The following is a 144,179-nucleotide window of genomic DNA, read 5'->3' as shown; positions in this document are numbered from 1 at the left end:
CCGTGCGCAGGTGAGCTATCAAGTCAAAGCAGATTACATGCAAACACCTATTACATATAGCAAATGCTCCTTTCTCATCACGACATCATAGATACAAAGTCTTTCATGCTTCGTATCAGCGTCAAATTCGTATCAGCGTATCAGCGACTCAATGTTTGGCGCTTAGGTGTCTTAAAACTCAGACGTTGTTAATACATTTCTACATCCATTGTGTTCATTTATTTCACCCCTAAAGGAAAGATCAATTGCCCTTCTTAGTTTGTTTTTTCTTCCAGGGTCACATCCAATTTCGTCATTCAATGAAAGTTGTTCAGGAGATTTTTTTTCTTCTTCTAAGTCCATGCTTTATTAAACAAATTCGGACAAAACAAAGATAAATGTTATTTGTTTTACTTCTTTAATTTATTGATCAATAGTTTGAAAAATGATGTATTTTATTTCTCAATTGTCATTAATTTTCATTTAAAAAACAAATTTTACTTTATTGTTCTGTTAATCGCAAAATAAAGAAAAATCTGACAACAAAGAAATGATTTTCTCGTTTCTTTTACTCCCATGATTGTCATTGAAACTCAATTTACACAGATATTGACGAATGTGCCAGCACTCCGTGTATGGTTAATGAAGATTGTACTGATGGAGTAAACATGTATACTTGTGCCTGCTCTGCTGGTTTTACTGGGTCTCCGTGCGCAGGTGAGCTATCAAGTCAAAGCAGATTACATGCAAACACCTATTACATATAGCAAATGCTCCTTTCTCATCACGACATCATAGATACAAAGTCTTTCATGCTTCGTATCAGCGTCAAATTCGTATCAGCGTATCAGCGACTCAATGTTTGGCGCTTAGGTGTCTTAAAACTCAGACGTTGTTAATACATTTCTACATCCATTGTGTTCATTTATTTCACCCCTAAAGGAAAGATCAATTGCCCTTCTTAGTTTGTTTTTTCTTCCAGGGTCACATCCAATTTCGTCATTCAATGAAAGTTGTTCAGGAGATTTTTTTTCTTCTTCTAAGTCCATGCTTTATTAAACAAATTCGGACAAAACAAAGATAAATGTTATTTGTTTTACTTCTTTAATTTATTGATCAATAGTTTGAAAAATGATGTATTTTATTTCTCAATTGTCATTAATTTTCATTTAAAAAACAAATTTTACTTTATTGTTCTGTTAATCGCAAAATAAAGAAAAATCTGACAACAAAGAAATGATTTTCTCGTTTCTTTTACTCCCATGATTGTCATTGAAACTCAATTTACACAGATATTGACGAATGTGCCAGCACTCCGTGTATGGTTAATGAAGATTGTACTGATGGAGTAAACATGTATACTTGTGCCTGCTCTGCTGGTTTTACTGGGTCTCCGTGCGCAGGTGAGCTATCAAGTCAAAGCAGATTACATGCAAACACCTATTACATATAGCAAATGCTCCTTTCTCATCACGACATCATAGATACAAAGTCTTTCATGCTTCGTATCAGCGTCAAATTCGTATCAGCGTATCAGCGACTCAATGTTTGGCGCTTAGGTGTCTTAAAACTCAGACGTTGTTAATACATTTCTACATCCATTGTGTTCATTTATTTCACCCCTAAAGGAAAGATCAATTGCCCTTCTTAGTTTGTTTTTTCTTCCAGGGTCACATCCAATTTCGTCATTCAATGAAAGTTGTTCAGGAGATTTTTTTTCTTCTTCTAAGTCCATGCTTTATTAAACAAATTCGGACAAAACAAAGATAAATGTTATTTGTTTTACTTCTTTAATTTATTGATCAATAGTTTGAAAAATGATGTATTTTATTTCTCAATTGTCATTAATTTTCATTTAAAAAACAAATTTTACTTTATTGTTCTGTTAATCGCAAAATAAAGAAAAATCTGACAACAAAGAAATGATTTTCTCGTTTCTTTTACTCCCATGATTGTCATTGAAACTCAATTTACACAGATATTGACGAATGTGCCAGCACTCCGTGTATGGTTAATGAAGATTGTACTGATGGAGTAAACATGTATACTTGTGCCTGCTCTGCTGGTTTTACTGGGTCTCCGTGCGCAGGTGAGCTATCAAGTCAAAGCAGATTACATGCAAACACCTATTACATATAGCAAATGCTCCTTTCTCATCACGACATCATAGATACAAAGTCTTTCATGCTTCGTATCAGCGTCAAATTCGTATCAGCGTATCAGCGACTCAATGTTTGGCGCTTAGGTGTCTTAAAACTCAGACGTTGTTAATACATTTCTACATCCATTGTGTTCATTTATTTCACCCCTAAAGGAAAGATCAATTGCCCTTCTTAGTTTGTTTTTTCTTCCAGGGTCACATCCAATTTCGTCATTCAATGAAAGTTGTTCAGGAGATTTTTTTTCTTCTTCTAAGTCCATGCTTTATTAAACAAATTCGGACAAAACAAAGATAAATGTTATTTGTTTTACTTCTTTAATTTATTGATCAATAGTTTGAAAAATGATGTATTTTATTTCTCAATTGTCATTAATTTTCATTTAAAAAACAAATTTTACTTTATTGTTCTGTTAATCGCAAAATAAAGAAAAATCTGACAACAAAGAAATGATTTTCTCGTTTCTTTTACTCCCATGATTGTCATTGAAACTCAATTTACACAGATATTGACGAATGTGCCAGCACTCCGTGTATGGTTAATGAAGATTGTACTGATGGAGTAAACATGTATACTTGTGCCTGCTCTGCTGGTTTTACTGGGTCTCCGTGCGCAGGTGAGCTATCAAGTCAAAGCAGATTACATGCAAACACCTATTACATATAGCAAATGCTCCTTTCTCATCACGACATCATAGATACAAAGTCTTTCATGCTTCGTATCAGCGTCAAATTCGTATCAGCGTATCAGCGACTCAATGTTTGGCGCTTAGGTGTCTTAAAACTCAGACGTTGTTAATACATTTCTACATCCATTGTGTTCATTTATTTCACCCCTAAAGGAAAGATCAATTGCCCTTCTTAGTTTGTTTTTTCTTCCAGGGTCACATCCAATTTCGTCATTCAATGAAAGTTGTTCAGGAGATTTTTTTTCTTCTTCTAAGTCCATGCTTTATTAAACAAATTCGGACAAAACAAAGATAAATGTTATTTGTTTTACTTCTTTAATTTATTGATCAATAGTTTGAAAAATGATGTATTTTATTTCTCAATTGTCATTAATTTTCATTTAAAAAACAAATTTTACTTTATTGTTCTGTTAATCGCAAAATAAAGAAAAATCTGACAACAAAGAAATGATTTTCTCGTTTCTTTTACTCCCATGATTGTCATTGAAACTCAATTTACACAGATATTGACGAATGTGCCAGCACTCCGTGTATGGTTAATGAAGATTGTACTGATGGAGTAAACATGTATACTTGTGCCTGCTCTGCTGGTTTTACTGGGTCTCCGTGCGCAGGTGAGCTATCAAGTCAAAGCAGATTACATGCAAACACCTATTACATATAGCAAATGCTCCTTTCTCATCACGACATCATAGATACAAAGTCTTTCATGCTTCGTATCAGCGTCAAATTCGTATCAGCGTATCAGCGACTCAATGTTTGGCGCTTAGGTGTCTTAAAACTCAGACGTTGTTAATACATTTCTACATCCATTGTGTTCATTTATTTCACCCCTAAAGGAAAGATCAATTGCCCTTCTTAGTTTGTTTTTTCTTCCAGGGTCACATCCAATTTCGTCATTCAATGAAAGTTGTTCAGGAGATTTTTTTTCTTCTTCTAAGTCCATGCTTTATTAAACAAATTCGGACAAAACAAAGATAAATGTTATTTGTTTTACTTCTTTAATTTATTGATCAATAGTTTGAAAAATGATGTATTTTATTTCTCAATTGTCATTAATTTTCATTTAAAAAACAAATTTTACTTTATTGTTCTGTTAATCGCAAAATAAAGAAAAATCTGACAACAAAGAAATGATTTTCTCGTTTCTTTTACTCCCATGATTGTCATTGAAACTCAATTTACACAGATATTGACGAATGTGCCAGCACTCCGTGTATGGTTAATGAAGATTGTACTGATGGAGTAAACATGTATACTTGTGCCTGCTCTGCTGGTTTTACTGGGTCTCCGTGCGCAGGTGAGCTATCAAGTCAAAGCAGATTACATGCAAACACCTATTACATATAGCAAATGCTCCTTTCTCATCACGACATCATAGATACAAAGTCTTTCATGCTTCGTATCAGCGTCAAATTCGTATCAGCGTATCAGCGACTCAATGTTTGGCGCTTAGGTGTCTTAAAACTCAGACGTTGTTAATACATTTCTACATCCATTGTGTTCATTTATTTCACCCCTAAAGGAAAGATCAATTGCCCTTCTTAGTTTGTTTTTTCTTCCAGGGTCACATCCAATTTCGTCATTCAATGAAAGTTGTTCAGGAGATTTTTTTTCTTCTTCTAAGTCCATGCTTTATTAAACAAATTCGGACAAAACAAAGATAAATGTTATTTGTTTTACTTCTTTAATTTATTGATCAATAGTTTGAAAAATGATGTATTTTATTTCTCAATTGTCATTAATTTTCATTTAAAAAACAAATTTTACTTTATTGTTCTGTTAATCGCAAAATAAAGAAAAATCTGACAACAAAGAAATGATTTTCTCGTTTCTTTTACTCCCATGATTGTCATTGAAACTCAATTTACACAGATATTGACGAATGTGCCAGCACTCCGTGTATGGTTAATGAAGATTGTACTGATGGAGTAAACATGTATACTTGTGCCTGCTCTGCTGGTTTTACTGGGTCTCCGTGCGCAGGTGAGCTATCAAGTCAAAGCAGATTACATGCAAACACCTATTACATATAGCAAATGCTCCTTTCTCATCACGACATCATAGATACAAAGTCTTTCATGCTTCGTATCAGCGTCAAATTCGTATCAGCGTATCAGCGACTCAATGTTTGGCGCTTAGGTGTCTTAAAACTCAGACGTTGTTAATACATTTCTACATCCATTGTGTTCATTTATTTCACCCCTAAAGGAAAGATCAATTGCCCTTCTTAGTTTGTTTTTTCTTCCAGGGTCACATCCAATTTCGTCATTCAATGAAAGTTGTTCAGGAGATTTTTTTTCTTCTTCTAAGTCCATGCTTTATTAAACAAATTCGGACAAAACAAAGATAAATGTTATTTGTTTTACTTCTTTAATTTATTGATCAATAGTTTGAAAAATGATGTATTTTATTTCTCAATTGTCATTAATTTTCATTTAAAAAACAAATTTTACTTTATTGTTCTGTTAATCGCAAAATAAAGAAAAATCTGACAACAAAGAAATGATTTTCTCGTTTCTTTTACTCCCATGATTGTCATTGAAACTCAATTTACACAGATATTGACGAATGTGCCAGCACTCCGTGTATGGTTAATGAAGATTGTACTGATGGAGTAAACATGTATACTTGTGCCTGCTCTGCTGGTTTTACTGGGTCTCCGTGCGCAGGTGAGCTATCAAGTCAAAGCAGATTACATGCAAACACCTATTACATATAGCAAATGCTCCTTTCTCATCACGACATCATAGATACAAAGTCTTTCATGCTTCGTATCAGCGTCAAATTCGTATCAGCGTATCAGCGACTCAATGTTTGGCGCTTAGGTGTCTTAAAACTCAGACGTTGTTAATACATTTCTACATCCATTGTGTTCATTTATTTCACCCCTAAAGGAAAGATCAATTGCCCTTCTTAGTTTGTTTTTTCTTCCAGGGTCACATCCAATTTCGTCATTCAATGAAAGTTGTTCAGGAGATTTTTTTTCTTCTTCTAAGTCCATGCTTTATTAAACAAATTCGGACAAAACAAAGATAAATGTTATTTGTTTTACTTCTTTAATTTATTGATCAATAGTTTGAAAAATGATGTATTTTATTTCTCAATTGTCATTAATTTTCATTTAAAAAACAAATTTTACTTTATTGTTCTGTTAATCGCAAAATAAAGAAAAATCTGACAACAAAGAAATGATTTTCTCGTTTCTTTTACTCCCATGATTGTCATTGAAACTCAATTTACACAGATATTGACGAATGTGCCAGCACTCCGTGTATGGTTAATGAAGATTGTACTGATGGAGTAAACATGTATACTTGTGCCTGCTCTGCTGGTTTTACTGGGTCTCCGTGCGCAGGTGAGCTATCAAGTCAAAGCAGATTACATGCAAACACCTATTACATATAGCAAATGCTCCTTTCTCATCACGACATCATAGATACAAAGTCTTTCATGCTTCGTATCAGCGTCAAATTCGTATCAGCGTATCAGCGACTCAATGTTTGGCGCTTAGGTGTCTTAAAACTCAGACGTTGTTAATACATTTCTACATCCATTGTGTTCATTTATTTCACCCCTAAAGGAAAGATCAATTGCCCTTCTTAGTTTGTTTTTTCTTCCAGGGTCACATCCAATTTCGTCATTCAATGAAAGTTGTTCAGGAGATTTTTTTTCTTCTTCTAAGTCCATGCTTTATTAAACAAATTCGGACAAAACAAAGATAAATGTTATTTGTTTTACTTCTTTAATTTATTGATCAATAGTTTGAAAAATGATGTATTTTATTTCTCAATTGTCATTAATTTTCATTTAAAAAACAAATTTTACTTTATTGTTCTGTTAATCGCAAAATAAAGAAAAATCTGACAACAAAGAAATGATTTTCTCGTTTCTTTTACTCCCATGATTGTCATTGAAACTCAATTTACACAGATATTGACGAATGTGCCAGCACTCCGTGTATGGTTAATGAAGATTGTACTGATGGAGTAAACATGTATACTTGTGCCTGCTCTGCTGGTTTTACTGGGTCTCCGTGCGCAGGTGAGCTATCAAGTCAAAGCAGATTACATGCAAACACCTATTACATATAGCAAATGCTCCTTTCTCATCACGACATCATAGATACAAAGTCTTTCATGCTTCGTATCAGCGTCAAATTCGTATCAGCGTATCAGCGACTCAATGTTTGGCGCTTAGGTGTCTTAAAACTCAGACGTTGTTAATACATTTCTACATCCATTGTGTTCATTTATTTCACCCCTAAAGGAAAGATCAATTGCCCTTCTTAGTTTGTTTTTTCTTCCAGGGTCACATCCAATTTCGTCATTCAATGAAAGTTGTTCAGGAGATTTTTTTTCTTCTTCTAAGTCCATGCTTTATTAAACAAATTCGGACAAAACAAAGATAAATGTTATTTGTTTTACTTCTTTAATTTATTGATCAATAGTTTGAAAAATGATGTATTTTATTTCTCAATTGTCATTAATTTTCATTTAAAAAACAAATTTTACTTTATTGTTCTGTTAATCGCAAAATAAAGAAAAATCTGACAACAAAGAAATGATTTTCTCGTTTCTTTTACTCCCATGATTGTCATTGAAACTCAATTTACACAGATATTGACGAATGTGCCAGCACTCCGTGTATGGTTAATGAAGATTGTACTGATGGAGTAAACATGTATACTTGTGCCTGCTCTGCTGGTTTTACTGGGTCTCCGTGCGCAGGTGAGCTATCAAGTCAAAGCAGATTACATGCAAACACCTATTACATATAGCAAATGCTCCTTTCTCATCACGACATCATAGATACAAAGTCTTTCATGCTTCGTATCAGCGTCAAATTCGTATCAGCGTATCAGCGACTCAATGTTTGGCGCTTAGGTGTCTTAAAACTCAGACGTTGTTAATACATTTCTACATCCATTGTGTTCATTTATTTCACCCCTAAAGGAAAGATCAATTGCCCTTCTTAGTTTGTTTTTTCTTCCAGGGTCACATCCAATTTCGTCATTCAATGAAAGTTGTTCAGGAGATTTTTTTTCTTCTTCTAAGTCCATGCTTTATTAAACAAATTCGGACAAAACAAAGATAAATGTTATTTGTTTTACTTCTTTAATTTATTGATCAATAGTTTGAAAAATGATGTATTTTATTTCTCAATTGTCATTAATTTTCATTTAAAAAACAAATTTTACTTTATTGTTCTGTTAATCGCAAAATAAAGAAAAATCTGACAACAAAGAAATGATTTTCTCGTTTCTTTTACTCCCATGATTGTCATTGAAACTCAATTTACACAGATATTGACGAATGTGCCAGCACTCCGTGTATGGTTAATGAAGATTGTACTGATGGAGTAAACATGTATACTTGTGCCTGCTCTGCTGGTTTTACTGGGTCTCCGTGCGCAGGTGAGCTATCAAGTCAAAGCAGATTACATGCAAACACCTATTACATATAGCAAATGCTCCTTTCTCATCACGACATCATAGATACAAAGTCTTTCATGCTTCGTATCAGCGTCAAATTCGTATCAGCGTATCAGCGACTCAATGTTTGGCGCTTAGGTGTCTTAAAACTCAGACGTTGTTAATACATTTCTACATCCATTGTGTTCATTTATTTCACCCCTAAAGGAAAGATCAATTGCCCTTCTTAGTTTGTTTTTTCTTCCAGGGTCACATCCAATTTCGTCATTCAATGAAAGTTGTTCAGGAGATTTTTTTTTCTTCTTCTAAGTCCATGCTTTATTAAACAAATTCGGACAAAACAAAGATAAATGTTATTTGTTTTACTTCTTTAATTTATTGATCAATAGTTTGAAAAATGATGTATTTTATTTCTCAATTGTCATTAATTTTCATTTAAAAAACAAATTTTACTTTATTGTTCTGTTAATCGCAAAATAAAGAAAAATCTGACAACAAAGAAATGATTTTCTCGTTTCTTTTACTCCCATGATTGTCATTGAAACTCAATTTACACAGATATTGACGAATGTGCCAGCACTCCGTGTATGGTTAATGAAGATTGTACTGATGGAGTAAACATGTATACTTGTGCCTGCTCTGCTGGTTTTACTGGGTCTCCGTGCGCAGGTGAGCTATCAAGTCAAAGCAGATTACATGCAAACACCTATTACATATAGCAAATGCTCCTTTCTCATCACGACATCATAGATACAAAGTCTTTCATGCTTCGTATCAGCGTCAAATTCGTATCAGCGTATCAGCGACTCAATGTTTGGCGCTTAGGTGTCTTAAAACTCAGACGTTGTTAATACATTTCTACATCCATTGTGTTCATTTATTTCACCCCTAAAGGAAAGATCAATTGCCCTTCTTAGTTTGTTTTTTCTTCCAGGGTCACATCCAATTTCGTCATTCAATGAAAGTTGTTCAGGAGATTTTTTTTCTTCTTCTAAGTCCATGCTTTATTAAACAAATTCGGACAAAACAAAGATAAATGTTATTTGTTTTACTTCTTTAATTTATTGATCAATAGTTTGAAAAATGATGTATTTTATTTCTCAATTGTCATTAATTTTCATTTAAAAAACAAATTTTACTTTATTGTTCTGTTAATCGCAAAATAAAGAAAAATCTGACAACAAAGAAATGATTTTCTCGTTTCTTTTACTCCCATGATTGTCATTGAAACTCAATTTACACAGATATTGACGAATGTGCCAGCACTCCGTGTATGGTTAATGAAGATTGTACTGATGGAGTAAACATGTATACTTGTGCCTGCTCTGCTGGTTTTACTGGGTCTCCGTGCGCAGGTGAGCTATCAAGTCAAAGCAGATTACATGCAAACACCTATTACATATAGCAAATGCTCCTTTCTCATCACGACATCATAGATACAAAGTCTTTCATGCTTCGTATCAGCGTCAAATTCGTATCAGCGTATCAGCGACTCAATGTTTGGCGCTTAGGTGTCTTAAAACTCAGACGTTGTTAATACATTTCTACATCCATTGTGTTCATTTATTTCACCCCTAAAGGAAAGATCAATTGCCCTTCTTAGTTTGTTTTTTCTTCCAGGGTCACATCCAATTTCGTCATTCAATGAAAGTTGTTCAGGAGATTTTTTTTTCTTCTTCTAAGTCCATGCTTTATTAAACAAATTCGGACAAAACAAAGATAAATGTTATTTGTTTTACTTCTTTAATTTATTGATCAATAGTTTGAAAAATGATGTATTTTATTTCTCAATTGTCATTAATTTTCATTTAAAAAACAAATTTTACTTTATTGTTCTGTTAATCGCAAAATAAAGAAAAATCTGACAACAAAGAAATGATTTTCTCGTTTCTTTTACTCCCATGATTGTCATTGAAACTCAATTTACACAGATATTGACGAATGTGCCAGCACTCCGTGTATGGTTAATGAAGATTGTACTGATGGAGTAAACATGTATACTTGTGCCTGCTCTGCTGGTTTTACTGGGTCTCCGTGCGCAGGTGAGCTATCAAGTCAAAGCAGATTACATGCAAACACCTATTACATATAGCAAATGCTCCTTTCTCATCACGACATCATAGATACAAAGTCTTTCATGCTTCGTATCAGCGTATCAGCGACTCAATGTTTGGCGCTTAGGTGTCTTAAAACTCAGACGTTGTTAATACATTTCTACATCCATTGTGTTCATTTATTTCACCCCTAAAGGAAAGATCAATTGCCCTTCTTAGTTTGTTTTTTCTTCCAGGGTCACATCCAATTTCGTCATTCAATGAAAGTTGTTCAGGAGATTTTTTTTTCTTCTTCTAAGTCCATGCTTTATTAAACAAATTCGGACAAAACAAAGATAAATGTTATTTGTTTTACTTCTTTAATTTATTGATCAATAGTTTGAAAAATGATGTATTTTATTTCTCAATTGTCATTAATTTTCATTTAAAAAACAAATTTTACTTTATTGTTCTGTTAATCGCAAAATAAAGAAAAATCTGACAACAAAGAAATGATTTTCTCGTTTCTTTTACTCCCATGATTGTCATTGAAACTCAATTTACACAGATATTGACGAATGTGCCAGCACTCCGTGTATGGTTAATGAAGATTGTACTGATGGAGTAAACATGTATACTTGTGCCTGCTCTGCTGGTTTTACTGGGTCTCCGTGCGCAGGTGAGCTATCAAGTCAAAGCAGATTACATGCAAACACCTATTACATATAGCAAATGCTCCTTTCTCATCACGACATCATAGATACAAAGTCTTTCATGCTTCGTATCAGCGTCAAATTCGTATCAGCGTATCAGCGACTCAATGTTTGGCGCTTAGGTGTCTTAAAACTCAGACGTTGTTAATACATTTCTACATCCATTGTGTTCATTTATTTCACCCCTAAAGGAAAGATCAATTGCCCTTCTTAGTTTGTTTTTTCTTCCAGGGTCACATCCAATTTCGTCATTCAATGAAAGTTGTTCAGGAGATTTTTTTTTCTTCTTCTAAGTCCATGCTTTATTAAACAAATTCGGACAAAACAAAGATAAATGTTATTTGTTTTACTTCTTTAATTTATTGATCAATAGTTTGAAAAATGATGTATTTTATTTCTCAATTGTCATTAATTTTCATTTAAAAAACAAATTTTACTTTATTGTTCTGTTAATCGCAAAATAAAGAAAAATCTGACAACAAAGAAATGATTTTCTCGTTTCTTTTACTCCCATGATTGTCATTGAAACTCAATTTACACAGATATTGACGAATGTGCCAGCACTCCGTGTATGGTTAATGAAGATTGTACTGATGGAGTAAACATGTATACTTGTGCCTGCTCTGCTGGTTTTACTGGGTCTCCGTGCGCAGGTGAGCTATCAAGTCAAAGCAGATTACATGCAAACACCTATTACATATAGCAAATGCTCCTTTCTCATCACGACATCATAGATACAAAGTCTTTCATGCTTCGTATCAGCGTATCAGCGACTCAATGTTTGGCGCTTAGGTGTCTTAAAACTCAGACGTTGTTAATACATTTCTACATCCATTGTGTTCATTTATTTCACCCCTAAAGGAAAGATCAATTGCCCTTCTTAGTTTGTTTTTTCTTCCAGGGTCACATCCAATTTCGTCATTCAATGAAAGTTGTTCAGGAGATTTTTTTTCTTCTTCTTCTAAGTCCATGCTTTATTAAACAAATTCGGACAAAACAAAGATAAATGTTATTTGTTTTACTTCTTTAATTTATTGATCAATAGTTTGAAAAATGATGTATTTTATTTCTCAATTGTCATTAATTTTCATTTAAAAAACAAATTTTACTTTATTGTTCTGTTAATCGCAAAATAAAGAAAAATCTGACAACAAAGAAATGATTTTCTCGTTTCTTTTACTCCCATGATTGTCATTGAAACTCAATTTACACAGATATTGACGAATGTGCCAGCACTCCGTGTATGGTTAATGAAGATTGTACTGATGGAGTAAACATGTATACTTGTGCCTGCTCTGCTGGTTTTACTGGGTCTCCGTGCGCAGGTGAGCTATCAAGTCAAAGCAGATTACATGCAAACACCTATTACATATAGCAAATGCTCCTTTCTCATCACGACATCATAGATACAAAGTCTTTCATGCTTCGTATCAGCGTATCAGCGACTCAATGTTTGGCGCTTAGGTGTCTTAAAACTCAGACGTTGTTAATACATTTCTACATCCATTGTGTTCATTTATTTTACCCCTAAAGGAAAGATCAATTGCCCTTCTTAGTTTGTTTTTTCTTCCAGGGTCACATCCAATTTCGTCATTCAATGAAAGTTGTTCAGGAGATTTTTTTTCTTCTTCTTCTAAGTCCATGCTTTATTAAACAAATTCGGACAAAACAAAGATAAATGTTATTTGTTTTACTTCTTTAATTTATTGATCAATAGTTTGAAAAATGATGTATTTTATTTCTCAATTGTCATTAATTTTCATTTAAAAAACAAATTTTACTTTATTGTTCTGTTAATCGCAAAATAAAGAAAAATCTGACAACAAAGAAATGATTTTCTCGTTTCTTTTACTCCCATGATTGTCATTGAAACTCAATTTACACAGATATTGACGAATGTGCCAGCACTCCGTGTATGGTTAATGAAGATTGTACTGATGGAGTAAACATGTATACTTGTGCCTGCTCTGCTGGTTTTACTGGGTCTCCGTGCGCAGGTGAGCTATCAAGTCAAAGCAGATTACATGCAAACACCTATTACATATAGCAAATGCTCCTTTCTCATCACGACATCATAGATACAAAGTCTTTCATGCTTCGTATCAGCGTCAAATTCGTATCAGCGTATCAGCGACTCAATGTTTGGCGCTTAGGTGTCTTAAAACTCAGACGTTGTTAATACATTTCTACATCCATTGTGTTCATTTATTTCACCCCTAAAGGAAAGATCAATTGCCCTTCTTAGTTTGTTTTTTCTTCCAGGGTCACATCCAATTTCGTCATTCAATGAAAGTTGTTCAGGAGATTTTTTTTTTTTTTTCTTCTTCTAAGTCCATGCTTTATTAAACAAATTCGGACAAAACAAAGATAAATGTTATTTGTTTTACTTCTTTAATTTATTGATCAATAGTTTGAAAAATGATGTATTTTATTTCTCAATTGTCATTAATTTTCATTTAAAAAACAAATTTTACTTTATTGTTCTGTTAATCGCAAAATAAAGAAAAATCTGACAACAAAGAAATGATTTTCTCGTTTCTTTTACTCCCATGATTGTCATTGAAACTCAATTTACACAGATATTGACGAATGTGCCAGCACTCCGTGTATGGTTAATGAAGATTGTACTGATGGAGTAAACATGTATACTTGTGCCTGCTCTGCTGGTTTTACTGGGTCTCCGTGCGCAGGTGAGCTATCAAGTCAAAGCAGATTACATGCAAACACCTATTACATATAGCAAATGCTCCTTTCTCATCACGACATCATAGATACAAAGTCTTTCATGCTTCGTATCAGCGTATCAGCGACTCAATGTTTGGCGCTTAGGTGTCTTAAAACTCAGACGTTGTTAATACATTTCTACATCCATTGTGTTCATTTATTTTACCCCTAAAGGAAAGATCAATTGCCCTTCTTAGTTTGTTTTTTCTTCCAGGGTCACATCCAATTTCGTCATTCAATGAAAGTTGTTCAGGAGATTTTTTTTTTTTTTCTTCTTCTAAGTCCATGCTTTATTAAACAAATTCGGACAAAACAAAGATAAATGTTATTTGTTTTACTTCTTTAATTTATTGATCAATAGTTTGAAAAATGATGTATTTTATTTCTCAATTGTCATTAATTTTCATTTAAAAAACAAATTTTACTTTATTGTTCTGTTAATCGCAAAATAAAGAAAAATCTGACAACAAAGAAATGATTTTCTCGTTTCTTTTACTCCCATGATTGTCATTGAAACTCAATTTACACAGATATTGACGAATGTGCCAGCACTCCGTGTATGGTTAATGAAGATTGTACTGATGGAGTAAACATGTATACTTGTGCCTGCTCTGCTGGTTTTACTGGGTCTCCGTGCGCAGGTGAGCTATCAAGTCAAAGCAGATTACATGCAAACACCTATTACATATAGCAAATGCTCCTTTCTCATCACGACATCATAGATACAAAGTCTTTCATGCTTCGTATCAGCGTATCAGCGACTCAATGTTTGGCGCTTAGGTGTCTTAAAACTCAGACGTTGTTAATACATTTCTACATCCATTGTGTTCATTTATTTTACCCCTAAAGGAAAGATCAATTGCCCTTCTTAGTTTGTTTTTTCTTCCAGGGTCACATCCAATTTCGTCATTCAATGAAAGTTGTTCAGGAGATTTTTTTTCTTCTTCTTCTAAGTCCATGCTTTATTAAACAAATTCGGACAAAACAAAGATAAATGTTATTTGTTTTACTTCTTTAATTTATTGATCAATAGTTTGAAAAATGATGTATTTTATTTCTCAATTGTCATTAATTTTCATTTAAAAAACAAATTTTACTTTATTGTTCTGTTAATCGCAAAATAAAGAAAAATCTGACAACAAAGAAATGATTTTCTCGTTTCTTTTACTCCCATGATTGTCATTGAAACTCAATTTACACAGATATTGACGAATGTGCCAGCACTCCGTGTATGGTTAATGAAGATTGTACTGATGGAGTAAACATGTATACTTGTGCCTGCTCTGCTGGTTTTACTGGGTCTCCGTGCGCAGGTGAGCTATCAAGTCAAAGCAGATTACATGCAAACACCTATTACATATAGCAAATGCTCCTTTCTCATCACGACATCATAGATACAAAGTCTTTCATGCTTCGTATCAGCGTCAAATTCGTATCAGCGTATCAGCGACTCAATGTTTGGCGCTTAGGTGTCTTAAAACTCAGACGTTGTTAATACATTTCTACATCCATTGTGTTCATTTATTTTACCCCTAAAGGAAAGATCAATTGCCCTTCTTAGTTTGTTTTTTCTTCCAGGGTCACATCCAATTTCGTCATTCAATGAAAGTTGTTCAGGAGATTTTTTTTCTTCTTCTTCTTCTAAGTCCATGCTTTATTAAACAAATTCGGACAAAACAAAGATAAATGTTATTTGTTTTACTTCTTTAATTTATTGATCAATAGTTTGAAAAATGATGTATTTTATTTCTCAATTGTCATTAATTTTCATTTAAAAAACAAATTTTACTTTATTGTTCTGTTAATCGCAAAATAAAGAAAAATCTGACAACAAAGAAATGATTTTCTCGTTTCTTTTACTCCCATGATTGTCATTGAAACTCAATTTACACAGATATTGACGAATGTGCCAGCACTCCGTGTATGGTTAATGAAGATTGTACTGATGGAGTAAACATGTATACTTGTGCCTGCTCTGCTGGTTTTACTGGGTCTCCGTGCGCAGGTGAGCTATCAAGTCAAAGCAGATTACATGCAAACACCTATTACATATAGCAAATGCTCCTTTCTCATCACGACATCATAGATACAAAGTCTTTCATGCTTCGTATCAGCGTATCAGCGACTCAATGTTTGGCGCTTAGGTGTCTTAAAACTCAGACGTTGTTAATACATTTCTACATCCATTGTGTTCATTTATTTTACCCCTAAAGGAAAGATCAATTGCCCTTCTTAGTTTGTTTTTTCTTCCAGGGTCACATCCAATTTCGTCATTCAATGAAAGTTGTTCAGGAGATTTTTTTTTCTTCTTCTTCTAAGTCCATGCTTTATTAAACAAATTCGGACAAAACAAAGATAAATGTTATTTGTTTTACTTCTTTAATTTATTGATCAATAGTTTGAAAAATGATGTATTTTATTTCTCAATTGTCATTAATTTTCATTTAAAAAACAAATTTTACTTTATTGTTCTGTTAATCGCAAAATAAAGAAAAATCTGACAACAAAGAAATGATTTTCTCGTTTCTTTTACTCCCATGATTGTCATTGAAACTCAATTTACACAGATATTGACGAATGTGCCAGCACTCCGTGTATGGTTAATGAAGATTGTACTGATGGAGTAAACATGTATACTTGTGCCTGCTCTGCTGGTTTTACTGGGTCTCCGTGCGCAGGTGAGCTATCAAGTCAAAGCAGATTACATGCAAACACCTATTACATATAGCAAATGCTCCTTTCTCATCACGACATCATAGATACAAAGTCTTTCATGCTTCGTATCAGCGTATCAGCGACTCAATGTTTGGCGCTTAGGTGTCTTAAAACTCAGACGTTGTTAATACATTTCTACATCCATTGTGTTCATTTATTTTACCCCTAAAGGAAAGATCAATTGCCCTTCTTAGTTTGTTTTTTCTTCCAGGGTCACATCCAATTTCGTCATTCAATGAAAGTTGTTCAGGAGATTTTTTTTCTTCTTCTTCTAAGTCCATGCTTTATTAAACAAATTCGGACAAAACAAAGATAAATGTTATTTGTTTTACTTCTTTAATTTATTGATCAATAGTTTGAAAAATGATGTATTTTATTTCTCAATTGTCATTAATTTTCATTTAAAAAACAAATTTTACTTTATTGTTCTGTTAATCGCAAAATAAAGAAAAATCTGACAACAAAGAAATGATTTTCTCGTTTCTTTTACTCCCATGATTGTCATTGAAACTCAATTTACACAGATATTGACGAATGTGCCAGCACTCCGTGTATGGTTAATGAAGATTGTACTGATGGAGTAAACATGTATACTTGTGCCTGCTCTGCTGGTTTTACTGGGTCTCCGTGCGCAGGTGAGCTATCAAGTCAAAGCAGATTACATGCAAACACCTATTACATATAGCAAATGCTCCTTTCTCATCACGACATCATAGATACAAAGTCTTTCATGCTTCGTATCAGCGTATCAGCGACTCAATGTTTGGCGCTTAGGTGTCTTAAAACTCAGACGTTGTTAATACATTTCTACATCCATTGTGTTCATTTATTTTACCCCTAAAGGAAAGATCAATTGCCCTTCTTAGTTTGTTTTTTCTTCCAGGGTCACATCCAATTTCGTCATTCAATGAAAGTTGTTCAGGAGATTTTTTTTCTTCTTCTTCTTCTAAGTCCATGCTTTATTAAACAAATTCGGACAAAACAAAGATAAATGTTATTTGTTTTACTTCTTTAATTTATTGATCAATAGTTTGAAAAATGATGTATTTTATTTCTCAATTGTCATTAATTTTCATTTAAAAAACAAATTTTACTTTATTGTTCTGTTAATCGCAAAATAAAGAAAAATCTGACAACAAAGAAATGATTTTCTCGTTTCTTTTACTCCCATGATTGTCATTGAAACTCAATTTACACAGATATTGACGAATGTGCCAGCACTCCGTGTATGGTTAATGAAGATTGTACTGATGGAGTAAACATGTATACTTGTGCCTGCTCTGCTGGTTTTACTGGGTCTCCGTGCGCAGGTGAGCTATCAAGTCAAAGCAGATTACATGCAAACACCTATTACATATAGCAAATGCTCCTTTCTCATCACGACATCATAGATACAAAGTCTTTCATGCTTCGTATCAGCGTATCAGCGACTCAATGTTTGGCGCTTAGGTGTCTTAAAACTCAGACGTTGTTAATACATTTCTACATCCATTGTGTTCATTTATTTTACCCCTAAAGGAAAGATCAATTGCCCTTCTTAGTTTGTTTTTTCTTCCAGGGTCACATCCAATTTCGTCATTCAATGAAAGTTGTTCAGGAGATTTTTTTTTTCTTCTTCTTCTAAGTCCATGCTTTATTAAACAAATTCGGACAAAACAAAGATAAATGTTATTTGTTTTACTTCTTTAATTTATTGATCAATAGTTTGAAAAATGATGTATTTTATTTCTCAATTGTCATTAATTTTCATTTAAAAAACAAATTTTACTTTATTGTTCTGTTAATCGCAAAATAAAGAAAAATCTGACAACAAAGAAATGATTTTCTCGTTTCTTTTACTCCCATGATTGTCATTGAAACTCAATTTACACAGATATTGACGAATGTGCCAGCACTCCGTGTATGGTTAATGAAGATTGTACTGATGGAGTAAACATGTATACTTGTGCCTGCTCTGCTGGTTTTACTGGGTCTCCGTGCGCAGGTGAGCTATCAAGTCAAAGCAGATTACATGCAAACACCTATTACATATAGCAAATGCTCCTTTCTCATCACGACATCATAGATACAAAGTCTTTCATGCTTCGTATCAGCGTCAAATTCGTATCAGCGTATCAGCGACTCAATGTTTGGCGCTTAGGTGTCTTAAAACTCAGACGTTGTTAATACATTTCTACATCCATTGTGTTCATTTATTTTACCCCTAAAGGAAAGATCAATTGCCCTTCTTAGTTTGTTTTTTCTTCCAGGGTCACATCCAATTTCGTCATTCAATGAAAGTTGTTCAGGAGATTTTTTTTTTTTCTTCTTCTAAGTCCATGCTTTATTAAACAAATTCGGACAAAACAAAGATAAATGTTATTTGTTTTACTTCTTTAATTTATTGATCAATAGTTTGAAAAATGATGTATTTTATTTCTCAATTGTCATTAATTTTCATTTAAAAAACAAATTTTACTTTATTGTTCTGTTAATCGCAAAATAAAGAAAAATCTGACAACAAAGAAATGATTTTCTCGTTTCTTTTACTCCCATGATTGTCATTGAAACTCAATTTACACAGATATTGACGAATGTGCCAGCACTCCGTGTATGGTTAATGAAGATTGTACTGATGGAGTAAACATGTATACTTGTGCCTGCTCTGCTGGTTTTACTGGGTCTCCGTGCGCAGGTGAGCTATCAAGTCAAAGCAGATTACATGCAAACACCTATTACATATAGCAAATGCTCCTTTCTCATCACGACATCATAGATACAAAGTCTTTCATGCTTCGTATCAGCGTATCAGCGACTCAATGTTTGGCGCTTAGGTGTCTTAAAACTCAGACGTTGTTAATACATTTCTACATCCATTGTGTTCATTTATTTTACCCCTAAAGGAAAGATCAATTGCCCTTCTTAGTTTGTTTTTTCTTCCAGGGTCACATCCAATTTCGTCATTCAATGAAAGTTGTTCAGGAGATTTTTTTTTTCTTCTTCTTCTAAGTCCATGCTTTATTAAACAAATTCGGACAAAACAAAGATAAATGTTATTTGTTTTACTTCTTTAATTTATTGATCAATAGTTTGAAAAATGATGTATTTTATTTCTCAATTGTCATTAATTTTCATTTAAAAAACAAATTTTACTTTATTGTTCTGTTAATCGCAAAATAAAGAAAAATCTGACAACAAAGAAATGATTTTCTCGTTTCTTTTACTCCCATGATTGTCATTGAAACTCAATTTACACAGATATTGACGAATGTGCCAGCACTCCGTGTATGGTTAATGAAGATTGTACTGATGGAGTAAACATGTATACTTGTGCCTGCTCTGCTGGTTTTACTGGGTCTCCGTGCGCAGGTGAGCTATCAAGTCAAAGCAGATTACATGCAAACACCTATTACATATAGCAAATGCTCCTTTCTCATCACGACATCATAGATACAAAGTCTTTCATGCTTCGTATCAGCGTATCAGCGACTCAATGTTTGGCGCTTAGGTGTCTTAAAACTCAGACGTTGTTAATACATTTCTACATCCATTGTGTTCATTTATTTTACCCCTAAAGGAAAGATCAATTGCCCTTCTTAGTTTGTTTTTTCTTCCAGGGTCACATCCAATTTCGTCATTCAATGAAAGTTGTTCAGGAGATTTTTTTTCTTCTTTTTCTTCTTCTAAGTCCATGCTTTATTAAACAAATTCGGACAAAACAAAGATAAATGTTATTTGTTTTACTTCTTTAATTTATTGATCAATAGTTTGAAAAATGATGTATTTTATTTCTCAATTGTCATTAATTTTCATTTAAAAAACAAATTTTACTTTATTGTTCTGTTAATCGCAAAATAAAGAAAAATCTGACAACAAAGAAATGATTTTCTCGTTTCTTTTACTCCCATGATTGTCATTGAAACTCAATTTACACAGATATTGACGAATGTGCCAGCACTCCGTGTATGGTTAATGAAGATTGTACTGATGGAGTAAACATGTATACTTGTGCCTGCTCTGCTGGTTTTACTGGGTCTCCGTGCGCAGGTGAGCTATCAAGTCAAAGCAGATTACATGCAAACACCTATTACATATAGCAAATGCTCCTTTCTCATCACGACATCATAGATACAAAGTCTTTCATGCTTCGTATCAGCGTATCAGCGACTCAATGTTTGGCGCTTAGGTGTCTTAAAACTCAGACGTTGTTAATACATTTCTACATCCATTGTGTGTCATTTATTTTACCCCTAAAGGAAAGATCAATTGCCCTTCTTAGTTTGTTTTTTCTTCCAGGGTCACATCCAATTTCGTCATTCAATGAAAGTTGTTCAGGAGATTTTTTTTCTTCTTCTTCTTCTAAGTCCATGCTTTATTAAACAAATTCGGACAAAACAAAGATAAATGTTATTTGTTTTACTTCTTTAATTTATTGATCAATAGTTTGAAAAATGATGTATTTTATTTCTCAATTGTCATTAATTTTCATTTAAAAAACAAATTTTACTTTATTGTTCTGTTAATCGCAAAATAAAGAAAAATCTGACAACAAAGAAATGATTTTCTCGTTTCTTTTACTCCCATGATTGTCATTGAAACTCAATTTACACAGATATTGACGAATGTGCCAGCACTCCGTGTATGGTTAATGAAGATTGTACTGATGGAGTAAACATGTATACTTGTGCCTGCTCTGCTGGTTTTACTGGGTCTCCGTGCGCAGGTGAGCTATCAAGTCAAAGCAGATTACATGCAAACACCTATTACATATAGCAAATGCTCCTTTCTCATCACGACATCATAGATACAAAGTCTTTCATGCTTCGTATCAGCGTATCAGCGACTCAATGTTTGGCGCTTAGGTGTCTTAAAACTCAGACGTTGTTAATACATTTCTACATCCATTGTGTTCATTTATTTTACCCCTAAAGGAAAGATCAATTGCCCTTCTTAGTTTGTTTTTTCTTCCAGGGTCACATCCAATTTCGTCATTCAATGAAAGTTGTTCAGGAGATTTTTTTTTCTTTTTCTTCTTCTAAGTCCATGCTTTATTAAACAAATTCGGACAAAACAAAGATAAATGTTATTTGTTTTACTTCTTTAATTTATTGATCAATAGTTTGAAAAATGATGTATTTTATTTCTCAATTGTCATTAATTTTCATTTAAAAAACAAATTTTACTTTATTGTTCTGTTAATCGCAAAATAAAGAAAAATCTGACAACAAAGAAATGATTTTCTCGTTTCTTTTACTCCCATGATTGTCATTGAAACTCAATTTACACAGATATTGACGAATGTGCCAGCACTCCGTGTATGGTTAATGAAGATTGTACTGATGGAGTAAACATGTATACTTGTGCCTGCTCTGCTGGTTTTACTGGGTCTCCGTGCGCAGGTGAGCTATCAAGTCAAAGCAGATTACATGCAAACACCTATTACATATAGCAAATGCTCCTTTCTCATCACGACATCATAGATACAAAGTCTTTCATGCTTCGTATCAGCGTATCAGCGACTCAATGTTTGGCGCTTAGGTGTCTTAAAACTCAGACGTTGTTAATACATTTCTACATCCATTGTGTTCATTTATTTTACCCCTAAAGGAAAGATCAATTGCCCTTCTTAGTTTGTTTTTTCTTCCAGGGTCACATCCAATTTCGTCATTCAATGAAAGTTGTTCAGGAGATTTTTTTTCTTCTTTTTCTTCTAAGTCCATGCTTTATTAAACAAATTCGGACAAAACAAAGATAAATGTTATTTGTTTTACTTCTTTAATTTATTGATCAATAGTTTGAAAAATGATGTATTTTATTTCTCAATTGTCATTAATTTTCATTTAAAAAACAAATTTTACTTTATTGTTCTGTTAATCGCAAAATAAAGAAAAATCTGACAACAAAGAAATGATTTTCTCGTTTCTTTTACTCCCATGATTGTCATTGAAACTCAATTTACACAGATATTGACGAATGTGCCAGCACTCCGTGTATGGTTAATGAAGATTGTACTGATGGAGTAAACATGTATACTTGTGCCTGCTCTGCTGGTTTTACTGGGTCTCCGTGCGCAGGTGAGCTATCAAGTCAAAGCAGATTACATGCAAACACCTATTACATATAGCAAATGCTCCTTTCTCATCACGACATCATAGATACAAAGTCTTTCATGCTTCGTATCAGCGTATCAGCGACTCAATGTTTGGCGCTTAGGTGTCTTAAAACTCAGACGTTGTTAATACATTTCTACATCCATTGTGTTCATTTATTTTACCCCTAAAGGAAAGATCAATTGCCCTTCTTAGTTTGTTTTTTCTTCCAGGGTCACATCCAATTTCGTCATTCAATGAAAGTTGTTCAGGAGATTTTTTTTCTTCTTTTTCTTCTTCTAAGTCCATGCTTTTTTAAACAAATTCGGACAAAACAAAGATAAATGTTATTTGTTTTACTTCTTTAATTTATTGATCAATAGTTTGAAAAATGATGTATTTTATTTCTCAATTGTCATTAATTTTCATTTAAAAAACAAATTTTACTTTATTGTTCTGTTAATCGCAAAATAAAGAAAAATCTGACAACAAAGAAATGATTTTCTCGTTTCTTTTACTCCCATGATTGTCATTGAAACTCAATTTACACAGATATTGACGAATGTGCCAGCACTCCGTGTATGGTTAATGAAGATTGTACTGATGGAGTAAACATGTATACTTGTGCCTGCTCTGCTGGTTTTACTGGGTCTCCGTGCGCAGGTGAGCTATCAAGTCAAAGCAGATTACATGCAAACACCTATTACATATAGCAAATGCTCCTTTCTCATCACGACATCATAGATACAAAGTCTTTCATGCTTCGTATCAGCGTATCAGCGACTCAATGTTTGGCGCTTAGGTGTCTTAAAACTCAGACGTTGTTAATACATTTCTACATCCATTGTGTTCATTTATTTTACCCCTAAAGGAAAGATCAATTGCCCTTCTTAGTTTGTTTTTTCTTCCAGGGTCACATCCAATTTCGTCATTCAATGAAAGTTGTTCAGGAGATTTTTTTTCTTCTTTTTCTTCTTCTAAGTCCATGCTTTATTAAACAAATTCGGACAAAACAAAGATAAATGTTATTTGTTTTACTTCTTTAATTTATTGATCAATAGTTTGAAAAATGATGTATTTTATTTCTCAATTGTCATTAATTTTCATTTAAAAAACAAATTTTACTTTATTGTTCTGTTAATCGCAAAATAAAGAAAAATCTGACAACAAAGAAATGATTTTCTCGTTTCTTTTACTCCCATGATTGTCATTGAAACTCAATTTACACAGATATTGACGAATGTGCCAGCACTCCGTGTATGGTTAATGAAGATTGTACTGATGGAGTAAACATGTATACTTGTGCCTGCTCTGCTGGTTTTACTGGGTCTCCGTGCGCAGGTGAGCTATCAAGTCAAAGCAGATTACATGCAAACACCTATTACATATAGCAAATGCTCCTTTCTCATCACGACATCATAGATACAAAGTCTTTCATGCTTCGTATCAGCGTATCAGCGACTCAATGTTTGGCGCTTAGGTGTCTTAAAACTCAGACGTTGTTAATACATTTCTACATCCATTGTGTTATTTATTTTACCCCTAAAGGAAAGATCAATTGCCCTTCTTAGTTTGTTTTTTCTTCCAGGGTCACATCCAATTTCGTCATTCAATGAAAGTTGTTCAGGAGATTTTTTTTCTTCTTTTTCTTCTTCTAAGTCCATGCTTTATTAAACAAATTCGGACAAAACAAAGATAAATGTTATTTGTTTTACTTCTTTAATTTATTGATCAATAGTTTGAAAAATGATGTATTTTATTTCTCAATTGTCATTAATTTTCATTTAAAAAACAAATTTTACTTTATTGTTCTGTTAATCGCAAAATAAAGAAAAATCTGACAACAAAGAAATGATTTTCTCGTTTCTTTTACTTCCATGATTGTCATTGAAACTCAATTTACACAGATATTGACGAATGTGCCAGCACTCCGTGTATGGTTAATGAAGATTGTACTGATGGAGTAAACATGTATACTTGTGCCTGCTCTGCTGGTTTTACTGGGTCTCCGTGCGCAGGTGAGCTATCAAGTCAAAGCAGATTACATGCAAACACCTATTACATATAGCAAATGCTCCTTTCTCATCACGACATCATAGATACAAAGTCTTTCATGCTTCGTATCAGCGTATCAGCGACTCAATGTTTGGCGCTTAGTTGTCTTAAAACTCAGACGTTGTTAATACATTTCTACATCCATTGTGTTCATTTATTTTACCCCTAAAGGAAAGATCAATTGCCCTTCTTAGTTTGTTTTTTCTTCCAGGGTCACATCCAATTTCGTCATTCAATGAAAGTTGTTCAGGAGATTTTTTTCTTCTTTTTCTTCTTCTAAGTCCATGCTTTTTTAAACAAATTCGGACAAAACAAAGATAAATGTTATTTGTTTTACTTCTTTAATTTATTGATCAATAGTTTAAAAAATGATGTACTTTATTTCTCAATTGTCATTAATTTTCATTTAAAAAACAAATTTTACTTTATTGTTCTGTTAATCGCAAAATAAAGAAAAATCTGACAACAAAGAAATGATTTTCTCGTTTCTTTTACTCCCATGATTGTCATTGAAACTCAATTTACACAGATATTGACGAATGTGCCAGCACTCCGTGTATGGTTAATGAAGATTGTACTGATGGAGTAAACATGTATACTTGTGCCTGCTCTGCTGGTTTTACTGGGTCTCCGTGCGCAGGTGAGCTATCAAGTCAAAGCAGATTACATGCAAACACCTATTACATATAGCAAATGCTCCTTTCTCATCACGACATCATAGATACAAAGTCTTTCATGCTTCGTATCAGCGTATCAGCGACTCAATGTTTGGTGCTTAGGTGTCTTAAAACTCAGACGTTGTTAATACATTTCTACATCCATTGTGTTCATTTATTTTACCCCTAAAGGAAAGATCAATTGCCTTTCTTAGTTTGTTTTTTCTTCCAGGGTCACATCCAATTTCGTCATTCAATGAAAGTTGTTCAGGAGATTTTTTTTCTTCTTTTTCTTCTTCTAAGTCCATGCTTTATTAAACAAATTCGGACAAAACAAAGATAAATGTTATTTGTTTTACTTCTTTAATTTATTGATCAATAGTTTGAAAAATGATGTATTTTATTTCTCAATTTTCATTAATTTTCATTTAAAAAACAAATTTTACTTTATTGTTCTGTTAATCGCAAAATAAAGAAAAATCTGACAACAAAGAAATGATTTTCTCGTTTCTTTTACTCCCATGATTGTCATTGAAACTCAATTTACACAGATATTGACGAATGTGCCAGCACTCCGTGTATGGTTAATGAAGATTGTACTGATGGAGTAAACATGTATACTTGTGCCTGCTCTGCTGGTTTTACTGGGTCTCCGTGCGCAGGTGAGCTATCAAGTCAAAGCAGATTACATGCAAACACCTATTACATATAGCAAATGCTCCTTTCTCATCACGACATCATAGATACAAAGTCTTTCATGCTTCGTATCAGCGTATCAGCGACTCAATGTTTGGTGCTTAGGTGTCTTAAAACTCAGACGTTGTTAATACATTTCTACATCCATTGTGTTCATTTATTTTACCCCTAAAGGAAAGATCAATTGCCCTTCTTAGTTTGTTTTTTCTTCCAGGGTCACATCCAATTTCGTAATTCAATGAAAGTTGTTCAGGAGATTTTTTTCTTCTTTTTCTTCTTCTAAGTCCATGCTTTATTAAACAAATTCTGACAAAACAAAGATAAATGTTATTTGTTTTACTTCTTTAATTTATTGATCAATAGTTTGAAAAATGATGTATTTTATTTCTCAATTGTCATTAATTTTCATTTAAAAAACAAATTTTACTTTATTGTTCTGTTAATCGCAAAATAAAGAAAAATCTGACAACAAAGAAATGATTTTCTCGTTTCTTTTACTCCCATGATTGTCATTGAAACTCAATTTACACAGATATTGACGAATGTGCCAGCACTCCGTGTATGGTTAATGAAGATTGTACTGATGGAGTAAACATGTATACTTGTGCCTGCTCTGCTGGTTTTACTGGGTCTCCGTGCGCAGGTGAGCTATCAAGTCAAAGCAGATTACATGCAAACACCTATTACATATAGCAAATGCTCCTTTCTCATCACGACATCATAGATACAAAGTCTTTCATGCTTCGTATCAGCGTATCAGCGACTCAATGTTTGGCGCTTAGGTGTCTTAAAACTCAGACGTTGTTAATACATTTCTACATCCATTGTGTTCATTTATTTTACCCCTAAAGGAAAGATCAATTGCCTTTCTTAGTTTGTTTTTTCTTCCAGGGTCACATCCAATTTCGTCATTCAATGAAAGTTGTTCAGGAGATTTTTTTTCTTCTTTTTCTTCTTCTAAGTCCATGCTTTTTTAAACAAATTCGGACAAAACAAAGATAAATGTTATTTGTTTTACTTCTTTAATTTATTGATCAATAGTTTAAAAAATGATGTACTTTATTTCTCAATTGTCATTAATTTTCATTTAAAAAACAAATTTTACTTTATTGTTCTGTTAATCGCAAAATAAAGAAAAATCTGACAACAAAGAAATGATTTTCTCGTTTCTTTTACTCCCATGATTGTCATTGAAACTCAATTTACACAGATATTGACGAATGTGCCAGCACTCCGTGTATGGTTAATGAAGATTGTACTGATGGAGTAAACATGTATACTTGTGCCTGCTCTGCTGGTTTTACTGGGTCTCCGTGCGCAGGTGAGCTATCAAGTCAAAGCAGATTACATGCAAACACCTATTACATATAGCAAATGCTCCTTTCTCATCACGACATCATAGATACAAAGTCTTTCATGCTTCGTATCAGCGTATTGGTGCTTAGGTGTCTTAAAACTCAGACGTTGTTAATACATTTCTACATCCATTGTGTTCATTTATTTTACCCCTAAAGGAAAGATCAATTGCCCTTCTTAGTTTGTTTTTTCTTCCAGGGTCACATCCAATTTCGTAATTCAATGAAAGTTGTTCAGGAGATTTTTTTTCTTCTTTTTCTTCTACTAAGTCCATGCTTTATTAAACAAATTCTGACAAAACAAAGATAAATGTTATTTGTTTTACTTCTTTAATTCATTGATCAATAGTTTGAAAAATGATGTATTTTATTTCTCAATTGTCATTAATTTTCATTTAAAAAACAAATTTTACTTTATTGTTCTGTTAATCGCAAAATAAAGAAAAATCTGACAACAAAGAAATGATTTTCTCGTTTCTTTTACTCCCATGATTGTCATTGAAACTCAATTTACACAGATATTGACGAATGTGCCAGCACTCCGTGTATGGTTAATGAAGATTGTACTGATGGAGTAAACATGTATACTTGTGCCTGCTCTGCTGGTTTTACTGGGTCTCCGTGCGCAGGTGAGCTATCAAGTCAAAGCAGATTACATGCAAACACCTATTACATATAGCAAATGCTCCTTTCTCATCACGACATCATAGATACAAAGTCTTTCATGCTTCGTATCAGCGTATCAGCGACTCAATGTTTGGTGCTTAGGTGTCTTAAAACTCAGACGTTGTTAATACATTTCTACATCCATTGTGTTCATTTATTTTACCCCTAAAGGAAAGATCAATTGCCTTTCTTAGTTTGTTTTTTCTTCCAGGGTCACATCCAATTTCGTCATTCAATGAAAGTTGTTCAGGAGATTTTTTTTCTTCTTTTTCTTCTTCTAAGTCCATGCTTTATTAAACAAATTCGGACAAAACAAAGATAAATGTTATTTGTTTTACTTCTTTAATTTATTGATCAATAGTTTGAAAAATGATGTATTTTATTTCTCAATTGTCATTAATTTTCATTTAAAAAACAAATTTTACTTTATTGTTCTGTTAATCGCAAAATAAAGAAAAATCTGACAACAAAGAAATGATTTTCTCGTTTCTTTTACTCCCATGATTGTCATTGAAACTCAATTTACACAGATATTGACGAATGTGCCAGCACTCCGTGTATGGTTAATGAAGATTGTACTGATGGAGTAAACATGTATACTTGTGCCTGCTCTGCTGGTTTTACTGGGTCTCCGTGCGCAGGTGAGCTATCAAGTCAAAGCAGATTACATGCAAACACCTATTACATATAGCAAATGCTCCTTTCTCATCACGACATCATAGATACAAAGTCTTTCATGCTTCGTATCAGCGTCAAATTCGTATCAGCGTATCAGCGACTCAATGTTTGGCGCTTAGGTGTCTTAAAACTCAGACGTTGTTAATACATTTCTACATCCATTGTGTTCATTTATTTCACCCCTAAAGGAAAGATCAATTGCCCTTCTTAGTTTGTTTTTTTCTTCCAGGGTCACATCCAATTTCGTCATACAATGAAAGTTTTTAAGGATATCTTTTTCTTCTTCTAAGTCCATTCTTGATTAAACAAACTCGGACAAAACAAAGATAAATTTTGTTTGTTTACTTCTTTAATTCATTGATCAATAGTTTGAAAAGTGAAGTATTTTATTTCTCAATTGTTATTAACTTGCATTTAAAAAATAAATTTTACTTTATTGTTCTGTTAATCGCAAAATAAAGAAAAATCTGACAACAAGTAAATGATTTTCTTGTCTCTTTTACTCCCATGATTGTCATTGAAACTCAATTTACACAGATATTGACGAATGTGCCAGCACTCCCTGTTTGAATGGAGGAGCATGTAACAATTTACTCGACAGCTTCACCTGTGACTGTGTTAGTGGCTATGAAGGAATTACGTGTGATTCAGGTAAGCTATATATAAAGCCGAAACGGATTATATTCTTATATTAATACAATTTTTAAGTAATGTAAAATCCACACAAATATGGCTCATCGAGAAATTAAACATAAAGATTGAACAAAAAAACAAAAAAAGGAAATATCTAGTCTTTGGAAAGCGGAATGCAAGAGGTGTTTCTTAATCTAAAGTCAACAGAAGTGACAAACAAAATTTGCATTTTGATGCAGTACTTTGAGAAATATTGCCTCTTTTGATTTTGAAGTGCATGGCCATTAGTAGAGCATAGTTGATATTGTTCTTTCAACGCATATGGAAACGTTTGCTTGGATTTGTCTCATAAAACAAGTTGTCCACAAACTGACTCCCACACGGTGTTGAGTGCTCAAGGGTCACTGGCCACTGGCTTCATCGGACAGGTAGTTCCATTATGTAAATGGGTAAAATAACTATTACAACCAAATGAGGGGACACATTAGGTACACATACTCTTTTATTGAATGAAAATATAAAACCAAAATGTATTTTTTATTCTAACAATTGGAGTACAAAGAATAATAACAGGTGAATGAAATGCATAAACACCACAAACACCTAGGAAGGAAGCATTCATTACTTTGAATACGTATAGTTGATAAACGACTCCGCATGAAACAATAAAACCAAAATGTAATTTACGTTCTGGCAATTGGAGTAGAAAGAATGATAGCAGGTGAATGAAATGCTTCAACAACACAAACACCTGGGAAGGAAGCGTCCATAAATTTGAATAATATAGTTAATAAACGACTCCGCATATGGACGTTTGATGGAGCAGAAAGCAGTGGATCCTTAACAACACGAACCCATTTAGCAGAATTTCGGAACGTAAATTAAACTTGGCGCGGTTGGAAAATGCATCTTTCGACCCTGCGACTAAATGGTACGATCCAGTAAATTAAAACAGTAAAATGGCTCTTATTATTAAATTACTCATTAAATAAAACCAAAAACTATGACAAAATCAGTTGTATCTTACTAATAATTAAAAAAGATGTATAAACATTGTGGAAGTGTAGCATTTTACGATAAAAGACACCAATTCAGCGAAGATGACGTCATTAGAACCTGTTTATGTGCGCTTGCATCAGGGAATTCAAGGTCAAAAGGTCAATTCAGACGCTGATAAGTTATTGGTCAAACCTTTTTGTTTCCTTTATTCCGACAAAATTATACAATCAATCAAAACAAGTTTAATACCAGAAGAAAGCTAACGATTAGTATTTTCATTAACCGCTTGCCCCAAAGTCGCTTGACCACAGTGAAACGAGTGACAGCTTGCGAGAGCGGCCAAAGTGTGATTAAAACTCGCTATTTGCTCTTCTCCAACGCAAAAAGACACGACATTGTGCTGGATAAATTTATTTTTTCCGACAAAAGTACAGAAAATTTGCATATGATCTTTTTATATTATACTTTATGAAATGTTACCCGAGTGACTTTCGGGCACCGCAATGCTTGAACGAAACGCACATTTTAGAAAACTTCACTTTTTCATGGAAAAATGCTTATTTGTTCTATGCACGCAAGTCAGATTGAGCGGATGATACAACGTTTCCATTTGCGATATCTGTTTTTTTAAAGATTTGTTTAAAGGTATAATAAGAGTGGCATATTTTATTTTGATAATAGGGATTCAACTTTTGGTGCTAAGGTGTCTTAAAACTCAGACCTTGTTAATACAATGCTACGTCCATTGTGTTCATGTATTTCACCCCAAAAAGAGATCTATTGCCTATCTGAGCTTTTGTTTTTCTTCCAGGGCCACATCAAAGTTTGTCAGACAACGATAATTGTTTTTGAGATTTTTTCTACTTCTTAGTCCATGATTTTTTGAACAAATTTGGACAAAACAAGATAGATTTAGTTTGTTTACTTCTGTAATTTATTGATCGATAGTTTAACATAACAAATGAAGTATTTTATTTCTCAATTGTCATTAATTTGCATTTAAAAAACAATTTTTACTTGATTGTTCTGTGTATCTCCAAATAAAGAAAAATCTGACAACAACGAAATGATTTTCACTTCACTTTTACTCCCATGATTGTCATTGACACTCAGTTTACACATATATTGACGAATATACCAGCAATCATGAACATTTATGTATATTGTAATATAGGTTATGTGCTATCGGGATTCAAGTCAAGCAATGTTTTGGTTTAAATGAAATTAATGGTTACATAATTATGAAAAGATTAATCCCATGTGATGCTTATATCGAAACTTAACCCTCTAAAATACAGTTAACGATCATTTTTTTAATCCCCCCCCCCCTTAAATAAAATCCATATAAAGGGGGAAAAGTAAACCTACTTTCTACATGAGATTTCGCTTTCATGGAAATTCATGTTTACTTATTACTAAAAAAATATAAAGGCCATTCTATGCTCATATCGTGACTTTAACCTTTTAATACATTTCAAGATCGTCATTGTACCTATCCCCCTAAAGTTTCAATATAAAACGTTCAAAGAGTTTACCCATTTTATAATCTAACAATCTTAAGTACACCATTCTTAAATCCCCATTGCACTACCTATGGCTACTTGCGTTCTCCATATAGCAAACAATAGCGAGCTTTTGGTTTAGGCACCCGACGTCGGCTACTACGAGGTACTGGGGCGTGGAGACGTTGCGCAGCTCACGTCCGTTCCCTTCGCGGCAGTGCTTACGATTTTTCACGACGGTGCTTTCGTCGCGGTCACGTGACCAATTTTTGAGATCAGGTAATTAAATCAGGTAATAAATGCACAGTCCGCAAAAATCTGATCCGAAGAATAACATGAGGATGACAGAAATAGAAAGTTAAAATGATAAAACAAAAAATAACATAAGAAAAGGTGATAAAAGAATAAACAAAGGATACGAAGAGGAAATAATAAAAACAAAGAATAACATAAGAGAAGGTGATAGAAGAAAGAAACAAAGAATAAAATCATATTAAAAAAAGAGAAAGTACTAGAATGATTAAAAAACAAAGAATAACATGAGAGAAGGTGATAGAAGGAAGAAACAAAGAATAACATAAGGAAAGACAAAAGAGGAAGTGATAAAATGATAAAAACAAAGAATATCATTAGAGAAGGTGATAGAAGGAAGAAACAAAGAATAACATAAGGAAAGACAGAAAGTGATAGAATGATAAAACAAAGAATAACATAAGAGAAAAGGATATAAGAAAGAAACAAAGAATAAAATTATATTAAAAAAAAGGAAGTGATAGAATGATTAAAAAACAAAGAATAACATGAGAGAAGTTGATAGAAGGAAGAAACAAAGAATAACATAAGGAAAGACAAAAGAGGAAGTGATAAAATGATAAAAAACAAAGAATAACATAAGAGAAGGTGATAGAAGGAAGAAATAAAGAATAACATAAGGAAAGACAGAAAGTGATAGAATGATAAAACAAAGAATAACATAAGAGAAAGGGATATAAGGAAGAAACAAAGAATAAAATTATATTAAAAAAAAGGAAGTGATAGAATGATTAAAAAACAAAGAATAACATGAGAGAAGGTGATAGAAGGAAGAAACAAAGAATAACATAAGGAAAGACAAAAGAGGAAGTGATAAAATGATTTAAAAAAAACAAAGAATAACATAAGAGAAGGTGATAGAAGGAAGAAATAAAGAATAACATAAGGAAAGACAAACGAGGAAGTGATAGAATGATAAACACAAAGAATGACATAGGAGAAGGTGATAGAAGGAAGAAACAAAGAATAACATAAGGAAAGACGGAAAGTGATAGAATGATAAAACAAAGAATAACATAAGAGAAGGTGATAGAAGGAAGAAATAAAGAATAACATAAGGAAAGACAGAAAGTGATAGAATGATTAAACAAAGAATACCATAAGAAAAGGTGATAGAAAAAGAAACAAAAGATAGCAAGAGGAAATAATACAATAATAAAAACAAAGAATAACATAAAAGAAGGTGATGAAACTACACTCACGTTGACGTTTTCACGGCGACGGGGATTCACGGAAATTGCCCCCGACTCCCGTCGCGTATTTGGAAGGGAACTTGGGCCCAGAAGCTCACGCATGCGCAGGGGATAAATACGACGTCACGCGTAGTAGACGACGTCGGGTGCCTAAAATCGGAAGCTTTCTAATGCCTTAGCGGTGACCGTTGATAATTGAGAGCCATTTGATGAGATAACCACCTGTCAGTGACCATGCAGTGAGGTCTAAGCCCTCCTAGCCAAACTAGTGCAGATGGGATTTAAGTTCCTAGGTTATGGAAAGATTCGGTTGAGAACGATTAATGTAACATTCATTGTTGATTTTAGGACATTTTCTCTCTTTAGTTGACTGTTCTGGTGCCAACCCATTTTTAACGATGGAAGCTGTTATACCGATGCATGTACTATGAAAGAGTGCATGGAGATACAAATAATTGTTGCCAATATAAGAGGGAAAGCTCATACATGTAGCCTTTAGAAAATTCTTGACTGCCATGGATGAATTTGTTTTTACTTTTCCTAGATATTGACGAATGCTCTTTGAATGATCCATTGCCTGGCCCCTGTGATCCTGTAAATGGAGCGTGTTTGAACTCCGTCGGCTCTTACAGCTGTTCATGTAACTCTGGTTACAAATTAGGCAACGATGGCATTAATTGCAATGGTAAGGATGTAATGTCAAATTAATGTTGCCTTTTAGTGACAACTTTCCAGATCTTTTGATCAAGAATGCTCTGAATTACAAGCTGTTCATGTTCGTAAAGTCCGAAAGACACAAGAAAATTGAAAACCACTTCTATCACAGTACTGTACACTTTGCCATTAATTATCATGATTTATTCTGAAATAGACATTTAACCTTCTAAATTAGCGATGGAGAGTGAAATTTATTATCACTATTTGCATGTACAAATGTACAATTTCTATTGATTTTTCGTAGCTTTTATTCACACTTTCTTTTGAAATCCATTTTCACCTTCTAACTCTATGAAAGAGTGGAGATACAAATGATTATTGCCAATTGAAGAGGAAAAGCTGATACATCTAGACCTTTAAAAAACTCTTGAATTATATGGGTGAAGAAGGGCAGAGAAAGCCAAATGGTAAATTGGAAAGGCTTGGGGCTAGAAGCGAAAATGATCGAGCAAGGATTTTGCCACAGGGTTTCGGGAAGCTGTCTTGGGAAGGTGTTAGGAGTAAGACTTGAAACAAGGCAAACGTGACTGCGTTTCCTACATGTCCCCCGCCCTAAATTTAGTACAGGAAATGAATGAAATTATTCCTGACTTATCGCGATGAAATATTTAGCCGCTGACTATGATTTTGACATATTATATTATTATATCCGGAATAGGATCATCTTCATATAGCAATATTGTTACCATTTTGATAGCAAGGCCAAAACAAATGTTGACCTCTGTGTTTGGGTAGCTATAACCCCTAATTTAATTATATTGCGATCGTCTTTCTACTGTGATACATAATTCAATTGGTTCGAGCCTTGTATCTCTAGTGGTTCTTGCGAAATCGCGATTAAAATACCTTGAATGTCAGATGTTGGTCTCTGTGACCTTTTACGTATGACATGTTTACACAAATATCGATCAGATTGTCTTCCTATGGTGATACATACTATCATCAAGTTTGAAGTTCATATCTCAAGTGGTTCTTGGATATCGCGATAACGAGGGATGGACGAACAGACATTATAGTACGGAGGAATGGCCGGACAACCCAAAAACATAATGCCTCTGGCACCCGTTCCGCGGCGAGACGGAGTCATTAATATCACACATTCGCTCGTGTAATTAAAACTGATTTGTCATAGTATATGCACTTGCTCAAACCATTCCAATGTATTGTTTTGAAGAAAAAAATCAATAATGCTCGAATTAAAACATCAGGGGCGGTATTCTGAACCCTGTGTTATCTCTAATATTGTTGTATCTTTGAAGATAAGATAAAGTTGGTATTCTGAACATTGTTGTAACTTTTGTGTTATCTTTTGTTGTATCTTTTCTCTCATCTTATTGGCCGCGCCTGCGCTCATACTTTGGTGCGCTTGTAATTGTGCGTATAAGTAATAAAGTGGCATTTAATCCTCATTTGCATATGCGCACGGGAGATAATATGTCGAGATAATTAGTATTCTGAAAGTTGTTGTATCTTTTATCTTATCTTATCTTGCATGGTATTTACAACAATATTTACAACAGGTAGGGGGTTGTTGTATCTTTCGTGGTGATATAATGGCGGCAATATTTTTTGCCCAGAACCAACTTCGTGCCAATAGACGAGTTAGAAGAAGATTGTGTGTTGACCGGAAACATCACAGACGAGAATTTTCTAAGATATTACATGCTAGGATATGACGATTGTAATGCTCTCACCTTAACCAATATAGTGAAAGCGTGATTTGTCTTCATGATCCACATTCAACAGCGCATAATGATGACGCGCGTAATAAGTGCTCAAATAACTAATTACGCCCAAGATTAGTATGCGCTAGGCGCATCTTCAGATATGGCATAAAGTATTCTCATTGGTTGACCTACTTATCATGCTTATATAAAACAGATTTTGATTGGTAGGGTCCATACAAATGGGCGTGTCAACAGTGGTCAAAGATAAGATAGAGGCGGTCCTTCAAGAGATAACACAGGGATAAAATGATGTTTAGAATACCAACTTACAACAATATTAGCGCTGTGTTATCTCTGGAAGATACAACAAAAGATAACACAAAACTTACAACAATGTTCAGAATACCACCCCAGGACTCGTTTATCCATCGCTTATTGTCTTTGGTCAGATCATTTATAATTACTTTAATACACCCGTTCACAGTTAAGGCCGCCAATTTAATTTGCGAGTAAACATTGCATCAATGTTTTCAGACGAAAATGTATTGTTGCGTCAGGTACTGCCTGTGCTGCGCACTCACATCTTTTCGACACATGCGCCTTGCATGCTGCATAGAATAAAAGTTACTCGTAATATTTACTTGCAATTTAAAATGGCGCCAATGTCGGACCATAAAAGGGTGTATTGTATGTGTTTACCCTCACAAATAGTCTCTCTTTGTGCGCACTTACCTACTAAACATGGAAATCATTTGCCATCAACAATGGTGTAGATCAATCTTACACCGATTCCTAGTTGAAACAAAATAATGTTTTCGTTGCATAGATCAAATATTGCCTTTCTAATTTTTTCATTATTGGATTTGTGTTGTGGCTGCAGTATAGGTTTACCTATCGTACCTAGCTTGACAGCTTTGAATGATACATGGGATTAAAATAGATCCAGGTCATGCCAATTGTCGTATTGCCTGTTATTGCCTGTACTTTCATGCCTCCTCTACAAAGTAGCCGAAGGCATTATACGTTCTCGGGTTGTCCGTCCGTCCGTCTGTACGACGCGTACTCGAGAACCGATTGATAGATCGATTCCCGCCAAACTTAAGTCATGTAGGCCTATGTATCTTGCAGAGCCAATGAGCCGATGAGATGTTGGGGTCACGAGGTCAGACGTCAAAGGTCAGAGATCACAGAGCTCATTATGTATGCAAAAATAGCTCGTGATCGCGTTCTCAAGAACCGATTTGATGGATTACCGCCAAACATGGGTCATGTATTTGATTATATTTTAGGGTCATGAGGTCAAAGATCAAAGGGTCATAATATGCATATAAAAATAGCTTGTAATCGCGATATTCTGAGAACATTGTTAATGGATTACCATCAAACTTGAATTTTAAAAATAGGTTCTATTTGGTTTATAAAATCGCTATATAGCAGAGGCATCATTTTCGACTGCGAAGTTTTTTTTCAATTTTTCCTTAATTGTTTTTATTTTCATTTTCATAGAGATAATATACTTGGATTATGGAGCAGACATTGATGAACAGATTACTTTCCAATCTGACGTACTGGCTTGGGGGTGCGTTGACGTCAAGTCATGTATTCCGATCGGCGACGGGCATCTATACACTACGATGCGGGTGGGTTTATTGTTATTAATTTTATTATCATTATCATTATTATTACTATTACTATTATTAGTATTATTATTAGTCCTAGTACTACTAGTTGTATTGATGATTTGGTTTATCAGTCAGTCCCTGGGAATAAATAAAAATTGCAGTGACCCCAGTATTTCTCCTCCTTGTAAAACTGATTGGGATAAGCAGATGGACAACCACACAGGGGTTTCCCCTACTTTTTTACGAATAGTGCAGTGTTAATTAAAGGGTGACTAAATTACCCATTCATGTCGTTTTGTGTTGATCTATGATAATGTATACTGTATATCACATATCTTTTTACTTTTTGATGTACATTTTTATCTTGGGTTTTATATAATTTTTGGGGAGCCACACAGGAAATGTGTTACAAAGAACTTATATTGATTGATTATTTTGTTCAGGTAGACCATCCAATGTGATCTGGAAACTGTGCCCTTGAACTTTGTCTCGGGGCACAGTACAGTTTTCGAGATCGCCTTGGGAAATAGTTTTAACAATGTCCCTAATAGCATTTGTATAATATAACATTATCCATGATTGCTCAAAAGTCAAAAACTTGAACGAAAGATATCTTTTTGATTATCTAATTTACATGTAGTTCACAGCTACTGGCATGATCGAGTTCTCCAACGTCAGATGTTCGATAAACAAGACCCTGACTCAGTACACAAACCCATCTCTCTTCACTACATCTGATGAAGATGCGTCAATTGCTGTCCTAGGAGCTGCAGTCGACCTCAGCATTGGTGATCCCAAAATATTTTATCAGGTATGATTTGAGTAAACATTGAAAAATATATGTACCAATAACCTTTAGGAAAAATGTAAACAGATTAAATGTGTAAGTCCACCTCCAAAACTGAGTCTGGTAAATATGGGCTAAAAAAAATAAGGGGGTTGAAGAAAATAAAGAATAACACAAAACAGTTCACACAGAACCCAAGTCGGAATTGAGAGCGTACTTGCAAAATCTTGTTACGGAAGTACTGTTTAGAACTTATATTTTGAATATATAACGGAATCGAACTAGAAACATACAGTACATAAGTACACTTGAAGATATTCTTACTTTCATGTGAAAGCAAAATCAGTATTTAATATCATTCCTGTGAAGAAGATTAGATCGAACGGTCTTAATTTAATATATCAATTTGGGGGGCTATACTGATGATGATCATGATAATAATGATAGTAAAAGACGCTGGTTGATAGTAAAATATGATGGTTGGTGATTACCAGAATGGTAATGATAATGATATTGATGGTAGATTGAATGCCATTACACTGCTTTAGTGTCTCAGTACTTTAACATATAATTTATAATTATCAGAGGCGGCGGAGCGACTTCCAAAGTGGGGGGGGGCACCAACAAAAAAGGGCACTTTCTGGGGAAAAAGGGCACCTACAAAGGGAAATCTCAAAGCGAAAATAAACAATTTTTAGACATTGGTATATACCCCTAAAATTTGATTACATTATCAGGGATGATTTCAATATTTGTTTCTCTTTATACATCGTATAAAATATTGCTTTTTAAAGCATCATACCTTGCAGTTGGGTGTGATGGTCGAAAAAAATAATTTGCGAGCGAGGAAAAATATAAGATCTGTGAGGTCACAGTGCGAAAACTACATCTTATAAAGAGGAAAAAACCAATCCTCATCGGGTTATAAATAAGCACATTTTCATAACAGCAAACTGAAAAGACCTTTGATAAGTAACATAATTATAACATCTATAAATGTGAGCGAGCGTAGCGAGCGAGCTTTGGGAGATATTGCTCTTAGTCGCTTGAAATTAGGGGCACGTTTAATGATGAGAGGAAAGGGGGACACTTATCGAAGGGATAAGACACTTATTAGAAAATAAAAGGAGCACGTGTCAAAGTACAAAGGGTTATTATCAGAGGTGAAAATGGGGCACTCACTAGGGATGAAAAGGCACTCATGAGAAGGGAAATTGGGCAATTGTCGACGGAAAAGAGGCAACCATCAGATTTGAATAGGGGCATTTATAATAAAGGGATAGGTTCCTCATAAGAAAGGAAAAGGGGCACGTATCATTGTTAAAAAAGGTTAATTATCAGAGGTGAAAAGGGGCACGTATCGCACATGAAAAGGGGCAAACACCATATATGAAAGAGGCACTTATGAGAATGAAAAAGGGGCACTAATAATAAAGGGAAATGTGCATTTGCTGAAAGAAAAGGAGCACCGATCAGATTTCGATAGGGGCATTTATTGGAGGTGAAAGGGGGCTTTTATGAAAAGCGGAAATTATGAAGGAAAAAAAGCATTTATTAGGAAGGAAAGGGGGCACGTGTCAAAATAAAAGGGGTGTTATTAGAGATGAAAAGAGCACTTATCAGGAGGAAAAGGGGGCACTTGTCAAAATAAAACGATTGTCTCTCAGAATTGAATAGGGTCATTTACCAGACATGAAAAGGAGCACTAGTAGGAGAATGAAAAGGACTATTTTCATAGGTAAAAAGGGGCAATTATGAAAAGGCGAAGGGCTCTTTGTTAAATGGGGGCACTTATCATAAGGAAAAGGGGAACTTATTAGAAAGAAAAGGGGGCACATGTGAAAATATAAGGTGCGCTTATCCGAGTTAAAAACAGGTAGTTATTAAAAGGGAAAGAGGCACTTCTTACAAAGGAAAAGGGGCAATTGTCAAAGTAAAAGGGGCACGTAAAAGATTTGAATAGGGCAATTATCAGAGGTGAAGGAGGCGCTTAACAAAAGTGAAAAGGGGCGCTTCTCGTATCCGAAAAGAAGCACTTACTAGAGATTAAAAAGGGCACTTATGAGAATGGAAAATAGACACTTATTGCAAAGGAAACTGGGAACTTGTCTGGGAAAAGAGGTACGTGTCAAAATAAAAGGGGCGCATATCAGAGGTGGAAAGGAGAGGGGGCACTTTTAAAAATTAACAGGGGCACATATCAAAGTAATAGGGGCACTTTTTATGTAAAAAGGGGCGCTTCTTACAAAGTTAAAGGGGCACTTTTCCCATGGAAAAAGGGGCACTTTTTGGGTACTTGAAAAAGTTGGGGGGGGGGGCACTGTGCCCCCCCCCTGCCCCCCCCCCCCCCGGGTCCGCCGCCTCTGATAATTATTACATTCTACAATGTCTTTACAGTATTTATATGGATGTCTACTTTCCATTTATAGTTGCTGCTATACTTTTTATCCTAAAGCAAGCATTTGAGTGGTTAAGAGAAACTTTTGTTTAAAGAGTTTGAATAAAATTACTAAACTGTTCATAGTTTAACGAACTGAAATATGGACAAGTTCAACGACATACCACTGAAGTACGTGCTAATTATAATACTCATATTTCATTTGGATGTCGGTGAACTGGTACTTATGACAGTTCTGTGAAACACTGCCCGGTCTATTCCGGGCGGGGGCTCACTTAGAAGACTTTGCAACGTTAATGCAACAACTTATGATATACGTGTATCATGGGGTGACCAAAGTTTGCTGATTTTTTTTTTAAATACAAGGAGATGTGATATTCGATCCATGATATCTCATATTTTACACAAATTTATTTAGTTATTACCAAATGGACTGCAAAGTCTTTGACTACAAATTGGTGCAACTCCAACATTTACTGTCTAAGAATTATGGAGATATCGCATTCTCCAAATTTGATGTCGGATCGGCATATCCTGCAACTGACAAAAATTTCATTGGTTACAGACTTGCAAGGGGAGATGTGGCCACCGCAATTCCGATTTTGACTTTCTTGCACCCTCTGTTACAGTTGATCCTAGATATTTGAATTGATCAATGGTATCAAGCTATTCTCTTTCAATCTTAACTGTTAGATTCTCACCAGAACCCATCTTACGGGTCTTGCTTTTATCAGCACTGATTTTCATGCCAAAATTACTTTTTTCTAATTTTGTAAGGGAACATATGGTATTCCAAAAATTAGGTCGATGTCATCGGCAAATCCCAGATTGATATTACCATGGTTACCATGGTGGATGGTAATTTGGACCAAAAAACCATGGTTACCATGGTACTTTTTTGTAAGGGAATCCACCTTTGCTGGCTTACTCTGTAATGGTATGTTCCAAGAATATATTGAACATGGTGGGTGAAATTAAACAACTTTGCCTGATGCCATTATTGGTAGCAAACCAATTACTATATAATATATAAGCTCATCTTAATGTAAGCCTTCAAAGTGTAAACGTGTAAAATATCAGAATGTGATATTTCATCCAAGATTTTCTTTTTTAACGTAATATTAAACTTCTTTATTTCTATTCACATATATTAACTTTTTCTAGCTTCAAGATGAGTATGACCTATCAGATAACAATGGAGGATCCCTTCTTCAAGCCTTAAAGAGCAGACTAAACAAGACAGACTTGGAACTGAGTGAAATGAATCCAATAGTAGCGTTGAAGATCACTTGGGAAGGTATTCAGCCCCCTGGATCACAACCGGGACAGGAGGTAAGAATAGAAACATGTACAGGCGAGGTGGTGTCACTTCCTTTTGACTTTGTGTGTATGCATGATATTTGGAAATTCAGAGAAAATACATGCTTGAATGATAAGTCAAATTCGTTTCACTCAAACATGGTTCCTGTGGTTCGGCTAGCAATCACGTTTATAGAAATTGCCATAAGCATGTTGACCTTTATCAATAATCACAGATTTTTATTCAGTTTCCCCTATAGTTTAAGTGAGTCATCCACTGTGCGAGGTCTTGGTGTTTGGTCTTTTCCTGTGCCATATTATAGAGGTTGAGTACAGGTTGACCGTTTGTAAGAGTGATAAAGAACAATTATCAAACCCGCGTCTGGGACTTCGAGCCTCGCGCGCCCTCTCTCTCTCTCTTTGCATTCATAACCCGGTCCACCAGTCTTTTCTAGACGTCAGTGACGAAAATAAGACTCTCTCTCCTATTTGTCTCTACTTCTCTCCCAACCATATCAGATAATCCTATATGAGACAAAACCAAACGAATATTGCTCCCTCACTTTCTTTTTCTTTTATATATCCTTTCAAACCAAATAGTCTATTTCAGGACTACCCAGCCACACGATGTAACAACAAACTTATTGAATGTTATTGTTCTCCTTTATCAGAACTTCAACTCTCTTTAATAATTTTTAAAACAGTAAATGACTTTCTCTTTTACTAAAATGCTCATGTTTAATCTGATTTCCCATGGGATAAACTGTGTCTAGTGGATATATCGATTACCCTGCTGTGGTTAAGATATGGTTCGCAGTTCAAGTCCCTCCCCACTAATAATTTCCTTTGGCAATACATTTATCTGCATTTGTCACTCTCCATCCAGGTGTAGTAAATAGGTACTTGGTAGGAATTATTGTTGAATGTTTTAGCGCCTGAGGGCAGCTAGACCGAAGCCAGGGTAATCATAGTACATTGTATGTGCATTGAGCACCCCTAGGATAGTACTTGCGCAAAATAAATGTAGCTATTATCATTATTATTTATTACATAGACAAACACCTACCAGGCTGTGGTCTTCACCGATGGCAAACAGACAGGTGTAATGATGAACTACCAGGCAGGAGACCTTCAATGGCTGACTCAATCAAAACCATTACCAGCACGAGTGGGATACAGTAACATTGACGATGTAATGAATCTGTATGAAGATACTGATCAGGACACTAAATATAATAGTTATCGACGAGACTTGGTCACAGGAAATACGGGTCAGATGGTAAGCTGTTCTTATCTGTTTAGCACTTTCGGGACAAGGGTTTATTGAGGGCTTAATTGAGATGTTCGTTAATTGGAAGCAATGATATTTTATTTTAATGCTACATTATAAAATGCTTTTTCTCTGATTGATACACTTTAAATAAACAACAAACCTGAGATGAATACGGAATACAAATTTGGTCACCAGTACCTTTGCAGAAATCACATGTGATCCAGTTAGTTAGGTCTGTGAAATATAGGAATGTCCATAATTATTATTATTACCCTTTTACAATATGCAGATTAACACAAAATGTGTTTCACAATATTATATTTTGTGTTAAGAGGTGATGTCAAGTCATATCTTACATGGAGTATAGTTTGTGTATTAATGATCAGTTTACTTTAAACTTGTTGTTGTGTGACATTTGTATACTCAGGGCAGCTACACTTATCGCCTAGACCTCAATGGTGCCGATTTTGTCAACCCATGTGTTGAGTGTCTGATCTGGTATGAGAATGACCTCAGCGTCACCTACACCTATTCCGATGCATCTGTGTGCCCTTGTTCGAGGAGACAAGCTAGAAGAGACGTAAACTTCAGAAGATGTACTTTTCCAAGGGGCAACGATCCTGATTTCAGCAGTGCTAGTTATAGTAAGCTCGAAAATATCCCAAGATGACTGATGTTTGCTATAAATATTGCCTCTTTGACCTCAAACATAAACAGCAATTGCTGCCTAGCATGATGAATTATTGTTTGCAACTTTTAAACCCCCCAAAATTATATATCATTAAAATTAGTGTGTATATTATGTTGTTGAAATCGACATTCAATTCAATAATAATTTATATGTTAAAGTCGTGCTGTGAGAGAACTGTTTTTTTATAAATTTTCGTTCAGCTTTATATAAACACATGAAGCCATAATATTGATACATGACATATATATTAAGACTTAACTTTTCCTTATTTTTTCCGAAAGAGGAAATTATTTCAGTTTTTCATGTAAATGTTACTGCTCACAGAGATTAACATTAGGATTCAATTATAATGATTTTAAAGTTCTTTAAAAGGAAAATTTAACAAACTGTTTCGATGTGATAACAGAAATTTAAAATCATTATTAGAACCATCCTGATGAAACTCTTTCATGATATCATTATAGTTATTGTAACAAACATACAAGTTTCATTATTTATTTAAACGTTTGGGTTCATCTCAATGTACATGTACGTGGCTTTAGCCTTATTACTTGTACATCTTATCGACCCCCTTCCTAACCTATTCCCCGACACCTCCCAACCCCCAATCCCTCCCAACCCCCAATCCCTCCTAACCCCTTCCCTACACCCTACCCCTTCCATATTCCCTTCTCCACATTCTGCCCCCTCCATTACCCATTCCCAACCCCCTTCGCCCGCTTAGATTCAGTGCAATGCTTCCAGTCAACCACGGATGGTGATGAGGGTTTCCGCTGTACCTATATTAGTGGTGCTCTAGTCACAGACTACCAGAACCTATGGGAATCCAGCAATTTCCATGCACTCTTACTTCCCAGATCTCGAAGAAGATATGACGATCCATATGATGAATGGAAAAGTAAGTTTCATTTATATGTTTGGAAATATCAGCCTGTAGAAAATGTAAAGTTGTTAAAAATCCCCACTTTCATCAAAACGCTGGGATATAGTCGTCAAGCATTAGAGATCTGATCAGTCAGTGATCAGTCGTCAATCGATATTAGGTACTCACATATGTTTAAGACATATGGGGATATGTCGCTCTAATGATTTAGTTTTTTCAATAAAGAATCCCTAAACATGGATTCCGTTTTTAATAAAAATGTAGCTTAACATGGGTCCGTTGTTCCAAAATTGTCAGTGTTTGCAGGTAAAAATTTGACCTAAATTTCGAGAAAAATCATTACAAATTTGTATTTTTTTCTGCCAAAATGACTAATGAAAATGGATACGGTTTTGAGCTTGAGAGTCACACCCCCGTCCAAACAAAATCTGAGTACCCTCGCCCCCTCCATTCACTCTCTCTCTCTCTCTCTCTCTACATTATACATGTCACTCCTATATTCATATTATATGTATATACCGGTATATAGATATGTGATAATCTAAATAAATGAATCACATGTGGCTGCCTTTCACCAATCATTTGGTTAACATAATAATTGAGCTGATATGCCTGGAGAAGCTCAATACATTGTAGTGCTAAGCATATTAACTTTCATGTATATATGTATTCTACATTATATTCAATATTATACTGTTTATGCCTCACATTAGCAAACAGTAAATACCAATCACCTTAAAGATAATTTGTGTCTAGCTACAATGTATAAAATCAAACCTAAAAAAACACATCACCTGCATGCTATGGGCTAACAAAATAGAAGTACAGTCAAGTGCATGAAGAAACTAAGCATAAAGCTGCTGACTATAGCTTTAGTCAGACTTGGGTTCAAGCTAATTGCGGGACGTGAATTTGTCACAGATTTGCTAGTGACGGTCGACTAAATACGGCTATATACTTACTTACTTACTTACTTGGGTATACTTGGGTGTAGAGACTGGAAGCTTCGCTTATTTGTCCCTCTTTACTGTTGCTTCCCGTCTCAAGTATGGTTCAAACTTTATTGGATTGTTTCTCCAATACCTTTCTAGGGATGACTTGAATTGGTTAATGGTGGTAGCATTGACTACTTCCTTAGGCAGGGCATTCCAATTGTTTACACTCCTTATTGAGAAACTATACTGCCTAAGTCTTGTGTTAAAACGTTGTTTAACAATCTTGAAATCGTGTCCTCTTGTTATTGATCCAGTGGCAAGTTGGAAGAATACAACGAATATACCACCACCTCATAATTATTCATGCTCTCAGTAATTAACCATTCTTCTCCAATAACCAAATGTTAGTACTGGTGTCTGATGATGTAATACAATTGTGATTTTAGATTCGGGTGAGGGTTCGGGTTACATTTGGGGTAAAAGATTTAGGGTTGAGGTTCAGCGTTAGGATTAAGAGTGGGTATGTGAACAAGCAATTAAAGACGATTCTATACGAGCAACTCAATTGCTCTACATCCTACTATATAAACAAAATAGCTTTTTATGCAGGTGCGTCGATGTTGAAGGTTGTGTCAATCTCTATTTTATACAGTAATATTTGAAACCCATATTTTGAATATATATCATCAACACAAGGATTTACTGACACACATAAGAACACATTTTTGATGATTGGTACACTGTAAAGGACTGCTTAATAATAAATTATCCTGAAATCCATTTAATGTTTTAGGTGAGGACGTTGTACCTAGACAAATGTGCTGTGAAAGGGCTATTCTGAGTGAGGGATATTGTGATCTTTATGAGGAGCGTCGCCCACAGGCAAGCTGTGACGGATACAACCCTCCCAATGGTGGTGAGTTCTTTGTCTATTAAGACAATCATAATTAACCCATATAGCAGTTCATTGTTTCTGTTTGGAAATTTTTGAAAAATATATTCTGATTCAGATTGCTTTTTGTAAATCAAGTATAGGAATTACGTACACATTAAACATGAGCAGAAATAGAAAATGCACAGCAAATTTTGAGTCAATTTCCAAAGCAGTATAATACATTGTATTGCTCATAGAAAAAAAAAATTAAAAAAATAATTGTACATGATCATTAAAGTGTCGAAATGTCAGTGATGAATACAACGAAATAGCCTTTTAATAAAGACCGCTTTTGGTAAATATCTCCTTTTTTTTTTTTTTTTTTTTTTTTTTTTTTTTTTTTTTTACTGATCTTCATGAATTGGTTTCACTGTATAAATTTGTCTTTTAGTGGAGTATATAGGCCTATCCTTACTGTCATGCTGCCATCTGGGGGCAAAACAGAATTACTATCCATCCAATTTTCAAAATTTCCCAAAACTTTGCATTACCTTTAATATTAGTGGAGTATCCTTACTGTCATGCTGCCATAGCGCCATCTAGGGGCAAAACAATACCGTCATCAACAATACTCGATAGAAATTAGAGGGTCTAGACTAGACCTATAACCTTGAATAAACCCATCTAAATTACTGGAATGATGCATCTCTCGTCTTGGTCTAATTGTGTACGGAACGCTTCACTTTGATGGTGACTAGAAGGTCCATGCGCTCACGTCACGCAGTTTTTTGTGAGTGTTGATGTACTTTCCTGTGAAATCTGTGAGTAAGCCCAGCCCCACGCATTAATAACAGTGTCATGTTAGTCTGTCCCACTGTTTTGATAATTTTAATGTTCATCATCATGGCGAGTATATCCGGCGCTTGTTCAGAAACCTATCCAAAATATGGCCCGTAACCCCGGCGTGGAGATACTCTACTAAAAACATACCAAAAATAAAGTAAATATTCATTGAATGTCCAAATAAAGATCATGATTTGAAAATCATTGTGTTTCTTACCTGTTTCGTGTAAATTTTCTTGTTTTTTGAGGAGTATTTTTCGGAAAAAACATTCTAGATCTAACTTAGACTAGGGTAGAGTGCCCAGTATTCGGTCACTTAAGGGGAAATCACTAATATTTTGAATTCTTACCTCATTTGTTTGGCAATCTACCCATCAAAAGATAAGAAATTTATTCTTCTAACAGGATTTTATAGTCACTTAAAATATAGAATAATGATAAGCAAAATACTTCCGAAAGAAGACGGAGCATTTTTCTGCCCAGAATTCGGTCGCGCCGATTAGAATTCGGTCACGCAATTTGTGCCTGGTATCTCTGTTGCAAAGGAGCGTAGCGTATTTGCGCACTGTTTTCACACAATTGCGCGATAAAGCACTGAATGTCAATGCGTTGACCGAATACTGGCCGAGCGATACCGCATGGCAAGGGTATCGTATAAATACCTCTTGCACATCGGCAAGTGCGTCATTTGCAAATTCGCTGCAATGGAGCGAACACGGAAGTGATTCTCTCCACACACATACTAAATTCATTGTGACTGCACACGTAGTTGTTTCGCAATAGACTTCTACATATGGCTATGCATGTTAGCGCATGTGCTAAGAGAACGCGGAAGTGCGGAAAGTTGTGCGACACTGACCAATTTCGAGCTAAGTTGGAGATCTTTCCGGGGCCCTAAATCTGATTTAATTTTGAGAGTTAAGAAAAATTGTTCAGCTGCCTGATTTGTGCAAGTTTCGTGGCTCATAAATTATTTTTTTAATTGTTACAGCTGTTGAAACGGCTGTCTGACCGAATACTGGGAATTGACCGAATACTGGGCGCGCTACCCTAGACCTATTATTATTAGTATAAATCTACACTTTTTCACAGAATTCACGACAAACCACTGCACAATACAAGTGCATACCGATGGTGGGCATGGGTGCAGGCAGGCGCGCGCTCGTCATCCAATTCAGAAAATTGCCAGAAAAAAAAAATATATAGACTAGGTCTAGGCCTAGACCTAGTCTATATAAATCTAGGTCAAGGCCTATATAAATATATATATATATATTGAATAAAATAAAAAACAAAAATGCAATTAGTCTATACACTCCACAACATACCTATATTAATCACAGATCTGTTACGGTCTTTCACCATTTGTTGACGATCTTGCAGATTTTGACGTATTTGAATCCAATAATTGTGGTAGCAGAAGAACACACTACATTATTATTAATAACCATTAATAACCATATAGTATTATTATTATTATTATTATTATTATTATTCATATCGTTATTACTTTTTGTTAATATTATTATTAATATTATTACAATTTTATTTCTCTTCATTATTATCATTCTAGCTCAGGGATCTGGTGACCCACACTTTGTAACATTTGATGGGAGGATGTACAGCTTCAATGGGTTTGGCGAGTACATTATGATGCAATACAACAATAATGACCCATTTGTTCTCCAGACTCGTACCGGCGTAGCATTTAGGAATGGTGAACCTGTCAACACAGGGACCGTCTTTACGGGTTTCGCTGCGACACAAGGCATTACAAACGTGAGAATTCTTTCTTAAGAAGTGTTCCTCTTAATCACTTTACTGTACATGATAATAATAAAATTAATGATTATTAATAATAATACTTATAATGATAATCATAATAATAAAAATAATAATAATGATAATAAAAATAATAATAATGTCCCTTAAATGCGCCATCTGTCCAGTTTCTTTTCCTAACCGCCAAAGGATCAATTAAAAATTACAAATTTGTCGCTGTTTTCACGAAGTGACGGTAGTAAAAAAAATTGCATTCACTTTGCGTGACAATGTTCCTCACTACCGTCACTTCGTGAAAACAAGGACGAATTGTGTAAAAATTCTACACATTTAGTTAGTGTATGCTTTTAAGAAAAGGACTGTCTTCAGGTTAGACTTTTAAAAGCAGTTACAAAGTTCTTTACAATGATTGTGGTATTGTTAGGTTCTAGGACAATTACCCCCAGGACAATCACCCTCAGCCAGTTACGAACGGGACAGTAAACCCCCAAGGATAATTACCCCCTAGTAAATACCCCCTCCTCCAGAAAATTACCCCTTCAGAACAACCACCCCAGAGGACAAAAATTCCCCGGAAAATTCCCCCCCCCCCCAGGAAAATTACAACCCCACCCTTTCCCCCCCCCCCCCCCCCCCCCCCCCCCCCCCCCCCCCTCCCGAGGAAATTTATTCCCCCAAAAATAAATGAATGATAAATGATAATGAAGATGATTGATTACATGAATTTGGGTTTTTCTTTATAGGTATCATTTACTTTAAATGATGATAGAACAGAGCTGCTACTCTCGGTCAACCAGACGTCAGTCGATATATCAACTCTTGAAGCAGGTACTGCTGGAACTTGTGATAGGCCTGTTTACTAATGTATTTCAATCTATGCATGTTTCTCTTTTTAGTTGTCAAGAGCAATATTGTTCAAAAAGCATGCATAGACTTAGTAAACAGGCCTTTCAGGGTACTATACATGTATATCCAAGTGTATATAAATGTACATACCCACTATAAAATGAAAATGCAAATTATTATTCTTTTTTCCTCACCTCAAAGAACTTGTAAATATGCTTTGATATACAATGTAAATACCTGAAAAATACAGGACACTTGTTTTGGAGTGTAATATGTGTATCGTTGCCACTAACAATATCTGTTTTGATGGGAGGAACCTTTCTCAAGTTTTATAATGATATACATGTAGGGCGATTACATGCACTGAGGCCCGTATGACATGCACTGTATGACATTTATCCAATTTATTTCATCCCAAATGAATATTTCTTACTTTGACCGTTTACGACCGATTCTTTTGTGTACCAGTAACATTATCAGAAGTCATATCAAGAGACTATTCACTTGTGGATGAATTCCTCTATAACAAATTCTTTCACGAGATCAATGTATTTCTTCATGCAGATGGCTACGATTCCGCTGATCCAACTTTCAACTTACACAGTGATGATGAGGCGGCAGAAAGTGAAACTGCTATCATTGTAACCTTCAAACTACCAGACATACCTAGCTCCGGACTTCGTGTGGTTTTCAGAACCGGGATATTACTAGGAAATAGTTTTGTTCCTCGAGAATACGCTACTGGAGGGATTGGAAATGGTCTATTCGGTTAGTAGTGTAATAATAATAATAATAATAATAAAAATTACATTATTAAAAATGATGAGGATTAACAAGTAACATTATAAATTATTATATACCTCACTTAAGTAATCCAGCAATCTGATTGGTCGAAATTGCATTCATGAACTTTAACTGTTCCCGAAAATTCCCAGTAACCATGGTTAAAAAACAGTTCAAAATCCCTATAACCATGGTTATTGGGAAAATAGGTCAGTCTCCATGGTTACCCCATAGGTTTACATGTTAAAAAATGGTCTGAGCGATCGAGGATACCGTACGTGTGCGAAGAATTGGTCGGTAATTTCAATACAATTGAATCTCGATCGATCTTACCGACAATTTTATCTTGCATTGTTGACATGAAGATGAAAATAAACTTCCAAAAACAAAAAATCTGCCGATAGATCTTGATCTAAGTTTGTGCCAATATGCATTGCAAAAGTAAAAGAAGGGCCCGTTTAATGGAGCAGCGGCGAAGCATCGACCACGCGAAGCCGTTTTCAATTCATTTTAATGTATATATTAAAGAAAACTACTGTACATGGTGACATAGCGCGCTGGCCGAGCGGTTTGAGGCGCTGACTTTAGTAACATCGCCTTTGATACGCAAGAGTTCGAATCCCATCTTCGACAAATTTTTTTTTTTTTTTTTTTTGGCATATAAAAGTATTAATGACTGCTTTAATATTCGAGAAATAGTTGTTTTTATACGCTCCCGGGAAGGTTACAATTGGGCTATTCCCCTCGGCACGCCTCGGGTAATAGCACAATTCTAACCTTCCCTTGAGCGTATAAAAACAACTATTTCTCTCAAAACAGTCATTAATACTATACTACATTTATTGTAACTATCATTATTATTACTATTGTCATTACTATTATCATTTTTATTATTATTTCTATTTTGAGTAATAATTGTATTATGATTATTACTATTATTATTATTATTTATGATAGTACTATCATTATTATATTATTACTTTTGTCATCATTAATTGTATTATTATAATTATTGTCTTTTTGTTTAGGCCTCATGAATGGTGATAAGAATGATGATTTCCAATACCGGGACGGAACCATCATCATGGATACGGCTGAGAGAAACCTGACAGAGAGAGATATCTTTGATTTTGGACAAAGTTGTGAGTAACTTATTTTTAATGTTAACTGTGTGAAGGGGTTTTGCTTGTTTCAACATTCTTCCAAAACCCAACAATTTTTTCCAAATTCCTGTACTTGTTTCAGCATGTCTTACATATCGCCATATGATGTGTACTAAATTTGTGAACAATTTATTACTCTTTTAAATGATACAGATAAGTCACAATATATATTCAATCTCACAAATAAAAAAAACAACAAATGAAATACATTTTCTTTGAGTACTTTGAATTTGTGTTACTCATTCAGATACTACTGTTTGATGCTTTATTTTTAAAGATCTATTACAAAATGTGCAAAAAGTCTATAGTGGCATTTCGTAATTGTTTATGCCTCCGTTACGAAATAGCCGGAGGCATTATGTTTTCGGGTTGTCCGTCCGTACGTACGTCTCTACGTACGTCCCGTTCTCGTGATCGCGTTATATGAAGTACCGATAAATAGATTCCTGCCAAACTTTGGTCATGTATGTATCTTGCAGAGCCGATGAACTGATTAGATTTTGGGGTCACGAGGTCAAAGGTCAAAAGTCACAGGGCTCATTATGTATGCAAAAACAGCTTGTGATCGCGTTATCTGAAGAACCGATTGATGGATTCCTGCCAAACTTAGGTCATGTATGTTACTTGCAGAGCCGATGAACTGATAAGATTTTGGGGTCACGAGGTCATAGGTCACAGCGCACATTATGTATGCAAAAACAGCTCATGATCGCGTTAACTCAAGAACCGATTGATGGATTCCTGCCAAACTTAGGTCATGTATGTTACTTGCAGAGCTGATGAACTGATTAGATTTTGGGGTCATGAGATAAAGGTCAAGGTCATGCGGCTCATTATGTATGCAAAAATAGCTTGTGATCGTATTATCATTAGAACAGATTGATGGATTCCTGCCAAACTTAGATCATTTATGAATCTTGCAGAGCCAATGAACTGAGTAGATTCTTGGTTCATAAGATTAAAGGTCATGGGCTCATTATGTATGCAAAAATAGCTTGTGAAAACATTCTCATTAGAACTGACAGATGGATTATTATTTAACTCAGGACATCTTGCAGAGCCAATGAACTGAATAGATTTTAGGGTCATGAGGTCAAAGATCAAAGGGTCATATATGTATATGAGAAATTGCTTGTAATCACGATATTCTGAGAAAATGTTTATGGATTACAATTGGACTTGAATTTGAAAAATTTCTTCCGTTTCGGTTTGTAAAATTGCTCTATGAAGGAGGCATCATTTTTGACTGCGCGCAGTCGAATTCCATCTAGTTTTGAATACATCAAATGCTTGATTCATGCTGTAAACATAGAAATGCAAAAGTCATTGTAGTTTGCTCAATATTGTGGGCGGTGTTGAGTGGCACCTGGCTGGAATGCTCCACATGGTGTGGAGAATGTACATTGTGAGCAGGCAAAGCCTTAATCGAATGAACGGGGTAAAAATGTATCTGTGAAGCGCTGAGAGACATTATTGATGTATGAAATGGTATACATAAACCCAGAATATTATTATTATTATTATAAATTGATCACCCTAGTACATGTTTATTGGTGGAGTAATTATTGACTAAAAATGCCTGGTCCGTTTGTATTAATCAAACATATCTGTGACACCGACAAAGCAATAGTTAATTCACGTATTATGATGGCTGAGGCCGACGTGTTTCAAGAGTGTTGATGCATAATATGTGAGTTAAGAGCTAGAGTGTATCTATCCATCTATGTTCCATCATAGCTTGGAGACCGTTGGTGCGACAATGAAATCGTCCTTTCAAAAGCAGGTTCTCAATAACTTTCTGTCTCCAGCTTTTCTAGTTAGCGTTTAGCTGTTCAAATGACATTTAGTTTAAATACACCAGTTTACAGTTGTATCAGTGCGCATGCGCAGACAGTTGACCTCGGGTCATTGGCCCTGAAACAGGGCCAATAACCTTTGACCAGTGGTATTTATGCGTAAATTAAGATTGCGCCCATGCAAATGATGATGTGCGCGCACAATGCAGCACGTAGGCATATCATCATAATTTACATGGGCGCAATCTTAATTTACGCATAAATACATGACCTCTAGGTCATTGGCTTTGTTTAAAATGGCGCACACAACCGTAAACTGGTGTATTGAAAATTACTTCCTATTGGATCGTGCTCTAAAGCAATCTGTCTCTAAAGACCACCTGCCTTTAAAGACCACTTTTCTTGCCCCCCTTGAGCTGTCTTTATATACAGGTGTCACATTAACCGTTTATCTTTTATTTATTTCTTTTCTCTGAAGGGATGATCTCACCGAGTGAATCCCTCTTCGATTACGGCGATTGGGATTGGAGTTATTATAATGATCCTTCCTACATCCCTCCCTTCCTCTCAGAGCTGATTGCGGCAGATCCGGAGTTGGCAGCACAAGCTTTAGCGTTTTGTGGGGATAGTGAAGCATGCCTCTTTGATTCCCTAGCAGTTGATCCATCAGTTGGTTTAGATACATTGTCTTCTAATAATGCTTTTGAAATACAGCTATCGGATTTAAGTAAGTTACAGCTCGTAGTAATTTTCTTCATCTATAATAAAATTAATACCAATACTTAGAAAGAACAAATTTTTAAGCACCCCCTCCTACCGTTAACGAAACGTCATGCAAAATACACTAGTACAGTATAAATATGTTTATATATATATGCGCTTTTTATCAGATCAAAACACACTTTAGAAATGAAATGATATTCTTCTTATTATTATCATTATTTTCATCAATATTTATTTTACTTTTATTATTATCATTATTATTATTTTGATTATTATTAATATTATTAATGTTGTTATTATTTTGTTTTTCATTTAATTTATAGATAACTTCCCACCAAACATCACATCTGTCATTGAGACCAGTTCGACAGATGCACTGTCAGAGAGCGGTATACTGCGTGTAATTGTTGACCAAACAGTTACCTTACAAATAACAGCTTCAGATCCAAATGACGAAGATGTTGTCCAGTATTCATTGCAGGGTGCTCAGTCTGGCGCAACCATAGACCAAAGTACGTTGCAGTTTATTGTCTATTTTTAGTGACGTTTAATATTCATCTTTTAATCCAGTATGCTCTGATGGCAATACAAAATCAGATATAAGCTGTAAAGCTTAGACGATCATGAAAAAGAATGATTTCATTAAAACAATTTGTCAAAGTCTTCAAATTTGTAGGAAGGAATTCCTTGAATGTTGTGAGCACCAAATATTGGGAGCCTAAAGAAGCTAGAATCTTGGGTAATTTGTGAGCACATTAACCCTTATCAGGCCAGGGAGGGGGCCAATGGAACTCCCCCCCCCCCCCTCCGCGAATATTCTGATTGTTCTGGAACCCCTGAGGATGACCACCACTTAAACATTAAAATATATAAGTTAAAAAAACAATGATATACATAATAAATTAGTGAAGCAATAGATAACATAAGGAACAACCTGGCCTATCCAAATTTTTTTGTTGTACTATTATTCTTAATGGTCTAAAGAATATTCAATGTATGTAATGAAAATTAATGTAAATAATATATGAAGAATTAATGATTTATTGTAAAACTGTATATTGTATGACCTTATTTGCGTAAATTACCATAATGCTGAATTTTTCAAAACCGTTTATCGGTTGCCTTTTTGTCCACAGACTGCCAATGGGATTTTACCCATGATCTGTTAATGCACGTATTCTCTTTTTCATCATACACAAAGGTCATCTGATGTTTTTTCCTCCAGAATCCTTAACCCTTAAATTGCCCCTCTACATTCGCGATTACTATGTAATGCTTCAATATTTTATGGTGCTACTTCATGACTTTTTCCGTTAGAGTCTTGCATATCTTTAAAGACACATGTTCAAAAATTGGACCTACCGTTACAAAGTCACATGACCTTTTGTCTTTGAATGTCAGCCCCCAAATCCCTCATTTCCATGATTAGGTATAAAATATTGAAATATTATTTTTTCCAAAAAAGAGATAAACATTGGTTATTTGGTCTTGATATAATCTATACATCTACACTTTGGGTAATGCTGCTCTCATTGTTCAGTCCTTTATAGGGCCAAAAGTCATACCGGTATGCCTTTTATGCGCTCTAACTGCCACATTTCTGGACAGATATCTTTCAAATTTTCTATAGAGATGCATTATCCCTTAATCTACCACATATATTATTTGGTGATGCTGCTCCTAGCCGGCCTTGACGATAGTCTAGGCCACTATAATAACACTGAGTACTATACTAGTGGCAATCTCTACATCATCCTTTTGTTTCATGCAGGGAGGGGAGAGGGGATCTTTGTGTCTCCTTCGAACATAAGGATGACACAAAAATCGCTGCCACTGCCGGAGGATAGATTCACATTGTGTGTCATACATTGTTGTTATTACATGTTTTTATTATTATTATTGTTATTATTTTTATTATATTCTTTGACTGTTGCAGATACTGGATTGTTCACGTGGACTCCTCCAAGCTTAGATGTTTCTATGATTGAGATCGTAGCAACCGATGATTTTGGAGCGAGTACATTACTAACTTACAAGGTCAGAGTCTGTCAGTGTTCCAATGATGGAGTATGCAACTTTGACATCTTAGCAGCAAATCAGGATCTCAACAACAATGGCTTTACCGTGAGTAGAAATATGGAATTACTGGACAAATATTAACAAAAGCATATAAACAATCGTTCACTGTTAGTAGCAGCAAACTTAGATCTTGAAAATATGAATGTATTTTTTAGCATTTTGAAATAATTTTAAAAATCACACAAATAGGTCTATACATATTTTCTTTTTAACGCAGCTTGTAATTTCTATTGGTGTACCAATACCGATGTTTCTTCTGTATGACCTAAACAACTTTGTCAATGTTTTCTCAAGCAAGTAATTTGCATAATCACTTTGCCCTATTTTTACAGCAACACTTTCATTTCACAAAAATAAATTACTGAAGAATTCCATATCTCCATGCATAACACAGTCACAGAGACTTACAAATAATCACCTTACTACTCTTTTTAGAAATCATGTTCAAATTATGTAACCATCCATTGTAATGTTTTGCACATTTATCAAAAGGTGGCACAAAAGCAATTGAAGTTACCTTGAGTTTATTTCCAGAGTCCTGTGTGACTGTGTTTTGCCAAAATACAGATTATGGTGTTGTAAATCGTAACAGGAAAATAGCTAGAAAAATTGTCAGAATGTTCTTAGCACTTCTATTCATACATGACATTTTAATTTTGTTATTCCTGCTTTTGTTTGATTTGTACAAAACGTTTCTTAACTAATTACCCATCCATTGCATGTTTTATAATTTGTTTTCATAAGGTAAAGTTCATCTCCTTTTTTTTCATGGCTTTGATATGTACTGTTTATGTGTGTTATCCATTTTAAATAGTAAATATGATATTGCACTCAGTAAAAACAAGAAAGTGGACACTATTACCGTTATAGTTAAGATTCTAAAATAAGTATTTAATATTAACCTAGCTTTCATAAATTAAAATAAACATAAAATTAAACCTCTTTAAAATGATATACATTTGTAATTATACCAGTCATGCATGAGTGAGCAAAAACAATTAACAATAAATGAGTCGCTGAATGAAAATGTAAAAAAATGGGCATCTGGTCATTCAAATTGTTATCAGTTAGGATCTTAGGTGAAAAGGGAGGGTATCTTGACTGTGCTTGCCAAACCATGCATAGTTCAAATATTTATTTTTATGTTAACGAAACATCAATGGATTGAATTTAATGACTGTGTTACAGGTTGTCACATGTACATGCGAGGTTGGCTGGTCAGGTGATCACTGTGGTGTAGACTTCGACTCCTGTCAAGGTTCCCCTTGTTATGAAGGTGTTTTCTGCTCTGACTTACCGCCACCTTCAGTTATGCCGATGTGTGGACCATGCCCACCGTCTCTTACAGGAGATGGATTAACTTGCTTTGGTATGCCTTTGTTTACCATAGAAGTAACAATAATTTTTAAAATAATTATCATGATACAAATTAAGATAATAATAATATTGATAATAATGATAATGATGAGAATAATAATAATATCATCAATAATAATAATAATAATTACAACAGTTGAAATGTAGTCATTTATAGTGAGCAACATTTTCACCCAGATGGTGCTCAAGCCTCCGAAAATAAAAAAGATTGATGACAAAAATAACCTAAAGGTGCTTAAAATAAAACAAAATAACACATTCAGGAGAAAACACTTGTTAATAAAGTGTTTTTAGTATTCTCTTTAAAAAGTCATCTATGATTTTCTACTACATCATGATACTATATCAAACTGTATCCTTCCCATGACTGATTATCATAGTGCGACATGTACATTTGTCATTGTTTAATTCATAACCCATATACCGGTACTCCGGTGTGTTTTTTTCAGCAATTTGCGAGTGCCTTGTTGTTTTGATGATTCTAAAACATCACTGCATGCAATATTTATTATGTATTACCTCATTGAATTTTCACCTTTGCTTCTAAACAGTTTCTTCCGTAATGTACTTGTAACTGCATGACCGGAACTCAACTTCATTTTTCAGTATCGATTTTAGCCCCCAAGTTTTCATGGAACGGACAGTTTTGTGCGTGCTTTAATTTAGATGACATTGTATTTTGCTGATTTTTTTCTAGATGTTGATGAGTGTGCAAATGACACACTTAATGAATGTGATCAGAACTGTGATAACAGACTTGATGGATATGATTGCACATGTAATGATGGCTTTACACTTGATATGGATCAAAGAAGGTGTAATGGTAAGTATCTTTTGATTATAATGATAATTATAATGATAATTATAATAATAATGATAATGATAATAATGATAATAATAGTATCAATAATACATTAAACTAATACAAATACTGATAATAATGATAATAATAATAACAACAATAATAATCCAGAGAATCCAATGACTATGGTAATGATAATTACAATGTAAAGTGCTTAGAAACATTTTAGTAAGCGCTTTACAAATGTGACTATTATTATGTTTATGTCAATTTATGTTCACAGTTTCATAATGCAATTCACTGAAACTTGTTTAACTTATAGGATATGCTATACATTAGACTGACCCTTCATATAAAGCATAATTTCAACGCAATGAATCACCACAGTATTATTTGTGACAGTACATGTACAGTAACAACTATATTATTCATATATAGTCCTTGTAAATTTGATGTTTTTTATGTTTTTTCGTAACTGAAGAATGAAAGTTGGACTGATTGTACTAGGGCCATTGTTGAATATTTGTCGAAAATGCTTAATATGTCCCATTATCAAGAAATATATAAATCGTGACCAATTGCAAAACATTGTAAGGATATGAACAATTTAGTTGTTAACTGTATATGTACATTTAGAGAATCATTTCTTTAATTATTATGACATGTATTCATTTAGTCCTGATTTTGAAGATCAAAATTTCTACAAAAGTTTTAAAGTAAGTGTTTACCTAAGATGAATAAATAAATGCTAGAACAAAAAAAAAAAAAAAAAAAAAAAAATGCCGCGTTTCACCGCTTCACATCTGAAAGAGGCTTCATTGCAGTCAGATGTCGGGTTTAATAACATGAGTTGTATCGGAAATTGAAACATTTATTTATTTTCAGATATCGACGAATGCACATTGGGTACACACGGTTGCCAAAACAACAGTCTTTGTAATAATACCATCGGTTCCTACCAGTGCTATTGCGAAGTCGGATTTTCTCCAATTACAGATGATAACATCAATTGTGAAGGTCAGTAATGTCAATTATAATGATAATAATGATAATGATGATGATGATGATGATGATATGAATAGTGAAAAAGTAAGAGTAATGATAAGAATCATGATAATAATCATTACAATGGTTATGATAATTTTGGTTATAATAATAATCATAATAATCATAACAATGATACTAATAAACATGGTAATAATAATAATAATAATGATAACTAGACTTTAATTCGTCACTTTGACGAATTAGGTAATACGAAGCTATTTTTGTATCATGAATGTGTGCCGATGATGATCTAATGATAATATTCATAAATACGATAATGACGATATTGATGATGAAGATTTTTTGGTTTTAAATGACGATGACCATGATTAAAAGTGGTATAGCGCCCCCTTCAGGTATTTGATAGAGAATTGTTATATGATTAAACTATTAATTTACTAAACAAGCTCAAATTTTCGCCTGATTGCAGAGCCTACCAATCATTGAACTGATATTTTGACGCACTACATACGCAACATAATGAACAAGTCTAGACTGGAATGTAGTATCAATCACCTCCCATAGGCATAACACGCATATTTAGCAAAAATCTGACATATGTCGCCTTTAATCGCAATTTTCACCATAATGACGTCAACAAAATGAATAAATATTAGAAATGATCTTGTGGATTGTCTCAGCTACAACATATCACAATTTAGAAGTAAATCGATCATTATTTACAGAGATACATTCGATTTCCCATAAATATGCTGACGTCATAATGTGAGTATTCGTATTTCGGCTTCCAAGGCTATTATAATGACGTCACGATGTAAATGAGACATGAAATCATATCTCCTACTCATACTCTATCCAAATATGAAAAAGGAATGGGGAGTCTCTAGGCATCCCAAAGAGCTATAATGGACTTTTTATAGGCATAGGTTTTTGCCAGTATATGCTATGTATTACAAAACTCGCGCATACGCCTTGAACAGACGCTCATTCCGTTATTTATAGTGATAAAGAGATAAACATGGTATCAATTTGTTCGGACAAATATGAGAAATATCCTGTCCAAAAAAATTGACTGGTAATTATTTTGAGTTCGACTGTGACAGACGAAAATGCGCGTTTGCGCGATTTTTTATAAAATGCATATAATGGCATGAAACGTATGCAAAATGAATTTGAGATGATTTGGAGCAATTTAAAATTTTGCAATTGACCGGAAGGATATTGACCTTGATCATGATAAATATAAATGAGAAATACTTTTTGGTTATGAAGATATGATCATGAGTTGATTTTTGTAAAATTTTACAAAATGGCACCTAGATGACGTCATCAGTCAAGGTCAAGGTTTAAAACATTTCTGTGCTTTGTACATATGCCTATACGTATGTGTGCCAAATTTCAAGGCATTTCATAGAGCCATTTTCAAGTTATCTTCCTAACAAAAAAGTGGTTAGAAATAAGAAAAATATTTAATAATAAATAATAAATAAATAAAGGCAATTCTAACGAAATTATAAGGTGGTCTGTACGTTATACAGCCCACCTGATAATAATAATAAAGAAAAATCTTGACGAAATCAAAAGGTGATACGTATATTTCATACGTATCACCTAATAACAATAATGATTTTTAAAAGCACACCAATGATTAGGTTCACGTTCACCAAAAGGCAGAAAAGCTTGTACATGGTAATACATGTAGCTGCACTACGTTATACAAATATTGAATGCTTCAGAGTTCAGTATAACACAATGTATGAAAAGACAAATTCAGAAATTCCTGAGTAATGTATGCATGCTGACGTTGAAATAGAATTGCACTAGGGAAATTCTGACTTTTAATATAATACTTTATATAGAACGATATGCATTCAATATGTGTCGCATAAAAGTATAAGGGTATTTGAGATCTCATACCTTGGGGGTTTGTTCAAGCCATCAAGCTTTCCATGTCAGATCCATGCGGCTAAGGCAATTGGTATGCACATACTTAGATATATGCGGTATGTCGTACATTTTGCAAAAAGAGGCTGTTATTTTGCATATTTGGTCACGTATAACAAATTGCCATGTGATTGCTGCTCAGCCAATAAGATGCTCTTTAACAAACACAAACACCCTATTTCGTAAAAAATTAGATTGTGATGACGATGATGATGATAATTAAGCTTATGATTGTCTTTATTCCCAGATATTGATGAATGCACGGTGGATAGCCCATGTGATGCAGATGCAACGTGTGGAAACAATGAAGGCTCTTTCATATGCACGTGTAATGAGGGCTACGTAGGAGATGGAACTACTTGTACAGGTACAGTATCGCCCATGATAAACTTCCACATTTGCGCGGGCAGAACGCGGGTGAATATGTATTGACCACGCTCAGTATTGTTTGGTCGCGATTCACACAAAGCCATTAATTCCTTTCACTGTTTGACAAGGTTGCCCCTATTGGTGAGCATGCTTACACAAAACACTTAACTGCGGTCATGTATATGCATTATGTATGAATAGACTGTCTAAAGCCCACTGCATACTGTACAATCTTGCATCGGTGGAAAAGAGGAAGAGAAGAGGAATGGGGTTAGGATAATCTGGCATTGGTTGGAAAGAGGAAGAGTATAAGAACGGTGGTTGGATAATCTGGCATTGGTAGGAAGAGTAGAGGACAGTGATTGGATAATAATAATGATGATACGGTGCTATAAAGACTTTGAGCGGAAGAGTAGTAGAATGGTAGTTGGAATCCGGCATTGGTAGGAAAGAGGAAATGTAGAGGAACGGGGGTTGAAATTTAGTGCTCATTACGACCCCCCCCCCCCCCTTCCCACTGAGCGAAATATCGGTAGGCACGATTTTCAAATTTTCGGGGGCAAAAAAGAAAGACAAATTGTGCTCACCACTACCCTATCCTAGCTGTCACCTTCTATTTCTTTTCTATATTCAAGATATGAATGAATGTCTGGACGAATCTCTAAATGACTGCGCCTCACAGGCGACTTGTGATAATTCACCTGGTAGTTTCTCATGTGCGTGTGATGGAGGCTGGGTCGGCAACGGTACCTACTGTGAGGATGCTAATGAGTGCTCCACTAATGACGATGATTGCAGTGATAATGCGACGTGTGAGAATAATCCTGGGAGCTACCTCTGCACCTGTAATGCAGGATATGTTGGAAATGGAATTGAATGCTTTGGTAAGTCAGGAAGGTCTTCACGGGTATAATATTAAACTCTGTGCTCATTCAGATGTGACCTGCTGAGCCACCACAGTCTTTTTACATCTAAATGAATGGCAACTGCGTTCAACAAATATTCTCATGAAAATGCCTCTGTGTAGAAAATGAATGGGAACAAAGTTGGTGAGGTTTGAGTGTGTCAGGTGGGTCAGAAAGAAGCGGTACAGTAAATGGAAACACCCCCCCCCCCCCCAACAGACCATGGACCATCTACTGACTGTTTCATGCTGGCTGACATGCACATACACTGGGAAGGACCTGGCAGAGGCCAACAGACCATGGACCATCTACTGTGTCATGCTGGCTGACACATACACTGGGAGGGACCTGGCAGAGGCCAACAGACAATGGACCATCTACTGACTGTGTCATGCTGGCTGTCACATACACTGGGAGGGAACTGGCAAGGGCCAACAGACCATGGACCATCTACTGACTGTGTCATGCTGGCTGTCACATACATGTACACTGGGAGGGACCTGGCAGAGGCCAACAGACCATGGAACATCTACTGACTGTGTCATGCTGGCTGACACATACATGTACACTGGGAGGGACCTGGCAGAGGCCAACAGACCATGGACCATCTACTGACTGTGTCATGCTGGCTGTCACATACACTGGGAGGGACCTGGCAGAGGCCAACAGACAATGGACCATCTACTGACTGTGTCATGCTGGCTGTCACATACACTGGGAGGGAACTGGCAAGGGCCAACAGACCATGGACCATCTACTGACTGTGTCATGCTGGCTGTCACATACACTGGGAGGGACCTGGCAGGGGTCAACAGACCATGGACCATCTACTGACTGTGTCATGCTGGCTGTCACATACACTGGGAGGGACCTAGCAGAGGCCAACAGACCATGGACCATCTACTGACTGTGTCATGCTGGCTGTCACATACACTGGGAGGGAACTGGCAAGGGCCAACAGACCATGGACCATCTACTGACTGTGTCATGCTGGCTGTCACATACACTGGGAGGGACCTGGCAGAGGTCAACTACATGGCTCGTACCTTTGCTAGATATTGGGAGGTAGTTGTGTGATATGACTCAAAATGATATTTATATTTTCAATATGAGTTGTAACTGTTGAAATACAATTATTCGAAACAAGCTAATGAAATGATTACATAACATTATAAAAATAGTCTATTTGGTCACAGGTGGGCGAGCTAGGTGGGTATAATGCAACAATGGTCCTACGTGTACTCCATATTTCTGTGTGTTATCATGATTACAAACAGTGAAAGTCGGTATGCTTATGTATGCACAAAATGTTTAGCACTTTACAGAGCGTTTACGAATGAGCCTGTGCAAATGAAATCTCTGGTTACAAAAACCTCTTTTAAAAATGTTAAAGCTTGAGTATATAGAGGGCAGCACACAGAAACTGCCATAATCTACTGAAGGAAACTCAGTGTTTACATTGGCGCAGTTTGGGAGTACCGCACGTAATACCATAATAATCGTACATAATGCAGTCATATGAAGTCTGCATGAACATTTGCAGTGTACGTACAGTGCATACAAAGTGAAATATCATGTACGCGTATGTTGCATGCTTGCTAAGCAAGATCTAGCAACGCCCGGACATTGACCATATTTCGATAATATAATCTCAATGAATTTCCATCAAATGTCAAATAAAACTTGCAAGATTAAATTGTAAATAAACATGTTTACAGAACTATAATAATGTGCATTTTATAATGTTTTCAATTAATCACATATCAATACATTTGATATTTTAAAGCTAAATTACAAACAGTTGTTCGAAATTCGAGATAAATCGGGCACGGACGATATTCTCGGTCATTTGTGAAGTAGGCAAGATGGCGATCACTACATAACACTGAGCCAATAATACGCTCCTTTGTGTAAAAAGTTTGGACGATGGCATAGGTATCGCACGTCTGTGACCTGTCCTCTATATACCCACGCTTGAGCAACTTTAAGCCTGAAGTGACTTTTTTTGCAATATCTTGTCATTCTACTTTTTGCGTAACAATTCTGCTCACAAAATGAATTGACATATGCTTTGATATTTCTATCTAGACATCGACGAGTGTGCCTCTGAAGATGATAACTGTACTATGTCAGCTCTGTGTGTCAACACAAACGGATCGTTTGAGTGTCAGTGTGCCGACGGCTACAGAAAAAGTCTACAGGGAGAATGTGAAGGTGAAGAAAATACTCTCTTACATCAATGATTCTCAAAATTACAGCCCATAACAACTTCTGTTTTGCCCAAAAGATATAATGATTATGCAATACAATAATGACATTATATATTCTATTATGCCTTGGCAAATCTTTACATGTAAAAGGACATGTGTCATGAGCTTGACAACAAAAAGGTGGTGCGCTGCACATGTTGGTTCCATCCTAGAGTAAAATTTTCTTCGATACAAACAATTTTGGTAGCATTTTCGAACTTGAGTTACAATGTAATTTTCTTGCTAATTATTAAAGTTATATATTCACAATTGGTGTTACAGCATTTTGAAGTTGGAACACCAGGGGTGGAGAAGGAAGCGGTGCTGCCCATACAATTTTAGTGGTGAAATTGAGAATTTTGTACAATTTGAAAGCCCTTGTAAATTTTGGTCAAAACTTGACATATGTCTACAATGTTGGTATCAAATCTTAGCTAACCAACTTTGTATTACCGTCTTATAATTAAAAGGTTAGTTTGGCTAGTAAATGGTAATGTCTGAAACTGAAATAATGAGAATTCAAATCATACATTTGTGCTGTCTGTACATAATTCAATGGGCAATTTTAATTTTTGAGTAATTGTGGGAAAGTTTTAATATTTCGGTCAAAATTTGGTACATGACTACAAATTTGGTACCAAATCTATCTATTGAAATCCATCTTACTGTCTTATGTATGTAAAGTATGTTAGACTTTAAAATTACTAGTGACGCAACACTTAATATATGACTATTCGTTTAAAGACTACCTCACTATAAAGACCGCTTTTCTTGTCTCCATTGAGCGGTCTTTATATACAGGTGTGTAATTGGTTTTTTTTACCTACGTTTATCAAATCAATCAGATATAATGATTAATGTCTGGGGACCGACCTTTGGCATCACTATCCGAAAGACGTAACGGTTTTCACTGTAATGCATTATCTATCTTTATCTAGATGCTAATGAATGTGACGATGACCCTTGTGATATGGACGCACAGTGTGAGAATACTAATGGATCATTCGTCTGCTCATGTAACGAAGGATTTCAAGGAAATGGATTCGCATGTGAAGGTAGTTATAAAGACCTATATGTACATGTAGCTATCACAAATTCTATATTCTTATAAATTATGAAAAAACCTAGATAGTCATGGAAAAATAATTAATTATGATAAGTTATGGAAAGTCATGGACATTGATAATAGGTCTGAGCCATGTGGGGCTATGGCAGCCTTTCAGTTTGAACTGACAATGGGCGTGGTATTCGTACATCGCTTGAATGCCACAACCCTAACCGAAATGGTACCTATCTAGTTATGGAAAGAGGTACAAATAAGTCCATGAAAGAAAAACTCATTAACAAATTGAAGAAAATCGCCAAAACCTTGTACACATATTCATGTAGAAATGCCGTGCAACTTTGTCCATTGAAGCCATTTCCACTGTTGTATTTTTGCACCCTTAACTCAATCACCAAAACATTTTTTGTTTTGACGGAAGGGGTACCCTGTTGTACTGGATTCAAAATATGAGGTCCAAATATTTGTTTACAAAGAGATACAAAGAAAATAGACTAGTCGATGCATGTATCTGTGTTCGCATAGAACAAGCGTAGACGTACTTGCGTTCCGTGATAGGTGCTTTAGGTTATCCTTTGTTTTCTTCAAATTTCTTAGCCGCTAACCCATAGAATACCACGTAGGTTTTTTAGGGTGACGTCACATACTCTAGCTATACACAAATTGCATTTGGAGATGATTGGTGCACTTCAATCATGTGACAAACTATCAACCAATCATGGTCTATATGTGGCCCATATCGCATCACCATTCAAGTCAGAGCAGTACTATTTTAATTTATTTCCAGGCAGAGATAACCAAAAAACATACAGAGACAAATAATGTAGATTGTATAATGATACTATGAATGATATTTATATTGATATTACTGCTATCATTATAATTGTTTTTTAATGTTATTATTGGTAATTTATTGAGTGCTTGTGCGCCTTAATCATGGAAGCTTGGCTAAAGCCGGGGTGTATTATATGATTGCAGGTCCCTTAAGGAGAACAGTGTAAATACTGATGAGGCTACCCTTGGTAAAAATAAGACATATTATTAACATAACAAAATTATTATTACTTTATGTTTGTTAACTGTCATTGTTATTCTTATTGTTTTTGTTGTTGCTATTCTATTTTCACAGATATCGATGAATGTACATTGGGAACTCACGATTGTCAGCAGAGCTGCATTAATGACAGTCCTGGGTTCAACTGCAGTTGTTTTTCAGGCTTTATTCTTACGAATGATAACAAGACATGCATGGGTATGTATTTCCTTTTGTTAACCCTTTGAAATCCCCCTCCCTCATTTTGTGGTTTGACGTGCTGGACAGCTCTTGATTCAGAGCTGTAACGAGTATACCACATGTATGATAAGAAGGGAAACTAAATTATGCACACCATGTGCCCATTTTAATTTTAGTTGAAGTTTGAAGTGTATTTGTTCCCCATTTACTTTTAAAAAAACTTTTTTTTTTTTTTTGTTCATACAAGTGTATTAGGGTAGATTGCAACAAAAAAATAAAGATTTCAAATCAAGTATACATGTACGGAAAATAGAAGTTTCAAAATATATAGATATGACAGGCAAGGTAATACAATGTACAATGTAGGAAGCCTTAATAAAGAGCATAGCTTGTAATAAAGTGAATAGGCTCGCATACTGAGTTACACAATATAGTAGGTCTGAATTAAAAAGGTATTATAGGAGTCGAAAACGTTGTAGTTTAGTATGCATGATCATTTGCATTCGATATCACAGATTTTAGGAGGGCAAGTATGCATTATAATTCATAAATTAGCAACACATGTTATGTTTTGTTATCAAAATTTGAAATTTTCCCAACTTTTGGACAAATTCCCTTCTCACATACTGCATATCGTTTCCAGAGACACTGCATTGCATTGAAAATATAGCATTAAAAGAAAAATTAAGTTGTTGTTGCCGATTTGAAAAACCGTATATGATCAATCGGGCCCTTAAATATGCCTTCCTGAAAAGAAAAACCCAAAATAATTGAGTAGGAGGTCATCCCCACCTTACACTCTAGCAGTAGGAAAGCTCCTGTAATAGTCAATTGGAATATCGCTACAAACTACCAAAATGACTCAATATTCCAGCGTATATGATCTGATGCGGTTGATGTTTTAGTTTTAATGGTGCGTGTCATTCAATTGTGATATTAATGCAACTCTATTCGCAAAAAATAATATAATGATATGCTACCCACAATATCTTTTTAAGTGACTACCCCAATGTAGAAGGCAGTTAACTGACGAGCCTGACATAAATTAAGATTTTGTCAATATTCACTGACCAACTTGACAATTTCATATTGAAACAGATGTAGCGATTTTATATGTCAAATATTCATATTTTTCTTATTCCGATTTATTTCAAACTTTTACCTTTTTTTTTCTTAGTTTTCTGTTTTCATAGAAATAAAAATATTACAAAGGTTGGCTTTCCCTTTAACTGGGATCAATTAGGCTTTTGTGCAGACACAATTTCTTAAGGTGTCAACACTCTCAACCGAGGTATCCTAGCAACGAATGCGGGGCTGATAATGATAGCAGTTGTGGCTACCCAATACTGTAATATTTTTCATCTGAAATTCTTTAATATGAATATTGCAGTTACTGAAAGTTGTGACCTCGAATGTGGCTCTGGTGTCTGCATTAATTCTACGGACGGGGAAATCTGTGTATGCGATCAGACTGGATATGAATTCAATTCAACTATAAACAACTGCACAGGTATGAAAAATACCAACCTATTTTGTCCTTATATATTGCCGGCCATATGTAAGTATTTATTAAAGCCTATCTGCACTAGTTTGGCTAGGAGGGATTAAACCTCCCTGCTTGATCACTGACAGATGGTTATGTCATCAAATCAGCTCTCAATTACTTAAGAAAAAGGGGACCGTGGGGGAACAACGTGTCGCTTAGGCATTGTTTGTTATATAGAGGGCGCAAGTAGCTACAAGTAGTGCAGTCCCGCTGTAAGGTATTAGCCATACTAGATCTAAGATAAGACTATTTGTGAAGTAAAATGACATGGGTAATGCAAGTGACAATGGATTGTATGTTCTGAACTCCACAATACTTGAAAACATATATAGGGCTCCAAGTAAGCAGATACTTGCCTGTGTATACACATATATTCTACTTCTAAAAAGTCCTAGTGCAAGGATTGGCTACAGATGGCTCACGTATAATACTTCCACCTTGAAGCCCAAAATGGAGTTTGCATGGCGTCAACCGGGGTAAAGCCTTTTATATTACTGTTCCAAGCCATCGATAGGCCTGTCATGATATTGCCACTGCAGCCACTGTGAAATGGGCTGCACTTTTTTGTGAGCTTAGTATGTGCTCGTTTTGACTAATTAGGTATAAGTGGATATTTATTTTCAGATGCATTTCTAAATAGCTAACACTTTTAATTTTTCATTTGTTAATGAGGGATATATATCGAAATACCATGCACTCTTTTTGAGGCACCAATACAGTAAAAGATTTTGGTTAAATGGCATGGTGACTATTTTCTTTTGGGCCATACCCCTGAGAAAAAACTGCTTTGCCCATCACCTCAGAGAAGACATATTTTCAACTGGAGTTCATGGTATAACATGTGACAAAAGCTTGTTGCAAAAATATTGTGTATCATCTTTCTATTACGGTTGTTCTAATTATTTGTTGTTCACTTCTTATATATGTGCAACTCACTAATCAAATTATTTGTTTGAGAGCAGTCAAGTGTGATTCATTTTATTGAAACTCTGGCACAATTTTCCATTAAAAGGCATCTGATAGTTCCCATTACATCCAAATATCAACAAAATCAAAAATTTGGGATTCGTTATTGAGCAGCTGCCGGATTGGTATCTTTTGAATATACATGTACATTGTATTTTCAAATTTTATGTTTTAATTTTGTTCTACGGTTAATAGCAAAATTTAATGTGATTCAATATCTGTGTTTATTTATCCCTCTTATTTCCCACAGACGTCAATGAATGCCTTGGGGAGAATCGTTGCGAAATGGACTGCGATAACATCCCAGGAGGATACGACTGTTCCTGTGTAACGGGCTTCTTGCTCGATGTAAACGGAAGAAGTTGTTCAGGTAGGCCTTGATTGTATTATTCCTTTATGTAAATTCCATGAAATTGGGGCCAAAAATCTGACAATATCCAGGTAAAACTGTTGTTATGAAATAAACTAATACACATGGAAGATGAAATCATTCTTTTTTATCAAATGACTATGCGCTGCCAGAACAATTCTGTTTAAGTTGCATCTCTTCAATTTTTTTGTTAAATATGCATTTCTTTTTTTTATTAACGTTACATAGACATCACATTTATAAAACATTAGCACCCCCCCCCCCCCACCTCGGTACTTATATTTGGCCTTATGATATTGATTCATTGTGAAGCTAAAGTACACTCTACTTGTAAACATAGTGAGCTATACTTTTTATGCTAAACTCAATTTGGGCGAAAAATTGTAAAGTTCATTGGAGACATGGTTTCTCACTTTTGGCACATACAAATTAAAATTATGATAAAATACATGCAGTTCCAAATGGCAAGGAAATTGATTCACGCACTGAGAAGTGCATTATGCTGTTTAGTTATACTAGTTGAACTCCACAAGTCTAATCCATTATCATATTGTGCCTTAACCTGCGTACAGTGTTTATTTACTATGCACATGCGCACTTGAATTATTTGTATAATTACGGCTAAACACATATTTGTTTATATTAGTATATAGTACTCATCTTCAGGTTCAATATCTGTTATTATCGCTTTATATGCCACACAAATATTCTCCTTGTGCCACATAGTATTTAGCATGGGGTAGATAAACAAAAGAGTTTAAGATTATTTAACTGTTTTCAGTGCAAGAATATTTAAGTGTTGTTTATGGAGCTATTCGACCCTGGAAATGGGAAATTGTGCAAAGCCTGGATTGTTTTGGACACACATGTAGCAATCCATATATCAATTGGTCCCTATTCGTTTGTGCAAAGTTGCATGTGTGGCAAATGAATGACTGTTCATAGAGACAAAGAAAGCAACCCAACTGTTAAAATAGCCCGGGCTAAATAGGGTTAAGATAAGTTTGTTATGGAGGTTTTGACAATGGTTTCGCACCACAGCTTAAATCAAAACACCCTTTATTTTTTCAGAAGAGTGCATATTATTCAAGCACAGTGATGGCAGTTGTTCTAAAGCCGGAGTAATAATAACGGAGTGCCTGGAGTGGCAATGTGCCAGACAGGAATGATCTGCAAGATTTCACTTGAATTCATTCCATCATGTTTATATGACTTAGTACTCGGATGATTAGAAGCGTTGATCGATTTTGTTTTTCTTTATATTATTTTAGATCGGGATGAATGTCTTGATGGTACTCAAGATTGTGATACCAATGCTGCATGTTCCAATACAGAAGGGTCCTTCTCCTGTTCATGCAATGATGGCTACACGGGAAATGGAGCAATGTGTACAAGTAAGGCACTTAATTTCAACCTCACTTTATTGGTCAAACTTTTGAAAGGAAAGAGACATATTAGTCCAGGAGAAAAACAAATTATTGGTAGATGCAGGCATGAGAAAGATTTTAAATATCGGACAAAAGTTTAGCATAAATATCATTGAAAAAAATGAAGAAAAGAAATTGATTTAGAAATAGAAATAATATTAATGTATTTTTTCTCTCCTTTCCCATTCAAGTTCTTCTCCAGCTGACATGGAAACAAACTACAAAAAATTATTTTCTTTTATTCTTTTAGGCATAATTTTTTTTTTTTTTTTTTTTGGGCCCACAACCAGACTTTAAATAAAATAAAGCACACAATTACCCCAATACTATCATAATTTATTTTATTAAGTGATTGTATAACATTATTTTACAAGAATGTGGAGTAGACCCGACTTTGAGGTAAGTTAAAGAGCCCAATACAGCACAAATATTGAACTTTGTAGGAGATTTGGGTTGTCTGTCCGTCCGTCCAAATGAACTTCCAGTGAAATCCCTAACCTGCTGCTGCATTGATTCAGCCATCAAAACTTAATCATCTGCAAACGACATTTCCATAGCACATCTTTATTTCCTGGTTCCAATAAAAAAAATTGACCACAGTAGCGAGCAGCAGTGGAGATAAGACTGATCCCTGACGAACACCCACTCCGATATGAAAAACTCTGAGAGTACCCACTTCCACATCTCACTCTTTGTTCTTTTTTTATGCTGTGTGTACTCCTCATATAGATACCGATGAGTGCCTTTCTACGTCCCCATGCCACGTCTTCGCGAATTGCATGGATACAAATGGCTCTTTCAATTGTATGTGTTTGCCAGGTTTCTCTGGTAATGGCTTCAGCTGTGTAGGTACGACATTTCAGATTTTTTTATTTTCTAATTCCTTTGAAAAAAGTACACATTTTAACATATTAAATGCAAATACATACAAATGTAAAGACATTATGCGAGAAATGAGTAAATATATGAGAGGGAAAAAAAAAGATTCCACAGAATGTGCGCGGAAATGCTCTAGTGATTGGAAACCTGTCATATAAACTGACTTTGTTGAAATTAACTTCCGTATACGATGATGTTGTCTACATGTAGTATGCTGCTCCTTTCGCTGTATAATAATACTTGATAGTTTATACAACATTTCTTAATGAAATTTTCGTTTATTTTTCCTGTAGTGTGTACATGCTATAAGAATTAATCTATCCAAATTTTCACTTTCTTTAAAAGATAATAATGAGTGTGATCAATCTCCTTGTGATGAGAATGCTGCATGCAACAACACAGATGGGTCCTTCTCATGTACCTGTCTTGAAGGTTATACTGGGAATGGTCTAAGTTGCTCAAGTAAGTAGATACAATATTTAAGAACAAATATCTCTCTCTTTCCCCCTCTCCGGATTCATTCCTAGGTTCACCAGCCTTTTTCAGGCATTTACTCACAAAAAATATACCCCTCTCTCCTTTTACCTCACAACTTCTCTCCTTTTACTTCCATCTCAACAATTTCAAGTGGTCCGCAATAGGACTAAACACACAAGAACAGTTTACTCTCCTATAACTGCTCTCAATCTCTTTGTAGTCGCATATGTTTAGACAAAGATGTCTATATCAATACAAAATCAAGGTGACTATTTTATTATTTTACTGTTGTATAATCGTGTACATATTCTGTTCTTTACTATATTTAAAATCTGTATGCAACTTTTAGTTGTAATAATTGTTACATATGATATACCGTGTCAAATCTATTGACATTTTTAATCTGCACTTTTCATCGGTATGTGCTGAGGATGAAATATGAATGTAACATTTATGAATAGAATTATTTTGTGTATTCAAATCATGTCATAAAGTCTTATTATAAATATTAAAGTAACCTTACACTTGATTTATCAATTAATCATAATACTGTTTATATCCTGTTTATACTCTTTTTAATCTCCTCTTTATTGCTGTCAATAATGCTTGTCTGTCAGTAATAGACTTGTTTGATAATGAATATAACTTTTTTGCAGAATCCCTGGTTAATAATTTTTAAATTCACGTGCTATTCACGGCTATACTGTAGATGGAATCCAATACACATACATTATTTGTTGCCACGTCTGGCAAACCTTTGGCAAGTATTTGAGTTGTCAGGGGAAACCTTACATCAAGAAGTACGCACACAATAATAGACAGCTCTATTTGATGAACAGAGCATGTATACATGTATATGTGTGTGTGTGTGTGTTTATTACATCAACATAGGCTTAATAACAGTGAAACCTACTTGTCATAGTGACCACCTGAATAGAAAGGACATATACAGAAAACCAATCCATCGTGACATCAGCTCCTGCTCTGTTGAAGTCTCTACTCATAACAATTAGGAAAAAAGTATTTTCTATCAAAACTTTAAGGAAATCCCTTTAGACCTATCTTCGCTTGCAGTTATTATATCTTTCTGCATTATGTTTATGTTATCCAATATTTATAATGTAAAACGCCTAGAGAATTGAATTGTAATTGTTATGCACGAGATACAATTAAATTACAAATTATTATTATTATAGACCACATTTTATGGTTCTCTTCAATACAGTTTCTCAATTAAACATAAACAAAAAAAGAGTTGTTGTACATGTAAAGGCTGCTTTTCTTGAGTATTCTTTGTAGACAGGTCTCACTGTATGATGTTTATATTGTCATTTAATGTAGATATCGACGAGTGTGATGGAGACCCGTGTGGTGTGTATGCTGACTGTTTAGACAATGAAGGTGCATTCACATGTTCCTGTATGCCTGGTTTCCAAGGTGATCCCTACGCGGCATGTACCGATATCAATGAGTGTCAGAACCCATCCTTGTTCACTTGCCATCCACTAGCATCTTGTGTGAACGCTCCAGCAAACTATTCATGTGAATGCAACAATGGTTACGAGGGAGATGGAATGTCCTGCTCAGGTATGTATCATAAAGATTATATTAATGACAATAATGATAAAAAGAAGGATAATGATAATAATAATAATAATAATACTAATAATAATAGTTAAGTTTGTCCTTATATAGCACATTTCAGGACCGCAGGCCCTCTCAATGCGCTTTACAGATATATATTATTACCCAGGTCATCGGATTCATGCTTACCCGCACCCAAGGTATGCACATTCTCCACTCCCTGGGGAGCATTCCAGCCAGTCGCCATTTTACAAGCGCCAATGCTAATCAAACCACATTAGCTTTCGCATTCTACCGGGTACCCATTTAACACCTGGGTGGAGAGTGGCAAATGTAGATCAATGTCTTGCCAAAGGACATTAGTGCCGCGTTGGGACTTGAACCGCGGACCTTGTGATCCACAGTCCGCTGACATATCCACTCGACCACGACACCTCTACAATAATATAATATAATTATAATAAGAGTAATAATGATGCTAATGATAATAATAATAATAATAATAATGATGATAATAATAATAATGATATTAATGGAAATGATAATACATGAAATAAGATTAATAGTAATATAAATAGAAATGATTATTATGATAATATAATATAAGCTCAATGACTTCAATCCCTTTACAAACATGTAGTTGTACACAAAGACATGTTGATAAATAATTTTTTCAAAACTTAGACTAACAAGCTTTTTACATCTATTGTTCGTGCACAAATAATCTGTAATTGATATTGTATCCTTTCATTTCCGATCCAATGTATGTCTATGGATATGTAGATCAAGATGAATGCAGTGATGTCCTTCAATTCTGTGGACCAAACAGTAACTGCACTAATCTGGAGGGCTCTTATGAATGCATGTGCTATGAAGGTTACGTGAGAGAGAATATGAATAGCAATTGTACAGGTATGGTATCTTTATACAGGTGGTGAATACATAACATAACATATGAATCATACATTAAGTATGGAATTCACATGAATACACATGAATCAAAATCTGTTTTTCACAAATTTTCCTACTTTTTGACAACTTTCCTACCTATGTATATCGTTTCCCGAAACATTACGTTTGATTAGAACCTTGTAGCAATAAAACAAAATCAGTGTTGCCTATTTGAAGAACAAAATATGATCAAATGGGCCCTTTGAAATGTGAAATGGTCAGAAGAAGAGAAAAGTTAAGGATCATACATCTATCAATTTGTTTGAAGACATGTTTATGTTAAAGCTATAAATACCAGTCTGGCTCCTAACAGCTGAATTCTAGGTTTTGTGACAAGATTATTTTTTTTTGTCGTAATCTTATCTTTTTGTCTCTTCTTCTCTCTCAAGCATTTTTAGTTTAAGTATTCTTTTTTTTGGTCATTATTTCTCTTAAAGGGCATAGATAATCTCTAGTAGTAAGACTACTGATCATTCTTGAAATACAATTGAAAACAGGAAAACCACAAAATAAATAAAATATAAGTAGTTTGAACTTGATCGGAGAAATCTATAGAGAGACTCTCTATTGTTTGCTGTAAAATCAATTTGTTATTATTGTTATTAATATCATTATTCCCGACAGATTTTAATGAATGTGACAACGTTCAAAACACCTGTCCTCCAGACATCTCTTCATGCGAGAACACAGGTGGTGACTTTGTGTGTACATGTGCTTCTGGGTACGAGAATGATACACCCAAGACCTGCATCGGTAAATGATATGGAATTATTATGTTTTTGTATTACCATTGTAAATAAGTAGGATGCTCGGGAAAATTAGAATAAGTGGAGGGAGAGAGCGTCATCATGGCGCGAAATTAAGTATCCCCTTGTAAGAGGGAAAATACTGACCTTGGTCAATGATGATGTACCGTATAAACGAGAAGGTGCAAATACACGTACATGTGACAAAGAGACTACATGTACATGTACAGTTAACAAGTAAATTAATCATCCTATTAAGTTTTGTGATGTTATAAGTATGTCAACAAAATTATTAATTTGGCAGTTATTTAAAAGCATTTTCAGTTAAGCATACTGCATGTACATGTCCAGTATAATTATGGTCGCCAATCTGTATCACTGCCGGTGCTAGAATATGAATCGAGCATTCTAAATATCAAAGAGTTATTATATACCACTAGATGTACATGTATATACATTGTTTGAGATAAAATCAAATTTGTTTAGGATCTTTTCTCATTTTACCATTAAGCAATGCTTAAATGAGTGAGGAAAAGAAACGTAAAGGACTAACAAAAAACTTATTTACACTTTACAATAATTTTCTTTCATGAAATTAAATATACCTTTATTAGGGACTGCTGCTATCATTAGACAAGGTAAATAAAGTCCCTACAACTTATGTACACATAACAAGATAATTATAGGTGTTTTTAATTATCCCATTGCTTTAAGGGAACAGTTATTTAAACTCTCTTCAGAAGCAACAGGTAAAGCATTGTCTGTCTTCTTGTAAAATCTTGATACCAGCAATTATTTCAATGTCCGGTCTTGGAGTGTAAGATACTAAAAAATTCTATAGCCCTACATATACTGCAAATATATGTTTAAATATCTGTACAGGGCTTAGAATCATCGTCGGGGTATTAAGCTATACGCAAACCACACATATCATTTATATTATTGGTATTAGGAATGGCGGTCCTTGCCTATGGTTTGCTCGCTATTTATAAGGGTTCGCTATTCATTTTGTCACACGTTATGGTTTGCGGTCCTTATGAATAACGGTCCTTATGGATAGCGAGCTTGATCCATTATTTTTATTACCTGTTTCCCCATCTAGACACAAACGAGTGCGAAGAAGTTGATCCTGTCTGTGCCGCCAATCGAGAATGCATCAACATTGTGGGAAACTACAGTTGTATCTGCACTGAGGGCACCACTGAAATTGATGGAACCTGTCAAGGTAACATAATCTCATCAGCAAATATGAATAAATGATATTCTAAAGGAGAGTGGCTCGGGTTGATGGTTTATTTTACCTGACTGCTAAGAAAACATGTGTATTTAAAGCTTGTAAGTAAGCAACCAGGGGACCGACGGCTTTTAGTCCTCAGGGAATTTGTAATGAGGATTAAGGCCTTACCAAAGGTACCAGCAAATCAACTTGGTTTTGAACCCAAGTCCTTCCACTTCAAAACCTGTGCTCTACCACTGGGCCATCTCGCCTCCTCGCAAGTTGTGATTTTGGGGCTTTAATATAATGTCGTGTTCATGATATTTTGAAAACATAAGCATCATTTGTCCTTTTTTTATGAAAATGTTTACTCCATATGTTTAGATTTCCCAAACTCTCCTTCCTTTCAACACATGCATGGTTTATTGATTAAAACAATCTTTCGTAGCCAAATGGCCGATTTGAAGATTTTATTACAATCAGAATAGATCAAATGGTTGCATAAATTACCAATAATACTAGTCATTAATATCTGTGAACAAAAAAGATGGTTTGGAACAAAAATCTGTGATATTGCACAAAGACCTAAGAGGAAGTCCACTGTAATATTATTGGTTGGAGTAGAAAATAATTTGTGAGCATTACTCATTCTTATTATGCAAGTGTGGAAGAACATCTGTTAAGACATGTTCCCTGAAAAGCATGGCTCTTCAAATGCCTTCATATTTTAAATATGCATGTAACATCGTACAAATCGGGGGGGGGGGGGGGGGGGGGGGGGGGGGGGGGGTGGGGGCTTTTTACGCCACGTGTTCGTTTAGTCCAATATACATCTTTCTGTGTAACTTTACCAAGACTTGGCCACATTTCTTATCATTTTTATGATTCCAGAACATTGCAATACACACAAATTCTTATATGCTAGATGATCAACCTTTTCTGGTCGGTTCCACACCGTTTCTTTCACAATGCAATCCCATGACCAGAACTCAACTTCATCTTTAAACTGACATGATACTGGTGGACCTCCCCTTGAAGTAATTAAATAAAAATTACTAGAACTAATTGAATACAAATTGTTTTGTTTTTTGATTATATTTTAGAGTCCTTAACCTTGAACCTGAGGGTAAGATTTGAAGCCATCGTCGGTGGTTTCATTGCAGTCAATCCCTCTATCATCGAACCTGCTGAAAATCGAGAGCAACTTGAACTTGATGTGAGTAAACAGTTCCATATGAACTCACTTCAACCCAGTATTAAACAGTATATTCCACTTACAGTTTTTACTTAGGTGTAGAGGTGTCGTGGTCGAGTGGATACGTCGCCAGACTGTCGATCGCAAGGTCCGCAGTTCGAGTCCCGCCACGGCACTAATGTCCTTTGGCAAGACATTGATCTACATTTGCCACACTCAACCCAGGTGAAGTAAATCCGTACCTGGCAGGAATTAATCCCTTGAAATGCTGGATCGCTGTATAAACGGCAGCTAGGCTAAAGCCGGGGTAATAATAAATGCGCCTCGGACTAGAATTATCTAGATAGACGGCGCTATAGAAATGCCTATTATTTTTATTATTATTATTATTACCATGGAATCACCTAAAACTATAAAATAAATGCATGAAATCAACATCAAAAGAACTTTACCAGGCATTCCATAGGCCAGCAGATTAGAAGTATCAAGAAAATGATTGTTTGATGCCCCCCCCCCCCCCCCCACTCCGTGAACGGAGGGATACTATGCGTGTTACCAAAATGTCTGATAAAGTCCGGCTCATACATACACAAAAAAGACTTTACACACCAGACTTAGGGGGTGTTTTCAAACGGAGGAAACATGCATATGCGTACCCTAAATAACACTGAGTGGAGGAGCCGGGGTTTGATGTCGTTGTTGCTGCTATAGCTGTTGCCAAGACATAAAGGTGTTGCAAATGTATACAGGTCATGAAAGTGTGTCCAGGTGATGCACATTTCTGTAAAATAACTTTCATAGCTTTCACCATATTCCCCTCTTATATTTTTGTCCAATCGTTTTACAGCGTTCAAAAAAAATATCGATATGAGGTACTCACTTTCTGGTTTAGTCTCTGTAAATAGACTTAGTTTGTGTATGTACCATTTGTTTGGGAAATCCTGTTCTGTTCATCCAAGCGTGACCACATACCACACAAAAATGATACCAAATCATTTGGGATAAAACACTCTTTCATAAGGTTTATAATGATTTACTTTTCATAAATGATTTTTAAAATAATTAACAATTTGCTAGGTGTAAACTTTTGTTTTGACTCACACTGTGTCCCTTGTGTGCATACATGACACAAAAAACAAAATTCAACTACATCTCTAGAGAGGAAAGAGATGATTTGTTACACCTACATTTACACTTAATTGCCTTCCTGCTCAAGTCAGGGAAGAAAACTCCCAAGATGTCTTTAACAGGAGGCTGAAGAAAAAAAAAATTAAACTGAAAACTTTGTAAAGATTAACTCAGCTTATCCCCAAAGAAATCACGCTCCTAAAATAAAATTATAATGGTAATACTGGTGTCATGTTACAGAGGAGACTATGGGCTTTATAGGTATTGGTAGTGATGTTGATGAAAATACATCTGAATTTTCACACGAAAATGAAGGTCTCCCCCCCCCCCCCACCCCCCTCCCCCTCCTACCCCTGAAAAAAAAGTTGTTGACTCTTGAAGAATATGGAATTTCATGTGAATGTGTGTCATTTTATCTTTAGATGCTGCTGTTCCTCCGAGGCATTTCAGAACTTGGGGACTCTGTATTCATGGCTTCAATATCAGATGTGAATGTGACCAGTCCCTATGCTGTCATATACTTCAGGACAGATGTTGAAACAACACTAAATATCAACGACACAGTATTGGAATCGTTGTTCAACAAAGCTCTACCAAGTAACCAGCGCTTTGGAGTTTTAGGAGCCGAAAATATAGTCAACCAAGAGGGTAAGGACGGCATAACGACACATGAGCATGAGTTTTCCTTGGAAATTGACACCATTTGGGTAGTTTCCAGATATTAGATGGTATTAATCACTAGGAGTTGTCTCCACTTTTATGATCAACGATTCTTATGTAATGCTAAGCCCTTTCCACAACCACCCCATAAGGAAAAGCCATCATCATAAACTGCCCTAACTCTCCTAGAGAAGTGCATGGGGAGGGGAGGGAGATTACTTGTTGGAACATTCAATTCGGATTGAACTGTACACACAGACTTACAATTTCTATGAAAGCAACATCAATTGACATTGTTATGTAATTAACATAGCAGTTACCGGTATACACAATTCACGTCACAATGCTGTATGGAGGAAAGAGGGATTTATTTTGGAATACTATAAACTGCAATGAGTTACACCAGAATATGATAACACGTTGTAAATTGTTATTTACTGCAGATGTTGACGAATGTGCCGATGATGCAGACCTGTGTAGCAACGGAACATGCACTAACACCATTGGGTCTTTCTTCTGTACTTGCAATGACGGATATACTGAAAACGGAGCAAGAACTGCTTGTATTGGTATGTAAAGGGGAGATTTTGTATGTAGAATAAAATGCCTAAACATATACCTTTTGTACTTATAATCATTGATACATGTTTATAAAAAGGCCATCTAAGGAAAATTGGCCACTGTAGACAGGTGTCCTTTCTACACAGTTTCTGTAACACATACCAAACATATAATATATTTCTGCTTATAGAGAGGCCTTATAAGTTCCCACTTCAGACAAGTGGACTCCATAGAAAGGTATCCATTAAAGCAGGTTTTACTGTACCACTCAAATTAAAGAGCTTGTTGAGCTATTTATTCTTTGATACTATATTTTTAATGGTAGCACTGATTTAATTATTTTTGGAAAGTGAAGTTTTTTGTTGGAATTGGCCATATAGTATAGTAGGGGTTCATAAGCCACGCACCCTGTAAATACAAGCAATGTGACATGTTCAACGTATGAGACTTCAGAGGTTAGTGAGCATTGAAAATATCATTTCAGTTTGCCCTAATGTTTTTTCATTTTATTTCATTTTTTTCCTTTCAGTTCTTAACACAAAATAAAATTAGTATACATTAAAAACATACATGAAGAAACATGAACTTATTTTAAACAGAAATTTCCAGGGCTCCAAGATAAGCAAAGCTTGATGCCTTGTGAGCCCTGACAATTAAGATTTGTATTTGTGTTTGTGTATAAACATTGTCATACCATAATTTGAGTTGAAATTCACACTAGCCAGCTGCAAAATCAAGATAAATATGCATCTACTACAATGGCGGAGCTTTGAGACCCGTACATTTTGTTTAAAAAATTGTAATCTGGCGTCGTAAACAACTTGAAAAAGTGCGCTGTTGACATTATTTTGTTGGTTGTCATTTTTCCACAAGTCAATTCCAGAAGATATTAAACCCAAATAAGCAAAGTGGGAACCGTTGCAGTGGGTAATGGTCCTGGTGGGGGGGAATTCAGTGGTTAATTGTCCAGGGGGTAATTGTCCTGGGGGTAATTGTACTGGGGCAGTTGCAGGGGGTAATTGTCCTAGTCGGGGCAGTTGTAGTGGGTAATGTTCCTGGTAGGAGCATTTTTAGTGGGTTATTGTCCTGCTGGGGGCAGTTTCAGTAGATAATTGTCCAGGGAGTAATGTCAAAGGGGTTAATTGTCCTTGTTGCATAATTGCTATTTGGTAGTGTTATACTGTATGGATTTGTTGATTCCTTTTACCGCCAGAAATTGATGAATGCGAAGATGATTCCACCCTCTGTGCTAATGGAACGTGCGTTAACACCGCCGGTTCTTATACTTGCAACTGTGACGTAGGGTTCCAACTAGATGGCACTGGTATCAATTGTAATGGTATGTTTTCTGATTTTTGCTCAAGTTCAAGTTCATTTTATTCAAATCATCTTTTACATAAAAAAGAGACTGGTAATAGTACATTAATCAACATACATGTATATTAATTTGATTACATCATAAAAGGAATGGTTTCAGGACCCCTGTAGAAGCTATGCTTGTGAGCAGGTTGAATTCCCCTGTAATCAGTCCACAGCTTTACACATCCCCTACTAAGTACTATCAGTAATTAAAATCTGCTTCATCGCCTCTTAAGACATAATAACTATTTTAACCTATACTGTAAGAACTCAAAACATTAATTCTTTTGTAAATGTATTTCATGTGAAGACACATTTCTTACATGTAATTTATTTTTTAGTGTACAAATTTGATAAAGTATATCAAAATGTTGAAAGGTTTCATCTTCTAACCGATACCATTGTCTCCTGTATAGACATTAATGAGTGCGATGCTGGGAATCTCTGTGCTAATGGAATATGCCAAAATAACGAGGGATCATACATGTGCTCATGCATTCCTGGATTTGTAGTAGATTCAACAGGGACTCAATGTCAGGGTAAGAATAAATTCTCCCTTTTTTTTCTCATTAAAAATATATCAATTTTTTAACAAAACTCAATCATTTTGGCCCCCTTTTCTTTTGAATTCTCTCATTCAATTTCAGTATCTGTATTCTGAACTCTTATCTTTGATTTATACCATCAATGCGACCTTTTTGTAACAGCCTGCAGAATTGGTGCCTAAAGAAAACCCTCAAGGTTCTTTGTGCCACCATGAAAACCTCTCAATTCATTTTTGTTTGTATATTATGTTGCATAATCTTTCCTTCTCCTTTCTTCTGTTATACTTGTAACTTCCTAATAAATTTGTAAATTTCTATGTATTTCTCTGTGTGTATATATTTGCATTTAATCAGTTTGAATTGTATTTTTAATGGAATAATGAAAATACATGAAGAGGGTGCGTGGCCCTAAAAGAACACAGAAGCTGAGATCTTTAACTTCAACGACATCATTGAGAAAATGTCTTGTTTTGTTTTGTTTGTCTGTATTGTATAGGCAACTGTTTTATCCATGTAAAGTCAATACAAGATCATAATGTGTGTGTGTGTGTATTGAGTTTTTGCAGACGTGTATCAATCATATATGATTATTTACGTCAATACAAGATCATAAGTTTGGGGTTAGGTATTTGGATTCTAGGGCTTTTTAGTGATGCAATTTCCTTTTCAAAACTGGCTTTTTTTGCAAAAAGGAGGAACGAGAAATTTGCACATGACCGCTTGCCATAAAATCAGCTTTGTTGACAAAAGCATGTCTGGTCTTGCTTTGTAAATGAAGGCAACATTAATGAAATGGGATCATTCAATACGCAACATTGTGATTCTATGGAAAGCCGTCAGACATAATTTTCTCTCTGCATCTAGCGAAGTTCTTGCAAAAGCAGCAAATTTTGAGAATTGTATTGCCTCACAAATATAGCCCCAGAATCAAAATTTATTACAGAAATAAAAGACTAATGATCTTGAAGAAACTTTCCTTCCCAATAAAAGAAAATAAAATGTTATAAATGCCGTCATTTCGTCCACAAATCTGATTGAAATTACAGATGTCAGCTGTAGCATTTGTTCAGGGCACCTTGTATAGGGGTCTTTTTTAAGGGAACAGGTTCAAAAGGCTGAATTATTGTCTACTTAAGTTTAGCCGAGCTGCCACCAAATGGCTCTCATGAAATTTAGAAAGTAAGAATATCAATCAAAGAGTTCAACTGTCGAATCTATGTTCTGCTTGTGAAAAAGATTTTTCCCAAGTCAATCTATTTTCACGTACTACATCTTTACCTGAATTACTATTATTAGTTTTTTATTTGAATTAATTTCATCGTTCTACTTTTCATTAATATCATTCTACTTGAATTCATTATTTAACTTTGATCTTTTAATCACGTTAGGAATACGAAGTATGCAGACTAAAAAGTAACTGAATATATATTCCATCTCTTATGATCATAATACTAAAAAGGCTCATTATGACATGCTCTTCTCAAATGTTTCCCTGGTTAGACCTTGATGAGTGTGAAGTCGATCCCTCCCTGTGCGTCAATGGAACATGCAACAATATCATGGGGACGTTTAGTTGTGAGTGTGACGATGGATATGAGAGGAATATCAACGGAAAGGCTTGTAATGGTATGCTGATATTCTGTATATGATTTTCAATTAGACAGCCACACTCTTTTTCATGAAATAATTCCATGGTTCATAACTCTCCTTCAGAATGACTCTACAGAAGAATACCAAAAATTCTTGTCAAAACTACACTCATTAATTTCTGTGATCTGCTCCCAACTTTTTCAATCTCGATCACTCCTTCCTTTCCTTTCCTCTATCCATTTCTCCTATAAATTATATTATGATAGTTCAGATACATGTACCGTATACTTTAAGTATTTTTCATATGATATTCCAAGTGACTAAATAGTATCTAATTGTTGATACTTCCCCTAATTATGAGGGTTCATTTTGACCCCCCCCCCCCTTAAGAAAACCATTGAATACCATGCAAATGCTGAAGACTGTATTCAGCCTGCTTAAGACTTTTATATTTGAGGTGCTGCATACATTTTGAAATTAGGCCAAATTTGCTTTCCATGAATTTCACTTTAAGTTGTCTAATTACAACACGAAAGTATTCAAGGCCTTTTGTTTTACTATTGAGACCAACATTACTATGATGAAAAAAATGATCAATGGATTACTTCTATTCTTCTGTTTTCTTTCCCATATTTAGATATCGATGAATGTGCAAACATTCCAAACCCATGTGGGAATGGAACCTGTAACAATACTGATGGGACTTATGAGTGTACCTGTGACAGTGGGTTTGAGGCCAACGATAGTGGTACTGCCTGTGATGGTAAGATTTTCACCAGAAGCATGAACTAGGGCATTAGTTCTTACATATATCATAGATCATTTACAGTACTGCATGTAATGGTCAGATTTCCACCAGAAGCATAAACAAGGGCATCGGTTCTTACTTATATCATAGATCATTTACAGTACTGCATGTAATGGTCAGATTTCCACCAGAAGCATAAACAAGGGCATCGGTTCTTACATATATCATAGACCGTTTACAGTACTGCATGTAATGGTCAGATTTCCACCAGAAGCATAAACAAGGGCATCGGTTCTTACATATATCATAGATCATTTACAGTACTGCATGTAATGGTCAGATTTCCACCAGAAGCATAAACAAGGGCATCGGTTCTTACTTATATCATAGATCATTTACAGTACTGCATGTAATGGTCAGATTTTCACCAGAAGCATAAACTAGGGCATCGGTTCTTACATATATCATAGACCGAGACCGTTTACAGTACTGCATGTAATGGTCAGATTTTCACCAGAAGCATAAACAAGGGCATTAGTTCTTATATCATAGATCATTTACAGTACTGCATGTTATGGTCAGATTTTCACCAGAAGCATTAACAAGGGAATCAGTTCTTACATATATCATAGATCATTTACAGTACTGCATGTTATGGTCAGATTTCCACCAGAAGCATAAACAAGGGCATCTGTTCTTATATCATAGATCATTTACAGTACTGCATGTAATGGTCAGATTTTCACCAGAAGCATAAAATCAGTTCTTACTCCTATCATAGATCATTTACAGTACTGCATGTAATTGTAAGATTTTCACCAGTAGCATAAACATGGGCATCAGTTTTAACTTAAATCATAAATCATTAATATTACTGCATGTAATTGTAAGATTAAGGTTTGCCCATCCCTACGTCTGCCCCGCTTTTTTATTAAAGGGATTTATCAAGCTCTACTTCAGATATGAACTTCAAACTTGAAGATAGTAAGTATCACCATAGAAAACTATATGAATAGATTTTGGAGTAGCTTAGTCAAAGTTCACAGAGGTATATTTTTTAATATACAGGTTTTTTTGCCTTGCTATTGTGATATCTCAAGAACCACAATAGATAGGCTTTTTGTTTTCAGTGTGATATGTCATGAATAAATCCATCCATTTCGTAAACTGAATTTAGGGGATTTAGGAGATGCAGTTACATTTATCTTCGTTTGTAATGTATATTTGTTTCTTTTCTAGACTTCGATGAGTGTGCTGCGGTTACTAATCCCTGTGGTAATGGAGACTGCACTAATACCCATGGGACCTACATGTGCACCTGTCACACCGGCTTTACAATAAGTGAGGATGGCAGTACATGTGACGGTATGTACAAGTACCTAAAACTTCTACCTTTGAAAACTTATATAAAGAGAATGTATATCCAATAATGTATGAGCTTTGTCATTTGTTCTATGTTATTGTGGAACAATATCACCGAAAAAAATTCTCCTGAAAAGAATGGCTTTCCAAATGCTAATGCCCTCATATTCAAACTAAGCCTAAAAATAGCTAAAGGCTGCGGACCACACTTTCATGCCACATACTTGTGAAGTTCCATATGCATTTTCCTGAGTACAGTTCATGTGCCAATTTACCTAGACTTGCCTAACTCCTTATGGGCCATTCCATGGTAACTCGCGTTACACCTAATGGGTACATTGACACGATAATGTGCCTATATCTTTAGAACTGCTAGGATCTACAAGATACTTTTTTCAAACATGGACAGGGTAGATATAGAACAACTGAATGAAACAAAAAAGAAAATTGAAGAACAAACATTTTTAGATTCTTGGATTATTGAATTTTGGTAACTCGCGTTACAAAAAAAGGACATGGTCAATTTTATGAGACCCTCTTTTGGCAAAGTCTCCTCATACTAGACAATCTTGACAAAATCTTTCCTACGTTGATAGTAGGTTGAGACTTACTAGTATAAGATCACAATATTAAAGATAAGAAACAATGGACTAGTAAAATGCAGGAAGCAAATATGTCGGTAACTCACGTTACGGTAACTCGCGTTACATTTTGTCCGGAGGCCATTTTCACCCCTATGTAATAGATTAAATATCCCTGGACCCCTTAGAAAAGGCTTAGAATATGGAAATATATTCATCTTTTTCAATTTAGCGAAATTTTTGTGATAAAAAACTTTTTATCTATAACAAATGATAAATTTCTATGACAAATTTGCTCTCAGCCAATCACATGCCATGATTCTAGTAGCTTATAACAGTAGCTTGTAACTTGTTATTGATATCAAGTTTTATGAAACAGGGCCCAGGTTTCTTGCGTCATATCTGAACGAGTCTTCAGGGTGCTGTATTGGACATTACCAATATTCTGGCAATTTATAGCTTATACATAGGCAGCAAAATATTACAGTTTTATTTTGACATAGTGTCCATTACGCTTCATTGACAACATTGACACGACTACAGCATCCTTAACCCTATTTAGCCCTGGGGGGGGGGGGGGGGGGGGGGGGCTTTTTTAACGAAAAAAAAATCTTGCACTGAAATTTTGTGACTTTTTTCTTTCGAGTCCTGCGCATCTTTTGAAAGAAATTTTTCGAAAATCAGACCTACCATTACAAAGTCATGTGTCCTTTTGTCTTTGCATGTCAGCCCGAAAATCACTCATTTTTGTGATTTGTGTACAAAACATTATGGAAATCTCATTTTTCAAATAAAGAGATAAAACATTGGTTATTTGGTCTTGTTTATAGTTTAGGTGTTAATTTTGGGGTCAAATTATATTTGGAAATGAAATAAAACAACAAAAACAATAAAATACATAAGTTTAAAAAACAAAGAAATACATAAGAAATTATCAAAACAGTAGATAACATAAGGAATAACCTTGGTCTTTCAATTTTTTGTGTTGTATTATTATTCCAAATCGTCTAACATATATATGGTGAGAAAGAATGCTTAAAGGTAAAGACCAGTTATGGTTATGCGATTGCATTGTGAAAGAAACGTTGTGGAATCGATCAGAAAAGGTTGATCATCTAGCATCTAGCATCTGCAAGGTTCTGGAATCATCAAAATGATAAGAAATTTGGCCCATTCTTCGTAAAGTTACAAGAACTATACACAGAAATATGTATATGGGACTACCCTATATCTCTCACAGACCATGAGAGAAACAAATTTACCAAATATATGAATTAGTAGGCGGTTTCCCGGCAAATTTGTTATCATCATGTATTAGTCAAAACATATTCTTTCACATGATTGGTAATGAGAGCTTCCATTTCATTTTTTGAGATTGGGGCGTTTCCAATACTGGTCTTAACCTTTTAATATGAATAATGTCTGATTTATGGGCAAAAATGTGAATTTGATGAACTTATTTGCATAAATTACCATAAATATGCAAATGAGTGAATTAACAAAAAATTGAAATTACCATATTATTCTATACACTTCACTTAAGATGTATGCAAATTTTCACGGCCGAGATCATATGGGGGGGGGGCCTTAGAAGCCCCCCCCCCCCCCCCCCCCGGGCTATGCAGTTTAAAAATAGCCCGGGCTAAATAGGGTTAACTTAACACACATGAACTTGACCAGATATTTTACAACTTTATTTTCTGTTTAGCTGAGTGTGGTGGAGCTGTTTGTCAGAATGCCGGAGCATGTGTCTCTGGTCAATGTGAATGTGTTACTGGTTTTACTGGTGCTATGTGCGAGACTGGTAAGTAAACCCCCCCCCCCCCCCCCCCCCCCCCCCGAAAAAAAAAAAAAAAAAAAAAAAAAAGTTAAAATGAAAAGATGATAATGATAATGAATTAAAGAATAATGAAAGAAATATTGAGATTTTTCATTCATTTTAAGTACTCCAACCATGAATATATCGTTTCTGCAACATCTTAAAAAGTTTTAAAGCAATTCAAACCGAGCTTGGCTCAATTGATTGTATATGCATGTAAGGATTACTCAATTTTAATTTACTTCATTTTAATTATTCATCAGTTCATCAATTTTACAAATGAAGTAAATCATTCATTTACTGTCATTTTTACATAATTCTCCTGTTATCGGCCAAAAATGAATTGATCTAACAAAAAGGAGGAACAAATTCTCATCTCTTCTTTCTTGTTGATTGTCTTTGGAACTTAATTTGCACAGATATCGATGATTGTGCTCTCGATCCTTGTGAGAATGGAGGATCTTGTACTGATGAAGTGAACGACTATACGTGTGCCTGCGTTCCTGGCTATACTGGGTTGATGTGCGAGACAGGTAATTGTTACATTTTATACATACCTACATATGTATACCATTGGTTATGTAAAGCAACATCCAATGAAATATTTGTCATGGCTCATCAGGAAATTATAAAGAAACACACAAGCAATTAAAAAGAAAGAAACATTCAGTCATTAGAGAGAAATTCTGTGTATGTTTTACTGATTTTCGCCTGCATGCAGGCGAATATCCATCTTGTCACTTTTTGGTGCAGCAACGAGAGAAATTTCACTTTTCTTGATTTTTTTTATTTGATTTGATTTGATTTGATTTTTTGGTTTCTGCATCTTTTTTCTTTTTTTCATCATACATTTTCATGAACATAATATGATTTGATACAATATTTTAAGTGTATATAATTTTATACAGATAATAAACGAATTTAAACAAATGTATTGAATGCATAATTAACATACATTAGATGCAGGAGGGCTACATAAATAAGCAAAGTAGGTTGACGTGCCCGCAGCCCTCAACTTAAATACAACAATAACAAATAAAAATAGAAAAGAGTGACTTGCAGAGAAGAAAAGAAAAGGGGAGAGAAGGAGCGTTGGTAATAATACAATAAATCTTGTACATCTGCTGATTGAATGCAGGTTCATTCATGAATGGCTAAACGATGCTAGGTTATTAAGAAATAGGAAAATTGGGGGGATGGGGAAAAGCAGAGTTAGGTACGATAAGAGTGACATATATCTTCCTGATCATAGTTCCATTGTGTCTTGAAAGTCAGACCATGTATAGGACATTTCTGCGTCCATTTTCACATTTATTCCACCCACAAAAGAAAGATCACATGTTTTACACACCTAGCAGGGGCATATCAAGGCTTGTCAGACAATCAGATTTTCCTGAAAATATCTACTTTCTAAGGCCACAATTTCGAGGGAAAAAATACAAACATTAAGAGGAAAATCAATTCATTTGAATTACCGGTATGTAATACAAATAAATTTATTTTTGAACTGTCTTTAATTTGCATTTAAAATACAAATTTGTTTTACTTAATATTCCTGTTATCCTCCAAAAAGAAAATCTGTCAAAATTGAAATTATTTTTCTCTTCATTTTTATCCCATCCATTATCGTTTGCACAGATATCGATGATTGTACTCCCAATCCTTGTGAGAATGGAGGATCTTGTACTGATGAAGTGAACGACTATACTTGTGCCTGTGTTGCTGGCTATACTGGCAGTAGTTGTGAAACAGGTAAGCTTATAAAGTCAAACCAGATTACATACCTACATACATATACTTTTTATAAATGTCATGAAATATTGCTCCTTACTCATCTAGAAATTAAAGATAAAGAGCAAATAAGAAAATAAAAAGAAAGAACCATTCAGTCATGGAGAGGAAAATTTTCGAGGTTTTGTTTAGTCTACAGATCTAATATTACAGACTACAGATGGAAATGGTGTTCCATATTTTGGTGCAGTAATGAGAAAAGCTTTACCGTTACTTATCTTGATTTTGAGTAGACTTATGGGTCAAATGGAGTGGATGGCTATTTGTAGAGCAGAGTTGATATTGTGATTCCTACAACGATCTCTATTCATTTAGATTTGTTTTTGGGAATGATAAGAGAGGAGTATTAATTCCTAATCATATTAATTTTATTTTGGCGCTAAAGATGTCTTGAAACTCATATAGGAAATTTCTGTGTCCATTTTCAAATTCATTTCACCCTTAAAGAAAAAATAGCAGGCTTTAATCCCCTTATTTCTGGCAGGGGCACATCAAGGTTTGTTAGACAATCAAACATTTTAGAAAATATCTTCTTTCTAAGGCCACGATTTTGGAAAATGATACAAACATCAATAGAAATATTTGAATAATAGTTTAAAAATTACGTAATTCTTTCCTAAACTGCCATTATTTGCATTTAATACGCCATTTTTGTCTTATTTTTCCTGTTATCTACCAAATCAAGATAAATGTCTTTAATTTCCTTGATTTTCTTTGGAATTTAATTTGCACAGATATCGACAATTGTACTCCCAATCTTTGTGAGAATGGAGGATCTTGTACTGATGAAGTGAACGACTATACTTGTGCCTGCGTTCCCGGCTATACTGGGTTGATGTGCGAGACAGGTAATTGTTAAAGTTAAAGGAGATTTAATACATACCTACATACATATACCATGTGTTAAGTTAAGCAAAATCCAATGAAATATTTCTTATAGCTCATTAGGAAATTAAAAAGAGACACACAAGCAATTAAAAAGAAAGAAACATTCAGGCACATGGGAAAATGAGAGGTTATTTGAATAGCAAAGTTTATATTATGATTCCCACAATGTTCTTTACTAATTGATATCTGTTTTTAAGAAACGATTAGAGTGGTGTATTTCATCATAATCATAACGATTCAAGTTTTTGCGCTAAGGTGTCTTAAAACTCAAACCTGTATTGGGAAAGTTCTGTGTCCATTTTCAACATTTATTTCACTCCCAAAGGAAAGATCACTTGCTTTACTTACCCTCTTTTCTGGGAGGAGCACATCTAGTTTGCCAAACAATCAGATTTTTTAAAGAAAATATTTTCTTTATAAGGCCAAGATTTTGGAGAAGATTTGAACAACGAAATAGATATTTGGTTCATTCACTTCATTTTATTAATATATTAATTAGTTTTACGACTGAATGTAATGCATTCCTGAACTGTCACCAAACCGTGTACAAAATGTCATTAATTGTCCTCTTCTCCGCTAAATAAAATAAAATCTGTCAAAAGGGAAATCATTTTTCTCGTCACTTTTATCCCATTTATTGTCTTCGGAACTCAATTTGCATAGATATCGACGGTTGTACTCTTGATCCTTGTATGAATGGAGGATCTTGTACTGATGAAGTGAACAGCTATACTTGTGCCTGCCTTGCTGGATATACTGGGAGTATGTGTGAAACAGGTAAACTATAAAGTCCAAACAGATTACATACCTACATACATATGGTACACATTTTTATGTAGAGCACTTGCTCCTTGCTAATCAAGAAATTGAAGATAAAGAGCGAATAGGGAAATAAAAAGAAACATTTAAGAGGTCAAACAGTTAAAGAGTCAAATTTATATTTTGATTCCCACACTGATTAAGATTTGTTTAGGGTATGAACAGTGCGGAATCCTTGATCCTGATCATATTAATACAACGTTTGGCACGAAGGTGTCTTAAAACTCAACAACAAAACATTTTCTTCCAAAGGCCATGTTTTTCAAAAATATACAAACATTAAAAGAGATAATAAGTTTGTTTACTTCATTTTAGTTATGTATAATTAGATTTACAAATGAAGTAGTTCATTCCAGAACTGTCATTAATTTGCATTTAGAATACTAGCTTTACACAATATTCCTGTTATCCACCAAATGAAATTAAATATGTGAAAAGAGACATTTTTTGTCTTGTTGTTTCTCTCCATTCACTGAATTTTGAACTCAATTTGCACAGATATCGACGATTGTACTCCCAATCTTTGTGAGAATGGAGGATCTTGTACTGATGAAGTGAACGCCTATACTTGTGCCTGTGTCGCTGGCTTCAGTGGTAGTATGTGTGAAACAGGTAAGATAAAATTCAAGGCAGATTACATTACTACATATACAAATTTGGCTCCTTGCTCGTCAGAAAGTTATAGATAAAGAGACAAACAAGCAAGATAAAAAGAAAGAAACATTTAGTAATTGGAAAGGAAAATTATTAGGTTTTTATTGATTCAGGGACAAAAGTAGTGAAAGTACAGACAAAAGATGGGAGGTTTTTACATTTTATTGCAGTAATGAGTGAAACAACACTCCTTTTAATTTCGAGGAGACACATGGCACAGTTGGAGTGCACTTTCATTGAAAAACAGTATAGATATTTAATTTTAACAACGACCTCATTCAAACAATAATGCTGCTTACATTTGTTGTTACCTTTTTGCAGAGAAAAGGGGTTTTACTTTGCCATCCATTACTTAATTTGACACATTGATATCATTTGCCTGTTGATGCTGTTGTTAATTGCAATGACGACCTTCGTCATTGCCTTGTTTTCGTTCACGTTATTAATATTCTTACTTCTTCCTAGCGTCCGAAATCCCATTCGTTTTGCACGTAGTGCTTGTGGACCCTATCTAGATCCTTTACTCTTGCTCGATTCCTTTCAAACTTCGTAGGCGTAATCTCTGATATCCAATCTAGGTCACCTACTTTTTCGTTTTCTGAAATCACTCATGCGTAAACGTCCAGGCGCCATTTTGTCCGTTTCCGGTCCATTATAAGGCCTTTCTATCTTCCTGCCTATCTCCACTATCCTAGATCCTACAAACTTCTTACAAATCTCTCTAGATAGTCTAAGAGATGTTCTTTAATCTGCGACGTATCACTTGACCTTCAAAATGCCATCTTCGTACTCAAAATTCACATCAGAAACCGACTCCGTCAAAAATCTCTAAAATTCTTGAAAAATGGACCCCTAAATAATCTTAAACTGCCATAACTTTCTCATATAAATTCCGTTTTGTATTTAAATCTCACAGTATCTTTATCTTATGATTTCACATAGCCATGCCAAATTTCACGCTCCAATGTCTATGCAAAACATAAATAGCGCCCTCTAAACTTCTGGGAATGGGATTTCTTTCTGTGGCCTTATCTCCATTTTGGCTTGGCAGACCCGTACCCTTTTTTGGATTTAGATACCTGAACATATGCCCTTTCCAGCCATATACAAAATTATATACCCTAACACTGACCGACTTTGCGAAAAATGCCCTCCAAATTCGCCATTTTCAAGAAAATTGAGAAATAACTTCAAAGTTCAAATTGCTCTAAATTAGCGATCTTTATACCTACATCAATGAAACTTGGCAGACACATGTATCCATATACGTGACAACTGTCTGCCAAGTTGAATAAATTTTAATGCCCTCTTCGCAAAGTTATCGCCAAAAATGATGAATTTGCTATGCATTACGTAATAGCGCGTTGAATACGTGCAGTACATTGCGCGCAGATGACGATGGTGTCAAACTGACCGCAATGAAGTGCCCTTTCGAATGATACCAAGTATGGTATATGTTCACACAGACAATTTTGAGTAAATCACATTTGAACAAGGGTACCTATACGAATTCCCCCGAGTTTCCACCCAATTATAACACATATCGGCTATAATGTCATTTTTTCAGACTACTTTTCGCCCCCTAAACGTCCTTTTCTTTCCTTGAAAATTTGCAGTGACATTCCGAGTTGCAATACGCAGGGCACCTCGTGGCCGGATTTTTGAAATTGGTCAAGGGGGCCATTTAAGACGCCATTTTGTCCTATAAATCTCTTTTACATCACGTGTTTCGATAGGATCATCATAGACAAAAAAAAGAGTGGTTCACAATAACAACCATGAAATTCTCTTTCCAATGAAACCAAATACGGCCCATAAAGAGACATAAAGAGAGAGAGAAAAAACAATTTAACTCCCGTCATAATACAGATCCTGTTCGTTTTCCGCCCATGCATTACACGCATTGTCTATGGGGCAAATCGGGTTCACGCTTAGTGACCCCCAGAACGATCTACCAAATCCCTTGGTTTTTGCACGCAGTGCTTGTGAGCCCTTTCTATGTTCTTTCCCCTATCCCAGTTTCTTTCAAACTTCGTAGGTGTAGTCAATACCATCCCATCAAGGTCACTGTTGAGGCCTTTCTTTCGCCCCACCTATCTCAAGTAACACAGAAGCTACAGACTTCGTACAAATTGCTCTGGATAGTCCAAGAAAAGCTCTTTCGTTTGACACGTAGAAACATGGCGTCATTGCACGCACATCGTTGAGATACGATTGCATTTCTAGTTATAATTTTTAATCAGGTAATAAAGGGAGATTTAAAGGTAATACAATTTGCTTGTCAATATTAGAGATTCGATTTTCAAAAATTCCCTCTGACGATCGAGAGAGTTAATAAACTTTGTAGATAGAAATATTCCCATTCTAATTTTTGGACATAATTTTCACAACTTTTATTCATCCAAATCAGACATTGACGACTGTTCTCCAAATCCTTGCCTGAATGGTGGAAGTTGTACTGATGGAGTTAACACTTTTACCTGTGTCTGTGCTGATGGCTTTAGTGGAGATGCTTGCACAACAAGTAAATCATTTTGAGTCTTTATCTGAATAGTTGTGGTCTTTTAATAAATAAGAGAAGTAGGCCCAAGCCGTTTCGTTTTGTAGTCCGAGGCCAGAACCCGATGATTGAAGCCAGGCTCCTTTTCACCATGATCTTAATATTTACGAGAGCGGGGAGCAGTTCACATTATATATTGACTTTATCTATGAATGGAGCTCAAACTTGGGTCGTTAAGATTATGATGGTGGCTAAAATATCACTTTTGACACTAGGTAAAGTGTCATGCACATTACCATGTTTCGTTAAAAGATATTAGTGTTCTGTCATTTAAGACTATGCAATTATTCACGGACTCCTGATTTTAAGATTCCAGTTTCTTTTAAAATCAGCAAATTTCTCGGAAATCCTTTTTCATCAGACATGTATGTCCCAGTGTGTTATCTACATGATATAAAAGTTACTTTGAACAAAGTTGGCTGTTAAGGTTCCTAAGAATATGGATAGGTTTCTCTGCATTAAGTTCATTTTCTAATTTAAAAGGAGAATGGAGAGTTGACATTCGGACAATAGACTACAGGTCCGTGTAAAGTGTTATGCCTTCACCCTTAAATGTTGTAGCTAATTTACTTTGAAATCCTCTAATGTGCTGTAGGATGTAAATTATTTATTATTCTCTCTTTTGTTTTGCAGCTGTTTGTGGCTCCACTGTTTGCGAGAATAACGGGGAATGCATAAGCGATGGACAATGTCGTTGTGTTACTGGTTTTACTGGCACTATGTGCGAGACTAGTAAGTACCCTACCCCAACCCCCCCCCCCCCTAAAAAAAAATAAAAAAAAATGGGAAGTTAATATTTATGAATATATGAAAGATATAAAACATGTGAACAAATGATGATTTCTCGTAGGTTAAACAGATGTACAGGTTAATCTGTATATGTTAATGTGTTATTGTTAATACTAAACTAAGAATGCAGGAACTTTAATTTATTCAATCATATTATGTTGTGTGTTTTAAAGGGGAATGAAACCCTGGCAAGATTTGTAAATTGTGAAACAGTTAATAGGCTATTAACAATGTATGTCTTAAATCTGTGTTGTTCCTTAAAAATAGATGTCATTGTTGATTATGTTCAAGTTGCCCCTGTCCTTGTGAACAAACTGCTACAAAAACAAGCTGTATCCAATACTTTGCGTATGGGCTTTGAATTTATTATTCTTTCGAAAATAATATCGCTAGTGATATTCGTTTGTCTCACAATGTGGTCAATAAGGAATCTAAAAGATCACGACGTTTTGTGCGCTATCTGCAACACTTCGTCAGGTGATAAAAACTAATGTAAGCAAGGGTCTTTTATACTTTACGGGAGGCCGGCGGAGCGGTCTATAATTCAATCGATAATTAGAACAATAACGCACAATGCCTATTGGTCGACGCACACGGTGATCGACCAATCACCAGGCTGCTGGTTCGGCCGCTGGCTCGGCTAATGCACCAGGCCTATTGGCCGACGCATACGGTGCTCAACCAATCAACGGGCCGCTGGCTCGGCCCGTCTGCTGAATGGAATCGACTGATGTTTGCCGACAGGACGGTGAGTGTCATGGTGGCGTATCGTCTGCATCCAAACGAATATCACTAGCGATATTATTTTCGATACTACATCCGCAATGAGTAGTATATTTAGCAATATTATTCTTTGTTTACTGGCTTTAATTATGCTTCAAATTTTAACTGATGTATGATTACTATTTTTTAACCCATACAGATATTGATGATTGTTCTACAAATCCCTGTATGAATAGTGGAGTTTGCGTTGATGAAGTGAACTCCTTCACTTGTAACTGTGCTGCTGGCTATACAGGAGATACATGCCTAACAGGTATGTCACAAACTGGGATTTGTCCTCAGTATTTTCATTCCAGAACACGATTTTTGACAAGATTCTAACCTGTTTCATGATGGATGCAACATTTTCATGTTGGTGTTTTAAACAAAGATGTAAAGTCAAACATGCCCAAGTAGCCACGCTTCTATAAAGGCCATCTGTCTATACCAGTAACTCGTATTGCCTCCCTACAAATAGAAATATGGGTTCATATATTTATATATATATACATATATTTGCCTACTTCGTCTATGTTTTGTGTTCCCTTTGGGTGGCATCAATAGACATGTTTTCCTGTATTTGTGTTAAATTGGCAATCACCCCCAAAGAGTTACTGCTATGTACATGTTCTGTGATATTAAATGATCATCATTTTCCAACTATGATTTCAAATTTGTACAATTACATTCACAGCAACTTATTGTACTGTTAATTAAGATTTGTTTGAGGGTACGATCAGTGTGGCATATTTCATCCTGGTCATATTGATTCTACTTTTGGCGCTAAGGTATCTTTAAACTCGGACAATGTATAGGACATTTCTGCGTCCGTTTTCACCATTTATTCTACCCCCAAATGAAAGATCACTCGCTTTACTTACCCTCTCTTTCTAGTAGGGACAATTCAAGTTTGCCAGACAATCAGGTTTTTTCCATCAAATAATTTCTTTCTTAGGCCAAGATTTATAAAAAGATTCAACAAAAGAGATATTTGGTTCATTTTGTTCATTTTGTTTTAGAGAAACGTGTTTATTAAATTTTTTTTTAAATGAAATATTTAATACCTTGACTGTCAATAATTTGCATTAGAAAGGAAAAAAATTATTTAATTTTCCTGTTATTTCCCAAATATAGATAAATCTGTCAAAAAAGAAAATATTTTCTCATCATTTCTATCCACTTCACTGTCTTTTTAACTGATCATAGCTATTCAAATTTTAGGGCTCAGGCGTCTTGACACTCCGACCATGTATAAGACATGTATGCATTCCTTCTTACGTTCATTTCACCCCAAAGAAAAGCTCATTTATTTTACTCACCGTTTTTTTCTGGCAGGGGAACAGTTTGTCAGACAATAATTTTTTTTTTTTTTTTTAAATTCTTTTCATGGACACGTTTTTTTCTGAACATACAATTATTAAAAGAGATAATTAGTTAATTTACTTTGTTTGATTATTTATTAATGATTTTGCAAATGAAGTAATTCAATTCTGAACTGCCATTAATTTGCATCGGAAATACCAGTGTTTACTAAATTGTCCTGTTATCCACCAATTTAAAGATAAATCGGTCAAAATGGCAGTTAGTTTACTTGTCATAATTTTCCCATTCATTGTCTTTGAAACTCGATTTGCACAGATATCGATGATTGTACTCCTAATCTATGTATGAATGGAGGAGCCTGTACTGATGGAGTGAACAGCTATACTTGTGCCTGCTTGCTGGGCTTCACTGGGAGTATGTGCGAAACAGGTAAGCTTCAAATTTAAATCAGATTACATTCCTTCATACACACAATTTGTTATGTTAAATAAAATTCAACGATTTCTTTTCTCTCCTTCATCAGGAAATTAAAAATAAAGAGACAAACAAGCAAATTAAAAAAAGGTAACATCTAGTAATTGTAAAAGAAAATTCTGTTAGGTTTTTATTCATTCAGGAACAAAAGGTGTGAAAGTACAGACAAAAGATGGGAGGATGATTCACATTTTATTGCAGTAATGAGTGAAACGACACTCCTTTTTAATTTCGAGAAGACACATGGCACAGTTGGAGTGCACTTTCATTTAAAAAGCAGTGTCGATATTTAAATTCCAACAACGATCTCATTAAAACAATATTGTTGCTTACCTTTTTTCCGAGGAAGAGGTTGTACTTTACAATAATAATAATAATAATATTCTGTTTTTTTTATATGGCGCTCAATACATCTTTGTTAATGCTTTTAAGTATTTCTTTTAAATCAGGTTAAAAAGGGAAATTCAAAGGTAATACAAATTGGTTGTCAATGTTAGAGATTTGATTTTTGAAAAATTCTTTATCTAATTTGTTGACATATTTTTCACAACTTGTATTCATCCACATCAGACATCGACGATTGTTCTCCTAATCCTTGTATGAATGGTGGAAGTTGTACTGATGGAGAGAACACTTTTACCTGTGTCTGTGCTGATGGCTTCAACGGAGATACCTGCGCAACAAGTAAATCATTTTTAATCTTTATCTGAATAGTTGTTGTTTTTTAATAAATATGAGAAATAGGCCCAAGCCATTGCGTTTTGTAGTCCGAGCCCAGACCCTGATGATTGAAGCCAGGATCATTTTTACCATGATCTTAATATTTACAAGAGCGGGGAGCAGTTCACATTATTGACTTCATCCATTAATGGAGCTCAAACATGGGTCGCTAAGATTACGATGGTGGCTAAAATATCACTTTTTAAACTAGGTGAATTGGCATGCACATTTCCACGTTCCGTTAATAGATATGTGTTCTGTCATTTAAGACTATTAATGTATTCACGGACTCCTGATTTTAAGATTCCAGTTTCCTTTAAAATCAGCAAATTTCTCGGAATTCCTTTTTTATCAAACATGTATGGCCTAGTGTGTAATCTTCCTGATTTAAAGTTAATTTGAACAAAGTTAGCTATCAGGGTTCCTGAAAATATATGGATATGTTTTTCTGCATTAATAGAGTGGTGAAGTGTGACGTCATCAAAAATCTGTTTTTAGAATTTCTCAATTTTTTCTTCATATTCCGAAAGAACATCAAAAATGATGTCCAAATGTCGAGAACCAATTGAATATGTTAATGGCTGAGATATGACCATCTGAATGAATATATGTCCTATGGGAACTCAGTGTTATATGCTCTGGCTCCTAACCATTACGAGCCAGAGCATATAACACTGAGTTCCTATGGGGAGTATATTTATTCAGATGGTCATATCTCAGCCAATACTTAACATATTCAATTGGTTTTCGACATTTGGACATTATTTTTCATGTTCTTTCGGAATATGAAGAAAAAATTGAGAAATTCTAAGAATAGATTTTTAAGACGTCACAGCTTTCGGTACTCTATTAAGTTCATTTTCTAATTTAAACAGAGAAAGGACAATAGACTACAGGTCCTTGTATTATTGTTATGCTTTCACCCTTGAGTGTTGTAGCCAATTGACTATGAAATCCTCAATTGTGCTTTAGGATCTATATCATCTTTTATTTCTCTCTTTTGTTTTCCAGCTGTTTGTGGCTCCGCTGTTTGCGAGAATAACGGAGAATGCATAAGCGATGGACAATGTCGTTGTGTTACTGGTTTTACTGGCACTATGTGCGAGACAAGTAAGTACCCACCCCCCCCCCCCCCCCCCCCCCCAGCCCCCCCCCCCCCCCCCCCCTAAAGAAGGGAAGTAAATATTTATGAATATATGAAAGATATAAAACATTTGAACAAATGATGATTTCTCGTAGGTTAAACAGGTGTACAGGTTAATCTGTATATGTTAATGTGTTATTGTTAATACTAAACTAAGAATGCAGGAACTTTAATTTATTCTATCATATTATGTTGTGTGTTTTAAAGGGGAATGAAACCCTGGCAAGATTTGGAAATTGTGAAACAGTTAATAGGCTATTAACAATGCATTTCTTCAATCTGTGCTATTCCTTAAAGATAGATGTCATTGTTGATTATAAATGTTCAAGTTGCCCCTGTCCTTATGAACAAACGCATCGTGAAACTGCTACAAAAACCAAGCTGTATCCAATACTATGAGTATGGGCTTTGAATATATTATTCTTTGTTTACTGGCTTATTATGCTTCACATTTTAATTGATATATGATTACTATTTTTTAACCCATACAGATATTGATGATTGTTCTACTACTCCCTGTATGAATGGTGGAGTTTGTGTTGATGAAGTGAACTCCTTCACGTGTAACTGTGCTGCTGGCTATACAGGAGATACATGCCAAACAGGTATGTCACAAACTGGGATTTGTCCTCGGTATTTTCATTCCAGAAAACGATTTTTTAATTTTTTTTTTTTAAGATACGTACTTGTTCATAATACACATAAAGTCAACCGTGCCCACCTACCACCCCTCTATAAAGGCCACCCGACTTTACTGGTTACCCTCATTGCCTCCCTCTAGATAGAAAGGTGTGTTCATATAAAGAACCTGTCTAGAAAGGACACCTGCCTACAGTGGCCACTTAATTGTTGTGCTTCACTTTGATATAATCTATAGACAGGTTTGACTGTATTCAGGTCATTCTTATAATTTCTGCACAATGACAATCACCACAAGAAGTTAACGCTATATACATGTTTCATGATATTTAATGATAACATCATTTACCAACAATCAATTTAAATCATAACACTTACATTCAAGACGACTTATTGTACAATTCCTTAGATTTGTTTTAAGGTACGATCGGAGAGACATATCTGTTCCTTATCATATCGATTCATATTTTGTGACTAAGGTTTCTTGAAACTCGGACCATGTACAGGACATTTCTGTGTCCATTTTCACCATTGCGAAAGAAGTTATTCATTCCTCAACTGTCATTCAACCACGTTTAAAATCCCAGTTTTTACTTGATTTTTCTATTATCGGCAGAACCAAAATGGTAAATCTGTCAAAGAGGAAATTATTTTTATTGTCATTTTCATCCCATTCAATGTCTTTGGAACTCAATTTGCACAGATATCGATGATTGTACTCCTAATCTTTGTATGAATGGAGGAGCTTGCACTGATGGAGTGGACAGCTATACCTGTGCCTGTGTTGCTGGCTTTACTGGCAATATGTGTGAAACAGGTAAAGCTATAAAGTCAAAGCAGATTACATACCTACATAAATAAACTCTTTTTTCGTAAAGTAAAATCAATTAAAATTTGCTCCTTCTCATCTGGAATTTAAAGATGGGCCACCCACGGAGCACCACGTACAACCTCAAAATGGAGTGCATGATCATTTAAAGAGAAGATCGGAAATTGTGATTCCGTCAATAAATTACTCTATTTCACACATTAATATCACCTTTTTTTTTTGGTGGTGGTGGTGGTTGTTAATGCCTTTGTTTTTCGTCTGAGGAAAGGGTGAGATTTTAAAATAATACAAATTGCTTTTCAGTGTTAAAGATTTTTCATTTTAAAGAAATTCTCTCTGGCTATCATGATGATTCTAAAACTTTGTAGATACTCAGGGCATCGTTTCAGGAAACCGTCATAAATACAAGTTCACTGACATCCCATTAAAGGTACTGTGTCCCATTTGCAGGCCCCAAAAAATGATAAGGTTAAATTCCAACGGTATTTGAAAGATAATACTAACTTAGAACTTCCCTTAAAAAATGGGGCTTGAAAATGTCTTTAAGTGAGAAAATAATGAATATTAGTTGTCAAATCGACTTAAGTGCTACCAAGTCAGTTAGTAATAGTCGAATTTTTCAGACCATTGTACTGAATGGTCATACGTTTTGTGCTGCACAAAGATCAATCAGTTTAATTTTGGCCATTACAGGAAGTGGGTTATTGATGTAGACATATGCTCATGTACCTTTTAAAACTCATTTTAAGTACATGTATGTCATTGCCAAAGTATAAAAAGAGCCAGTCAGTCACTCAATGGTGTCTGACAGTGAAATCTAGCAAGTAAATAGGTTTCCTTGCATAATTTGAATATAAGAACACTGCATACTTTTAAATTTCACAGATAGGACATACATTACATATTCATAATTCCTGCAAAGTTCTACAGAATTTGATGTTGGCTGCAAAAGGAACATAGTATCTTTAGCATAAATTAATTAATAAATAATGAATATTAGTTGTCAAATCGACTTGAGTGCTACCAAGTCAGTAAGTAATAGTCTGGTTTTCAGACCATCGTACCGAATGGTCATACGTTTTGTTGTACACAAAGATCAATCAGTTTAATTTTGGCCATTACAGGAAGTGGGTTATTGATGTAGACATATGCTCATGTACCTTCTACAGCTCATTTTAAGTACATGTATGTCATTACCGAAAGAAAAAAAGCCGGTCAGTCACTCAATAGTGTCTGACAGTAAAGTCTAGCAAGTAAACAGGTTTCCTTGCATAATTTGAATATAAGAACACTGCATACTTTTAAATTTCACAGATAGGACATACATTACATATTTATAATTCCTGCAAAGTTCTACAGAATTTGATGTTGGCTGCAAAAGGAATATAATATCTTTAGCATATATTAATTAAGTTAAACATGCGTTTCAATTAGATTTTGGTTAAAAAAGTTTCATGAAACAACGCCCTCCCTGCTAAGACAAAACAATGAAAACGTATGCACCAAAACGCATACATATTTGAAGTTGAAATACAACCATCCGTGAAATATTCCTATTCTAATTTGTGGATATAATTTTAACAACTTTTATTCATCCAAATCAGACATCGACGATTGTTCGCCTAATCCTTGTATGAACAGTGGAAGTTGTACTGATGGAGTTAACACCTTTACCTGTACTTGTGCTTCTGGCTTCAGCGGAGATACTTGTACAGCAGGTAAATCATCTTCGATATTTATCTGAAAATGCAGTAGTTTCCTTTTAATTTAGAATGAGAAGTAGGCCTGAGTCATTTCATTTCGTAAATTGGGCCTCAACCATGAGGATTGGTGCCCGGTCTCATATTAGCTCATCCAGCACGTGGATTTCTACATGTGGGACCACGTTACAGATTTTGTATTGATCGACTTTGTACTTGCCATATGCTATAAGCTTGTGCAGATAAAAAAAATAGTTCGAATAAACCTTTTACATTAGGTAAATAATGTAATATACTACAGTTTCTTTCTTCATTTAAACATATATAATTGTATTTTCATTTTATTATGCATAAACTTGTGATTTTACAACTTTCTTTTTCTTCAAAAATTGTGAATTTCTTTGAATATTTGCATGTCTTCAAAAAAGAACATGTATGGTCTTGGTGTGAATTTATTTTAAGATTCTTTGAACAAACTTAGCTGGTAGGTTCCTGTAAATATACGGATATGTTTCTCCATGTTTATGTTCATTTTCTAATTTTAAAAAAATGAATGGAGACTTGGTACTCGGACAATAGACTACAGGTCCTCGCAAAGTTTTATGTATGCCTTCGCCCTTGAGTGTTGTAGCCACTTGACTACGACATCCTCTAATGTGCTTTAGGATCTGAATCATTTATCATTTTCTCACCCTTTTTTTGTGCAGCTGATTGTGGCTCCGTTGTTTGCCAGAATAGCGGAACTTGCGTAAGCTCTGGACTATGTGATTGTGTTACTGGTTTTACCGGTACTATGTGCGAGATTAGTAAGTACTAAGAAAATAATAATAATAATATACAAATAACAAGAAATCAGTAAATAAATAATAATAGTCACAATTAAAATAAGTAATAAATAAGTAAATAGATTATCCATGCATATAAAGAAATACTAAATAATTCAATTCAAAAGCTGATACACATGTTCTTATCAACGACAAAGCATTGGGATTTGATCGAATCCCGAAATATGTTGCTATTACTGTAGGCAATTCAGTTTTCACTCCACATCACTCATTTCTTTTCCTTAGAAGGGAAATGAAACCTTGATAGCAAACTACTCAAAACAAAACAAAAAAGTAGTCTTGTGAAAGTTTGAATTAAATCAGATAAAACATGAGAAAATTATGATTTGATTTTTTTTTAAAAGTATGGTCTCACTCTCTTCAAATTGGCTGAATCGGTAATATATCTCTTTGATGTACTGGCGTTCATCTTTCCCATATTTTCCATTTGCACATGAAATGACTAGAATTTTTTTTTTTTAATGTATGACTTGGTGATGCTATTTCTCTTTAAGAATAGTTATAATACTATGCTGTCCATTGTGCCTTAAGGGACAAGGCACTTAGAAGAAAAAGATTAATGCTGTACATGACAGACGAGGGAGTTGTCTGCACTACGTCACAATCCACTTATTGCTATTTTGATATTTGCAAAAATGTGGTGATTTCATATTTCAAACATCCATAATTTTCTTATTATTGGGCCGATTTCTTTAAAACTTTTGACATCATGTTCATCTGTTTTTTCTGCTTTCACGCAAACGAAGTTATTACAAGGTTTGGAGTGCCCTTTAATTATGTTAGTTTGTAATAGCATTGTTATAGTTAGTAGTGGGTTGGATTTTAATGTTGATGTTGTTTATTTATTTGTCTTTTGGTGTGTTGTTTTGGGGGTATTCTATTTTAATTTTCTTGTAATTTTCAACAAAGTCTTTGCATTCGTTTTCATTATTGATAATTTATTCTTAGTTTGCCTTAAATCGTTATTGGTTATATGTATATAGAATTTAGCAATTTATTTGTGTATAATTTCAATATTTGATAATGATAATGATAATAATAATAATATTCCGCTTTTATATAGCGCTTAATACAAATGTCTCTAGGCACTTTAAAGATATACTTTTACCCTGGTCATTTGATTCAATACTTAATCCTATTATTGTCTAGGCCAACAGGCCAATATGGACAGCATTGTTTTAACTGACAATGCTACTCTGTTAGAATTTAAAAAACGGATAAAATGAATAAATACAGATTTATTTGGTTTCATTTGATTTGAATATTGATTGCTTATTGGATAATAATTCGTTCTCATATTTTGATAATTTTAAGACATACATGAACATGCTATGTTATGTTTTTAAGTGTTGTTAAGGTTGGTCATATACATGTATAAAGCTAGTTGTGAAACATTTAAAAAACAGCCAGAAAATATACATTATTACACCATCTACTTTAGAGATGGGGCTGTATTATAATTACTTATGTTTTGTAAAAAATGAATTCATATATTCATGCATTTGTCATAAATATAAATTCATTTTCCCATTCATTCATTTATTTATTTTTAATTAATTTATCTATCTACTTACTACATGCATTTATTTATTGTTGTTTTGTATCAAAAATCCAACCATCAGATATCAACGATTGTTCTCCAAATCCTTGTACAAATGGAGGAAGTTGTACCGATGGAGTTGACTCTTTCACTTGCGCCTGTGTTGCTGGCTTTACTGGGGATATGTGTGAAACAGGTAAGCTTAATCATAGCATTTTCTTGCCATCATATAAAAGAAGGAAATGGGGATATTTTCTTTCTTTTTGTGGGTACAGGCAAATATATTCCTACTTCTTGTGTTCACCATGATCTCATATTTTTACAACGAGTTCAGCAATTTTTGAAAAAGTTCTCGTAATTCACGATAGGGACAGAGTCTAAACGTTCTTATGTTTCAGATGTTTTTTTTTTCTCTTGTTTAATCTCAAAATGCGATCTCAAAGAATTTAAAAATGTTATCAACCTTTTCCCAATCACTTTCAGGTTTTTGCCAATGCGATTGCATGTACTGAATTCAACCACTGAAATAAGCCAACGACAATCATCGATATCAGCATTATTATTATTATTATTATTATCATAATTATAATTGTCAATATTATAATCATTAGTAAAGTAACTCATGAGATTGTTTCACATTTTGATTTTACCACTTTGCTATAGATGTTAATGAGTGTGAGCTTAGTTCGAGTCTCTGTAGTGATGGAAGATGTGTCAACGTGGATGGATCATACACTTGTGTCTGCAATGCTGGATTCATGTTAGAGAATGAAAATTCTTGCACTGGTATGTCTAAATACAAGTTGTTCTTTTTCCATAAGAAAAAATATGGGTTTCATGATCAACTTTGTGAAATTAGAAATACAGGAAGACAAAAACAAACAAATCAATATCAAGATAATTCACTTTCATGCCGAATTAAATGAAGACATAGTTCATTATTCAAACACGAATTTTTATTAGTTTTGGCATGTGATTTCAAAAGTGTATAATAATAAATAATAATAATAGTGGGTTCTTGTATAGCGCTCATGTCAGTCAGATTTGACCCTCCTGGCGCTCCCGATTATTACCCTGGCTTTATAACAACTAATAATGAAACAAAAAAATGAGTAGTATTCAAAATAACTCAAACCAGACAGAATGTAGTGGGAATTTGGCCATTTAATCTAGAAAGAAGGCATGCATTTATAAAATGTTTGCAAAATTTTTCATCAAATGTTAATTGGTCAAACCTATAAACAGTTACCAACTTAATTACTGATACCCCTTATAGATTTGATATTTATTCTTTTGTCCTTACTCATAAATAAAAGGTGGATTAGTTGAATTAGGGACTTTGTTGAATACTTTTAGATGTAACTTGAGAGAAAACTATTTATCAAGTACTTAAATAATTACAAAACTGTTAAGGGTATAAATAATTAAGTCTACATAAATGAAAATGACTTGATACATTCCTTATAATTCATCTGACGAGGCTGGTATTGCATATATTGTACACTTTCCGTCTGTAGTCTCCTTATGAAAATCTTGTTTCATGAGAATACAAAACCGAATGTATTCATGTTTTTTGCATGGAGGAAACACATTGCAGTATCCAAAAATATCTTGGCTTCATGCCATTGTCTTTGTTTTTCTTTCTCTGTATATCCAGCTCTCTCAAGCAGTCTGTCCACTAGTCAAGTGACCGTGCAGATTACAGGACAAAGTCTGAATGGTGAACCCCTGACGTATACATCAGAATTAACAGATAGGACATCAGCCAAATTCATTGAATATGAAGTTGCATTCTGTTACATCGTAAGTATATTTTTCTTCATCAGTAAATGCGAGAAAATTGATGACAATTTTGTAGACGCAAATATGTACAAGTGGTGTCTCTTCAGCTTGCAAATCCAACACACTACATAATCACCATACATTATATATCACATTAAGATGTCCATACAAATGTCAGGTAGTGCAGTAGTCTACTGTAGACATTGTTTTTATCGTCTTGCCAGTCCGTCCTCCGTTCATCCCATTTTGACAAAACTTGGATGAAATATGTACAAATGTGAGTATGGAAAGTTGAACTGACTATATTTTTGGTGTTAAAACTTGAAGGTCAAATGTCACAGGCTCATCAGTGTGTTTTCAAAAACCAAACATATATCTTGTTTACGCAATAACTTGAAAACACAATGAAGCAATTCGCAACATACTTGGATGAAGTATGCATGAGCATTCAAGGATGAACTGATTGGATCTTGGGTGAAAGATGTCAAAAGTCAAAGGTCACATGGTCATGAAAGCGTTAAACTTACCAGAAAATATATCTTCACTAAAATAATGGGTTGATGTCAAAGTCAGAGGAACATTGGTCAACTTACCAGAGGCATCTTGGAGGCGCAGTCATATTCATGCTCTTCAGACTTCAGAGTTTTCTTATTTTTCTAAATAAATAAGTTTTGCCTCCTCACATTAGCAGCAATTAATATTATTTCCACTCCTTCTTTAATAGTTTGATCATACAAATTTGAATATTTATTGAATGAACCAGTGCAAAAGTAAATTTCAAAATTGCCAATGTGTACTTGAAAATAGTGATAAATGATTAGTTATAATCTAATCGCTCCGATTTGAAAATGGCACAGTGTACTGCATCTGACGATTTTTGGGGGGTGATTTTTGCCGTTTCACATCTTGTTTATTGTGTATTTCATAGCATTCTAGATCTAAAAGATCATGCTAAAATGTTGTTACAGTAAGAGGAGACACTGCTATGGTTTATTAGTCTTTTATTTCTGATCATTTTGATGTTTCCAGAACCTCATAGTTTACATCAATTTGTGTGCACTACATAATCACCCTGATACTTTTGAATTTTCAGTGCATGACTGGGACTGAACATTATCTTTGAAGAAAAAAAAGGAAATATACATGAACTACACATATGTATACAAGCATACTCTGATTCTGGTTTTCTCTACTTTCTCATTTATCAGTTTAGCCAATATGTAAGGGAACAGTTAGGTTCTCAACTTGTTGATGCTAATTGCATAGTGCGGTCATTCAGCCAAGGTAGCGTAGTCGGTGACGTGCAAGTGCAACTTGCTGCTGAGAGCCAAAGTGTAGCAGATGGGCTTGCTGTGACTTTATCTGCCTTATCTACCAACATTGATCAAAACTTATCAGCTAATGGTCAAACTCTGGTAGCGTCTATATCAGCAGAAGGTAAGAGTAAAATCCAGCCTTTTTTCACCAGCCATTCTTCTCTTAACACCTTACAAGATGATACTGTATTTCACATACAAAAGATTAGCTTTACAGTTCTCAAAACAAATAATTGTGTTGATTGTGACTGGGTATCTTGAAATAAGTTCAGCTGTCTGCATTGTATAAAGAGCCACTTTCGCAAATGACAGGCAATACCAATGGACACAATCGACAAGTTAATTTCAGATACTTTGTTGTATCAGAAATTAGAATAGCCTTGCAACTGTTAAACATTTGTGATTTTAATTTGATGGTCCTTAATTATTTGCAAAATCATATCTAAGATTAAATGGTAATGAACTCTAGATCACTAAGGGCTAGAGTGAGTATCTGATACACCCAAGGGATAAGATTTTGTTCTTGAGATACACTTTAACATACAGCAAGTAGTGTTTGTTTTTAAAATTTGTTTGGGACAAATAATTCTTCAAATTATGATATCTTAGAGTGACTTGCATTTGAACCAATTGTTATGTCATCATACAATATCGAATCAAAGATTGTTATGTATCAATATCAAGGCAAGAAAAGGCATGGTGCTGGTGCACATGGAGTTTGACATTGTCCAATTCAAGGTATTCTATGCCTGTGCAGTCAACCATGAAGAGATGCCCAACAAAATTGATATCAAAATAAGCTGGAAGAATGATGCTACCTATTATATTCCATACTTATAGTTGTATAAATTAGGCAATTTCAAACAATGTACACATATAGCTGTCGAAGCACATGTAGTATTCAGTAGACTGTATTATTATTATTATTTGTTCATATTAGAGTAGTTTAAGGGAGTTCTTGTGTTTTCTACTGTCTATACCTTGTCAATAAATAACGACAAAATAAGTTGGTCAGTGATCAGAAGTAATTTGAATCATTCCTATATCTTTGAAATGAACAGTTCAGTGCGATCAAACGAACTGCCAGAACGGTGGGACATGTACTTCTTCTGGACAGCCTTGCAACTGCCCAGCTGGTTTTACAGGAGACCTTTGCCAGAATGGTAAGTTGTGTAATTAGTCATTTTTAGTGTGTTTATGCCCTCTCTCACTCATTCTCCCTAGGCATAAACGTTTATATATATACAAATATATATATGATTTTATATACAGTTTTACAATAAATGGATGTGAGGTTACTCTCTTTTCTTTGCACAGTCACAGCTGATTTTGCATACATGTACATGTATATTTGTCTGGTCTTGTTTTTCCTAATCGCATATTTGATACATTTATTTTGCAGCTTCTCAAGGATTGTCGAATGGAGCAATCATTGGTATTGCTCTCGGAGTTTTTGGTTTTGTTCTCGTCCTCATAACCTGTGTCTGCTGCGTTTTCGTACAAGGTGTCAGACGAAATCAAGCAACAAAACTGATGCTCGCGTGAGTATTACAATAAATTAACAAATAAAAAAGCTCAAGCTATTACTGACCACATCTATGATTTAAGTATATAAGACGACTTTACTTGCAAGATGATAGCTCTAGACTTGAATCGGATAAAAAAACATTAAATGGTAGTTTTATGTTGACAATTTCGTGATGGCAATGCCTTAATACAATTCAATAATACTTAGTAAATTATGGGACCTATATATGTATTTTAGACTTGCCTTAGATGTATCTAGAGGTGCCTTGCCAAGTAATATTTAACTCTTCTTGACATGTTGTATGCATGATAGTTAGAAACTATCTGTCAACCTATCTATCAATCTGCTGCCTATTTTTACATACCGTACCTCTATCGACCTGTCTACATTTATTTATATAATTATAAACCTTTATCTTTGAGATGCAGTGAATCACTTGATTGGCCCATCACAGTTCTCAGTGATGGTCTTCTGTCTCGGCACATTTTATACATTTGGTGATGCTATTTCTTACAATGTTTACACTGATGAAGAAAAAAATATATAACAATGCTGTTTTTTTCTTCAGTGAACAACGGTATGACAATCCAAGTAGACAAAATAGAGGCTTCTATGGAAACGAATCTTTCAATGGTTCTGATGAGTACAACTCCCTTGAAGGACGCCGGTATGCTGTTGGTCAAGCATTGGATCGACTGCGCGGAACTGATGCACAGGTATAAACAGTTTCCTTTTCAATGTGTTTACTGCTTTATATACCGAGAGAGGTGAAAGAAAGGAGTGGAATCAAGCCAATTTCACTTGACCCCATGATACAAGCCGCAAAAAAGTTATGCGCTAATCTGCAACTGTTCACCAGGTGATGAGATAAAAGAGTGCATGAAATTTCAGGATTGAAATTTTTTACATCCGAAAATGGTATCCCAGCAACTGTTGGCTATCCTTTTCAATGATTTATCATCAATTGTTGAATGTGTAATGAGTAGAACAAGCGAACACAAACTTGTGTAATTTCATCCTTTTTCCAACTGCAAAAAATACAAAAAACACGCATTAGCAAACTTAATGTTGTCGAAGATTTTAAATCATGTATTAAATAATGAGTGGGACATTAAAACATGCACAAAGTAGCAAATTATCCTAAAATATTGAGTTTTTGGCAGGATCTAATTTTTCTTTTACCAAATCTGGCACACAAATCATAGGAAGGGATGAGTTCTAAATTTGGAAAGTTGTTTGATGCACTGTCCCCAATACAATCCTCATATAAAGTTTGTAAGTTTGACTGAAATTTTGCAGGTAATTCAATATTTTGTAATAAATGTAAAACTGGTGCCTGGCCTCCAAAATTCCCTGCAGTGGAAGCGCGGCTAGAAGCATGGAACTTGAAAGCCAAGTGGAATGCTACACATCCCATTATCATGCGTTAGAACTCACAAATGCGTTTGAATAAATTACTAGAGTTTCACTATTTTCTTTCACCTCCCTGATATGCATTGGTACAAACAGTTTCCTTGTCAATGTGTTTATATACCTCACAGATAATCTCCCTGTTCAACATGGTATTTATCATGTAATAGACACACCAAAGGCTTCCTATAATTTACAAAAAAGAAAAACAGTATATATAGTTTTCAAACACCTGCACTTCATTTTCCAGCAATGTGTGTTTGAAACAATGCATAAATCATTATGCAACATATACAATGAATTTGATCCTGGCACAGCAAGGGTTATCAACATGACAATAAATAGTGAAAACAAAACAGCCCTTATCATCGAAAATCATCAAGGCATGGATGGTAAATGTGCACCGCCACCCCCCCCCCCCCCATCCCGTACATAGCCTCCAGGACCTATACTACTGCTTGAAATATCCACGTAAATGTCAATATCTGAATATCGGTAAGGAATTATATTCAGCTGCACAATGAATGATCACATTGAATAGACCATTTTACTAACTGTTTCAACTTATACATGTTTCTTCTCCCCCATTACCAGTCATTCCATTCACCCGCTAATAATTGCATCTCTATGAATGGGGTTCACTTTGCTTACATTATTTCTTGCTATGTTGGACAATCCTCTGGCAAGTTTTTGAGCAGTCAAGAAAAACATTTGTTTAAAAATTATGCAAACAATGAATAAACATGTCTAGTGCGGCATGTTTTATTTTAAATTGTTTATTGTTCAAGATACAACTATATTCTTGATTATCTGTTTTAATCAGTATACTTTTCGATTTAATGATTTTTATAGATTATGTTTTAAAAGAAAAGGAAATTATCAAGTCTTTTATTATTGTTTGTCTTCCCAACAGCATCATGAAGATCGCAATTTCAGGACTCCCTATGTGGTAGATGGGAGTGAAACGGTATGTAGAAGATTATTTGCATTTGACAATGCTCTGCGTTCATAGTGTCATTTATCAGGAGAGTTTGGCCAATCATATTTGAGTTTGGCACAGATTTGCAAATACTGCTATGATAGCCAGACACTGAACAAAAATACACCATGTTCTGACCAACTGAAATCAAGTTGGTCAAACTATTGTGTTTATGGCTCTGAGTACTTGTAATACGGTATGCCACCTATCAGATGTCATGGGCCAATTTACAACTTCTGGGCTAGACATAAAATCTGAGCTCTCTCGGCGGCGTTGTTGCGTGGCCTTTTCACCCACTGTTTGTGGACATTTGATGCATACAGAGTCATCGAATGAAGAACTTTGCAACGTGTCAACTCCTTTCTCCCAAGAACTATACAAGATTGGCATAAGTTACCCCTTTAAATTGGTGGGAAAGTTAATCTGCCCTTTCAAAATTCTTTATATGTATTATTTAATGTTAATTTAAGTAATGATAACGATCTTGGTTTGTAATAGGGCTTGATACATTGGCAATGTCTATAAGCACTTTATTGTTATAGTATTACCATTGGTCATTGGATTTAGGCTTGCCTGCACCCAATGCATGCAAATGTAGACACATTCTCCTGAGGTGCCAACAGCCCAGCCAAGTGCTATTTTATAGAAAACCACAATGCTAAGCAAACTGCACTGACTTTCGCATCATAAATACCTTGGTAGAGATTAGTAAATGTGGATTAATTCCAGTCAAAGGACATTATTGCTTGGCTTGGATTAAAAGTCAAGTGAATTGACCACTATACCATGACACCTCCACTTTGACCGTCTTAGGAAAATGACCCATTCCCAGTCTTAATATACTGGAATTACTTTTAATTAATTGATAAGTTATTTTACAATGCTTGTCATGTCACATTTGTGTCTTTTCTCTAACCCCTCATTTATTATTTCTATTTTAGAGTGCTCTGATCACCAGAAAATAGAATATTTTATATGTTACTAGTTCCATGTTGTATCACTTGATTCCAAATATGAGCTTTAGAGATATTACTTTAAATATTTTAACTTAAATTATTATAACACTCTCAATTGATATACAAGAAATTTGTGAGTAGACTATAGAGTTTGCAGTGCACCCTCAGCACTCGCTTCTAATAGGGCTCACACGGAACCGAAGTCCAACTTGGGTTCCACGTGCACTGTTTTATATCCTTACCTTTTAACCGTGAATCCATTAGATGCCTGGTTAAATGTTGAAGTTTGATTTATTAGTTCTAGCAATACATAACTTATTTGTGTTAAGTGATTGGTACACTTTAATACCAAAGGATATGTATTTTCTGTCAAACTTTGATTTTCTGTTTTGTTCTACTCTTCTTTATTACAGTACAACGGTGTGGAGCGAAATCCCATGCATTATTGATCACCAAGAAACTTACCTTCGGACAAAGAACGAATATGACAACGGAAAAGAATTTAGTGAATTAGTTACGTCTTATGGATAGATGGGTTCTCTTCTGGATAGGCTAAATATCAAAGTGTATACAATCATATTATTAGATTAAGTAAGGGCTTACTTGCATTTGACAGATTGACTGATTTAATTGATGTAATCATTCCAAGTCTCTGTTACAAACAACCATACTATTTTATCAATTAACGGCTTACTTGCATTTGACCGATTGGCTGATTGAATTGATGTAATCATGTTAAACTCACATCATTTTAAAAAGACTGCTTTTCAGCAAGTCTGTGTTACAAACATAAAACTAATGTTATACAGATCGAATTGGATATAAGTACATGAATGATTTCAATGTAATTTACTGTATCTGTGAATATATAAGGGCTTCATTGTTAATCTAGAAATGGTTTGATATCATATCTTTATTGATCAAGTAATTTATATTCATGTTTCAAAAAAATTAAAAATGTGGTAAAACATGATTTTACCCAAACTGTTATCTAAAGAGCCGATTCCTATCACATGCTTTTAACATGTACCAATTTTAAGTCTTTAAATAGTACGAATTTTCTATAGTTTTATTTTAATAGCTTGTGGTAGCGGGAGTATAACACCTCTCTTTCTCTCTCTATATATATATATATATTAGATGAATACACTATACAGCATTCTGATTTTGTATGAATAGATTTAAATGCATATGATGTAGGAAGCAGGGCTATCAAGTAAACAGAATAGTATGATCATATGGGATCAATCCATGGCGCTAAAACAGTACGAACAGTAATTTTGAATCTTTCTTTTATGAATATAACTAACATTATTTACCTCTTGCACTTTTATCTGTGACATTTTTGCCAGGCAACAAAGTAACCCCCTTGATAGGCTAAATATCAAAGTGTATACAGTCATACTATTATATTAATTAAGGGCTTACGGTATTTGCATTTAACCGATTGACTGAATAAATTGATGTAATCATGCTAAGTCTCGGTTACAAACGATCATACTATTATACTAATTAAGGTTTACTCAAATCAGTCTAAAAATACTGCTTGTCAGCAAGTCTTTGTTAAAAACATAAAACTAATGATATAGAAATATTTGAAGATAAATATAAAAATGAATTGAATACGATTTTCTGTATCTGTGAGTGTACAAGGGCTGCATTGTTAATCAGGATGGGTTCGATATCATATATGTATTGATCAAGTGATTTATATTTATCTCACAAAATATCATGAATGTGCTTTCTCCTTAACTGTTATCTAAATAGCTGATTCCTATCTCATGCTCTTAATGCGGATCAATTTTAAGACTTTAAATAGTACAAATTTTCTATATTTTTATTTCAAATGCTTATGTTAGCGGGGAGTATACCATCCCCCTCTTTCTCTCTCTCTCTTTATATATATATATTAGATGAATACTCTTTTTAATTGATATGGTTTTGTGTGAATAGATTTAATTTCAAATTATGTAGAAAAGGGCTATCAAGTACCCAGAATAATGTGATTATGTAGGGTAAATACATAGCACTAAAACAATACAAACAGTAACTTTAAATATTTCCTTTATGAATAAAAAACAATATTTTTTACCTCGTGCACTTTTGTCACATACCAAAGTTAACCCCCCCCCCCCCCCCCCACCACCACCACCAGGAATATTTTGTACCCCACTTGCTTCCCTTTCAATTAAAGGAATGTGTAACAAGGACTTGTTTGTTTAGTTAATTAATTAAAAGGTTATGCAGATTAAATAAAGATTAAGAGAAGTGTAACCAAAACTTTCACGTAGGTCCTTTCTCTTGTTTAGAAACATGTCGCTTTAATAATGATGTAGAAATGAATTGGGTTGAAAAATAATAAAAATACATGAATGTATGTATGATGTATTGAAACAAAGCAGGCTTACAATGGATGTGTCATGTAGCACAATGCAAGTAAATTTATTAACGCACACGTACTTTCTTTTGTCTCATTGCCATTTTAAAATATGTTTCTAAATATGTAATATATATTTTGTTTAATTTCTATATTCATGTTCCTCCAAAGTCATTCATTATACAGTACTAGGGTATTACCCCTTATAAGTCTTTCATGTTTCAAGGATGTATGTTTTTTATATATTTCTGTTCGTATGATATATTTTTGTATTGATATATATTTTTCATTAGAGATCACTAGTAATTGAAATAAATGTTCCAATAGGGAAGACTGCTGAATAGTTATTTGAGTCCATGTGTGATTCATACAGTATATGTTTTTAATACAGACAATTTAAGACGTGTGTAAACTAATATAATTATTATCATCATCATTTTTATTATTATCAACAGTTATTATCATTAATATCAGGATTTTTGTTAGCAAAATTATCACTATTAATTATTATCAACATCATTATTATTATTATTATTATTACGATGAAAATAAGAGATATAAAGTAACGATTGCTTTATTACTAATCATAAAATGGTTCATGAATACATGAGTCATTCAAGGAGAAGTGGGAATTGTATAGAGTATGAGAAGGAAACAAGGGAAAGGTGTATAAAAGAGACGGATTAAAGTATAAACACAACATATCACAGGAGAGGAGAGAGAGAGACTACTGAAACAATTTCGATCACTGAAAATCGTGGAGAAAAAAAAGAATGAAGAAGCCAGGAGGAGATCGACACTTTGAAAATATGTAACGATTCCATTGTTTCTATCACGTTGACCTGTAAAGCCACTATTTTAGTTCGTGTCTGTATCGCACAAATACGGGTTTGCAGTGTATAGGCCTCTTATTCTGTCTCCATCCCCTGTTTTTCTTGCCTGGCGAGATGCGTCTAGCTGACACATCGCCGAATTCTACTGGCGAGATGTGTCTCCTAGATCAGCGAGATGAGTCTACGATTGACGAAAAGTGTCCACTGGCCGAAATGCAGTTACTTTCGTGACTCATCTTAAAGTGCGGGTTCATAGAAAATCACAAATATGGCAAAAAGCGTATTACTAGAAACTGGTAAGCTAACAGATGGCCATCATGCAAGTTTTAGGTCAACTACATATCGGGGGGTTTATAAAAAATACAAATAAAACAACCTTCATAGCATCTGGGATATGCCAGAGATTCGCCTGAAATAACGATATTTTAATGCCGTCACAATATGAACCAACCCTGGCCAAGCAGACGACATTCCATAAAGAATGAACATAATTGCAATGCTTTTATTTCTCAAATTATAATGAGTTTAGTGTATATAAATGTGATGGAATTTTACACCATTCAAAAATAGTTATGACCTCCATTCTGATAACGAAATTATTTTTGTTTGGATATGGGTTAATGAACAATCAAAGAAACCACACTTTCACATTGACGTCATTTTGTTCCCTCTTGAAACGCCGAACATGCCACGGTGTATACAGCTGAAAATACAATGGCGTCTTATTTTGTTTACAATTTAAGCAACGGATTCGTTTTTTTAATCTAATTCTTGCATTTTTCATCAAAATAATACCACGCACGGGGTTTAGGGTGAGGCAATAGAGTAAACATTTCGCCTGAGGGTATTGAAATAAGAGAATTAACTGAAGAAAAGATGACAAAACAGGCACTGAAATTGTGTGAGATGTCATGGGACATCGTCTGTTTGTGCACATCATGTTCAACATGTGACGTCATATCTCAGCAGCGACCGGGGAGCTTTTCAGGTGCTATGTCGGGGCTGTATCTAAGCGTTACTTCGAATGTTTCCAAGCCTTGTCACCTGTGCAGAAATGACATTAAAGTTAGTTTCTTTTAATCAATGAACCTTCTCTTTAAGGAACTATACACGTGTTTACATGATATTGTCTAAACATATCTTTATTAAAGGTAAAACAAAATGTTGGTATGGGGTCATGATTTTTTTCCAAATAAACAGATTGGAAGCATATGCGATCCTAAAATATTTAGTGATCGTTGTCGCGGTTGAAATCGAGTCTAATGAGTTACGAAATTGTAAATAATAAACTGTTTATGTTGTATAGCTCTCTCTCTCTCTCTCTCTCTCAAGATATTAATTAAGCTATAAAACAATGTTTCTTGATTAAAATCGACCGATTAGATATTCCAGTTTGGAAATTATACATCACAACTACATATTCGGAGGTTTTCATGGTCGCAGCTACCATTGTACGGCCGTAGAACCTATTTGAAATTTATGAAAATTTACCGGGAGCAATATTCACGTTTTTTTCTCAAAAGCAGAAGTTTTTTAGGGTCTAAATTTGTTTGTGCGTACAATATATCCACAGGGGCATCCAAATATACAAAAATTGTAAAGAATCACTATCCACCCAATGTTCAAAATTGCACCCCTCCCCCCTTCCATTGAGCGCCAGGGAGGGGGGGGGGGGCTTCTCCAAAAAGAGGTAAAAATTAACGTTAAAAAAAATGTAAAATACACATTTTTTTTCAAGGGAGAGGGGGGCCGGGCCCCCGCCCCTGGATCCGCCACTACGTATTCGTACGTTGCTCCTTTATGAAGAAGTACTCCGTGAAGCCAAGTATTAACAGAGAATTGATAATAGCAGTATATTGTAAAATGACACTCTTTATGGGGCAAATACTCTTGCGCCCTTGCGGCGAGTAAAAGCAGACATTTTGGGGGATTTTCAGCCGGTGTCCGGCTGGCTCCTGTACAGTTCCTATACGGGCGCCGGGGTATTTTTTATCAGCCGTACGGGCGCCGTATTGCTGAGTAGCTCCCAGCGTTTTCATCTGACCGTTAAAACGGTAAATGGCCCCTCATCGTACGGGTCCCGGGCGCGAATTTGCGATTCCCAAACCATTCAGCTATGGGAGACTTTATGAGCAACGTGATTGGTCGAGAGAAGAAATAAATATTACGTCATTTACTGCACGCTCGGGCTCGCTCACAGCTGGCACAGACACACAAACACTCACAATGTTAGTCATGGCTAGGCTAGTCTCAACAAAACACTCAGGACTGCACATACCCTATGCTGTTAGGTACAATGCACTCACACGCGAGCTAGCTACAGGCACATACAGGCCCACTGTTATCCATTGTTTATGTGCAGCCCATTCATGCAAACATCATTCCAAAAGTCATAGACACAGATCAGATCATGGCGACTTTATAATAAAATAATTAAATACAGGGTCTAAATATCTACTTACATGCAGATTTGGAAAATCAGTTTGAAGATTTGATGGTTCACTCGGACTTGGCCCCAGACACATTCGCAACGCCATGATGAGATGGCTCGCGTCGATGTGGGCGTGTCTTTATAACTTTTTTAACCAATCATGTTGCTCAAAATGTTTCCCATAGCTGAATGGTTTGGGAATCGCAAATTCGTGTCCCGGGCGAGCTCCGGATGGCAGGCCGCCGGGTAGAGGAAATAATAATGACAATAATAAAGTAATTTGTATAAAGCGCATAATAAGAAATTTTCTATGGGCTTTACAACAATCAACTATACAATAAATTACATCGCAAAGGGCCCGGTGGTTTGTGACCCAGGCATTTCTTGGAATGGCATACTCTCCCTAATCTAGCTAGTTTGTTAATGACATAGTGAAGAACTCCTTTCCAAAAGGGCTTACATCCATTGTCACCAAATTTGATTTGATTTTTTCATTAATGCATTATTCATGTGTGGCTTCTTTATAGTAATTTTTTTCAAAAAGATGATTTGTAGAAGAAAAAAAATAACAAAGAAAACAAGTGCACCAAGCAGCTCAATGTACTTACTGGGTGTGAACAAAAATGAACACTTGTTTTCAGGTACGTTGCATGTTGATTAATTTTCGATAGTTGACGGAAAGATATTGTATAAACAAAATGTCTGGGGTAGAAATAGATGGTAGAACTTGCTTTAATTTTATCATCATTTTCATTTCTTTCAAGAAGAGGATTTTCAACTTTGGTCAAACTCTACCCCTATACAAATTTTCATTTTGAATAGTGGTCTATGAGAGTCTAGGCCTCTGGCGCGTGTAACAAACGATACCCCTTTTCAAAAAATCTTTCATCCGGGCCTACACGTTGTGGAGTTTGGAGAGCATAATTGCCTATCGATACCGTGATGTGATGGTAGGTAGTTTCTTGTCTTTCTTCACTTAAAAATGCGGATTATGTGCCGATCTCCCCCCCCCCCCCCCGGTTGTACTAAAAATTGTGTAGATAGACAGTAAAATGCTATTGTTTGATACATACACTGAATACTCTCATATGCATCTGTAGACAATGTAATTTTGAGCCCAAATCTGAAATCCTCTAGCAGTCTAGTGAAAATAATTCAAAATAATGTAAACATGAATAAAAGCTGTACCATTATTGATGTCTACACTTCTTTGAAAACCAGCTACGGGTACCTCATAAATATGAAATAAAATGTTTGCTTACCAATTTAGAATTTATTACAGATCAAAAGTGTCAGGCGTTTGTTTACACCCAGTATTTGAAAATACAATTGAATCTATTGTAGAAATACTTTTCCGTTTTTATTTGTAAAAATACAAAATCCATCCTTCTTTGTTTGTTCCGATAACACCACAAATGTTTCTTGATTCAAGATAAATTCCGATAATGATATAAATTGTAAAGTGCCCAATCAAAAATATACCTACGTCTAGCCAGGCACCATGCATTAATATACCCAAGAAAATACCAAACTGATATTTTTAAATTGCTCGATAACATTGCTCAAACATTGTAAAGGCTATACCGTGTGAGTCAAAAAAATTACACCTAGAAAATTGCTAATTATTAATTTTTGTTATCTATGAACAGTAAATTGTGTATACATTTTATAAAAAATTGTTTTATCCCATATATATTGGTATCATTTTTGTGTAGTATGTGTTCACGCTTCGATGAACATGTGGCATTGTTTGCCAGAGTGCAAAAATCGACTTGCGCCAAAGTGATGCCCACAGCATGTAATATGTTGGGATTAGCGGTGTGAGAGAATGAATTAAATGTATCAAGTGAAATGCATTGCATATGCTTTTTGCAGAAGAAAAGTCACACACGCACAAACACACGCGCACAAATGTTCGTTGATGTTTGATACTCGATATTTGATATGTGTGGCATGATTAATTTTGTTAGGGATGTTATTTGGATCTGCAAAAACCGATTTAATACCTAAATCCCAATTGTTTTATTTAAACATCAGAGAAGCAACTTTGGCGCAAGTCGATTTTTTTGCACTCTCGCAAACATTGCCTCCTGTTCATTCAAGCGTGATCACATACCACACAAAAATGATACCAAATGATTAGGGATAAAACACTCTGTCATTAAAGATGTTTAATATTTACTGTTCATAGATGATCTTAAAAATAATTTGCAATTTTCGAGGTGTAAACTTTTTTTTTTTGACTCACACTGTATAGTCTTTACAAAACCTACATCATTATATCGAGCGCTACCACCGTCCAGCTAGGCACCATGTTTAGTAATATCATATATGAAATAGACCAACGTTTATTTGAATTGTTTAGGAAAATGCGTAGCCAAAACTCCAATCGATTCGGATAAATTGCTATACATATATATTGATATTTATTCTTCTTATTAACACAATACCGTTATTTGTAAGCAGGGCACAATATATAGAGTGGTTCTGACTGCGTACCAGAGAAAGTAGGAGGAGCCTACACAAACAAATAACTGTGAATCTAATGCAAAAATTGAAGTCCAGGGGTAGTTTACCCGTTCCTGGCATACTTTCGGAAACATAATTAATTATAATCAAAAACCAGTACCTCGAAAGTTGATACTTATTCTATTCTACTTTAGATATATACAATGTCGAACTATTAATCACCCAAATGATCAAGTTAATCCAATTCCTCACTTGCTATAGCGCCCCCTTTAGGTCAATGTGTTACCCAAATCGGCGTACTAATTCACCTACAATTAGCCATCTTATTTTATAATATTGTTTGAAGCGACTTGCTATATGGATATACAGTGTGAGTAAAAAAAAAAAAAAGGGCATTTTTCCTTTATTTTTGTTTTATTTTTCAAAGCTTTCAATTTACTGTTATTGGCAGCTCGTGTTCTGGGCAAAATAAACGTGTCAGACGACAGAGTTTATATATTTATATATTTTTTAAGCTTTTTGCCTTTATTCAGATTTTCATAATTATACGAACTGATAAACATATTGTTCTTACAGTATAAACATAGTACATTGTCTCATACATTATCAACACAGACATATTTTAAATATAGTTTCCATAAGTCAGTATCCAAACCAATAAATTACATATTCAATCACGAATACAGATATGGATACAATTATGCCATTTTGGAGAAAAATATAAAAAAGGAAAAGGTTTAGTAATACTTCATATTAACATTTTCGGATACAACATTATAAAAAGAAACAACTTTACAGTATCAACATATCTTCTATGCAAACAAATTAGTTCAATATACATTAAGCAATCTGAATAAAGATTTTCTTATATAAACAAAAAGTAAAAGGTGAAGGTGTTGCTTCATTTCCCATAATTAACCAATTTGTTATATTTACATATGCACCATGTTTTTTAACTACTAGATTTTATTATAATTATATGAGGGTCTTGTATGAGTGGAGGTCTGTAACTAGACTATATTACCATGTCACAATTTTGCATACTGCCCTCTTCTAATTTTTAGAGAAAACAAATTTCTATGTAATTTAATCTTTCCAACTATATAAGACTCGTTTCCAAAAAATGTAAAACCATCACACCTTTACCGAGCGAATATTTTTGGTGAGATGATTTAGTTTTGGAACTGTGTCGCATAATAGTCTGCGTCACGGTCCACGCACCATGTAAAAGGCAATTGTCTGTAAAAAGTCAGGTTTTCTCGAATCTATCCAACATCAGTTTAACCGTTACAAACCCTCTCGGGTTCACGTAAAGCATACCATTGGTAAATGCATGAATGTAGTTCGGTCTTTACCTTTGAGGGTTTTCACTTATTTCCTGAATTACATTAGGATACATATGTATATGTGGAATCTAGTTTAGGATGAGGGACCTGGATATCAGGTAAAGTGTCATAAACAGAAGCCAAAATATTGTTTCCATTTTTCACTTCAGTTAAATGTCTGTCTGACTATTCTCGTATATTATTGAAGCAAGCATTGTTCGTATCAAACCGGAACGAAAGATACCCAAATTTGGACACGCTTACACTTCAAATATTTTTCCATTATAATTCTGCTCTAAATATTCTATTCGACAAACATGTTTTTTAGCTTTAAAGCACCCTCACTCCTTAGGTTACTATCGGTGATCATTAAAGGATTTGTTTAGTTGTAAAACCTTCCAGCGTGAACATCATAACAAATGATTTCAATCAAGGTACGTTTCCTTTCAGAACGTTCCTTTCAAACGTGCTTTTATATTTCTTTTACTCTTGTTACAAGCTCAACCGTATGAAATATCTTATTCTTATTCACCTACGATACTGTGACATTGAAGAAAATGTTCTTGAATGTATGACAAATGGGGATGGGAAATTATCTGTTGTGTGTCTGCCAATGACCAACTTTGAATGTAATCATGCCATTGTGTAACAGTGGTTAACAATCACCTGCAAAGCCTTTTTAATAATAACAAAAGGGAATGTTGATCTTTAAGCACCTCTCCAATATACCATGTAAGGATACTCATGTAGGTATATGACTCTAAAATGCTGTTTTTTATTTAGTCATCATAGAAAGGCAATGATTGTAATAAATGTTGTAGTTTAATGTATTTTTCTATAATATAAATCAGACACTTATTTTAATACACTGTTCATCCTTTTTGCGTCTTGTAAAATAGATTTGGAAACATAGATTTGGGATAGTATATGGAATGTGAGCACTGTTTGAGAGGGGTAGTACCACTGGAATGCCAGTGGTAATATGAATGCAAATAAGCTTATTGTAATCAATATTTTGTTTTGTATTGTATTCTGAATTTAACTTTCTCATTCATATATCAATCGAGATAGAGAGAAAGAGAGGGTGGGGGAGGAAAGATGTCAAACAGGAGAGTCAAATGTTGAAATATTAATAGAGGGTTACAGAGAGGATATATATATATATACAATAGATCATGGTTGCTACCCTGAGTTTCACGCCTTACAAGCAATCATCGTGCAACTGATATCATTCTTAAAAGTGCGTGATTACTTTACTACCTGGGTACACAAACACTCAAAATAAGACTTTAAGTAATACAATGAGAATTATTCATGGGTAAAGGGGCTAATGTAATTGCGTAGGTATTGCGTTGGATTTCTAAATATGTAGTTTAAAGATATGGGAGGGGGTATCACAAAATAGTCTCTTCCAAGGTCTTAGCACATAAATATTTATTTATTTATTTAAGTATACTGTAGTTGCAGATATATAATTTGTTTTCATGGCGGCCTTTGGAGAGTTCTGGTCTTTGGTTAAGGAGTGTCTAGTTCTCGGTTTCCTGATGATCGCTTGTAAGGCGTGGAACTCAAGAGTAGCAACCATATTCCATTAGTCTACCTTATGCAATATATATATATATATATATTTATAAATATACAATGTATATACCAGGGAGATGACAGCACTGTCATCTCCCTTGTATATCTATAATATTTTTACAGCGTATATATTCACTCATCAATTCTTTGTTTTCAATATTTGTTTAATTGATTAAAAAACAATACAAATCATTCTTAGAAATTAATACAGTTGTTTTTCATCTTGACATGATTCAATACATTTTAAATACGTAGATTGTACGATTGATAGGGAAAACAAATGAAATCAGTTGTAACATAAATCAAATAACCACATCCAACCTGACACACTACTACCCCCACCATGCGACACACGACACACACACACACACACACACACACACACAAACAAACACCACCCGACCACACTTCCAACAAGGGGATTTTACACACACATACCACACACTGTTCCTAGCCTTCTCAGAATATCCATCATTGGAGCGACAGAATAATCTAAATAATCTATAAACAAGATTGAATAAATTATTAAAACGAGGCTACAATAACCCAGTGATAAAAGTTCATAAAATACTCCACTTGTTCCCACTTGTGTAAATGTAAGGTTGATTTACCTGCCCTCCCCGCAATATTCTTTTTAATACGCACGTACAGACACACACACTCTCACATTTATACACATATGTATATATAGAGAATATCATATGTATCGTATCTGGACACATACCCCCTGGACATCCACCCCCAGATCACCACCCCAGTCAACTACCCCTTAGGACAACTACCCCCTAGGGCAACCACCAATTTGTATTTTTTTGGTTTGAACGTTAAACAGTCTCTCGAATCATATCTTCTTTTAATTAACAAAAGTAGAACTTGAAATAAAAATTTACGCTATTCTGTTTTTCGATTTGCAATCGTTGTCGTCGTTGTTGTTTCTAAACATTCACAAACTACGTTGCCCCATTTACTTCTCTTGTTAAAGGCACACTGTCCTACTTGTAGCTACTGCTCCCTCTATATAAAAAACTTCCCAAATCGGTGTCTGTTGGTCCCCCATGATCCTCTTTTTCTTATATTAAATGAGAGCTGAGTTTAATGAGATAGCCACCTGTCACAGTGACCTCGATGGCTCACTGGGTGGTCTAATCCCTTCTAGCTGAAGTAGTAAAGCCTCCCTTTAAAGGGGAAGCCTAACCTGATATTAAGTTGGTTTGGTCAAAAGCAGACAAATGCGATGAACAGGTCAGTGAACGTTTGAGCAATACCCGATTAAAAATAGAATTTGCGATTTCTTGAAGTTATAACAACTGTTAAACACAAATGGCCACACTTTGACATATCATGCAAACTCCTCTCCAATTTATTCTGTACGGATAATTTTTATTAACTCCCATTTTCTTACCTATTCATTACGGAATAGATTTGTTTCATACATATTTTGGGTCAATGTATGATTTCAGATATTTTCTTTGGGGGAACATCTAGATTTGTTCACACGAACATTCAAGTCAACCAGAGTTTTGGATGAATAACTTATATTCAAAGTTTCTTTGTTTGAGAACTAGAAACAGAGGTGGTGCTCCGGGGAGGGGAGGGAGAGGGTGGGGTACAGACCCCCCCCCCCCCAACTTTTTCAGGTACCCCCAAATTGCCCCTTTTGCTTTGACAAGTTCCCCTTTTCCTTTGTAAAGGTGCCCCTTCCCCATTTAATAACTACCCCTTTTTATTTGTTTAATTTGGTTGAGCGCACCTTATATTTTCACGTGTGCCCCCTTTCCCTTTTAATAAGTGCCCCTTTTCCTTTTGATAAGTTCCCCCTTTAAAAAGAGCCCCTTTGCCTTCTAATAAATGCCCCTTTTCATCTATGAAAATAGTTCCTTTTCATTCTCATAACTGCCCCTTTTCATCTCTCGTAAATGACCCTATTCAATTCTGAGAGATACTCGTTTTACTTTGACAAGTGCCCCTTCTCCTCCTGGTAAGTGCTCTTTTCATCTCTTATAAATGCCCCTTTTATTTTGACACGTCCCCCTTTTCATTCCTAATAAATGCTTCTTTTCCTTCTTACAAGCGCCCCTATCCCTTCTCATAATTACCCCTTTTCATCTTTGATAAGTGCACCGTTTTTTTTTAAAACACGTGCCTCTTTTTCTTTTTAATAAGAGCCACTTCCCCCTTCTCATAAAAGCCCCTTTCACCTCCGATAAATGCCCCTGTTAAAGTCTGATCGGTGCCCCTTTTCTTTCAACAAATGCACATTTCCCTTTATCATTAATGCCCTTTTTTATTTTCATCAGTGCCTCTTTTCATGTATAGTCAGTGCCCCTTTCAGATGCGATAAGGGCCCTACACGTTTGATAATTACACTTTTAACGATGATATGTGCCCCTTTTCCCTTTCTATTAAAGGGCCCATGACATCGAAATACAAGTGTATTCCTGTTGGTGTACAGTCCTGCATACATTTCATATTTTGATATGTAAACTTCTGAATTTGTTTCATAGATTTTTAAATATTGTTTTGAAATATGTGTTTTTCAAACTTGCTAAGCTCCACCCCAAAAACCTCCAGATCTCATTCCCCTTGTGACATCATCTGTCAGTCACCAATGAGCTAACTTCAGAAAGTGGTATGTATCTTTGCCGAAGTCGACCACCTGTTACAATACGTAATACAATAGCAACATATAAGTTGCTATGTCAGACATGCTGTAGCATCACCAGGAAGACAAAGGCAATGATGATGTATTGTGTATAGAAGCATGCAATTCTATTATGGACGTGTGCTAAGCTGGGGGAAATTAAATACCATTGTCTATTCTAGAATATTAGTTTAGTCTGACATGTCTGACATAGCAACTTATATGTTGCTATTGTTTGTGGTATTTTAAAAAGTGGTCAACTGTGGCAAAGTTACATGCCACTTTCTCAAGTTAGCTCATTGATGACTGACATATGACGTCACAAGGGGAATGAGATCTGGAGGTTTTTGGGGTGGAGCTTAGCACGTTTGAAAAACAAATATTTCCAAAAATATTTATAATATTTATATTTAAGCCAGGAACCTATCCCCTTTTCATAAATGCCGCTTTTCAACATCTGATGGGTGTCTCTTTTCCATCGACACATACCAATTTCCCATTCTCATAATATCCCTTTTCATCCCTAATGCGTGCCTCTTTTTTAGGTGTAAGAAGTGCCCCATTTTCACCTCTCACAATTAGCCTTTGTACTATGACACGTACTCTTTTTATTTTCTAATAAGTGCCTTAACGCTTTCGATAAGTGTCCCCTTTTCCTCTCATCATTAAACGCGCCCCTAAGTTTAAGCGAAAACAGCAATTACCCCCAAAGATCACTCGCTACGCTCGCTCGTAGTTATAGATGTTATAATTTTGGAACTTATCAAAAGTCTTTTCCGACTTCCGTTATGAGAATGTGCTTATAACCCCATTAGGATTGGGTTTTTCCTCTTTATAAGATGTAACTTTTCGCACTGCGAACTCACAAATCTTAAAAATGTTCATCGCTCGCTTTGCTTTCTCGCAAATAACTTTTTAGACCATCACTCCCAACTGCAAATTATGATGCTTAAGCAATATTCTATATGATGTTTAAAGAGAAACAAATATTGAAATCAATAATTTATTTGTCAGCGATGATGACACGAAACAATCTTTTAAATAATCATTTTTACGTCAAATAACAGGGATCTAGAAGTTGTGGTGCCTAAAACACGTTTTTATTCGTTCATTATAGAAAAAAAAACCTTTGTTTGTTTATGCACCTTATTGTATTTCAATAGCCCGAAGGCTTCGTACAGTAGATGCATACAAAAATGTACCATGGTAACCATGGTACTTTTGTCCAAATTACCATCCACCATGGTAACCATGGTTATCATGGTACCAAAACAATGAAATACATTGGGTCATTAAAATTATACAGACATGCAGTGGCGGATCCAGGGCGGTGGGGGGGGGGGGGGGGGGGGGTGGGGGGGATCGTTGAGCAAACTAAAATTGCATATGACCTCCCTCAAAGCAATTCCCCAAAGTTGACAGCCCTGTATTGGTATGTTGAGTTGAAATAACGGTCTGCGCGATTTGCAAACTCCCCCCCCCCCCTAGAAAATCCTGGATCCGCGTCTTCCTATACAGATGCACACACTCGAGTGCTGTGTATCGTAAAAATGAACTCAGTTTTATGAAACATTTGTATCCATGTATCTATACAGGGTTGCTGTTTTGATATCGAGCAACTGTACACACATTTAAGTTGATGTACATTGTATTCAGTGGGTTATGACAAATTTCTGTAATTGTGTTGCTTCCGCTCAATAGATATTCTGAATAACTCTTTTTTTAATTCAGTAAAATTTTCCATAGAAAGAATCTACATCTATTATGTTTTCACCCGAGACAATTTTGCGAGACAACCTTTGTGTGACCTTCATTTTCTATGATATTCCTCCACAATAACATAAAATGAAAAAAAAGCTCATAAATAAAAAATGCAAAAGTCTTTTTCTGATTAACGTTTGTTGATTTTTCCCATTACATTTGTTCATGTAATTGTAAATGTTCTTTACTCATTGCATTCCTATATAATTCATTCAGGCCATCTCTCCCTTTCTCGTTATCTCCTCTATCTAGCTATCTCTTTTTCGCCCTCTTCCCCTCTCTCCCTCTCCCTCTCTCTTTCCTTTGTATTCCCTCTCCCTTTCTCTCTCTCCTCTCTCTGTCTCTCCATCTACTGCTTGCCCTTTATATTGTTTCATTTTTTCTTTTCTTATTCCATCATCCATTTCAAAAAGTCTGAATTTACCTACCAAAATAATAGTATCAGGCCCATGTAAAGATAAAATCAAATTTGATATTTTTTTAAAAATATCATGTATATAGGGTTCATATACAGTTCGTATAACAAAAGGTGCCTCCAACTTTGGTAGCTTCTAATTCAAAAAGTTATAACCTGTGTGACCGTGAATCATATTTTATTGTAAAGAAAAACTAACATCAATAACTCGTCTGCCAAGGATGACTGATCAGCAGGCTTTTAAAAAAAGTATTGTTGAAATCCTTTTGTACCAAGTTGTGTATATTATTCCCCCACAATTGCGCAATTATTTACATTGACTATTAGGCAGTTGATAAAAATGTGTTAATATAAAATCAAACTCAAGGAAATGATTATTACAAGCAAAATTTATGATATTCTATTCGTTATGATATTTACAGTCTTGACTTCATTCTCATCCCTTGTTTAAGGGTACCATCTTCTTAACTCGAGTGATACAAAATGAATACAGTTTATTTCTGATGTTTTTTTTTATATGAAAGTCTGCTGTCAATTTCTTTGATATTTATCATTATATGTGTTTTTTCTTGCATTTGGGTTTAGTTAGCTTTGGGTTTTCATTCGCTATTCGAGATAAAAACCTTATGCCTTCAACGCAGGTAAATTGGTTCAATTGACAAGCGAGAAGAGAGAACTTAAAAAATCATTAGACAAGAAGTTAGGATGCTGTATAAAATAATTAAAGGTTATCCTGTTGATTGAAACAAGGCTCTGTGAAAGATGAAGCACTGAAACCCGAGGCATAATTTAACATTTAAAAGGATTTAACACCAAAGAAGCACATGCATATCGCCTGACCCACATTGGTTCCTTAAAGATAAAGTTGAGTGTTGGTCATGCGATTGCATCGTGAAAGAAACGTTGTGAAATCGATCAGAAAAGGTTGATCATAAACCATATAAGTATTGGTTTGTAATGTAAGGTTCTGGAGTCAACAAAAGGATAAGAAATTTGGACCAGTCTTGGTAAAGTAACAAGTACTGTTCATATAAAGATGTATATAGGACTACACAAACATTTGGCATAAAATTGGGCCTCATTTTAAGCTGTTATTCGTCATATTTATAATATGAAGGCATTTGAAGAGCCATGCTTTGCAGGGAACATTTTTTCTCAGATGTTCTTCCAACTTGCATAATAACAATGATAACGCTCACAAATTATCTTCACCTCTCCCCAGAACTCAACCTTCTCTTTAAACCCAAACTTGGAACAAGACGGTTTTGCAAACACTTTTCAGTCAACCACTTATATTCATTTTGTAAACCACTGTATGCTGTACTGAGTGGAAAATCCCCCAGCTGGTATCATTTCATGTTAACATTGAGGAGGTATGGCAGATGCTTATTTTTTTACAGTAAGGACTAATTTTTCGAGGTTATGTGAACACTGAAACTTTTGCAACTTGATTAAAAGGGTATTCCGCTTTGAAAGACTAAGAAATGTTATGAAAAAAGGGTCACATTTTAAAGATGTTTACAAACGTTTGAACGCATACATGTATTTACCTTTCTTTTAGCGAAAATATTTGATGTGGGTGTGTACCCGAAAAGGCAAAGATATTAAGAGCGGTGTGTGTATTTATTTAAAAAAATCATTCATCAAATCAATAATCCGATGTTTCACAGATGTTTTGACCCACCATAATCTAATTTCCCATCCAATGTACTATTAAACTCACCTCCTAATAGAACTAAATAGTCCTGACCATACTGATCAAAAATACTTTCATTTTAATTCTTCAACAAATTCAATTTTGTTGAATTTTCTTTATCTTTTGTTAGATAATAACAATACCCAATAGCATTTTAACCCTAAGTATTTCACCTTTAAAAATAATGTATCTCCCCTTTTCATCTACTTTAATTTTTTTTCTTCAAAATCATAGTAATTAGAAAATAAAATAAGAACCCCTCTACTATGGTTTGACCTACGACTAAAGAACACTGGCCCTCTCCAATCTATTTTCTATTTTAAACCATTCAAAAATATTCACTCTTTTGAACTTATCTCTTATTCCTCTAGCATTTAATGTCATGAAGAATAACTTCACTGACATTTTATTTCATATGTAATTATATCCATAATCTTACATCCATAAACGCTAACGAAACAACCACAAAATAAATTTACCCCGTGAGCAAATGTATTTAAAAAATTATCTGTAGCCAAACGTATGTGCCACATGTTTTATCAAAACGATTACAAAATGTTATAGGTTGTATAATTTCCACATATCAAACTGGCTTTATTAAAAGAAGGTCAGCAACAGAAAATTTCAGACTGACTCAGGATTTTATTGATTATTGTCTAGATAAGAAGTTGGAAGAGGTCAGGAATTTTGGAGCAGTGGCAGGTCCTCAAGTAAATTGGGATAAGACTAAAGTAATGAAGATCAATACAGATTATGCGAATGGAGAATATGCGGAAAGTACTGAACAACCAATTAAATATTTGGGAATATATATCGGGAAAAATAAAATGGAAAATGAATGTTTAATTTGGAATGAAAAAAAAATGAAAAAAATATTTAAAATATTTTTAAAAACTAGAAACAGAGAATATTAACGTTTTATGGTAAAGTGGTTGTTATTAAAGCCTTAATCGTGTCACAGATTGTTTATACGGCAACTTTAGTACCTGATCTTAAATTTGTTATTAAATCATTTAATAAAATTATATATGCTTTTTTTGAAGTTCAAAAAGATAAAGAGTGGAAAGAAATGTCTTTATAAATAAACATCTAGATGGTGGTCTTGATATGGTAGACATGGAATCGAAAATAAATTCTTTGTATTTATCTTTGATAAGCAATTGGATATTGGATTGAAAAGATTGGAATTTTTCTAGATATTTTACGATATAATTTGAATAAGAAAGATATGAGAATGCTTTGTCTACAAAATGGACTGTCAGGGTTTTATCAAAATGTTCTTGTTGAATGGTCAGAATTTAAATATCGAGGTTTAGTTGAGGTAGCAGAAATTGAAGAGGATATATTATGGAAAAACAGTCATATTAAATTAAACAATTGTATTGTTTTCAAAATGGTACGTAGCTGGAATTTGTAAAGTAAAGCACGTGATTACAAATGGTAGTTGGAAAGACTCGATTCTTTTAAATAGTAAAGTTGGTATTCATCAATTATTATTTGAGTTCGAATACGCGAAATTGAAGACATGTTTCGCATGCTATTGGTTAACAAAAGTTATACGTTCTAAAGAATTTTCAATTAAGTAATAAACAAAACGATTCAAATATAATCGAAGTAGCTACAAGAGATTTTCTTGATATATCTAGTTTCTAGACGAAACAATATTATTTATCCCTCCTAAAACATAAACTTAAAAAAAACAACACACATGTTATATGTTATTTGGAATATTACGTGAATTTACCTCTTCTTTTAATTGGCAGAACGTATTCAATTTTAAATTTCAACAAATAGGAAATAATAGAATAAAGCAAGTTAATTTTAAAATATTGCATAATATATTTCCATCAATTCATGCAGATGGTGTATAATGGAAAATGACCAGTGTGATATATGTAAGAAACGGAAACTACTTTTCATGTCTTGTTAAAGTGTAACAAGGTTAGAATTTTGGGAAAATTATTGAAAACTTATATTATAATTACTTTCATGAACAAATAAACATTAATGAAAAAGAATTAGTTATAGGTTATTTTATTGAAGAAAAAAAGAAAAAAATTGTGATAAACTTCATGTTAATTTTAGGACAATAAATAATATACAAAATGTATATTAAACTTCGGTGTGATGGTAAAGAGTACAATAGTAAAAGTATGTTCATTAATTTAATATGAAAAATACGATAATACATAGCAAATAAACAAAAAAAATTATTGACGAAACACAAAGATATTTTTCAAGAAATGTTTAGGTTATAACTATTTATTTAATTACTTTTGTCTTTTCTTTAATTATGTTTAAATGTAAATTGAAGTAAATATATATAAAATGTGAAATATGTGAAATAACACACCTCGGTAAGAGGAAAACAAAAAAATCTGCAGCCAAACATACGTGCATACTAATCGTCAAATGAAATAAAACAAAATGTAAGCAGACTCCACCCAGTACCACACAACGCATACGAACCACTCCCCACCCGCCAACTTCCACCATCGAGGACCTATAGAAGAACATACTGAAACCGACTTCTCCGCTCCCGCAACTCCCCTAAAAAAAATCAATTCAATTCAATTTCAATTCAATGTTTTATTTCGAAAAACATAGAATACAACGATGCACATGCTGCAGCTTAAAAGCTGAAATGTATATGTTTACAACTATCGAGGAAACATAAATAGAAAAGAATATCCATTCAAAAACATATCTTCAAATTCGTACAATGAAACAATGACAGATAAAATACTGGTATGGTTAAAAGTACAACTGTTCAAATATACAAATAAAAAAGATTGGGTTGTACCGGAAAACTTTAAAAAATCAGCGATTATTAGGAAGATCAATAAAATATGGTATTTCACTTTGTTTAAAACGACAGGTTCTGCATTTATATTGACGATACTTGTGTTTATTTTGTAATGACATGCCAACAATTATTCGTTTAGGAATCCAGCCTTTGCATTGTGGGTTATTAGGTAGAGATTCAGCAAAAAGAAAACATAATTTTTCACGCCATATTTGCAATCGTTCAAGCTGGCATCGTTTCAAGGCGTCTTCATAATTTAGAAAACTTTCCCCTTAAATGATTTTACATAGGCCTATACCCTTTTCTGAATTCTTTCTAAATTCTGTATGTGCTCTAAAGTAAGACCTCCATTAAAAACAGGTGCACACTACTCTGAAACAGGACGAATGTATTCAACATATATTTGAATTAATTCAGGAATTGGTAATTTATATTGCTTAACAATTCTAAACATGTAGGCCCGAATTCACAAAGGAGGTTTGTCGTCAAACCTCGGTTTCTCGACAAACCTCCTTTTGTTTCGACAAACCTCATTTTGTTTTTTACAAACCAGGTTTGTAAAAAACGCGTCAAAACGCGTCATATCACGTACATAAACCTCGGTTTGTCGACAAACCTCCTTGGTGAATTTGGGCCGTAGAGTTTTCTATTGCACTTTTTTAAAACTTCATTTATGTGAGTGTCCCATTTCAAATTTTGCTGGATGTAGACTCCCATAATTTTTTTAATAGGTTTTACATATGACAATTGTGAATCACCAATACTAAACGTCTCAGGAATAGATGGATTTTTTCATGAATTGCAGTACATGTTTCAAGTTTTAGTTGCATGTGATTACTTTCTGTCCATTCTAATAAATTATCTAATACATGTAATATCGACCTTCATGTAGAGTAAGATCTTCAACATATTTCAAATAAAACAACGATTGTCTTGGCAAGCCTCATTGAACATAATTAGAAATAAAATTGGGCCTAACTTCGTACCTTAAAGGGATCGTTTAACAATGTTAAATCTGAGATACACGGTCCTACATGTTACCAGTGTCTGTGATATGGTGTAATATTGAAGACCTAAAAAAAAAGCAAAATGATCAAGAAGTGCCTCAAAAAAGTAAAAATCTTTGGTTGACCGGTTTTATCATACTCCTTTTCCCCAATAGACTGTAGTGTTATGAAAACCGTTCGGCGAACGGTTTCTAAAATTTGTAATTCCAATCATTGATATCTTGATAATCAGACAGGCGATCGGCTTGTAAAATACATGGAGTTCCGGACTGACATAAAGATTTATAATTATCATTGCAGCATGAGCTAAATCAAAGATTATTTCTAAAGGATCTAATACATAGTTACCGGATCCCTTTAAGGTACCCCAGCATGGATGGTTACATATCAAAACAAAAAATGATATTTTACACACTGAAAACGTTGTTCTTAAAAGCCTATTACCTAATTTATGATAAATGCTGAAATTGAGATCAATCAATTTCCTAATCAAAATATTGTGATCCAATCTGTCAAATGGTTTGTAAAAATCGGTACAAATAATAGTTGACATAGAATTTGGTCTCTCACAATTTTCAAAAATGTTATGCAATAGTCTAATAAGATAGTGAGATGTTGATACAACAGGTCAATTACCATATGAAGGCTTAGCGCATACCCCTACTTTCAACCCTTCCCAGTTAACTGTAAACGACCGAGTCACATACATCATGCATAGCACCAATTACTTTATCAATATAATTACAAATGCTTTCAATACCCTAGCATAACATAAAAAAGCAGTGGACTTCCACTGCTAATGTGCACAGCCTGCCGCATTACACATTCTTCTATACTCAAAAGCTAATAAAGACACGTTTATACATTCATCGTACTTTTAAATAAATCAACACAAAAGATTTCCTAAATAAATCACGACTGTCGTTATTTTTCATTCAAACGAACTACGAACTAAAGGGATATTGTTTTCATCCCATAAAGCTCTAAAGTATAATACAAATGGGTGATAATTTCACTGACTATCCAAATAATGCGTTCGTATCCCAAGCCCACCAGAAGCGGGACAGATCCTAAAATTAAGCCCAATTGTTTCTTAATGCCCACACCAATACATTCAGACCACGGTAATTCATTACAAAAAACAACAACATCGCATTGTACTGAAGACCTCGGCAGATTAAAATCTTGCAGAGACTCGCCTAGAATTCCTCTTTTAAATTGTTACAGTTTCAATCCTTCCTAAGTTATTATAAATTCGTCACTCGATGATTAATTGTTTCCTCCATTTTTGTTTTCTTCTTCATTTTCTGTTCCTATTGTCCATTCACTCTCAATTCAGTCACAATTATGGATGTTGATAAAGATCCTAATCATTCTCATTTCAGTCGTATCATCCTTAATAAACGATAAAAAATAATTGCATATAGCTCACTGATCGTAGCTGAAGGCGCCATTTGTCTTTCTGTCAATGTAGATCCAATGAAACTTCTCTCTATATTGCTTACATATTACTCGCTGCATACTGCTCCGAGAAATTGAACAGGTCGAAATCCGTGACTGGTCTGGTTTGCTCCCAAACTGAACCGTCTGTCCTTCTTCACTTCCCGGTAAGATAAATACACTATAGTGGTGTCGCTGGATTATAGTAGAGCTGCTATTCGGTATATTATGTTTTCCACTCTTGGGTTCCTCGCTTATTGTGCTGGAGCACGACTTCTATGCCATAGACCGAGATTTTCGTAGACAGGTTTTTCTCTTTCCTCATACTTAGTGTACGCGATGGCTGCTAGTTATCTAGTTATTGGGCCTTCTCGGTCGCGGGCAGATCCGTTCGTACAGAAACCCTTCTGCCGCTTGTAGGAGTGGCGCCGCTGGCAGTCATGTGATGTGCTGCTGTCGTGTAGGCATGGTTGGCGTTGTTTCGTGATAGATTCTCGTACGCTGTCAATCCTTCATGATGAGAAATTTCGCTCTAACTGGGTCGGGCTGGATGAGAGGTATTTTGGCGGCACCAGCGCGGGGTTTACGGGGTAAACGATGCGCGTTAGCTAAGCAAATGGCCGTGGCTGCTACCTCATATATCCTAAGTTCGATGAAGACTTCCTTTAATTGTTTTAGTAGATGTTTTCATTTCTCGCAGCTTGCATTCCCTATAGATCTATGAGAAGGAGTTTCTTCTCAATTACTGTGTCATCTTCTTTATGTTCCTCTTTCAGTTTCGGGATTAGAACTATTTCAATCTTAAGGACGCGGTCCGATGTATCAGTTAAAGCCACCCAATTCTCAGATATTCTAGGGTTCATTTTCAAATTTCCCTCTCGTAGGTCATCCTATACACTCACCAATACGCATACGCATTTGAAATATAATCTTTTGCAATTTCTCATCTTGTCTTTAGATGTCTGCAATGGTTTTAAACTTTAAATAATCGCTAAACTCCTGATGTCATTTGAACAACCCATTTCTCTAAAACTCACCTTTGAACTTTTTGGTTTTCTGTTTATATATTTTATATTTGATTTCTAATTCATGTCAAACTATGTTCATTGTATTTGATATGTATATTTGTGTAATTTTGCATGTTTTTATCTGTGAATTGTATTGCAATTCAGCCTTTTACGGCTGCGAAGATATTTTTTAATAAACCTTGAATTGAATTGAATCTTGAATTGAATCGAATTGAATTGAATACTTGAAAAAAGAAATTTTTGTTTTATTCCTCCAAATGAGTAATACAAACAAAAACGTGCGATTGAATAAAATTAATAAACGTTTTCAACATCAATATTAATTGCTTAAACATAAACATAATTAAAAAAAACTCATTTGCAGTATTTATATCTTAGCGACAAAGTAAACTTAAAGTAAATAAACATAATTAAACAAACATTCATTTGCAGTATTTATATCTTAGCAACAAAGTAATCGTATAGTACATAAATATAATTTAAAAGTTATTGTACAATTTATTCACTCATATAAAAAAAAGAAATTAAACAAATCTTGAGGTTATTTTACCGATACAATGCCTGCTCCTCCCTACCCACCTTTCCCTCACACAAACACACCCACACACACACACACACTACTCACTCAGTGCAGGGGCGCATCTAGCCGGCAGCAAGGGAGGGGCCAAATAGGGGGCCCAATTCGTGAGAAATATTTAGCAGCGAATCAGCCAGCCAGCGAATAAGCAGGGGGGGGGGGGGGGGGAGATCTCTGTTTTTGTTTTCGTGCTCAACCGGGGAAGGGGGTAGGTAGTGGGCACTATTTTTTTTTGAGTGAGTAGTGTGTGAATCAGCCAGCCAGCGAATAAGCAGGGGGGATCTCTGTTTTTATTTTAGTGCTCAACGGGGGAAGGGGGTAGGGTAGTGGGCACTCATTTTTTACTAAACACCCCCCCCCCCCCTTGAGCGAGGGGGAACGGGGCCCGTCTTCTTCTTTTTTCTTCAAACCTGTTTTGGGGGCAGGGGAGGGGGCCCGGGCCTCCCCAATATTTCTATCTTTAGGAAAGACAAGTTTTTTTTAACACGAAGCATCTATTTGATTTTGTAATTCCTGGACTTGTTTTCTGTTATTGTCTCTGTTTCTGTTATTGAAGAAAACACCAGAACCACACCATACCCATCTGGCTATGCATTTTCCAACCAAAACATTTAATTCTGTTGAATATCACAAAATGTATTACTATTCATATATTGTATACGTTCAATATATAATTTTATTGCAAATATGGTAATACAATTCAGATTTCTGTATATGTACCAAGCAATTTGCTATAATGGGCAACGATGGCGGCCCGACACTTGCTCTGGCGGCGGTTGCTGTAGGTCATCAGGGATGTGGGGTTGGGGTTGTATTTGGTGTTTGGTTTTGAGCTGGGTTTGTGCTTGGTGTTGGGTTGGGTGCGGTATACGTTTCTTAACCGGGCTAGGGATTGGGAGTTTGATTAATGTACTGAATTGCCGCTGAGTAATTGTAGCCGGAGCAGGTGTCGTAGGAGCACAATTATATATTATATGTACAAAAGAATTGCAATTTTACTACCATAATGTTACCATGCATAATGTTTTACGTGTAATTTTACTTTGTCACTGGTGTATACTTTGTAAAAGAATCTACAATTCGGCCCTCGGGCCGCGAATGTTTTTTTTAACGAAATAAGCCATTTTAAATAAATAAATAATTAAAGGGATGGGTCCGTCTAACCCCTATCACATTAGTGATGGTTATTCAGCAGGAGCCACGTACACAGTGGCCCGAATTCACAAAGCAAGGTTTGAGCTCAAACCTCCTTTTGTTCTTTACAAACCAGGTTTGTAAAAAACGCGTAAAACGCGTCATTTGACGTACGAAAACCAAGGTTTGTCGACAAACCTCCATTGTGAATTCGGGCCAGTGTGTTTGAAACTTAGTCGGAATTGTGTTCCCTGTTATTCCGTTTAAGAGGGAAAAGGAGAAAATGGCTAGAAATTAAGGTGGATTTTCAGGATAAAGAGAGGAAACAATGCAGAGGGGTAAACAACAATTGATAAGTGCAGTATGTGTTTGTGGGGTTGTTTAATAATACAAACATTTTATATAGAGCTTGTGACATAAAACTTTCAAAGCTTTCAAATCAATGTTACTAATATAAGTAACATTACTTAGATTACCAAGAAAATCAAACATTACTAACATAATGTTTGTGGGCGGGGGTGGGGTGGTCACCCGCTTACAAACTCACTCCACTCTCGTACAAAAACAACGAATAGGACAAAAAACGAAATGTGTATAGAATATATTGAGGTACATGTATTCCCAAACACCCTTTTTGGGGGAGTGCCACGCCTCCAATTCACACATTGTGCTAATCGCCTACATCTATTCAATAAAATTATATTAACTATATATTTTTTAGTATCATAACGTACCCCCTATGTGAAATGAGGTGTAGGGATGATACCCCCACCCCAACGCTTACCCTTTAAATGAACAGGAAATTATAGTTTGAATTATCCCAAATTTTTTAATTTTTTGTTTGATTGTTAACCATTCCCCTTTTTTCAGCGCAACCGAGCTACCCAGTCTCTCGAATCAGATCTTCTTTTAGATTAAACAAACAGAACTTGAGATAAAAATGTATGCTAATGATTTGCTATCGTTGTCGCCGTTTTTGTTTCTAAACATTCAAAAATTACGTTGCCCCATTTACTTCTCTTTTTTATATTAAGTTGGTTTTATTAAATGCAGAAAAACGAGATAAACAGGTCAGTGAAAGTTTGAGCAATACCCGATTAAAAATGAAAGTTATGAATCTTTGAAATTGTCATCAGTGAAACTTAAATTGACAACACTGAGACATATCACGCGAGCTCCTCTCCAATTTATACTGTAGAAAACAATTTTAGTAACTTTCATTTTCTTAGTTATTGATTATGGAATAGATTTGTTTTATACATATTTGCAATAATTATATTTGCTTTCACAGTTTATGATCGTACACACACATTCAAATCAAACAGAGGCTTGGATAAATGACAAATATTCACAGTTCCATTGTTTGAAAACTTGTCTAAACTCGATACTCTCTTTCTTTCTCCCGTTCTCTCTTTCTCATTTTTCCCTTTCTCTCTCTTTCTCTTTCCCCCTTTTTTTGTCTCCTCCTTTCTCTCTTTCTTCTTCCTCTCTCTTCTTGTCTCTCCCTTCCTCTCCCCTTCTCTCTCTCTTCCTTTTGTTTTCTCTCTTTTTATCCCACTCCCTCTTCCCCCTTTCCCCTTCCCTCTTCCTCCCCCCTTAACACAGCTCATTTTTCATGTTCATGTTCGCAAAAATGATTTGATTTTCGGGTTCTTTTTGTTCTTCTTTCAAGTACGCAAAGTACATATTAATTGGCCATAGATAACACATTTGCAAATTATTTGGTATGTGCTTACCCCATCATCTATTTGAGCAAATGAACGCCTACAGATGAAAGCGATACATTACAGTAAAACAGGATGGATAGAGATGGAAAGAAAGAAGGGACGGGAGGGAGAGAGAGAGAGAAAAAAATTGAGAAAAAGAGAAAAGGAAGATGGAGAGAGAGAGAGGGAGAGAAAAAAGAGAGGGTGGAGGGAGAGAGCGAGAGAAAATAGGGGGGGGTTGGAGAAAAAGGGAGACAGAGATATAGGCAGAGGAAGAGAGAGAAAAGAAGAATGGGAAAGGGATGGAGAGAAGAAAAGAGAAAGAGAGAGGAAGAAGAGATGGAGGGAAAGACAGAAAGAGAGAGAAGGGGAGAGGAAGGGAGGAGGGAGAAAGGGGAACAGTGAGGGGGGTAAAAAGAGAGAAAACAAATGAAAGAGAGAGAGAGAAGGAGAGAGGAAGAGAGAGAGGAAGAAGAAAGAGAGAAAGGGAGAGACAGAAAAAGAAAAAAGGGAAAGAGAAATAAATCTTGTTTCAATTACAACATCAAACACATGATGGAAATCTACTGGGTGCATGCCAATAAGTTCTTTACAACAATAAACAAATATGAGGTGCTACTTCGGTGTTTCGATTTCGATTTCTGAATTGTAGCGACAATCGCGTGCGCCTTTGGTGCTCTTCAATAATACTTGGCAAGCAATAATAATTAATTGTTCAAGGACTCATTATAAATTTGTTTAACAGTTGATTACCCTCGGTTGATTCTTTTGTTCAGATTATTTGACGGGGAGTCGCCATCATCTCCATCAATATCATCATTACCATCATCACCATCATCACCATCACAATCACCATAACCATCATCATCATCATCATCACCAACACTATCACCATCGTCAATATCATCATCACCAGCATCATCACCACCATCACTATCACCATAATAATCATCCTCGTCACCACCATCATTATCACCATCATTATCATCATCAGCATCGTCACTGTCATCATGAATCACCATCATCTCCATCACTATCATCATTACCATCATCATCATGTTAAGAGCTTAAGGGGCGCTTCATTGCTTCTCTCTACTGCTGCTAAATGTCTAGACCAATCAAAGAGATGAATAGAGTGCTAGATGACTCCGTAGTATGTCTTGTTTCTAGGGATACACAAGAAGAGGCTCGGCTGTGCAACGATGTTCGAGGACCTGTGAAAGGTGAAAATGAGAAGATTAAACTAAAGAACCATTAATACAATGTACTCTTTTTCTTCTAAATTTTCATATCCAAATTGTCAGAACCCTTAATAGTTGGTTAGAAATACATTTTATAATATTGCATTGTCCTACGTTTTAAAAATTCGTTAAATTTCATGGTAAAATATTAAATATAAAGATATATATATAATCATGTACATGCAATAACATTTCCTGTGACTGGGATATTGATAGATTTATAACGGATCGTGTGCTGATTTGTTTGTTATCAGAGCCAGCTTAAAATTGTTGTTAGATTGGAACAGTGGATAATTGCGCGATTTTAACAGATTGAAACAATCAGTAAATTACAGTTAAACATTGGATTATTACTTCAAAATGAATACAAAATTTGTTAGATTTACAATAGCAAAATATAAATATACTTGTAATATTCGTGGATTGAATACAAATCATGTGCTGATCGGTTCGTATCAAGCACATCCAGCTATTTAAAATCGTTACATTAAAAACAGGTAGCGAGAGAGAGAGAGAGAAATAATGTGTGAGAGAAAGAGAGAGAGAGAGAGACTGAGAGTGCTAGAAATAGAGGACAAAATGGAGGGGGAGGAGAAGTTTAGCAGTTACGATTGATACAGCAAAAAAAATTGTCAATTATCTATCTAAGTGTCTTCTCCCGGTTTGGTGGTTGATTGCAACATCTCTCCATTTCACTCAATCTTCTGCCATTCTGGTGCACTCTTGCAGCTTTAGTCCCCTCCAGTTCTTGACATTCTCTTTCCAGTTGCTGTGGGTCTCCCTCTCGGTCCTGTTCCTTCCACTCTTACCTCCAATACATCCGTTAAGAGGCGTTAGTGCCTTTTAACATGAAGTATTTCTTTTCTATCCTTAACTAATCCTACCAATACAATTTGTTTACGCCCTACCATGTGCAATATCTCTTTGATGGTTTGCATTCGTTTCCAAAATATGTGCATCATTGTTCTATAAATCCACATTTCAAAAGATGTTATTAAATTTCCCATGGCCTTGTTTATTGTTCATGTTTATGCTCCATACATAACAGTCTACAAGTCTCAACCTAAGCGCAAATTTCATCTTTTTATCTGTGAAGAATTTGAATGTTTATTCTGTTTGGGAATGATCTTTAAGAGCAACCTGGTTACATGGCTCTTAAGCTTATTTGTCCGGACATCTTCAC

The 144,179-nt window shown here is 34.9% G+C and overlaps 1 protein-coding gene across 1 annotated transcript; it reads left to right on the top strand.

Annotated features, from left to right (window-relative positions):
- Positions 1–43,454: 43,454 nt before the first annotated feature.
- Positions 43,455–117,248, top strand: LOC579271 (fibrillin-2). Its single transcript, XM_030989021.1, has 60 exons — positions 43,455–43,665; positions 44,437–44,610; positions 46,324–46,446; positions 48,821–49,026; positions 49,773–49,857; positions 50,440–50,643; positions 51,687–51,800; positions 54,096–54,344; positions 54,664–54,852; positions 56,277–56,464; positions 57,608–57,788; positions 58,494–58,619; positions 59,484–59,615; positions 61,798–61,917; positions 62,555–62,803; positions 64,913–65,038; positions 66,012–66,128; positions 67,266–67,388; positions 68,761–68,880; positions 70,133–70,252; positions 71,524–71,646; positions 72,409–72,528; positions 72,904–73,020; positions 74,377–74,622; positions 75,403–75,531; positions 76,195–76,323; positions 77,419–77,541; positions 78,636–78,748; positions 80,278–80,503; positions 80,959–81,084; positions 82,290–82,415; positions 82,852–82,974; positions 84,481–84,606; positions 85,208–85,333; positions 86,558–86,683; positions 88,970–89,065; positions 89,500–89,613; positions 90,719–90,832; positions 91,606–91,719; positions 92,423–92,536; positions 93,077–93,190; positions 95,643–95,756; positions 96,426–96,524; positions 97,504–97,617; positions 98,982–99,095; positions 99,711–99,824; positions 100,872–100,970; positions 101,496–101,609; positions 102,347–102,460; positions 104,077–104,190; positions 104,880–104,978; positions 106,640–106,753; positions 107,221–107,343; positions 108,215–108,360; positions 109,548–109,776; positions 110,717–110,818; positions 111,058–111,196; positions 111,752–111,899; positions 113,507–113,560; positions 114,942–117,248. The coding sequence occupies exons 3-60, from the start codon at positions 46,347–46,349 to the stop codon at positions 114,975–114,977; spliced, it is 7,680 nt and encodes a 2,559-aa protein (XP_030844881.1). The 5' UTR covers positions 43,455–43,665; positions 44,437–44,610; positions 46,324–46,346; the 3' UTR covers positions 114,978–117,248.
- The last annotated feature ends 26,931 nt before the right edge of the window (positions 117,249–144,179 follow it).

The sequence above is a fragment of the Strongylocentrotus purpuratus genome, unplaced genomic scaffold, assembly GCF_000002235.5.
Source record: "Strongylocentrotus purpuratus isolate Spur 01 unplaced genomic scaffold, Spur_5.0 spur5_scaffold_18, whole genome shotgun sequence".
Classification (NCBI taxonomy): Eukaryota; Metazoa; Echinodermata; class Echinoidea; order Camarodonta; family Strongylocentrotidae; genus Strongylocentrotus; species Strongylocentrotus purpuratus.
Note: the sequence above shows the minus strand (reverse complement) of the source record. Positions and strands in the feature narration are given on the sequence as shown.

Bases quoted from the DNA above. Each gene is read 5' to 3' on its own strand.
- LOC579271 (XM_030989021.1), top strand. From the start codon at position 46,347: ATGTGCTGTGAAAGGGCTATTCTGAGTGAGGGATATTGTGATCTTTAT. The intron at 77,542-78,635 runs GTAACATAATCT...ATTATATTTTAG, and splicing joins AATTGATGGAACCTGTCAAG to AGTCCTTAACCTTGAACCTG. The intron at 93,191-95,642 runs GTAAGATAAAAT...CATCCAAATCAG, and splicing joins TGGTAGTATGTGTGAAACAG to ACATTGACGACTGTTCTCCA.